Raw genomic sequence first — 144,179 nt, 5'->3', positions numbered from 1 at the left:
CGTAAGGGTTAATGGTGAAAAATTATCCACACATATGTTTTAAAATAAAAAGATTAAATAAAAAAATAATAAAAAGTTAAAAAAAAAAAAGAGAGAGAGAGAGAGAGAAAGAAACAGCTAATACAAAGGCAAGAGACCGGGGGATTGTTAGAGGTGAAGAACTGAAAACAGATCAGTGCAGTTAAATTGTAGACTGCATTGGAATGGTATAGAATATTTAAGGACTGGAATTTAGCAATACCAGAAAGAAGTGTTCATACAGATAAATAGTTTGGAAACCTCCCTTGAGATTTAGCCTGTTGGTAGATAGAGATGATATGTAATAGGAATTGCAAGCCGCATTGACTCTCAGTAGTGGTATGGTCAATAGACTAGGCTGCATTATTTGGTTGGAGAAGTATGAAGGTCAGGATGTAGGATGCTGCAATGGAAAAGACAATCTCCAAGACAGTCTGAAACAGGATCCCATTGAGTGGGAGTGGACAATGTCTCCTGCCTCAATTATGGTGAATGAGTAAATCTTAAAAGATGAGAGGGATACATCTGCAATAAGCAAGCTGAGAGATTGATTCTCCCTGTAAATAGTCTCACCTTAAGACCAATAGTAGGAAAAGACTCAATCAGTGAGCCTTTATGAATTGTCTCTCATATGCTACTATAGTCTTAGGCAGTATAAAGAATATGATGTATCCTAGGATATAAATGTAAAATAAAATTATCCTTGCCCTCAAGGAGGGCATGATATTCAATTACATCAGGGAAATAATATATAGATAATATAAGCAAAGTTTAAACATCACATTTTTGGTCTATCTAAAGAGAGGTAAATGAAGAAGAGCTGTATATAAAAAGTGGTACATGAGCTAAGTTTCCACTCTTATGGGGCACCTTTACTGGTCAGTACCTCATGTGGTTTCTATAGCTTCCTCCTAGACTCAATGTATGTCTTATGTAAGCATGAACTTCTGCTACTGAATATAAATAACAAAATCACATCTTATATAGAATCACATCCATTTACTTACTGGAAATTGAAATCATAAGTACAACCCTCATTGTGGACTTTTTTTTCCTTCCTGGGTAGAAGAAACCATTATTTAGTAATAGTCTTTTTGTTTATATGCTCCAAGGTAATTGTACTCTTTAAATTACATCATAACCATTTTCAATTCCTTAGCTTTATTCTTACAAATGTTTAAAAGGAAATTAGAGCCAAGATAGTAGAATAAAGTCAGGGACTTATCTGAGATTTTTTGAGAAGTGATCATAGAAAATTACTATGGTGGCAGATATGATCAAGAGAAACTCAGAAAAAGACAATAATGTAAAAATTGCTATATATAGATAGTTCAAAGAAAAATGAGAATTCATCTCAAGTCCATAAATACTAGGGTACAGAAATCTATCATACCCTATATGGTAATAGGAACAGAAGGGGATAAAAATGAGGGGTCTGATAAAAGGGAAAGTAACCTAGTATTAGAAGAAAAATATTTTTGAGGAAGAAAAAGGGAAGAAAGATACAAAGGAGAGAGAAAAAAGAGAGAGAAAGAGAGAGAGAGAGAGAGAGAGAGAGAGAGAGAGAAGGAGGGAGAGAGAAAGAAAGAAATGAGCAAGGAGAAAATAGGATGGGAGGAGGTACACAGTAGTATTCATAAATGTCAATGTGACTGGGATAAACCCATCATTAAATAAAAACAGATAGAAAAATAGATTAAAAATCAGAATCCTCCAATATGTTGTTTTTATGAAACACAGCTGAAGTATAAAGGCAAACACAGATTAAATGTAACAGACTGGAGCAGAATCTAGTGTTCTACAACTGAAATCTCAAAAATAATCGATTAATTAAAAAGCAGGGCTAGCTATAAAAAACAAAAGGAAAAGCAAAAGTAGATCTAATTGAAATAATCAGGGAAACTACATTTTTAAAAGGAATATGGACAATATTAAACCTACATGTACCAAATGACATAGCATCCAAAAATTTTAATGAAAAATTAAATGATTTAAAGGAGAAAATAGTAAAATGTCTTGTGAGGGACTGTAGTGTTCTCTTCTTTTCTAAAATATGATGGTTCTCTCTGGGGGCATGTTTCTTGGAGAGGTTTTCTGGAAGCAGCCTTAGTTTCAGTTCAGATCAATAATCACCTCAAATGCAGCTAGGTGTTAAAAGTTTAAATCCTTTATTGTCTCCTTCAAAATAGCCTGGTTAGTTTTCTTAGAGGCCTATCTCCTTCCTTGGTTCCAAGAGCTCTTGCAGCTTGTCTGCCAGCTTCAGCCTCCAGCTCTCTCTGAATCTTGGTTCTGAATCTTCTCCCAACTGAATTCTGGCTCTGTCAATCTCTTCAACTGACTTCTGCTTTCTCAATTTCTTCAAGTCTCTTGATTGAAGCTCTAAGACCTTCTTACATATGAGGTCTTAAAGTTGTGAACCCAAAGGTTGACTCCTCCTCTGAGAGAGTGGGATTATAGGAGGTGTAAACTTTGTGAATCTCATACTGAATCCTGAAATCTCCCAAACTTGTGAACTGATATGTGAGCTAATGTGTGAACTCTCAAAGGTGTAAATATAAGCATTATTTGTATCAATTCCAGTGATTTAACATCTTGTAAGGATTCTAACAAGGGATCTCAACTTTTCTTTCAAAACTAAATAAATCTGCCCAAACACTAAACCAAAAGCAAACTAAAGAGACAAATTTAATTTTAGAAAACAATCAATAATTTCATTACAAGGACAATTATGATCCAACATACCAAATTTATGGGATGCACCCAAAGTAGTATTTAAGGGGAAAATATATATCTCTAAATGATTTCATCAATAAAATAAAGAAACAATTTATGAATTGGGCATCCAAATAAAAAAAAATCTCGGAGAAAAAAAGAAATTAAAATTTGCTAATTAAATACCTAATGAGAAGCCTGAAAAGCAAAGTAAATTAAAAATATATATATAAAACAATAAGACCATTGAATTATAAGCAAACGTAGTTTTTTGGGGAAAAATAAAATAGATAAATCACTGATTAATTTGATTTCTTAAAAAATAAAACCAAATTGCCAATATCAAAAATAAAAAAAAAAAGTAAATTCATCATCCTATAAAGTAAAAGTAATTGTTGAGATTCATTTTGCTCAAATGTAGGACAATACATCTAACAATCTAAATGAAATAAATGAATATTTACAAAAAAATACTAATTGCTCAGAAAAAAAAACAGATGATATAAAATACTTAAATATTCTATCTTATAAAAGTAAATTGAAAGAAATGCACTCCAAGAAAAACTAGATGGATTCCCAGATGTAATCTATTAACAATTAATACTCTTAATTATAACAATTCTAATACTATAAATACTATATTTTAAAAACTATATGTTACCAAGTATTTATGATGCAAATGTGATAATGTTATTGATATTGTTTTTTTCTTTTAATTGAAATCTTCATGACCTCATTTGGGGTTTAATCAATAGTGATTTAGAGCATCTTTTTTCATGTAACTATATATGACTTTAATTTTATAATCTAAAAATTGTCTGTTCATATCTATAAAAACTGTCTATCAATTGGGGAATTATTTCATTCTTATAAATTTGACACAGTTCTTTATTTAGTTTAGAAATAAGACCTTTATCAGAAATATTGGCTATAAAGATATTTTTCCCAGCTTTGAACTTCCCTTTTCATCTTGTTTCTATTAGTTTCCTTTGTGCAAAAACTTTTTGTGCTTTTCATAATGTTCTCTTGTCCTTTTGTCATAAATCCCTCCCTTCTCCAAAGATAGACTAGATAAATTATCCATTATTTTGCTAATTTGTTTATGGTATTATCCTTTATGCCAAAATCATGTATCCATTTTGATCATATTTTGGTATGGGGTGTAAGATGTAGGTCTATCTGAGTTTCTGATACATTATTTTCTAGTTTTCCCAGCAACTTTTGTCACATAGTAAATTCTTATTATTGAAACTGGAATTTGGGGGGTTATCAAAGACTAGATTGTTATATGCCTTGATTGATATGTTTTGTGTATCTAATATATTTCACTGATTCATGACTATATTTCTTAGCCAGTACCAAATGGTTTTGATGTCTGTTGCTTTATAATATAGTTTTAGTTTTGGTACTGCTAAGCCATCATCCTTTTTACTTTTTTCATTATGCTTGATATGCTTGACATTTGTTTTTCCAAATGAATTTTGTTTTTATTTTTTTTTCTAGTTCTACAAAATAATGTTTTGGCAGTTTGATTGGTATGGCACTGAACAAGTAGACTATTTTATTAAGAATTGTAATTTTTATTATATTAACTTGGGCTATCCATGAACATTGATATTTTCCAATTGTTTAGATCTGATTTTATTTGTGTGAGAAATGTTTTGTAATTCTGTTCATATAGTTCTTGGGTTTGTCTTGGCAGGTTAGTCACCAAATATTTTATTTTGTATATAGTCATTTTAAATGGATTTACTCTTTCTCCCTCTTGCTGATGACCATTGTCAGTATTATATAGAAATGCTGATGATTTGTGTGGTTTTATTTTATATTCTGCAACTTTGCTTAAACTGTGATTTTATTATATGTGTGTGTGTATATATATATACATATATATATATATATATATATATATATATATATATATATATATATATATTATAATAAAGAATTTGGATTTTAACACCTGGCTATTCTTCTGTGATTACTCTGCTAAAATAAAGGCTGGTCCTAAAACCTCCAGAAAATCAGCAAGAAATACTACAAATTAGATTGTGAGACTTATAGCTATAAAGTTGGGCAAAATGGCTCCAATTTACTGCTTTAATTTCTTTGTCATATGGGTTGTAAATTCAACCCTTTCATATTTGATGCTGGTGATGTAGTTTTTTTTTTTCTTTCCTTTTATCTATTTTGTTATTTTTTTTTTCATAAAACCCATGCTTAGTTTTGTTTGTTATTTCAATCCTTTTTTTAGTTTTTATTTTGTTTATCTTTCCTTTGACTTTTGGAATTTCTAATTTGGTGTTTAATTGGGTGGTTTAATTTGTTCTTTTTAATGTTGCATCTTTTAGATGCATGTCTAATACATTTATGTAGCTATTTAGATATATATGTATTTAGAGATATATTTATTTATGGAACTATTTAGAGATATAAAAATTTCCTTTAGTACGGCTTTGACTGCATCCCATGTGTATCCCATAGTCTTTGTTTCATTATTTTCATTTTCTTGGATGAAATTATGCTTTGTTTCTGTGACTGATTATTTGACCCACTCATTCTTTAGACATATAATATTCAATTTCCAATTGTTTTTTAGTCTGTCTTTCCCTGACCCTTTATTGAACTTTTTATTGTATTGTGTCTGAAAAGGAAGCATTCACTATTTTTGCCTTTTTGCATTTGATTGTGAGATTTTTATGTCCCTGGTAAATGCCATGTACCACTGAGAAAAAGGGGTTTTAAAACCCTGTTCAATTTTCTCCATAGGACTATAATATCTAGGTTGTTAGGATTCTATTAACCTCCCTAGTTTCTTTCTTATTAATTATGTAGTTAGATTTGTCTGATTTTGAGAGGGTAAGGTTAAGGACCCGACTAGAATAGATTTGCTGTTTCATCCTGTAATTGCCTTAAAAGCTTCTCTAGAAATTTTCCTGCTCTACCACTTGGTGCATATATTTAGAATCATTATTTCATTATTTACTATACTCTTTATCATGATACTTCCTTCCCTAATAAGTTTTAATTTAATATATTTTTACTTTTGTTTTATCTAAGATCAGAATCACTATCTCTGCCTTTTTTTTTTTTTAATTCAGCTGAAGCATAATAAATTATTTTACAGGGTTTTACTTTTACTCTGTGTGTATCCCTTTGCACCAAATGTGGTGCAACATATGGTAGCATTCTGTTTTTTAATTCACTCTATTTGCCTCTGTTTTATGGAAAAGTTGATACCATTCACCTTCACAGTTATGATTACCAGCTAATATATCTCCCCCTACCTTATTTTCTCCCCTTTATATATACTTTTGTACTCTGTTTTCACCCTTTCCTTAGTGTTTTTTTTTTATCCACATCACCTACTACCTTATTCCTTATTACTCCTTCCCCTTCTTTTAGTAATAGTTTTTTTTAAACTCACTCCACCTACTACTTATAATCTATCAACACTTCCCTCCTTCTCTTACTCATTTTTTCTAGTATTTGTGCCTTCCCTTATATCCTGTCCCCCCTTTTTCTTTTTTCTCTTTATTCTACTTTTTTATAGGAATAAATAAATTTCTCTAACCAACTGAATGACCAAGTTTTTCCCTCTTAGAGCTAAAACTGATGAAATCAATCTTGAAATAGATCTTTTAGTTATTTGGTGTAAACTAAATGTACAATTATAATGTCTCTTTCCTCTTGTTTTTTCCAGAATAGATCTTTTTTCCACCCTTAATCACTTTTTCTTTGATTTCATCACAATACAAGTCCATTAACAACCACACCCTCAGTCAATGGGATGCCCCCCCTCTGTCTGCCCCAGTATCAGATCCAATTCTCAGGGTTAAAACTCTGAGATATGGTCAACCATATCTTATCCATCTAGGAATCTAGATAGTTAAACCTTTAAATATATATTTTTCCCTGTTTACCTTTCCATGTTTTTCTTTAGTCTTATATTTATAGATTAAATTTTCTTTTTAGTGCTACTGTTTTTCAACAAAAATGGTTGAAATTTCCTTACTTTATTGAAGTTTCATCTTCTCCTCTGAAAGATGATGCTAAATCTTACTGGGTAGTTATTTTCTTTCTTGTAACCGTAGCTCCTGTACCTTCCAGAATGTGGTATTCCAGACCCTCTGAACCTTTATTGTAGAAACTGCCACATCCAAAGTAATCCTGACTGTTCCTCCTTGATATTGAAATTGCTTTTTGTCTGGCAGCTTGAAGTATTTTTTACTTGAGTTTTTGGTTTTGAAGTTTTGCAACAATGTTATTTGGGGTTTTCATTGTAGGATCTCTTTCCAGAAGTATTCTGTGGATTCTTTCAATGAGTATTTCCCCCTCTGTTTCTAGAATATTCAGATAATTTTCCTTAATGACCCCTTGTAGAGTGGTATTTAGGCTCTTTTTTTGATCATGTCCTTCAAGTAGGCTATTAATTTTTAAATTGTCTCTTCTGGATCTATATTCCAGGTTAGCTGTTTTGCCAATGAGGTATTTGACATTTTCTTTCTTTTTTCATTCTTTTTATTTTAATTGACTGATTCTTGCTGTCTCACAAAGGCATTAGCTTCCATTTAACCTTTTCTAGTTTTTAATGTATGATATTCTTTTATCTCCTTTTCAATTTAGTTTATTCTACTGTTTAAGTAGTTTCTTTATTTTTCCCCTTTCTTTTCTAAACTGTTGATTCTGTCATGTATACTTCCCATTTTTTCTCTCTTATACTTCTCTTATTTGCTTTGTGAAGCATTTTATGAGCATTTCCAGGAAGCCTCTTTGAGCTTGTGACCAATTTATCTCACTCTGGGATTCCTTCTATGGACATTTTGTCCTCATCTGAGCTTGTGTTTTGGTCACCTGTCACCATAGTAACTTTCTATGGTCAAGATTCTATTTTGTTTCTTGATCATTTTCTTTTATTTTCTTTTCCCCTTTCCTCTTTTTTTTTTTTTTTTTTTTGTACTTTTAAAGTGGATTCTGCTCCTGGGATGAAGGTACTGTTCCCATCTTCCTGTGCAGCTCCAAGCCATGTCTTTGAACACAGGGGACCTTTGTTTTGATAGGGGGTATCTTGTGTGATTTTGCCAGGAAACAGCCTGGTTTCCCAGAGTTTACTTTCTAACTGGTACTGGGGGCTGTCACTGATTTGCCCCTCTACTGAGCCAGGATTGAAAGTCTTAGTTGCTTATTTTCTGTGATTAAGAATCTCCTACCAGTTTTCCCAGAGTTTATCTGGACTGGACTGAACACCCTTTTCACTCCAGTGAAACTGACCTCTCTTGAAGTTTTTTCAATCTATGTGGAGCTGGAAAGGGGTTTCATTGCACAAAACTCTTAAGAAGCTTGATTTCATGAGGTTTTCCAGGAAATCTGGGAGAGCTCAAGTAGATTCCTGACTTTACTATGCCATCTTGGCTCAACCCTTGAAACTTGTTGTAATTTATTTTTTTTTTAATTCACTTATTATTTAATAGTTTACACCAGTTGTATTCGAAACATTTTTAAAATTTGTTTTTAATGTCTTTGAGTTCTTGGTTCTCTTTCTTATCTCTACCCACAATTAAGAAACAACAAGTGAAGTTATGTGAAACATTTCCATAAAAGTTGTTAATGAAAAAGAAAACATAAATCTCCTACCATAATGAAAATAAAAATGTTTGGGTTAAAAATAGAAATAGAATATTAGAGACTGTATTGATATATATTCAGACTTGATCAGTTACTTCTCTGGATAGGAATAGGATTTTTCATCATAAGTCCTTCAGAGTAGGTGTGGATTTTATTTCTGAGAAACGCAGTCATCTATAGCTGCTCATCCCAGAACATTGCTATATTCTGTATACAGAATTTTATTTTGTTCATGGAGGACCTTACAAGTTTTTATTTTCTTTTTCCTGAGAGCATCCTGCTCATCACTTTCCAGAGAACAATAATATTTCATCAGAGAAACTTGCTTCAAAAACATTTTTTAGCAATTAATATTGCTTGTTATATTTCCCCCCATTTATTTTCTCTTTCCTTCCACCTTGTCCCTCCTCCAAAGTGTTTTGTCTTGCTACTGACCACTTTCTCCTCCAATATACACTCTTTTATCAACCTTCCCCCCTTCCCATATCCCATTTCCCTCTTGTTTTCTTGCAGGTTAAGGTATATTTCTATCTGCTTATTGAATATGTATGTTATTTTCTATTTGAGCCAATTCTGATGAGAGAAAAGTTTACTCACTCCACCTCTCCTCCTTCTTTCTTCTCCATTGTAAAAGCTTTTGCTTGTCATTTTTATATGGCAGATAATTTGTACCATTCCACTTCTTTCTTTCCCTTCCTCAGAGTGCATTCTCTCCACCTTTAATTTCACCATTTTAAAAAAATATATAATATCCCTTATTATGCAATTCACATCCATTATCCTCTGTGTATATATACACTCCTTCTAATTCTAGAACATTCTAATAAATTATAAGTATCATCCTCCCATGTAGAAATGTAAACAGATAAACTGTATTAAATCCCTTATATTACTTTCCTGATTACCTCTATATGCTTCTCCAAAGTCTTGTATTTGAAAACCAAATTTTCCATTCATCTCTGGTCTTTTCATCAAGAATGCTTGAAAATCTTCTGTTTCATTGAATAGCCATCTTTTCCTCTGAAGGATTATACCTAGTTTTGCTAGGTAGTCACCTGGATAAGTGACTCTTGGTTGCAATCCTAGTTCCATTGCTCTCCATAATCTCATATTCCAAGCCGTCTGGTCCTTTAATGTAGAAGCTGCTAAATATTGTTTTATCGTGAGTATATCTCCATTATATATAAAATGTTTCTTTTTGAATCCTTGAAGATATTTTCTCCTTGACCTGGGAGTTCTAGAATTTGGCTATAATATTCCTGGGAGTTATATTTTACTATCCCTTTCAGGATGTGATTGGTGGTTTCTTTTAATTTCTGTTTTACACTCTGGTTCTAGAATATCAGGACAGCTTTCCTTGATAATTTCTTGAAAATAATGTCCAGGATCTTTTGTTGATCATAATTTTCATATAGACCAATAATTTTAAATTATCTTTCCTGGATCTATTTTCCAGGTGAGTTGTTTTTCCAATGAGACATTTCACATTTTTCTATTTTTTTTCACTTCTCATAAAGTCATTAGCTTCAATTTGCTCAATTTTTTTAAGTAATTATTTTCATTAATATCCTTGTGTACCTCCTTTTTCAATTGGATAATTTTGCTTTTAAATGCATTCTTTCCCTCATTAGTTTTTGTATTTCCTTTTGCATCTTAGTTCTTTCCCTAATTTTCCCCCTATCTTTCTCACTTAATTTTCAAAATCCCTTTTGAGCTCTTCCATAGCCTGAGACCAATTCTTATTTTTCTTGGAGGCTTTTGCTGTAAGAGCTTGGACTTTCTTACAATCTTCTGAGTGTGTTTTTTTGGTTCTCTTTGTCAGCATTATAATTTCTAGTGGTCAGAAACTTTTTTTGTTTCCTGCTTATTTTCCTAGTCTATTATTCTGCTTTTAACTGCTTATTAAATTAGGGTTGTATTTCCAGGGTGGAGAGTACACTGTCCCCAGCCTCAGGGGTTTTATGCAGCTGTTTTCTGAACTCCTTCTAGGAATCCAGTTACAAACTCTCTTTTCTGTCCTGAAGTTGTTAAGGGGTGTCCCCACCCCACTGTAGCTATAAGCTCTAGTGTGCTAGCTGGGGCTAGTGCTCTGCTGATGGGACTTAATTGGGACTGTGCACCAGATCTCCATACCTTGTCATATGTTAATGGACAGGCTAATTTTCCAATAGCCTCCACAGCTGTGGATCATAGCATCTGAAGGAGTTGCAGGGCAGCCTTTGCTGAACAGGTGTTGTGAACTGGGAACCAGATAAATTGGAGGCAGGGGAAGAGGAGAGAGGTCAGATAATACACAACAACCTCTCTAACTGAGAGGTGAGAAAATAGTAACCACCTCTCCGTTTCCTTGTATCATCCTCTCACAAGAGGAGATCCCTTCTGGGTTGGACCTCCAGCAGCCATTGTCAGGTGGCTCCTCTGTATTCCAGAAGCTCTCCTGTGTATTCCAACAGCCACAGACACTTTCCAATGATCTTCCCAATCCTTCCTGGTGTCACCAGGCTATGAAATCCAGAAGACTCCATCACTGCTGCTGATTCTGAAGTACTGTCTTGCTAACACTGGGGAGCTGGGGCCAGGGTTGAGCCTGTCCTGGGGATGCACATTGAGCTCCCACTCTGATTCCACAGATTTTCTGCTGACCTGTCAACTCCTCTGGTGTTTCTGGGCTAAAAGGTCTGGAAGCCATTGGTACTGCTGCTGATTCAGAGGTTGGGCATAGGCCTGGCTATGTTTGTGTCTAGAGATGTATCTGTTTGCCCTGTCCTGGGACTCCCACCGTATTATCACAGATCATTTTCTGTTGAGCTTCTAAATTCGTCTTTGGCTGGAAAATAGTCTACTCCATCTTTTGAGTGTTCTGATGCTCTGAAATTTATTTAGAGTCATTATTTAAAGGAATTTGGAACAGTTTGGGGGAGAGGTTGGTGACTTTACTCTTGTGTTGTGACTTATAAAGACCCTATGGATGGGTGTAACACCACAGTTAGCAGTAAGCAGTAATTACCCCACAGATCAATGTCCTTTCTTCCTCATTTTGTTTTATTGTTATCCATTCTGGAAGATTACCAATTTTTATCATTATGTAAAATGTCTTGATTGTGGCTCATCAGACCAATATGAGCTCAGAATGCTTGGCCATAGGTCAGACACAAGTATGAACATTTGGAATGGCTTCTCTAACTTTGTGCATTTTATATTTCTTCTGAGCTACTTCAGTTCTCTCTTGTTCACAGAGCACAGCACCTTCTCTGATGAGGGCACACTGGGATGGGTCCACCTGTGTCAATATCTCCCATGGTATACAATCAATTCTAAGGTCTTGAGAGACCTTGAAAAAGTTCTTGCATTGCTTTTTCTGACCACTTTGTGAGTGTTTGCCCTATGTGAATGATCCATAAAATAGATTTTTTGGCAAGCAAACATTTGGCACCCAGGACTGTTGTGCTTTCTGCAATAGAGTTTGAATGTTTGGCAGTTTAGTTTGAGAAAGGACCTCAGTGTCTGTCATCTTATCCTGCTTCTTCATACAAAAGCTGACTGAAATTTTCCAGATTATATGGCAAGAAAACATTATGTCTTAGTAATTCAATGATACCTTCATTGTCCATCACTATAAAGGTAAAGAGAATAGATTTTCTGTGTGACAATCATTTCCTAATGTTCTTCATTACTTTGATATTCAACAGCCATGGTTGCAATGTAGCTGGATCTAGCAACAGTACATTGTCTTTGAAGTTTCTATAGGCTTTCTTATCAAGGATTTATTTATCTTTATCTTCCATTGTCACTTTATGTTGCTGTTCTTCCAATTTGGAAAACTATTGTCTTGGGTGGAAAAGCCAAGATTGAATTCAGAGGTTAGTAGACAGACCTTTTCCCTACTGGCTGCTAAAATGACATTATTTTCTTCACCAACCAGAAGTTATTTCTTCTTTATTCTCTCAATGAACATAATAGCCAAAAAAAATACAACCTTTTATGTAATGTGGATATGAACTTGCGCACTGATGCCTTGCTGTCAAAAATAAATGTTAGAATAATTTTCATCATCTTACCCTAGTTGGGATTATGAAAATCGTACAGGGAGAAGTTGGTAGAAGAGAAAATTAAAGGTCTATAATTAGTTTTCCTTTGACTCGACAGTCAGTGCTATCCTTGGAACCTGTTGCCTATATGGGAAGTAAGAAAATAGTCAATGAAATTTGGATATTTGGATAGCTATTGTTCAGATTTTCTTACTATCTCAAAATCTTAGATGGTCAAGGATGAACTCTAATCCTAACAAGCTAATCAGCTAGAAACAAGAACTAATCCAGAGATATTTGGTATCTTTCTATATATATAATGAATTCCTGGGAAAAGGAAACCTATTAGGCTGGGATAGATACTAATGGTGTATCTGTAGTAACTAGGACAGTAGAACAATTAATCCATTAATGAAATACATTTGCAAGAATTACACATGAATTACACATACTAGGTGTCTAGTATGTGAGAGTCTCTGAATACATAAAGACAAAAAAGTTCCCTATCTTATTTAGCTAGTTTATTATAAATAAATTAGCTAGTGTATTATAAATAAAACTTCAACATTATTACTGCTAACCTGTGATCCATAACAATCAGCAACACATGTATTTTCAGTCTTCAAAACTTGCTTTTTTTTTCTTTCTTTGTTTTCTGACCATACAATCCATCTCTCATTTGTTCCATCCTCTCTATTCCAATAACTGCCACCTTAGTTCAGATTCTTGCCTAAACTATTGGAATATTCTCCAAATTCTTCTTGCCTCATATTTCTTCCCACTCTATTCAATATGGCTACAGAGTGATTTTCCAAAAATGTACAATCAACATCTCTATTCTTAAAAATATAGCAACTCTCTTTTATCACAAACATCAAATATGTACTCTTCTATTTATTATATCCCCTCCTTTACAGCATAACCACAATGCAGCTTTCCAATTTTATTATAAATTACTTACCTCCATGCACTCTAAGATCAGCCCAAGTGCCTTGTAATTGTATTTTCCTTAGAAGTATTTCTCAATCTCCTTTTGCAGTAGCTGAGATTTTTGCAGTAGCTGAGATGTAATTCTATACTACTTTTGTCTGTCAGACTCCCTAATTTCCTGGAAAGCTGTGCACACATGCTATCTTCTAGAAAATGTCTTCCATTATTTCCCAGATGGGAGTATTTACATGACTGTATCTCTTTCATATTTATTTTGAATACATTTATGTAGTAAGGTTAGACAATGATATATTTGTATAGCAAGTTTTAGGAATGAATCCTTATCATTAATAGCAAGGCACAAGTTAGATAGATTGTATAAGGTCCTTCACTAGTTAAAAACAAACAGCAGCAGCAACAAAATCTTTATCTGTATCTTGTTACTTGATCTATTATTTTACCCAATCTTTACCCTTTTATTTTTTCATAAATTAATAGAAACTTGCAATTTATCTTATTAATTAAATATTAGCCCCAAAGACAGTTCATGAAATAAGATGAAATAACTTTTCCTTCATATTTTTTTTTCTTCCTCAGATTCCCTATTGTTTAGTATTATAAATATATGAATGTCAGTTACTATGAAATGTAATAATACTGGAATAAACACTACCAGGACACATTGAAACACTGAGTATCAGTGAGAAAGATAATATCCCAAGTCACTTCTGTTCTTTAACTGCAATTTCTGACTTTTTATTTCTGGAAAAAAATGTTCTAGCATTCAACTTTGTTCAAGATAGAATGTTATTCAAGAATTATTTTTATGAATAACTTCTCCACCAAGAGTTAAAACCAGATGTGGTAGCTAATATTTCAGCAGCTTTCTCCCCTTAAAGATTATATTTAACTTCATCAATTTCTAAACAAAACTTTGCTTTCTTTTAATTGACTTCTCTTGTTTCTCTCAGACAGTTAACTTCCCAGGGAGACTGTTACAACTGTCCCTCTACTAAGATTCTATTCCTCTTTTAGATATAGTAATAGTCCCTGTTGGATGGAATTTTAAGAATTGAGTTTTATATATATGTGTGTGTGTGTGTGTGTGTGTGTGTACACACACACAATGTCATTTTCTCTGGGTAGGGAACATTTTCCATAATGATAAGCATTACTTTATTTTGCCTTGTATTATTACATGCCAACAAGATGATGTTGCATAGTTAATAGGAGTTGAAGACAGTAACTGGGGCTCAATTCCCTCATCTGACACATCATGGCTATGTGATTCTGGCCATGCCATCAATTTCTTCAGACTCTAAGCAGTTTTTTGGAGGGAGGGCAATGAAAATTATCGTGACTTTCATAGGGTCACACACATAGGGTCAATTCCACTGAGTTAACACCTTATTGTAAGTATCCTTGTTTCAAGTATACTTCTCCAAAGTTTTGGCCCTCTACACATACCCAATAGGAAAACTGTTGTATCAAAGACTATACATAGTTTTTAGATCTTAGAGCTGAAATTGTGGAATTGATGAGATGATGCTTCTTTAGTATATATATATATATATATATATATATACACTTTAGTAGTTAGCATAGTGACATAATGGTCCTCTAGTTCACACATAATCAGCATGCTGCAATGACATAATTACAATAAGGTATACAAGGGCTAAGAAGGACTAGAAAGAGACTTTCCATCTTTGGTCATCCTCCTGGTGGCTCTCCTGCATACTTCACTCCTCCAATAAGACCAAGGCTCATCCTGAGGTCCTCCAGAGAGTTAGCCTGGACATTACAGGAGTCCAATGACTTGGGTATAAATTATTCCTGGACTTCTTATTACTTGTGTGTCCCTCTTTGGGCCTCATCTAAAAAAGAAACAAACTGAAGCATTTGACAAATGACTTCTTAAGTTCTTTTCAATTCTAAATTGATCATCTGACTCCAGAAAGCATTTCCCCCATTTTACAGATGTGTAAACAAGTTGAGTCTTATTTCCTGTCACATAATTAGAGGATTTCACAAATGAGGATCAAACTCAGATTTTTCTCAGTATTTAAGTGCAGTATTCTGTGCCCTACTCTGTAATGCTTAAGCAACTATTTTGGAGATTATCTGCAAATGAGAAGTTGATGCAAATTTCCTAGAGATTTCAAGAGTTTGCTAGAAATATGCAATGTGAACTTCATGCATATTGCAGTGAAGGAATTCCCTAAGCTTGGCCATCTGACTGTTTGTGGAAGGTATTAGACTTTCAACAGGAGGCTGCTTGTGATACATGCAGATGAAAGAGTGAGCCGTGCCTGCTGTCAACAGGCTGCACCATTGGAATATGTGCTGGACACAAAATCAATCCAGATTATCGAGAGCCATGTCCCAAAGGGAGATGATTGCAAATTCCAGTGTGTACATTCTGTATGCCCTTGGTGAATGAAGACTGTGCTTCTCTGATCTCCCTTCTCCCTTCACACTCCAAAGCCCTTTTCTTCTATTCCCGGGAACAAAAGGCTCTGCTGGCTGAAAAGGTCAGCGCTCTGCATCATTAGTCAGATAGGGGTGGCTTAAGCATACCTGGGAAGGGTCTATCAGTCCCACTCAAAATGTTTTCAGGAAGGCAGCAGGAAAAAAAAATAAAAAAGGAATCAAGTGATTTTTAAAATCATTTTCTCTAGCTGCCAGCTCCCAAGAGGTACCAATCAAAGTCCTATATTTATGCCATCAGCTTGATAGCACCAATCTGCCAAGCTATGTGGAGTCGCAAACATTTACCTGACAGGCTTTTTAGCACAAAAAAGTTCTAAACAAATTTTACTTATTTTGCTGGAAGTCTAGCCAGGCTTCAGTAATATTGTCTGGTGTCTACTGTACAGAGTGCTAGGATGCTAAAATATTTATATATCTCACTATGTGCATTCCTTTTAACAAATATTTATATACATATTCATAGAAGTATAAAATCTGCAACTAAAATCACTTGCCCATTGGTCCAATGGAACGTCTCACTCTATAGCCTCTGTTTATAGGGTTTTATAAGGTATCTCCATGGAATGGGTCAGAAATTAAAAGAGCATTGGTCCACACCAATTCTTTCCACCATTTAGACTTTTTAAAAATAAATAGGACTTGGAAAATTTTAAGTTTACATAAAAATGGCACTTGTAAAGATATTATAAACTACCAGTTCACAAGTTTAATTTTTAATTTCATGATATTTATTATATAAGCATCATTTCTTGTATCTCAGAGAAATGTCTTTCTGTGTTACTTATGAAAACATGGGAAGGAAAATAAGACAATTTTCTGAAGAGAATTTAGGTATTCTAGAGCGGGAGGCAGTCTCTGAACAGAATTGAACTTTGAAATAGACCCTGCTCTTCTGCCCACTACTCTGTTTTACCTTCTTCTCCAAAGTAAATATGATGTAAAACATCTAAGAAGCCTTAATAATAATAGCTATGATTTATATAACAATTAAACTTTGCAAAATGTGATACACACAGATATCTAACTATAAAGATAATATGTTTGTGTGTGTGTATGTGTGTACAAAATCTCACTTGATTTCCCAATAAACTTGTCAGGGATGTGATATTATTATCTCCATTTTATAAATGAAGAAATCAAGTTATATAGAGATTAAATAACTTTCCCATGCTTCACATAACTAGTAAATGCCAGATCCATTACATTACATAGTTGTCTCTGTAATCTAAAAACAAGCAAACAAACAAATAAAAAACTAGTTATCTCAAAATGTATTAATTTAGTCAATATGAATTTATTAATCAAATATTATGTGGTTGGGACAGAGCTAGATGCTAGGATGAGGGAAAGACATAGGGATTGGACCTGTGATCCCAATAGTAAAGATAACTCTCACACGGGACAAAAGAAAAACAAACATAGCACTTCTTTATAAATAAAGGTTGGTGCCATCTCCACAATGGTTATTCAGAGAGTTCCCTGAGCCAATGAAAGCTCAAATGACCTGCCTAGGCTCACATGGCCAGGATGTCCCAGAGAATCAAGATCTACCTGTTCTTAGTCTTACTATGCATCTCACACATAGTGGCCACTTTAAAATGCAAATTGACTGACTCAATCATTACTTAGCTTCAATTTCAACTCTGAATCCACTAAGACATACCAATATACTTTATGCTAGATTTTTGAAAAGGATAAAAATACATGTATTTCTATCATACTATAACTCACTTCTGTACAAGGGAACAGCTTATACTCACACACAAACACATACACACACATATATATATGTACACAATGGTGCATATAAATATGGATATTGTTAAATATCATCATGTATAGGTATATATTCACATGTATCCATGTGCATATGTATAATATGTCCAAAAAAAATGCATGGGGTGGGGGGAGGTTGTAGATTTACTCACTAAAAACTAAGAAAGCCGGGAGAGAAAATAAACACATTTATAAGGTAGCATCTATGCTGAGGACTCTAAATAGCACATGTTATAGGAGACCAAGCACAGACTGGAATGTATCTTGGCCCCAGTATGTCCTTCGGGGAACCTATCACTGTATATTATTTGAGCTAGGACAAATCCTATAGGACCCTATGGAACTTTGACTGGAGGACTACTTTAGAAAGAAAACAAGCATTCTGTTAGTCCCTAATCTTGACAACTTCTCCAATTAAATGATTAGTCAATTTTGTGATTACTATGTTCCTGGCACTATGCTACACCCACAGTAGCACTAAGCTAGTTACACCTTTATTTTCCCTTAACACACCACATAGTTGCAGTCACAAAATACACAGAAGTAGAGAGGTTTTCTGCTTGCTTCTTTTAATTCTGTAAAATCATTACATTAACCAAAACAATATTCAGCTGTGAAATCCTACTGAATCATGTTAACTCTCAAGAAATGGTAAGTATAAAAGAGATTTTATAACAGATATTTGAACAAATCTAATGTGCAGTGACTTTGAGAAGAGTATACATTATTAGGAAGGTGGATATAGGTTCACCTCATGTATTTTCCAAGAAAACATTACAATGAATTCAGGTCAAGTAAAAGGTGACTTGTCAATTAAAGTCAAGGGTCTTGAAATGTTCCCATGCACAGATGACACTTGTTAATTGTCTTGAGACCAAGAATACAGCACAGCTGTCTTTTTGTTATTCATGGCAATGAATAAGAAATTGGTTCCACCTCCCACACTACATAAGAAAAAAAAAAAAAAAGAGAGATGGGAAAAACATATAGTGCCCTGACAGTGACATGGAGGCTAATGCGCAGCATTTTGATTTCATCTATAAAATATATAAATGTAGTATTTTGGACAGCACCTCAAGTAAGTACACTGGATACTAGATGCAGTAGGATCACATTATATATTTGTATATATGATTTATCTCCTTTTTATCTCCTTATACTAAAAGCTAAATGAGAGCAAAGGTCATTTTCTACATGTATTTGACATAGGAGGTGTTAACATTTCTTTATGTTATGGATTCATGGTCTCTCGACAGGAAACTGTAGATCCTTTATCTAGTGTTTAAATGCTAAAATAAAATACATATAATTACAAAGAAAAATAATGATTTGACATAAAACTCTATCCTTCACCCACTGCCCCCGCACTCTTTCCATCTCTCTGTCTCTCTCAAACACACACACATATCCACATTTATATGTGTGTAGGTATGTAAACATACAGATGTATCTATATGAGTGATTATATGCATATGTACACACAGGCATACATGTATATGCATATACATATAAAATGCTGGGCTTAGAGTTAAGAGGATCTGAATCCAGATATGATATCACATACTTGCTAACTATGTGACCCTGAACATTTAATTCAGGGTCATATAGCCTTGTTTTGACTGCAATTATATTGAGTTGTTTGGGACATATTGAGTTTGAGATGTTTATCCATTTGGAAATATTCAGATGTTGCAGAGGTAGTGAAAGAAACTAAGATGGAATATAAAATTCTATCTCTATGGAGGTGATATTGAAATCATGCAGGTGTTTGAGAACACCAAGACAAAATGTTATCATACAGAAAACAGAGAGGACAATCCAGAATGGAGATATGTGCTGTCCTCACAGATAAATGATGTGTAGTAAGGAAAAACATTTTGTGCTTTCATAGTTCATTTTCATAAACAGTGGGGGAATTACCTTATTTATTATTATTATTTGATGGTAGTTTGTGTGGTGAGTTTATTGCTTAACTCTAGAATTGCTGCAAGGCATGTTTGGAACATTCCCCATCTTGTATTGGGATAGTAAGCAAATATATATATATATATATATATATATATATATATATATATATATATATATATATATTTGCTTAATATCTATTATAATATTATATATTATAATAAATATTTATTTATTTATTTAGGCCAAATTTTACTGCATATCTAGACTTACCGATTCTATTCCTATATATCTAAAGCAATTCATGTGTCCTATCCAGAAACTCTGTGCAGCATTCATGTACTTATACCCTTTTTGGTAACTACCCACATGCAAGCTACTCAGCTACTCAACTAATTACATCCATGAATTCTTATTTTAAATTCTATTTAATATAAAACTTAGAGCAACTCGGGGGAGTCTCAGCAATCTGCAAAATTATTTAATCTTTTTAGTAAATTTTTTTTCAGTTTTGTATTTTGTTCTCAACCTAAGGCCACTTGATAAATTCTCCTCGAAAACACAATCCATATGTGACTTAGTAGATCATTACTAAGATGCTACCAGAACTGCTTTAAAATAACAGAAATGGTATCAGATTGAACACAAATTGTCAACAAACATTTTTAGACTGTTGCTATGTTCTAGACATTTTGCTAAGGGCAGGGGATTCAGAGAAAGGAAAACAACAACAAGAAATAGTATTTGCTCTCAAAAAAATCTAATTCTAATGGGGAAGACAAGTTGCAAACTACATGCAAACAAAATGAATAGGTTATATTAAAATAAATTTAGTATAATAATAAAAGCAAGGTACCAACATTAAGGTGGATAAGAACAACAACAACAATAACAAATACTCCCTGTAAAAAAAAAAATAGCTTTTTAGGAAGAACTTGAAAGAAATCAGGGGACAGAAATGGGAGGGGAAAATTCCAGTCATGGGGGTCAGTCAGTTAAAATCCATAAAATCTGGAGATGAATTATCTTGATCTTGGAACAGCAAGGATGTCAATGTCCCTTATGTGCATGTGTCTGAGAATGGTGTAAGAACCTAAGTCTGAATGTTTTCTAGCCCAGTACTCTCCTCATTAGATTGACCTGCATTTAAATTAAAATAATGAGTCTATCAAATTTGCATTGTTTATTTCTTCCAGTCCCCTCAAGCCTCAGATATTCTGTAAGACAGTAGAGTGTGGGACACAGTTGAAAGAATATAGAACAGATATTCAAATCCTTGCATCTTTCATATGATGCCTTTTCTGCTTGGACCATGACGTCTATCCTTACCCCACAATAATCTGACATTTACCACTCAGGTCATTATCTCTGATAGTGATTTTTTGGCTTTATTTGCTAGGGGAAGAAGTCAGACCCCTACATAATTTTTTCAGCCAAGTCCCTGGAACACAGTATGCATTCTCTGTCTACCCAATCATCACCTTCCATTTATGTGTTGTCTTTTCGTCTGTCAGGATGAAATTTATTTTGTCAGAAGGGACTATCTTGCTTGAGTATCTTTCATGCTTATCATGCTGCCTAACAAAGAGTAAATCTGTCTATCTCTATCTGTCTGTCTCTGTCTCTCTGTTTCTCTGTCTCTCTCTCTCTGCTCTGCCTGTCTTTGTCTCTGTCTCTCTGTATCTTTCTCTGCCTCTGTGTGTTTCTCTGTCTGTGTCTCTCTCTCTGTTTGTGTCTGTTTCTCCATCTCTGCAAGTCTGTCTCCATCTCTGTCTCTCTGTTTCTCTCTCTCTGTCTCTGTGTTCCCCCCCCCCCCTAAAAAATTAGATCCTGAGTCTGGCCCTTATTCCTCTTTGCATGAACCATGCTGTAAATATATATATATATATATATATTTTTTTTTTAAATGGGACAAATGTATCAAACCCTCCTTATGGACTCATCTTTTCTGTATTCAAACTAACATCCTGAAGTTAGCAGCAACCCAAAGAGTAGCTGTCCAGCACAGAACCCTGCTGAATTTGCAGCTCCTATTAATTAGCATGTTGAGGTAATTTCCATAGAGCTAGAGAGCAGTGTTTTGGTGTGTTTCCAAATATTTCTTTAGTGTTCTTGGCAAAATAATTTCACTAAGTAAGAAAATAGCTGGAATTCTATAGCACAGGTTTAATCTCTGACTTATGCCACACTTATCTAAAAATAAATTCTGAGTTATTCTCAGCTCAAAACAGCTGCTGGCATGATTTATGAGACTGTTCCCTAAGAAAGTGAAACATGGGTATATTTAGAAGAAAATTACTATTTAGGCCCTATAGACCTTCTTCTATGTCGAGAGAAGCAACACTGCATAATTTGGTCAATATGTTGACACCGTGCATTTAGCTTCAGAGGCTTTTCCATTGTTCTTCTTCCTCCCTTCCTTTCAGTGCCTGTAGTGAGTATCTTAATGTCTCAGGTTCAGTTGAAACATTCAAAATATTTTGCTCAAAGATCACAAGGGAATATTCATGAGATGTCTTGGTGTAGGTCATGAATGGTCAAACTACATATAGAAAGCTTCCTGCCTTTAAATCTAACCCCTGACATATGTTAGTTATCTGATAAATGACAAATCAATTAGCATCTTCTTGCATTTAATTTGGGTGTATTTTGTATTGACTTAACTGTGTATACATTTTTCCCCTCGTCACAAGAAAATTAATAAAGCATTTAATAAGCATTTACTAAGCATTATCTAGTTATCAGTACTACACTAGTCACTGGAGATTCAAAGGATAAACAAGGAGAGTTGCTGACCTTGAGGAACTTGCATTCTATTAGAAGGGAAAATGTGTATATGTAAATATCTAAATGTACTAAAACTAAATACAAATAACAAAACAAAAAATAAAGTTGCAGAGGATGGAAAATACAAGACATTAGCAATTGGACAGCAGGAAAACATGGAAATGGATATGTGGCTTGAGGTAAGTTCTGAAAAAAAAAAGAAATGCTAAGGATTCTAAGGGGCTACTTTGAAGTGGCAGGACAATCCAGTCATGGGTCATAGCCAAAGAAAAGACACTCAGCTGATGCATGCTATGAATGAGAATTAGTTGGAATACTAATTTGCTGCAAGAGGCTTTCACATATGTAGAAATACTTGAGCTGGGCTTTAAAAGGTAGATAGAATATCAACATAGTACTTGAGCTGGGCTTTAAAAGGTAGATAGAATATCAACATAGCAATAGGGCTAAGTAAGTCTTTGAACAATACTAATAGTAGTTTGTAGTAAAATTAACTAGCACAGACTGTCTACACATTGCCAAGATCAGTAGAGATATAAAAGAAACATTCATTTCATCTGGATAACTGTGATAGTTCTGTGGGAAAATAGGGAGGACAGTAGCAAGAAGGATATAGTGGTAGGTATGGCACAACATTTACTATACCATGCAACCCAGTGTCAACTGTGGTCATGCCTTCCATCACATTTGGGTCAGGAGGAGTAATTTCTTTTAAACTATGAGGATATTGCTGATAATTAGTACTAAGTTTCACAGATTTTCTTGGATCTTCATTCAGAGCCTGAGAAGGGTACCTTTATTTCACATGCTGTAGTATTTCATCCAACATAGGCATATCTTATTGACTGATTCCCAATAAAGTGATAATCAAAATTCTTCTTACCATTCTAAGCACTGAGCAGAATTTTCAGAGGTGAATGTAAAATGTAGAATGCATTTATTTTGAAAAAAAATAAAAAGGTTTTATAATTCCCAAAAATAAATAAATAAAGTTTACTCCAGCTCTAAAATAATTGTGATTTGATTCTCAAATCTGAAAGTGAAGCAGAAATATAAAGAAGGCTTCCATACTTGGATGTAACCTCTTATGTTGATTTTTCTCAGTATTGGAATGAGCATAATCATAAATAAAGGGCTGTCTTTTTGTAGTGACAAAGAACTGGAAACTGAGTTAATACCCATGAGTTGGAGAATGGATGAATGCTATGTTATATGAATGTTATGGAATATTATGGTTCTATAAGAAATAATCAGCAAGATGATTTCAGAGAGGTTTGGAAAGCTTGCATAAACTGATATGATGCAAAGTGAAGTGAATAGAAAGAAAAGAACATTTTACACAACAACAATGACATACAGTGATCAATTCTGATGTACATGACTCTTTTCAACAGTGAGGTGATTCAGGCCAGTTCCAATGGTCTTGTAATGGATGGAGCCATCTGCACCTAGAGAGAGGACTGTAGGGGCTGAATAAAAATGACAACATAGTTATTTTCACTCTTTTTTGTTGTTATTTGTTTACACTTTGTTTTCTTTCTCATTTTTCCCTTTTAATCTGATTTTTTTGGTGCTATAGATAATTGTGGAAATATGTATAGAAGAATTGCACATGCTTGACATATGTTAGATTACTTGTCATCTAGGGGAGGGGGTAGAAAGAAAATAGGGAGAATAAATTGAAACACAAGATTTTGCTCAGGTGAATGTTGTAAACTATGTATATGTTTTAAAAATAAAAAAAATCTATAAAAATAAATATATGGCTCTCTAGGACTTTTTATCTAGCATGCTTATTTTGTAGATGAGTATACTAAGGCCAATAGAGGTTAAGTGACTTGTTCAAGATAACACAGATAATGAGCCATATCTGAGATTCAAACTTAGGTGATGAGATTTTTTTAATGACATCACACTGGTTGGATTTTGGGTTTATGGTCAATTTCTCAATTCCCATTCCCTAGTCATTCTACCTTTCTTTTCTTTGTCACCCACTTTCTGAGATAGTCTTTGCCATGAAGCAAAATTTAATGTAGTTGAAAAGATAAGCAAAAAATGGAAACATTAAATGATAATGCAAACTGTTAATAACTGTTTGAGACATTCCATTATTCATTGCCAAATGAATTCCATAGGCCATCATCATTGTCTACATGGACAAAAGAAAGAGAAATCATTTTAGGTTGAACAGGTCAGAATCATGGAATTTATGATTTAGAAAGAAACTAGAGGCTACCTGGCCCAAACCACACCTGAAGTATGACTTCAGCCTGTTTTAACTTTCAGTGATATGGTGTCTACAACAGCAATGGAATAATAGCAGTTATCATATATCATAGGGAGGACCATAAAAACCTTAGGACTGACTTATTCCCGAAACTTTCTATATGTGTTTTCTCCTTGTTAAATCTTTGAAAACAGGAACTGTCTTGCCTTTTTTGTTTGTTTGTTTGTTTGTTTTAACCACAGTGCTTAGAATAATGCTTTGCTTATAGAAAGTGATAAATTAATGTTTTCACTCTTTCATTCAGTTATTCATTCACATTAAGCTGTACAAAATGCTTTACTTATATTATCTCATTTAATCCTTACAATAGCTCTGGTGGTATTGAGTGCTATTATGATCACCATTTTACAGATGAAGAAAGAGAGAGATATTAAGTGACTTGTCCAAGAACACAAAGCTGCAAATATAGGAAATATATGAATAAATATTTGAATTCTGTTCTTTCTCACTCTAAGTCAAACTCTATATTGACTTTGTGATCTATCACAATAAAGTTAGTATAGGTGGGGTTTGGATAGTTTAAAATATGCATGTATACGTGAATGTTTTGTTATATTAAATTAAAATAATATAATTTCTGATAATTTCTCTTAGTTCTGCACTATGGACCAAGCAAAACAAGTTTTCCATGATAGTCCTTCATATATTTGAAGACAGCAGGCCCATCATATGTTTTCTCTTCAAATTGAGCTTCTAAAAGTTTTTCCTCCTATTCTATAAAGATCATGAAACTGGATTCTTCTAGGACTTGAATTGTCCAACTCTGGATTAAACCCAAGTTTACTGATGTCCTTCTTAAACTGTGGGGCCAGAAGTAAACTGAATTTTCTATATAAAATCTCACCAGGGCAGAACATTTCATGGTCATTACCCAAATAACCATGAGTACCATGCCTGACTAGAAGTAGACAAAGATTGCATTAGTTCTGTGATTGTCATATATAACTACTGCCTCTTAATGGGTTTGTAATTTACTAAAATCCCAATTTTTTCCTCTCAGTTTTCTGTATAGCCACATATTCTTTTTGTATATGAAAATTTGACTCTTTAAAAATTAAATACAAGAATTTGTATTTTGCTTTTTTTCTTATTATATTCAGTCTACTTGACGGCAGGATTCTAAAACATTGTGCTCTGTTCATGTTGGGCAAGAGTGGGTTTCACAAAAGAACTAATGTACAACTTGAATAAATACTGCTATTTCCTTTTTTAAAAATAAAAACAAATATTTCTGATTATAAATAACCTGCTATGAAGCCTTTTGTGTGATAGAGATAATGCTGGACTTCATGTTTTATGCCAAAAGAGCACATTATCTGGCAGGTGCTAAAAACAGAGACCCTCTCAGGGACTGGCTGTTGTCCAGTAACCATCTGAGATCAATAAGGAGAGAAAGTTCATCAGTAGCTTAGCTACTACTAGTCATTTATTTCTTTTGCTTCAACAATCCACAAAACAAAAACACATAATTGACTGCTGTCCTTCTGTTTCTTTTGGGCTCATTGGCAGAGTGGTAGTAATGAATACACAGCATACTATGAATCTCAAAGCTCTGTTATCATTTACAGACAAAAGAAATTGTTGATCATCTAAATATAGCATGTTCTCTCCAAAAGCCCCCAAATCATCACTATTAAAGAAATATAAAGGCATAATTATTACTATTTTTGTTACAGTGGAACCCAACATGCGTATGGAAGCTATAGTCAAATGGGACTTTTTTGATAAATAAAATGACTTTATTTACCAAAAGGCAGCAAATAATATGACTTCTTGGGAAGCTTGATCACCTTAACTTAAATGGCTGGATCATCTTTTCATTTAGGTCCAAATTTCCATGACTCCATTTGGGATTTTCTAAGCAAAGATACCAGAGTGGTTTGCCATTTCCTTCTCCATCTAATAGATGGAGAACTGAAGCAAGGAGAGTTAAGTAACCTGTCCAAGGTCACACAGTAAATGCCACAGATTGGATTTTAAACTCAAGAGAATAAATCTTCTGGACTTCAAGTACGGCATTCTACCCATTGTACCCCTAGCTGCTCATGGCTGGTGATGAGCAGAAGCAAAAGAGGGAAAGTGCCATTTTAATAACTGCAGCCTATATAGAAACACATATTGAGAAGAAGATGATAATGCATTTATAAGAACAAACTGAAAAGGTTCTGCATATTAACTGACTATATAAGAATAAGAACTCTTATCTATTTCATTCATAGCTCTGCTTGAACCTATCTCATAAGGAGAAGAAACATTCACCAAATGAAAGCATGAACAAATGCTGATGACTTCTCTCCTAGGCCTGATGCACATCATTAAACACAGATACAGAGAAAGCATATGACACATAAGTCCAGGAGGCTGTCCATCATAATTCCTGTCCAGTACCTGAGGTACTCTACTGGCAGTAGCCCGTCATAAGCCACTATTCTCCCTCAGTCAACACTTGCTCATTCCATACATGCACCACACTACAGCTCCTCAGCAGTCTGCATAATAGCCTGTTTGAGTCTTTATTTAGGTAGGGAGCATCCTTGGTCTTTAGCTCATTTCTGACTTTAGTTATGGCCAAACTACAGTTAGACCTCATACATGAAGGAGACAGTGATAAACTTGAGAGCCATGATCTTGCCTTGTTGTTCAGGTAAATCCTTAATGCTTTCCCAGTTGTACAGATCCTCACTCAAATAATTATTATAATTAGCAAGGAAAATCATATATATATATATATATATATATATATATATATATATAATATTTAACATATTTTGCTAAGGCAATTGGGGTTACATTTAATATTTTTTAAACTTTAAAGTACTACATAAATATTAACTATTATTGTTATCAGGATTGTTATTGTTCTGATTTTTTTTTTTACTTGCCAAACCCTTATAGTTTAACTTCCTTACCTTTGATATTGATTGCAGACTGTTTGACAGTATGTTCTAACAATTGTAGTTGTGTCTATGTTAACACTTGCATTCTAGTGAAGAAGGCTACATAGTAAGTTATACATTCACTGATGTTTTTCTATGGTTCTAAAAAGTGTTTGCTTTTTTTCTTCATAAAGCATGTTTCTAAGACATAGGAACTGACATTTTGGTCTAGTATCTCTTGTAAGCCTATTGTTCAGATATCATCTCTCTGACAGCAATGAGGGAAAGCAAAAATATCATGCCAGGCTTGCCTTGGCTGACTGTCAATGTAAAGACCTGTCTGGCATAAATTTTGAAATGGAATTCATGTGAATAGAATTATCACTCAATGCTAATATCCAAAAGAATATGCAGAAATCACCCAAACAGACCATGGGATTTTAAAAATAAGTAAACTGAATTCAAGAGAGGGGGGGGTGACTAATAAGCATCAGAACCTCCCTAGAAAGCAGGTCCTGCCACTCAAAGTCTGAGACTCATTTCAGTACATGATTAATGCATTTCTGATATAAATGAAATTGAACTGAACAAAACATCACATTGAGTTTAGAGGATAAGTATGTAATAATCTAGATTGTAATGGTAAACATTTGGTTTATTAAAACAAAATAGTTATCACCAGATTATCGAGAAACTTGGATTCACACAAATGCCAGAATGTCAGAATTATAAGAGATGTCTGGAAGTTTGCTATTTCAGAGGTTCCCATTTAGTAGTCCCCTTTGGGCATTAGTGATGATGGCCAAGTGTTGTTTGTTTGTTGTTGGTTTTATTTTGTTTTGTTTTGATGTTGCCTTCAGCAATAAACAATTGCCTAGCTAGGAAACAAATATATTTTATTTGTGTGACAAGTATTTGCATATTTGAAGCATTTGAAATGATGATAAGCACATCCAAAATATTTTGGATTTTGGACAGCAATTACATCAAACCCTAACCTCTTCTAAATGCTTACATCCTTTGAGTTTCTTAAATTATCATAAAATGGTTTCTGTATCACTATAAAGCTTTGACATTCAAATGTAAACTAATTTCCAGGGGATGATTATGTATATACTCTCATTTGTTCAAAAAAAAAAATGGAATCACTTTTTGATAGCACCCCATAGACGAAAAATTAAAAAAAAAAAAACAACTTCTACTACTGATTAAACAAGTGACCATACAACCTTTTGTAAAGTTACATATATAGTTTAAAGTTGCAAGAGACTTTTATTGCATTCTAGTCCAGCTTTTACCCCCAAAGAATTTCTCATTATCTAAGACAAGTAGTCATCAGTCTGCTTGAAGATTCTTAGTGAGGGGCAGTGCAATATTTCTGAAGACAATCTATTTTGCTTTTAGTGAATTTTAATTCTTAGCAAGTTTTTTTTTTTTAACTCCTAGCAATTGAACTTCAATTTATCTACTTTGTTTCTATTATTTTTCAGTTTCTGGGGCAAGTAAAAGAGACTTATTCTCTTCCCACATGACATCTTTTCAAATATTTGAAAATACTCTCATGTCCCCATGAATCTTTTCTTCTCCAAGTTAATTTCCTACATTCTCTTCACATAAACACATTTATGTGTTTCTGTTCTCTATCTTATCTTTCTGTTCATGACTTGTGTTTGCATGTCTGTGTGTCTATCTCTTTTTTTTCTCTTCTCTTCCTCCCCTTCTCCTTTCTCTTTATTTGCATCTCTTCTTACATTCATCCATAGACATACCTCTATTGCCTTTTAAATCTATATATATCTATATCTATCTATATCTATATCTATATATATATATGTGTGTGTGTGTGTATGTGTATGTATATATGATTATACTTATACCCAAAGTCATACATAAACCTTTTTTGCTCCCTACATGGACATTTATATCCAACACTTTCAATATGTTTAAGCCAGAATATCTCTATCTCTTTCTACATCTTTTACAGTCACACCAGTCAATAACTAATTATATCATCCATACAATCTAAGCTTATAAAATTTGAATCCTCCCTCAAATAGTTCATAAATTTATAACAAAATTTTGTATTCTGCATTGATATTTAATTTTTCCATACAGAACTGTAATACAAATTACTTCTGCTATTGTTATTGAACTATATTTTATGTAGTTCATCCTCACCATCATTTTAATATTATGCTAATTAAAAAAACCTAAGTGTAGGGCTTTGAATTTATGCTTATTGCATTTTATTTTAGTGTCTAGCATCTTGTCAAAGGGAAGTCATGCGGACTTCTGGAATAGAAAAAAATATTTTAGAAAAAATCTCAGTAATATCATATTAAATAAATTGCTGAGAGGGGAGAAAAAAGATGAAGATACAACATTGAAGATTATTGCTATAATCTATGCAAAATGTTATTTGGGAAAGAAATGGGAAAAGAAAAATATTATCCACCCACGTCCATTCCCATTATAGCTCTCAAAAGAGAAGGACTTATTCTGACTTTAATTTATTGAATTTAGTCTTACTGAATGATGGTTGAATTAACATTCAGGATCAAAAGGAATGCATTGTTTAAGGAAAAGTACATTGAGAAATTAGCCAAAAGAGAATTACATAAAAATTAATTCCAATGTTTTAGTTTAATTTAATGGGAGAGTGATTGTAGAGAAAAAGAGAAAATTATTATTACTAAAATTACTATTAATTAGAATTTTGCATTCAAAAAACTTAAACATTACTTTTCTTTCAAAGGATTACATAAAAAGTGACAAATGTAACCAAAATTAGAAGCCAAGTCTCTAGAAAGGTATTCACTAGTCTCTTTTCTGCCTCTTTTCCTCATTTGCTGGTCAATGCCAGTATTTTCAGGGTACTATTATCATCATGAAAAGAACCACATATTTTTTTTCCTTACAAAATGATTCCAGTTTGGAAGTGGATATTGTGTTGGTCTCCATAGCTGAGAAGTAATAAAAGTGTCATTACATCAGGGTGATTCTGATTCTGCACCAGAAAAGTACTTCACTTTATTCTCAACATCCATGGGGTGTCTGGCACTGTTCTAGTTGCTATAGTCATGAATGGAGGTTCAGAATAAGGAGAGCTGTACTGGAAAATTATACAGTTAGATATTGGAATCATTCTATTGAAAATGCTCTTAATTTCTCTGTAGGGAAAATAAGGTGATAATTTACTCTACCCCATAACTGGTTAGGGAAGTAAAATGCCTGTTAAAAAAAAAATCTTGGCTGATATTTCCTCAAGAAAAGAATCATTATCAAAATCTCTATTATGAGAATTCTGGAAGGTCAGAATAAAGATATGAGGTTCTAAAAATATCATCTTTTTTGGTAGTCTTAAGTAGTAATGTTTAATTCTATTAAGAAATACAAATCAGTTTGATCATAAGCTTGTCGTTTAGAGCAGTTGTAAAGTGGTGTTGATTGTAATTTAGTATTTTCTAGTATTAGTGGCCTAAGGTTGGACAATGATTAAAAACAAACAAACAAAAACATCTCACTTTAAGGAGAGTAATGAATTACAAAAGAGCAGGATGATTTGCTGAATATTTTTTTTGCCCCAATACATAAAGGAACAAAAACTGGAACTTACAGTGGTAATAGTGATTGGAGTGATCTTAATGAACCATTATAAATGACCACATTAAGAATTTTACAGGTGAAAGAGATGGATCTCAACCATTATTTTGTCCACTGCCTACCCAAAACCATAACAAATGAGTTAGTGTGAGCTTGAAACAACTAGTATTAAGGGAATCACTACCTCCTGAGGCAAATCATTCCAGTTTGATGGAGCTCTGATTATAATTTTTAACCTATTACCTTGTCTGAAGTTGAAATTCATTTATTTGTATCTCCTACTCATTATTCTTAGAAATTTTCAAGCCAAACAATCCTAATTCTCTTATATGTCAAAATTCTTTATGTGCTGTATTCCAGTTGTGTCTAACTGGTCATGACTCTGTAGACCATAACATGCTAATACTGTTCATGGGATTTAATTTAATTTAATCCAGTAAAGACACTGGAGAACTTTGTCACTTCCTTCTCCAATGGATTAAGGCAAATTGAAGTTAAGTGACTTTTTCAGGATCACACAGAGAATAATGTCTAAGAAAAAATATAAACTTAGGGTTTCATGATTCCAGAAAGAGAACTCAATTTGCTAAGTCACATAGCTGCCCCTCCTTAAATACTTTAAAGCTTTCATTTATTCACCACATCTTTTATTTTCTTCTTTACTTCAAATGATTCCACTTATTTTGCTTGATCTTCATATAGTTTGGATTTAAGGCCTTTCATCATCTTGTTAATCTTTCTCCTAATGTTATTTAACCTACCAATTTGTTTCACAATATCCAGGGAAATGTTTGTGTTTATTGTTATTTTTTTTATGCATTATTTGCTATCACCATCAACTTCATATGAAGTTGTCAAAGTTAGGAAAGAAGAAAGGAAAGAATGGAGGGAAGGCAGAAGAAGGGACAGAGGAAGGAAGAAAGGATGTGGAAAAAGTACCTAAGTTTTAGAGGTTTTTGATCCTCTTCCTCCCCTAGGAATGTAATATTGAATTTTATCATCTTGTCATTATAAAGCCATGAAACGGTATTGAGCAAAATGGAATATTTTAGAAAGATAAATATGATAGTAAAGTATTATATAAATTGTATTGGAATCTATATTTTAAGAAATGAACTTCAAAATTGGTTTTAAAAAGACAGAAAAAGAAAGAAAAATGTTATTTACAATGATTTATTAAGGTTACTTCTGAAATGATAGAATCTATTTTTTGCCCATATAAACATTAGATGGGGGCATAAGCTTAAATCATTTTTTTTGTCTGATGACAGTGAAATTACATATGGATGTAAGTGGAAGAACAATTGCTGAAGTATGGCAGTAGTTAATGGATTATGGCTCTTGAAGGAAAAAAAAATGATGAGTATGATCTTTTAAAAAAGCACTCATTCTCAGAACCCAGTAGAAAATTATATTATAAGAACTCTCAAAGGGAGAAAAAGGCTCCTATACACAAGAGTCTTGAGGTCCTCCTCAGCCACATTTCTTCCCTTTATATGGGACTGCCTACAGTTATATAGTTTCAAAGTTGAGCTAACCTTCCTCAGAAACATTATGTGTATGTAATAGTGTAACCTATTATGCAAGATAAGAGGAGGGTTACTTTTGGTAACTATTGTTTTATTATTCCTTCTTAGTAAATTCCTTTTCTAGAAGGTCATTGGGTTCTTCAAATTTATGGATAATATAGAATATACAAGATCGGGGTCCATCATCAATATTAATAGAATTCAGGGGGGAAGAGTAATCATCCTGTCTCTGACCACATAAACGAAATGAGTATCTAGTTAAGGAAATAGCTGAGAAAGGCTGCTATATATGTGTCATATTCCCCAAATTAGACTATAAACATATTCAAAACAAGGACAGTAAATATTTTAATTTTTATCATTAGCTGTAGGGCACAGTAAGCACTTAGCAAATTATCCATGAGTCTTTATAAATGCTAGTCAAAATTATTAAATCGAATGGAAGAAATTAAGGAGAGAGAATCTTATATTCGCATAATAACAATATTTTACTCAGGAAAATTCTTTTATTTTTAATCAAATAAACATTGCTAAAATACAGTAAGTCCAGGATATTATGGTTTTCATTTTATGTTGGCAATATCTCAGTAACAGGCCAAAAATCCATAAAAATTCTAATTATTCCATGAAGTTTTTGAGAATGTGGTCCATAATTCAACCTGCCTATTGGAAAGACTTTGTACTCTGGTGTTAGCACAGTCACTTGTGATAACAAAGGAGTTATCATAATAAGTGCAAGGGAACTTCTCAAAATGAACTCGGGATGACAATTATTTTTGATATAGAAGGTACCTGTCCAGTAATGTAGTTTTTATGCATTTTGTATGTCGTACAACATTTTAACAGTCTGATAAAGTTTATGAATCCAACATAACAAGAATGAAATATATACAGTATAAATATAAATTAATATTGACTGGGATTTTTGAGGGGGGACTCAATCAAGAAACTAATAGTTGGAAAGATATAACCTATGCTATAGAGGAAATTAAGGTTTTTTTGATATGTAGGTGAAAAGGGAAAATAATCCAAGTAAGGGTATATCCAGGTAAGAGAAAAAAAAATAGCAGATCTTACATCATAAATAAAAAACAAGATTGTTTCACTTATCATTATCCTCTGAAGAACTCTACTGAAAAATAACCCATTACATCTCCCAAAGCAGAACAATTAACTTCTGGACAGTTTTCATGGTTGTGAAGTTTTATTTTCTCATCAACCACCAATGTCTGCTTTTCACTCCATCCATTCCTTGCATGGTCCACATGCTCTTTTTTATGGAGTCAAGCAGAATACATATAGTATCCTTTCCTTAGGATGACCACCTAAATATTTCAAATCGTCCTTCTCTATCTTCCTCAAATATTTGTTTCCACATGGTTAGTAGTCTTAATTTCTTTGGCCCAACCCTTAGTTGGATGTGTGCAATGTATACTACACAGGGAGTGTTACATTGCAACTATTCTAACAAATATCAGATAGAGAATCCAATGAGAAATGATTGTTCTCTTTCTAATTACCTATGTTTATAAATAACATTTAATTCCTCTTTCAGATTCTTATCATACATAATTGAAAAACAGCCAAGCCCCATAAAGTCTTCCGGTTCATTTCCCTGGATACCTGCACAGTACTCTCTACCTATTGTGTTACAGTCTGTTCTTTCCACATTTGTGTTAATGAGATACAGAAATGATACCTACATAGCCCAATTAATACTTTTCAGTTGCAGTCACCCATGCAACCATATTTTTAAAGTCTATTTTAATCAACACAAAAATGATTTTAAAAACAGCAATCTGTTCAATTACTCATTTGACCAATTTCAATTACTCATTTCTGTTAATAACTCCTAGTTCAATTACAAAGATGAATGTGTATGGATGTTTAGGAAGTAGGGGGCTTTAGTTTTAACAGAGTCTATATCAATAGCATAATCTGTGGTCAAGGGCAAGTAATGAACTTCACTAGTTCCCAAGTTTCTTGACCTGTAAAAAAAAAAAAAAATACCAGTGTTTGTTATGCCACGGTTGTCTTTCATTATTCTGTTTCAGTGTCCCTCAATTGTCCTGCTCAGTTTCCCTAACTGTTCTACCTCAGTTTATAATTGTTCTGCTCAGTCCTGCAAAACCACTCCTCCCTCTTAAGCAGAATATTTGATAAGGGTAAAAGATCTTATATTTTAGAATATCAGAATGTTTCTCCCCATCCCAAGCTATCAGAGTATCAAATACCATCTTATCAAGATGACTTTCCTCATCTCCAGGATGCCTCCCCCCATTATGTCATCCCCATCTCCAGTGACTCACCTCACCCTGTCAGAGTCCCATTTCTGCTCTCAGCACCCTGACTCCACCGCTGCTTCGGTCTACCTCCTGTGAATGAGCCACATGTATATATGTCATTGAGGAAGCACATTGTTTGCTAGATTCTTGGAGATGATTATCTCATTTAGCGCTGGGACCAAACCATGGATCCATCTGTTCAGAGTAAATCTCTCCCTTTTAAATAAATTATTAAATACTCTTTAATCCCTATTTTGCCTCAGTTTCTTCAGCATTACATATTGAACTAAAATCTTGCTGCAATTCTTTTTAATTTTTATTATATTATTAAAACTTATTTTCAAAACATATGCATAATTTTCAACCTTCACCCTTGCAAAACTTTGTGTTTCAATTTTTTCTCTCCCTTCTCCTCCTCCCTCCATTAGACAGCAAGTAATACTATATATATATATATATATTAACCACATGCAATTCTTCTATACATATTTCCACAATTATCATGCTGCCCAAGAAAAATCAGATCAAAAAGGGGAACTATGAGAAAAAAATGAAAATGCAAATAACCAACAACAAAAAGAGTCAAAGTACTATGTTATGCTCCACATTCAGTTCCCACAGTCCTGTTTCTGCGTGCAGATGGCTCTCTCCATCACAAGATCATTGGAAATTGCCTCAATCATCTCATTGTTGAAAAGAACTAAGTCCATCAGAATTGATCATTGTATAATCTTCTTCTTGTGTTCAATGATCTCCTGGTTCTGCATATTTCACTTACCATTAGTTCATGTAAGTCTCTTCATGTCTCTTTGAAATCATCCTACTGATCATTTCTTACAGAACAATAATATTTCATATCATTCATATACCATAACAGTCAGCCATTTTCCAATTGATGGGCATCCATTCAATTTCCATTTTCTTGCCATTACAGAAAGGGCTGCCACAAACATTTTTGCACACGTGGGTCCCTTTCCCTCCTTTATGATCTCTTTGGGATAAAAGCCCAGTAGAGACACTGCTAGATCAAGTAGTATACAGAGAAATTTGCTACAATTCTTTCCAGATTTACCAAAAAATGGAAAAAAAAAAAAACTATACTGAAGGTAATATCTGTGTGTGTGTGTGTGTGTGTGTGTGTGTATAAAAAGAGGAGAAATTGTAGGAATCATCTATTCCAACTTTATTACAAATAAGAAAACTGAGATCTAGCTAGGGTAAATGGCTTAGCCACAGTAATAAATCTAGTAAGAGGCAAGGCCAGGAATCAATGCTACTTCAACTTTAAATTCCTATCATTAAGAAATCATAGGAACTATATCCAAATATGTATTGCATGTCTGGGCTCTCTTCCTCTCTCTCTCTCTTTCTGTTCTCTCTCTCTCTCTCTCTCTCTCTCTCTCTCTCTCTCTTTTTTTTTTCTCTCTCTCTCTCTCTGTCTTTTTATATCTCTCTCTTTCTCACAACACACACACAAAGACACATACTCTTATCTTTTATCTATCAATATCACTTATCCATCCATTTATGTATCATTTCAATGGATCCATACAGAAACATGAAGACTAGGTTATCCTATTCTTATTCTTATTATCATTATTATTCACATTTTATAATTGAAAAACTTGAAGGAAACAGACTTTAAAGTACTTTACCAATATCATGAAACTAGTAACAGTTTTAGGTCAAACTTAAATTTAGGTCTTCTGAGTCTAGGTTTAGCACTTTATTCACTGCATATTATTTCATCTGATTATTAGATAGATAGATAGATAGATAGAAATATATAGATAGATACTGTAACACTGTATGTGTACATCTATGTGCATACATATTTATGTATTTGTGCATTAAAATAAAGGATTAGATTTGGAGCTATAGTTTCACTAATACAGAAAATTCCCAGATGAAAAGCAACTCCTATCAATGTAATGTCCATTTTGTCTGCTACTGCTACTCATAGTCTTTGAGAGTTAACTAGGTCATTTCTATAAATATAATTTTATTTTTGTATTTAAACCCTGATAAGAAAATGATTTTATGAAGGTGAATTTTCAGTCACCATACAAGTATCTTTCACTCTTTAAGGAAGTGGAAAAGTTAGATCCTTGAGGAACTAATGAAAAATAAATGAACCAGGTATTGCCGACTTAGTTCATATGAACTCCTATGATATTTTAGTTTCCATAAAACACTTCTCAGGGTACCCCAATGGGTGACACTTTCTTTCCAGAAATTAATTTGTATCACTTTGTGTTTGCTTATATATTCTTTACTGACTAGTGTACATTTCATATTCTCTGTGCCCCTGCCCAGAGTATAATGTAAGATCCGTGAAGGCAGTTACTGCTTCATTCTTCAATTTGAATTCCCAAGGGCTAGTTCAGTGGTTTACAGATGCTAGTCAATTAGTTAAAAACTTATTTATTTTTCATCATTTCTTTTCCAAATAGAATACAAGTTCTTCAAAAGTAGAGATTTTCATTTGAGTATCTCCAGTACTCAACATGGTATTTTGTACATAGTAGCTGCTTAATAGCTGTTTGTTGCAAATGAAGAAAAAAATTATTTGAAAACATGTAATGAAGCTTTAAATGTTGTTGAACTAATAAAAACAAAAATTTCACAATGAGACCTTTGTAACTTTCCTCAGATTAAACATAATTTCTTTGGAGATGCTCACTTGCTTAGGAGGTATTTAGCTACCCTTGGCCAGAGGGAATGGAAGCCGGAATCTTCTGATAAGATAGATGCAATTAAAAATATTTTACTCTAATTCTAAGGATAATGTGAACTTAAAAGAAGACAAATGCTAATTTATCTGTGACTGTAGCCAACATATTCAATCCAGAAAAATAGTGATAAAAATTTAGCTAAATTGTAAACAATATAGACAACTTAATTGGGCAAAGAATTATATATTTAATGATCCACCTCTTTGAAAATTTCAGGTATTCTACTACATATATAAATAAAAATTAGATTTAGATTCATATGTGTGTATGTGCATGTGTGTGAATGCATGTATGTATGTATATGTGTGTATATCCTTTAAAGAGCAATTTTTTTTCTTTTTTCTCAATAGTATTTTTATTTTACCAACTATATGTAAAATATTTTTCAACATTCATTTTTGTAAGACTTTATTTTCTAAATTTATCTCCCTTCTTCACTTACCTCCCTCATCCTCAAGGCAACAAGCAATCTTATATAGATTAAACATATGGCAATCCTTTTAAACATTTCCATATTAGTCATTTTTTGAGATAAAAATCAGAATAGAAAGGGGAAAAAGAGAAAGAAAAAACAAGAAAATAAGGAAAAATATATAAATCCTATGCTTTGATCCACATTTAGATTCCATAATTCTCTCTATGGATAAATGGTATTTTACATCCTAAGTCTATTGGAATCATCTTGGACTACTACATTGCTGAGAAGAGCCAAGTTTGTTACAGTTGATCGTCACATAATCTTGCTGCTAGTGTGTACAATGTTCTGGTTCTGCTTACTTCACTTAGCATCAGTTCATGTAAGTCTTTTCAGTATTTTCTAAAATCATGCTTATCATTTTTCATAGAACAATGGTATTCCATTACCCAGTCATTCCCTTACTGATGAGCATCCTCTCGATTTCCAGTTCATTGCTATTACAAAAAGAGCTGATACAAACATTTTTTTTTTTCATGTTTGGGTCCTTTTCCCTCTATTATGATTGCTTTGGGATATATACCTGCAATGTTCTGGCTGGCTTTCTGGAGGTACTTTGGATGGGCCTTGGTTTCAGCAGAATAGACACATCCATCGAGGCTACAGTCTTTATTCTGGCCCAGTTTTGATCTTAGTAGAGGAGTAGAGGAGGCAGGAGAGCTACCAGGAGGATAGTCAAAGATAGAATGTCCCATTTCCAGTCCTTCTCAGACCTTAAGAACCCTATTACAATTACATCACCAAACATTCTGATTATGTGTGAACTAGAGAACCATTACATCACCATGACAAGTACCAAGTATATGTATATCAGAGAAGCATTATCTCATCAATTCCACTGAGTTAACACCTCACTGTAAGTATCCTTGTTTCAAGTATACTTCTCCAAAGTTTCGGCCCTCTGCACATACCAAGTAGGACAACTGCTGTATCAAAGACTGATCACAGTTTTTAGATATTAGAGCATAGATAAAGATTATTCTCCTGAAAAGTTGCATAATTTCACAACTAGACAAATAATGCAATAGCATCCTGATGAAAATAAGATTTTTTTAATACAATGCTTGTCTTGTTATGGTTTTGACAATACATAAGTTTTGGCAGAGCCACAATTGCAGAAAAAAGACAGTGACTCACTTGAGTTTTTTTTTTTTTTCTCTAAATTTCTTTCCAAACAACTTAAAATAATACCTCAAAGAGAATTATTCAATGATAGTACCCACAAAAGGATGGAGAAAAATAGATATTCAGATCAATGCTACTTAGAAAGTCTTTTGAACCAGGGTAAGAATAGAATTCAATCAAGCACAGGCAATGTTCTGTCAAGAAAGGAGTAGTTCTTACTTTGGCAAAAGAGCAGCAGGCAAGTGGGGCCACTCAGTTTGTAATAATGGATCTCAGACTTCTCAACCCACAGAAAATAAAAAGAGATCTAACAAATGATCAGGAGGAAATTGCAGAGATTCCTTTGTGGTCATTGAATGCAAAACTATCTTGCATTAACCATATGCAGATCTGGATTGTAGTCCTAGTTTGCAATTGGGACCATGGTCACAATTCTAGGGTAAAAAAGTGATCCACAGATCAAACAAAAATCAGGAGAGTAGGAAACACACCTGTAATTAGATCATGCAGATTTATAGACCACAAGAACTAGAGAAATAAACAATAATAAAGAAACTAAAGCTTCAGAACAGTACAGAACAGTACTTCAGAGCCCAACTTTAACAACAATTTAAAAGTCAAGAAATAATAGAAAATGTTCAAAAAATCATAGAAAGTTACTATGATAACAAGGAAGATTAAAACATAAACTCAAAAGAAGAAAATTAAATCAAAATCCCTACAACTAAAGCAAAAAAAAAATGCAAATTGGTTTCACTCCCAAAATTAATGGCCAAAAGATATCAAAAAGGATCTTAAAATCAAATCACTGAGACAGAGGAAAAATTGGGAAAATAAATCAGATTGATATAAAGAAAATTATTGTTAAAATGAGTTAAAATTGTGGCAAAAGGAGATCAAAGATATTAAAGGAAATATTTTGAAATAAAAATAAATAATTAATTTTTAAAATAATGAATAAATATTTAAGCAGACTAGTTCTAATGGTAAAAGGGTTACAAAAAGCAAGCAAGGTCCTTGCCCAGCAAAATTGGACAAATGAAAAAAAAAACATATAAAAATTTAACTAAACTCAAATTCTAAAAATCAGAATAAGTCAAATGGAAAAAAAAATCCTTAAGCAAAGAAATTTTTTTTTAAAAGTAGAACTGAGTAGGAAGAGCCAAGATGGCTGAATAAAGGAAGAGATACACCAGAGTTCTCCCCCAACCTTCTCTAAATATTTTAAATATTGACTGTAAATAAATTCTATGATGGTAGAATTCACAAAAAAATGAAGTAAAATAATGTTTCCAGTCCTACATGACAGAAAGTCAACAGGAAAGGTGTGTAACAAAGTAGAAATTGATATATGATTTTGATGGAATAGTATTATAATCTAAGAAATGACAAGCAGGATGCTCCCAGAAATGAAACAAAACACAAACAAACAAACAAAAATGCCTAGAAAGACATATTAAACTGATGCAAGGCGAAATTAACAGGGCCAAGAAGAATATTGTATATATTATCAAAAATAGTATATGATGATTAATTGTGGATGGCCTAACTATTTACAATAATGATAATATGAAGGACTTGTAATAAAAAAAAAAAAATATCCATCTCCAGAGAAAGAACTGATTAACTCTAAATGCAGATGGAAGGATACTTTTTAAATAAAATCTTTATTTTTTTTCTTTTTTTTTAGTCTATTTTCTTTTAATATGGAAATGTTTTAAGAGGTTACACATCTACCACTTATATTTAATTCATTAACCTCTCAAAGGGGAGGGAGATTGAGTATTGGGAGGAAGAGAATTAGGAACTAAAAAAGTTTTAAATATGCTGATGTTAAAATTGCCCTTACATGTAACTGCAAAAATATTGAAACAAAAATAAATATTACTTTTTTAACAATATTGCAAAAAAGCTGATTCATTCCTTTAAAGAGGATATGCTATGTCTAAGTATGATTTATGACATTCATTGTCTATGAAGATATTTATAGATTGAAATTTGGAAATATAGATACATAAATATGTGTATATAATAAAACTCAACTTTCCCCTGCACAATAGTAATTTATTCTTTTTTTTTTGCAATTATGTGTAAATATAAATTTCAAAGTTTGTTTTAGTAAAATTTTGTATTTCATTTTTTTCTCTTTCCATAGGATGTTCTTTTTCCTCTCCAAGACAGAAAGCAATCTTTATATTTTACATTATGTATGATCATGTTAAACATATTTTAATATTAGTCATGCTGTGAAAGAAAAGTCAGAAAAACAAGGAAAAACAAAACCTAAGGGGTAAAAAAAAAAGACAAAATAATATGCTTTGATCTGCATTTAATCTCTATAGTTCTTTTTTCTTCATATGAATAGCATAACATTGAACATGTAAAATTTTTAAAAGTTAATTTACTGGTTTTTCTAAAAGTTTTAATGATAGATTGATTGACTTCACATCTAGTAGGATTATGGTGGGATTGAGATAATGTCATTATGATTACTGTTGGCATGAGGATACAGAGGGAACCAATTTATGACTCCATATCATGATTCTACTTTAGCTAGAATAGTCATTCTGTCAGTTGGTTGAAGACAGTTTTTTGATCATCACCCTAATATTATTTTAGGACAGTCTTCATTTAGTTGGGCTTTTTAAAGAAAAAAAATGCTTACAAGGCATGATGGTTCTCAAATTCAATCACAGATTCACTTGCTAATACCTTAATTTTGAAGATTTTTCCTGTGCTATGCAGAAAGATTGTTGGTCATGGATTTATTTATTGACTCTCCCTTTCCCCCTGAATAGTAGAGACCATTGGAATTATTTAGTTAGACTAATTTCCAAAATGTCCTCCATAAGATCTATAATGGATAATCACCCAGACTAAAAGTAATAAATTCTGATGCCTGAAAATACATTTTGATTTAGAGAATCTTGCCATATTTTTTATCAGTTCTAGTTATTAAAAAAAAAGGTGGTCTTGGGGAAAATAAATATATAGTACCTGCTACATGCCAGGCATTGCACTAAGAGTTTATACAAATATTATTTAATTTGATCATCATAAGAAACCTGTGAAGTTGATACTGTAGTAATCTGAATTGAATACTTTAGGAAAATGAGATAAACAGAGGTTAAAAGACTAGCCTAAATGATCCAGCTAATAAGTGTCTAACACAGGTCTTCCCGACTCTAGGTCAAGTTCTGTCTTCTTCACTGTTGCTATTTAGTTACTCATGGTTAGAATAAAACTGTGAATATACCTCCACCTCATTTAGGAAAGGTCCCTATAAACTCTGAAAGATCAAAGTGCCCAGGATCTCAATGGCAATAGAGAGTTGCTTCAGTTTTTCAGGTTGTAAGGTCAACTTGTTTCTCTATTCTGTCATGTTCCTATCAGTATATATAAAACATTTATATATATATATATATATATATATATATATATATATATATATATTATTATATATAATATAATATAATATAATTATATTATATATAATATATAATAATTATATATATATTATATATATACACACATACACACACATTGACCCAATATTTGGGAATAATGGGAAGAGGTTCAAGACTTTAGCTCTTAGACCTTATTTTCTGCTTTTCTCATACTGTCTGGCCCTTAGGAGTAGGATTTTTTTCCCTCTTTGCTCCTAATTTTCTTGGTAGGTATAAGGCATAGTGAATAGAGTGCTGGGTCTGGATTCAAAAAGAGACTCAATTTCAAGAGTTCATATCTAGACTCAGACACTTATCAGCTGTATAACCTGGATGCTTAATTAATGCTTATTGTTGTTGTTGTTGTTGATGATGATGATTTAAATTTATGATGTCTCATGACATGCAAGAAAATTCCCCAGTCCTTTTGAGGCAATTTCAGAAATATATGAGATTTTCAAAAATGTGCTTGGCATAACTAGGTACACCCTAATGTCTCCAAAATTCCTTTAGATTTAATACTGTGACATGCTATTTGTTTTTAAAATATTTTAAACTAAACTAGCTTTTCAAGTAAATTAGTTTTTGTTTTGATGTTAAGAGTTTTCATTTAATTTTTGTTTATTGAATTTGATGAAAACAAATGATATCCTTTATGATTCATCTTTCAACAAAAGTGTTTCTTCATAAAAAAGAAAGAAAAAAAGAAACTATGAATGAGGACTTTCCATTTGGTACATTATACCCATATGTCTTTAGCAATAGTGAGTATCTAATCTCCCTGAGGACAAGGACTGTTTCCTTTTTCTCCTTGTATCTATCCCCAGGACTTATTCAAATCAAAAATGTGTAGTGGGAAGGGACTGAAATTAGAATCAAGGAGTCTTTTATCCAATACTTGCCTTAGAAATGTACTAATTGTGTAAGCCTGTGAGTCAGTCAACCTCTATATGCTTCTAATTTGTTTACTAATTTTAAAATGAGATGTTTGGACACAAGTATAGCTATAATTCCTTCTAATTATAAATCTAATCCTACCTCTGGTACATATATCAGTTGACAAAACTTTTTTACCTCTCAATGATTTTGATAGCCCTGACTACAGTTTTCTAGACTGTACTGACATTTCATTCATTGACTATTCATTGAAAAACTCCTCAAGAAGGAATTCCCTATACAAATGAAATCACAATTCTAGTCACTATCTTTATGCCAGATCCTGATAGAGTAAAGACTTACTAAATGAATTTATTGGCAGATGACTTCATCTCATAGTGCCCCAGGCTATTACCTAATCCTACAAAGCACAAAAGACATATCAATCCAATTCTACAAAATGCAGAAGAGTTGTCAATCTACATCAATGAAATAGTTTTGTTTGCATGGGTTTCCCTAAACCAGTTGAATCACAGGTTTGAACAAAAGGGAAATATTTTAAAAGAATTATTTTATGTTGTGCTGAACACTTTTTTACATAAAAATCTGTGATAACCATACTAGCACCCAGGATACTTAGAATGAGCTGGAGTCAGGATAAGCAAAAGTCCTTGGCTTTATTCTTGGTCTTTAGGGGTAGAAGTGAAGGGGATGGAAGTAGGATCTCCGCAACTGCCTTCTTCCTTGTCCATGGACAAAGTGACTCTGGTTAGTCTTCCTCCACTACCTAGTCCCTCCTACAATCCTCTGTATACACCAATCATCAAGCCAGGGCAGGATAGTGGGAAGGGCCATTTTCCAAGTATATGCCCATAGAGCATGGTCCAATTGGTAGTTAGCCTCAAGTGCTCAGCTGCATCGACTCAAGAGTTCCAGCCCTCTACAGAAATCAATCTGCTATTCACCTTCTAGCTCAAACCAAATATAATTTAACATCTCTTTTACAACATATTTCAAATACTTGAATATAATTATTAAGTTTTCTCTAAGCTTTCTTTCCCCCACACTAATCAACTATGGTTCTTCCAGTGACTAGCCTCTAACTGTGTCATTCATACTGCACATGCTGATATCACATTAATGGTTGTGAGAGGTCCAGTTTGATTGTCCTCAGGCGTATATACAAAATGCATGAATATGGGGATAGGACTTCTTTATTTATTCCACGGAATTCTTCTTTCAAAAAGGGCAATCTCCAGTAGGACCAGTATCAAGCTTAGCTCCTGTTAACAGAAAGTATAACAAAGTCAAAAATATTAACTTAGACATGAATTTTCAAATCTGGAACATATTTGAACAATTGTAATAAAATAGGAAAAATTATTTAAAGCACAATTGAAGCCCCAAATGCCCAATAGAGTCTTGCACACACAATCAAGTATCTTTGTGTGATTTAGTTCTTAGTTATAGTTACAGTAACACATAAGGGCTTTCAATTTGTCATACAGCTAATTTGAAGAAAGTTATGAACAACAGACTTTAATCAGTAGAGTCATGAAAATGTTACCTCTGCTCAAGTCCTACTTTATTGCTTGATTGACTTATATGGGCTCTAGAAAATGGAGATCCTGTGAACTGCCAGCTTCTCCACAATTGAAGGTACCCAAAAGTAGAACAGTCTACTTCAGTAGACAGCAGATGCTGCTGGAGGAGGTCTTGAAGACCACTCCTTGGAGGCTATACATGAAAAGGTATATTATTGAGCAGCTGATTATTTATATTCATCTATATGTGAATATTTGAGAAGAATTTTCTTTCCATAACTGTCAGGATGGTTTGTTTTGTTAGATTTTTAGATAGGACTTATTTTCTGTGAGTCACAGAAATGCATTGACTTCTTCTACCTGGAATAATACATTGACCCCAGAGATTTCTTCCAATATCTGGGTCCATATGAATACATTAGTTTTATTAGATTCTTGTTATTTTAACAAACTTCAGAAAAAGGTCACTTTCTATGTCCATCAATAGACATACTGAAACTTCAAAAAGCCCCTATTTAAAAATTATTTACCTCACATAGATATCTTTCTCCACAATTTACCTATAAAATAATATAAAAATATATAAAATATATATATATATATTTTATGGACAAAGACATAAAGATATAGACATGTATGAAACATATTACATAAAAAGACAGAAAGATAGCAAGATAGGTAGACACACAGAGAGACTGACTGACAGACATGGATAGATAGAAAGATAAGATAGGTAAGTAGGTAGATAGATATAGATAGATAGATAAACAGACAGGTAACCAATAAAAGAAACCCATTCAGATTAAAAGGGACTAGAGAAGGCATTCTACAGAAAGGAGATTTTAGCCCCAAACTTGAAGTAATCCAGGGAAGTCAGAAGGAAGAGATAAGAAGGGAGAATATTTTAATCATTAAGGATAATCAATGAAAATATCAGGAGTTGGGAGAGGGGCCATGTTACTCAAGGAACAGCAAGGAAATCTGTATCACTAGCTTGAAGAGTATATGTGTGCAGATGGGTGAGTATTGTAAATTTTAAGAATACTAGAAAAATCTAGGAACAGATTATAAAAGACACTCAAATCCAAACAGATCATTTTATATTTGATTCTAGAAATTATAGAGAAACATTGGAGTTTATGTAATAAAGCATGGTATAGTCAGAGCTTAGAATATGGAAAATAGTTTTGAAAGCCGAAAGGAGCATGAATTGGAATAGGGAAAGACTAATGAAATATACATCAACCTGTAGTCTTTTATAATAGCCTATGCATGTGATAACAAAGGTTTGCCATAATATGTCAGAAATATTACAAGAGAGATGTTACAAAAGTAGAATTGGCAAGACTTGGCAAAAAAAAAATAAAAATGATTCAAGAGAGTGAACAAGAGTGAGAAGTGATGGATGACAGCTGGGTTGTGAATAAGAGACTGTGAGGAGGATATTGCCATCATCTGCAATAGGTCAATTAGTAAGAGGACAGGGTTTTCTTTGAGAGGTAACTAATTAATTCAGCTTTGGATATATTGCACTTAAAATATCTTCAAAATATATAAATTTCTAAAATATTAAAGATTTCTAACAGCACTTGGAGATACATGAGATCAGTAGAAAATGTAGAAAAAAAGATAGATTGAAGCATTATCAATATAGACATGCTAACTGAATTTTTAAAAGCCAGTAAGATACACAAGTGACTCTTCAAAGAGTGCTAAGGACATCCATGACTGTCAGGAATGACCTGACTTAACAGTCCACAAAGGAAACTGAAATGGAATGGCCAGAGAATAGGAAAAATTCCAGGAGAAAAGGTAAACAATAGTGAAAATAGTGTATGATGAAGAAGGTGATAATGTGAAAACTTGGATAAAGGTAGAGAACGAAGATTAGGAAAAAACCACTAGTTATGGAATTAAGTGAGCTTTTATAATGTTGGAGATAGTGATTTTAATCAAATGAAAAGAATAAAAGCATGAAAGTGGAGAGTTAAAGAGTAAGGGGAGAGGAAATGGATGTACATACTGTAGACAGTAATATTTTAGCTACAGAGAAAGACTTGCCTTTTTTTAAGGCAGTAGATATATAGAACAAGAAAGATAAGTGGAACACATGAAGATTTTTCAATATGGTGGAGAGATGAGCATACTAGTAAATAGTAGGAAAGACTCCAATAGACAGGAAAATGTTGAAGGTTAATAAGAAAGTGGGGGAGGGATAGACTGAATAATATACTAGAGAAGATGAGATGTAATGTGATTAATTTTGTAAGGAGAGCTATTGATTTCAGCAAGGAGGAGTCATTTCTTCCTGTGAGACAAGGGAGAAGATGTAGATAGTGGTAGGTTTTATGACTGATCTGGGCTGAGAGGGAGGGGAAAAGATGAAACTCTCAGTGGAAAACCTCAATTTTTTCAGTAAAATATGAAACAAAAAACAAAGTATTCTACTGAGAAAAGTGGAGGGGTGGGAGCCATGACAGATCTCAGCAGGGATGGAAATATTTGGAAGAGTTTCTGTGTTATGTGGGATCGTGAAATTATTTTGGAAGATATAGAAGCCTCAAAGTTCATTGACACACATTTGTAGGTAACTGAATCAAAACTGTTATGTGGGTGTCTCTACTTTTTATCAGCATCAAATCTGTAGGAGCATATGTAGTGCATGGTGGACATAATCCAAGATATGCTAGGTACTAGATGAACTAGATGGCAAAGTGTTGGAGCACCAGCTTGTAGAAAATAATTTGTTGTTATTCATTTCCCCCTATAATCATTGTAGAAAAAAAAACTAAAAGGTTTGACTTAACCTATATGATTTCAAGCTGTTTCTGAATTCCACCTGTTGGCAGTCTTATATTTTCCCATAATACAGACCCCTTATTATTTTTCATTAAACATATGTAAAGAACAGTTAATTATTATTTTTAAAAAGCTGGTAAACAAGTTAAGCCAAATATGGCACCACCAAAGTCTCTTATGCAAATGTTGCTTTTATTTCAAGGGAAAATTAATTACAACCTATAATGATATTCATCCCAGTGGTGGTACAAATGAAATCTGAAGTCGGTATAAGCTAAATGGAAAATCAGGAAGGAAAGAGGGAGAAACAGGAAAGAAAGCATGTAGGAAGAAAAGAAGGAAGTACAGGAAAAAGGATAGAAAGCAGGAAGAAAATAACTCATGAAAATAATTATTGCTTTATCTTGTCTTTGCATTTTCATAAAGCAAAACATCCTCTTATCTCATGGCTGTACCATAGCTACATTCCCTCACCTGGTACACTTCCAGGTTCCACCGTTTCTCAAAACTGATAAAGGCCACCACAGCTGCAGAGTATCAAGGGGAGAGATTCCTAGCCAAACAGATGGTGAGAAAAAGTTAATTGATCCACTTGGGAAGATGATGAGTTTACCAGGTCTTAGCTCTAGCAAGAGGGAATACACAGGAAATTACAAGGGTATGTCTGAATTTAAATATGAGCTTGTTTTTCATTTTTTGAAATCTCCCATCAAATCTCACCCAGGATGCTCCAACAGTTGGGCAAGCAGTACAGGAAATCCAGTCATTAAGAATAAAGGCCTCAATGATGAGGAGGTTCAATTAAAGATGATTCTATGCAATTTGGCAAAGTGGATTTAATAACAGATTTGGAATCAGGGAAGCCTGGGTTTAAATTCTGTATTGGAAATTTACTAGTTGCATGACCCTAAACAATTATTAAACATTTCTCAGCTCAAATTTTCTCATCTATAAAATGGGGATGAAACTGCCCTTTCATCATTTCTTTCTACACAATAGTATTCACATTAATGTTCCATAATTTACTTAGCAAGTCCCTAATTTGTGGATTTCTGCTCTTAACCACCATGAAAAGAGCTGCTATAAATATATGTATGCATATGTAGACTTTATTTTCTTTGAGCATTTTGCATTGTAGAGCTAATGGTGGAGCCAAAGATTATACCAAGTTCATGTTTTGTGGCATAATTTGAAAATTGTTATCCAGAGTGCCTCAACCAATAGTCATCCATAATGGTTCAATGTTCCTGTTTGTTACATGACACCTTCCATTGGAGACCTGGAGCAAATTTCAGTGGGACCATGCGGTGAGAAATGACACCAAAATAGACTCTGGTCTGGAAAGGTAAAGTGGTTTGAATAGAACCTAAAAAACAAAGTGTATTAAATCCCTAAATAAATTAACAAGGATTAAATAAAAAAGAAGCACATGGGATAGGTCCAAGCCCAATTATAAAAGAGAATGGGAGCTGAAAGGGAGGAGGAATTGAAAGGCAATGGAAGCCTAACTGTCTCTACATTATTGAGCTTAGTGATAATAAGGGGAAAGTAGCTCTTAGATAATACTATAAGTTTTCTAAAACACTTTATATACATTCCCCAGCTAATCTGCATACATGGGAATTTTCCTATGATAATTAAATGACAAATACAATCTAAATATCATATCTGTTTCTGTATGTATGCTTATATACATATAGATTTGTTGTGATTCAGTTGATTCAGTCATGCATATGTGTAATATTCTTCTCTTAAATATAATGTTCTCCGAATCCAACCATTTTGGAGAGTAGTTTGGAACTATGCTCAAAAAGTTATCAAACTGTGCATACCCTTTGATCCAGCAGTGTTACTACTGGGATTATATCCCAAAGAGATTATAAAGAAGGGAAAGGGACCTGTATGTGCATAAATGTTTGTGGCAGCCCTTTTTGTAGTGGCTAGAAACTGGAAACTGAATGGATGTCCATCAGTTGGAGAATGGCTGAATAAATTGTGGTATATGAAAATTATGGAATATTACTGTTCTGTAAGAAATGACCAACAGGATGATTTCAGAAAGGCCTGGAGAGACTTACACGAACTGATGCTGAGTGAAATGAACAGGACCAGGAGATCATTATATACTTCAACAACAATACTATATGATGACCAGTTCTGATGGACCTGGCCATCCTCAGCAATGAGATCAACCAAATCCTTTCCAATGGTGCAGTAATGAACTGAACCAGCTATGCCCAGAGAAAGAACTCTGGGGGATGACTAAAAACCATTACATTGAATTCCCAATCCCTATATTTATGCGCACCTGCATTTTTGATTTCCTTCACAAGCTAATTGTACAATATTTCAGAGTCTGATTCTTTTTGTACAGCAAAATAACGTTTTGGTCATGTATACTTATTGTGTATCTAATTTATATTTTAATGTACTTAACATCTACTGGTCATCCTGCCATCTGGGGGAGGGGGTGGGGGGTAAGAGGTGAAAAATTGAAACAAGAGGTTTGGCAATTGTTAATGCTGTAAAGTTACCCATGCATATATCCTGTAAATAAAAGGCTATTAAATAAAAAAATAAAAAATAAATAAATAAAATAAAATATAATGTTCTCTGGGAGCAGGTTTCTTGGGGGGGCTTCTGGAGGTAGCCTTAGTTTCAGTTCAATATAATAATCACCTCAAATGTAGCCAGGTATTAAAAGTCCAAATCTTTTATCGTCTCTTCGAAAATCTTATCTCCTTCGCTTGGGGCTGGGCTAGTTTTCTGGAGGCCTTCTGGATCTTGGTTTCAGTGTTCTCCATAGGACAGCCTAACACCACTTCTCTGTCTTCCTTTGTTCTTCCTGACTTCCATCTCTGGCTTGTGAATCTCCTCTACTGAATCCTGGATTGTGAATCTCCTGGAGTTGATCCTGGTTGAGGCTTCTAGCTTATATATGTTCTCTTAAAGGTGTAATCTTGTGGAACTGTAGTAAGTACTATATACATCTAGAGAACTGTTAAGTACCCTGCTAAACAACCATTGTGTCTATCAATTCCACTGACTTAGCATCTTGTAACAATTCTAACACATATTGTGTATGTACTTGTAAATATGAATATATATACATATATACATGTGAGGATGTATATTTACATATACACACATATAATTGTCATATATACTTATAGCTATATCTTTGTCTATTTCTCTATTTTGGACCCAATATTTCTTTCCTCCTCTCCTCTTCTTTTTTTCCCCTTACCCCTGAAAGACTGGATGCCTTGTTGTACCCATTTTGGAAATGCAAGGAATATTCACAAGCCAAATTTCCCTAATGATCAGCACAGTGGCTCTGATATGCCATGGTACTGACCTGGATTGGCCTTTAGACCTTTGAGATAGCCTGGTGACCATTTGGCTTCTGTGGGCTCATTATATTGATGTCAAACATAGTGCAAAATCTTGATTGCTTTAATCCATGGCAATTCAGATCTCCACAATTCAAGAGATCCAAAGGTCTCTACTTTCCTGTTATGTAGTATAATTATGTTCTATCATTTTCCTGCAGTTCTTAAAGTTTAATGAGAAATTGAGAGTGTTGGATAGCCTAGTAAGCAATATAAATAGAATGTAATTGTATTTAAAGTCAGAAGATCTGAGATTATGTCTGTGCGATTTTGACCATATCATTTCAGCTCACTGTCCCTCTGTTTCTTCACCTGTAAAGCGTATTTGTGGGGATTTATGACCTCTGGCAGCTCTACTTTCTACATGTCTAATCCTACGGTGCTAATGGTATCTCAGGAACAAAAAGTTACTTTTTCAAAACTAGCAGTCACAGCTGTTAGTTTTAACCAGTCATCAAGAGGATGGTTAATATGAGCCATTTTGTTTCTTTCTCTTTCTGTCTCTCCCTGTCTCTGTCTGTCTCTCTTATACACACACACACACACACACACACACACACACACGTATAATCAACCAATTGGATGGGGAAATTAAAGCATGTGCTTAAAGGCAAATTAAAGTCACACTAAAACCTTTGGAACCCCTTGAAGAATATTGCTATCCTTTAGATGTGAACCCCAAAATGCCTTTTTATTCATGAGATATGTCTCCAATTCCATGTGTGTCTCTTGAGAAACATAGGAATTGCAATCCTATTGTAATAGAGCAAAAATACAATTTTATTTGTAAGAAAATGTTTTAAAATCAAGGATAAATGACATGCTCCATTTTCTTTCTACTATGTTTTTTTTTTTTTTAAGTTTTCAAAGTTTCTTTTTTTTTTAAAGGAGTTTTGATCTGCAGGTTTCAAAAGTCATCCAAAATCACGCAACTATGGATAGGTGGGAGCAGAAGGAAATGGAATAAATGGCATCCTAATGTTGCCAGTCCCTCAACCTTCTCAAACACAAATCTTTAAACAGAACAAACCAGTTCAGGGCTCCTTTGCCTCTAAAGAAAGTTCTCCTTTCATTATTATAGTGCTCTCAGAATCCAAGGCTTGATTTCTGTAATTATACTGGCAGGCAGTACAATCTGTGTATTATAGAGGAGACTAAAAATATTAGATGCAGAATTACACTGATTACTAGGGAATGGTACAGGGCATTGTCCTGGTGAAGGGGTGGATGAAAGGCAGCATGCGAGGTTTATTTTTAAAACTTAATTGTGTTACTTTTCATGGTGTGATTTACACAATTTTGTGAAATTTTTATACTTTACCTGTCTCTCTGATGAGATGACATATCTGTCAACACACATAAGTGATGGAACAAATGCTTAAGCACCTAATATGAATCAGGTACAATGCTAATTTCAGGGAACAGGATAAGAAAAAAATAATCTGTGTTTCCAATTTATACTCAATTGAGGGAAACATCATATATATATATATGTATAGTATACATATATATGTCTATATAAACATATATGCATAAGTATATATGACACACATGTATATGTATTAAGTAAATTCAAGGTAATTTTAAAAGGAAGAGACCCAGCACTAATTATTGGGAGCTTTTAAGGTAAAGGATAAAGCAAATATAATGTAGGAGGTTGCACCTGGGGTGAACCTTGAAGGACTGGAAATATATGAGAAAAAAATAAAGAAGGATTAGTCACTAGAATTTAGTCAGTAGAGTATAGGATTCAGAATAAAGAAAACTTAATTTCACATCCTGTCTTAGATGCTTAGTGTTTATGGTGCCTGAAAAAATAACCTTATCATTATCTCTCTGTTGTGATATCTGTAAAATGAGGACTTTGTTAATATCTTTCTGGTGTGACAATCAAATGAGGTAGCATTTATAAATATAAAACTTTTATAAATGCTGCATGTTATTGTATCATGGAGGATGGCCTCTATTAACTAGGGGAGTTTAGAAATCTCTAGTTGACCAGTGTGGTTGGAACATAAAATATGTGAAAGAAAATTTTGAATGGAAAAGTGAGTTGAGAAACAGATTATAAGAGGCCTTTAATTTCAGGTTTAACACCTACATTTTACTATAATTGAAGAAATGACTCAGAACTGGGCATTTCCCTTATTGGACAAATATTGTTAAATTTGTTTTTAGGGAGAGAATTCTGGAGAGATGGTACAGTAGGTGAGAAAATTCCAAGATCTCCAGATTATTTCCACAAACAACAAATTTGTGCACCAGGGCAAACATAGAACAGTGTAAAGCAAAGATTTGTGGCAAAAGAGGATTTTTTTTCTAAAAACAACCTCTGAAGACTAAAAGAAAAACCCCAGACCTAGGGTTTAACTGAACTGAAATATAAATACCTCCAGGCTTGCTCCTGGAAAACAATGATAGGGAGCCCCTGGGCTAGATGGGTTCAAATGGAGCTTTTTGGACACATCAGAAATCAAAGATCAGATCTGGGGAAGATCGAGTGAACCTTTCTTGATTGAGTGTCAAACCCAGTTGTGCTGCTGACATACAATTCTAGGGGAGAAGGAACCAGCACACTGGGAATGCAGAAGCAGTAGGACAATAGGAATGTTGCTGGCCAAGAGCACTTGAAGATAGAGGCACTTTGTTTAGGGTTCCAGGTCAGAGGGAAGAATGGAAGTGAAGCTATAAGGACCCCCACCCCACCCCACCCCAGAATTAGAAGTGCTTTACATTGCTTTTTAAGAAATGAACAAGCAAAGAAGAAACAACCCAACCAAGAAAGATACTAGGGATAGGAAAGATGGGGTTCATCTTCAGAGGGAGATTGTAAAGTTATAAAAAAAAATCTTCCATCCCAAAGAGTAATGTTAAATGATTACCTTCCCAAAAATAGTGTAGAAGAACTCAAAAAAAAAAAAAAAACTTTAAAAATCAAATAAGAAAGACTGAGGAAAAAATAAAAAGAATCAATTTAAGGAAAACAAGATTATAAAAAGAAAGTCAGCCCACAAGAAAAGGAGATTCAGAGTTTTAAGGAAGAAATAACTCTTTGAAAATTAGAACTGAGCAATGGGAAGCCAGTAAAATTACAAAAGTCCAAGAAACAATAAAATAAAATATAAAGAATAAAAAATATAAAAGAAAATTAAACATCTTGTAAGAAAAACAAGATCTAGAGAACATATCAAGTAGAGAAATCATAAGAATAATTGGATTACCTAAATGTTATGACTATAAAAAAATTTAAATGATACAAGAAATAATCAAAACAGTCATGAATAGAACAAGAGGTGAATATAGAAATAGAAAAAAAATTAAAAATTACTAATCACCACCTCAAAGAGATCCTGCAAGAAAAACAATCGGTAAATTTGAAAATCCCCAAATCAAAGAGAAAATTTTAGAAGTAACCAAACAACAATTTGAATATGCTAGAGATAAAATAAGAATTGCACAGGATTTACCAGTGGATATCATAAAAGACTGCATGTCCTAGAATATTATACATTGACAAGCAAAAGAACTAGGGTTGCAGCCAAAAATATTATGTCTACAAAACTTAAGTACAATATTGAATGGGGGGAAACTGATATTAAATGAACCATCAGATTTTCAGGATTTTGTCTAAAATAAACCTGAACCCAAAAGAAAATTTAATATATAAAAAACCATATAAAACCTAATTTCAAGGGACTCAATAAAGACAATTTTTTTTTTTTTTGCACAGAAGTTTAAACCATATAGCAAAAATTGACATTAATTATTAGGTAATCCAAAAGAATGGTGAGAGTAGAGTTGAGTATGATATGACTCCAAAAAGAAAAAAAAAAACAAACAAAACAAAAGGCAAAAATGCTAATTATGCTATATGAATGAGGTGTGACAGCAAGAACCAATACAGAATTATTAGGTGGGAGAGTAGAACTGATAAATTTGATAAAGCATTTTATCCAGAATGAGTTTAAAAGGAAATAATATATACATATAGTAAGAAGAATATAGCACTTTTCAAAATCTATAAAGAAATAAGAAGGGACAGATCAGTGGAGTATAGAAAGATATGTAAGCAAAGGAAGTAGGATATGATGTGTATATTAATAAGAAAGGGATAAAATAGAAGGGAAAGGGTCAAAGAAAGGGTAGTGAAGCAGAGAGGTTAAGTAATGGCAAAGCAAATTAATAAGCAGAAGTAAGATAGAAGAGTAAAAAGAAATAGAAAACAAGAGACATGCACAAACTTAATAACAATAATGAGGAGTAGTAGAATGTGTATGTATTTCTAAATGCAAATATGTATGTGCATGTGTACACAAGAAATAACTGTGTTTACTGCAGCTTCCTTGGGAGATGTGGGGGGAGGAGGAAAATAAAGTAAGAAGAGAACACAGCAGCAGCAAAGAACAAAAGAAAACCTACCAGGATGCAAAGAAAAGATGGAAAGTTATAAAAATAATGTTTCTATCATTATGTATCCTTTTTTGAAATGGAAATTTATTGTTATATATTTTAAATCATCCCTGATATTCTGATGGACACATAGTGACTTTTTTCTTTGTTTTATTTTATGTTTTTCTTTTTCTGTCTTCATTTCTTTTTCATTTTATCTTTTTTTATTTTGCATTTGTTTTAAATATTTATATTAAAGAAAAATAGAAAAACATTTCTAAAGAAGTGAGTTTCATAGAATCTTTCAGAAAAATGTTTCATCTTAAAATGAACCAGATTTTGGTGAATAGGAACTGAATCTGTGATTCAGAGGTATAAGAAATTCACAGTGAGAACACTACTTATATCAATATACAGTGACAACTTGCCTGTGACTTAGAATCTTGAAGAATTGGGTAAAAATCTTTAAGATTAAATTATTTCCTCCAAGGATACATAAACAAGATGAGTCAAGAGTATCACTTGAACCCTATTTAGTGGCTTCAAGCCTGGCTTTTATTTTTTATGTAGTTCTTGTGGATTTTTTAAAAGTTGTGTCTTTACAGATATAAACTATTTTTATGATTCAATGTATATTGGTGCCTGGATATTTAAACATGCAATTTAAGGGTTTAACTCTTATCAAACTTGACATTTTTATTGTTGAAAAAAAAAAAAAACAGCAGGAAGGCATTTGGAAATCAATGGAAAGCAATTATGTGCTCTCCAAGAAGAAGAATGTTGAAAAATTACCTATGCATATGTTTTGTAAATTAAAAAAAGTTTTAATTAAAAAATTAAAAATATGTAAAACAAAATAAAAAATAAATAAAATTAGTGGGAGGAATAAAATTAAAGAAATACATTCCATTCTTATGTGAAAATAATCCCTGACTGAAGCAGGTTAAGGATTAATACAATATGATAAAAAAACTTAGTAAGACATTCTCTAGTATATAATCTACCTGTGAATGAAGGAATAAATAAAATATTATTAAATACAGAGCATTGTATAAAGTACTAATGATATAAATATAAACGAGCCAATTCCAGCCTTTAAGAAGTTTACATTCTAAAAGGGAGAGACTATGTGGGTTTTGGTTTGGGAAGCCAGGAATGTTAGGACCAGAGGGAATGATATGACTAACAACAACAAAAATAATACTAATGATGAAAATAATAATGTTCATGATGATCATGATGATAATAGCTATGACCTCCATAATGCATCATGCACTATTCTGAGTGTTTTATATTATCTCACTCAATTCCCAAAACAACTCTAAAGGTAGGTATAGTTATTATATCTATTTTGAAGATTATGAAATTGAACAAACAGAAGTTTTATGTCATCCTGGAGTTATAGAGCTAGTAAGTGTCTAAAACCAAATTTGAATTCAGGTGTGGAGCACTATCCATTATATTACAATATGAAAACAAATACTAAACAAGAAATATGCTTCCCTGAATTGTGAGTCGCTGTGGTAAGGCCGAATTGACAAGCTCCCAATCCTGTAAACTATTCCCTCGCACCACATTTCCCAGCCATATATTTTCACTATTGACAAATTGTTGATATTTTTATTAACTTTTTTATTTCCATCTTGTGTCTCCCATTAGAATATGAACTACTTTAGGGAGGAATACATGATTTTTGCCTTTCTTTATGTCCTCTGAACTTAGCACAGAGTCTGAAAAACAAGTGCTTAACAGAAACTTCTTGATTGACTGAATAGCCAAGGTATTATAATTTATAAAATAAATAAAACATTAGAAATAGAAAGTAATCTCCGAAGGAAGACATCACAAATAGGGAAGGCATCGGGGGAGTAGAAAAGGCTTTTTACCAAAGGTGGAATTTAAGATATTCATTGAAGAAATCAAGGGAAATCAGAAGATGGAGGTGAAGATTATTTTCATGTTTTGAAGTACCCAGATAAGATACAATGAGTTGTAAAGTAGAAGTTCCTAGGAGAGAAAGAACTGAAAAAAAAAAAAAAAAAAAAAAAAGGCTAGGGTTGAAAGATGGGAGAATGGAGGTTAGTAGGTATAAGAAGAGTGGGAATGTAAATAATAGCAAAATAATAAAAGGCTTTAAAAGCCAAATGTTTCATATTTCATTCTTGGAGTAGAGAGAAGAGATGCCAGTGAAGTTTTGATGACCTAGGAAAAAATAATTAAGGAATTGGAAGCCATGGAAAGAACAAAGACTATAGATAGCTAAGTTGGAATACTAAAGATCATGATCACATAAAGGAATTTAGGGATTGATGAATATACAAGTGCAACATTTATATGCTATGCCATACTGCATCTGAAGAACTAGATTTAGTTATGAGCATCATGATAAGGAAAAAGATTGATACACTGCTGAGTGTTGGAATTGAAAATAGGATGTGGAATAACCTCCAGGTGTTGCCACATGAAAATTGTCTGAAGAAACTGGAGTAAGAAACTTGAAGAAGAGATGATCTATCACGGACAGGTTGTCAATCTTCCAAGTATTTCAATGATTTATTGGAAAACAGGATTATTCACGTTCTTTATAGTTCAAGAAGGCCTTTAGGAACAATGGAAGAGGGTTGTGGAAAGGCAGATTTAGTCACAGTGCTATGAAAACCTTCCTCATGATTAAAGTAATTTAAAAATGGAATGGAGAGTTTCAGGAATGATGGGTATCCACTCATTGGAAATCTTCAAATAAAGTCTAGATGATTAGTTTTAGAATTTCTTGTGGAGAACATTCCTGAATGCTCAGTTAAGAGTTCAGCTAGATGGCTCCTGGGGTCCTTTCAACACAATAAATCCATCAAAAAGCAAGCGTTCCGTTAGCCCTTGCCATATGCCTCTGCATTGTGAACTGAGAATATAAATATATCACAAAATCAATTCTTGTCATTAAGATCTTTGTATTCTATTGGAAGTGATAACGCCAATATAATAATTGTACGTAGGAGTAGGAATAATAGTGGCAGCAGCAGTAGTAGGAACAACAGCAACTATAATAATAATAATAATCACACACATTTATATTGTACTTTAAGTTGGGCGAAGTGATATATGTGTTTTATTTGTTTCTCACAAAAACCCTAGGAGTTATTTACTCATTTAACAGATAAGGAAGCTGAGGAAAGCAGAGGTTGAGTAATTCAATTGGGTTCACACAGATATTAAGGATCTGAGGCAGGATTTGAACTGTTTTCCCAATTCTAAGGTCAATGGTCTCTCTACTAAACCACCTGACTGCATAATATACTTATAATTATACTATACATAATATAGAAGATACATTCAAAGTAGATAGATAGTCAATTTAGACAGGAAAGTGCTAAAAAGGGAATGGAAAAGGCCTACTGCTGAAGTTACCTGAGAGTAATGAAGGAAGGTAGAAATTCTAACAGGTAGTGGGGACAGAATCAATCAAGCCATGAGGAAAATTCAGTTCAAAGTTTCAGAGATAGGAGATATATGGAAGCCACCAGAAGGAAGCTATTATGGAAGGACAGTAAGTCTGTGGAGGGGGTGTTCAAGAAGATATGAATATAGAAAGGGTAAATTGTAAGGAGCAAGAGAACACTATGTACTTAAAAATAGATATAGACAGACGAGTCTTTATTCCCCTCTGAGCTCTGCTCCTGACATCTGAACTTGCTTTAATTTTATCTTGGACTTTCCCTTACTGACTGAGGTCTCCTTGCTCTGGGGAACCAAATATTCCTGCAGTTCCCTGACCTTGCAGAAAGAAGTTTGCTACAATCAGCCCAAATTCTTTGTCAACTTTAAGACCTCCAAGCAGAGATAGACCATTGGATCTTGAGACAGCCATGACATTTTGAAAGTTTTTCCTGTATGTTTACAAAGATTTCACTATAATCAGGCCTTAACTAGTCCCTTGCCACCCACTTTCCTCCAAATCTTCTTATTATGCCCCCCAAAAAATATGTCATTTTTCCTCCATAAGGCAATGCCACAGGGGCAACAGTAGACTGTTGCCTCTCACTGTTTTTTTCTCCATTTCATTAAAAGAATCTTCATATCATCTGAAATTAAATTCCTTCTTTATCCCAGTTACCTTCCTCTGGATGCTCTGCTAATGTTTTTCAGTTGCTATATACACACGCACACACACACACACACACACACACACACACACACAAATTTACATTTGGTTATTTTTTGAAATTCTTTTGGTAGCTTTAAAAGAATAAGCATGTTTTTCTATTTTTATTCCATTTTTTATCATCTATAAACTCTCTAGCCTGATTTTTACTTCTGTACCAAATGAGCTTTCTTTCAGAAACTGCCAAGAGACTTGTTTATTTAAACCACAAGTAGGTAACATATTCAGACTTGGCTAAAACAAGAAACTCATAGGAACTGCTTCTTAAAATTCACAATAATTAGAAACAAGCCTTCTATTGTACATTTCTCTTGTTAAGATGACCATCACATTTCATATTTTTATCTTTGCATTCTTTATGAATTCTGATGTGGTTCCTATCGAATAAACTTCACATATGGCCACATTATACAGTGCATGATATTGGATTTAACATATATTCTACCATGTTTAAGATATATTGCACTACTTGGCATCTAGGGGAGGGACTGGGGGAAGGGGTCACACAAATACACACACACACACACACACACACACACACTGGAGTCATTGGGCTTGGTTTTAATTTGTGCTTTTCATATTTATTTTCTCTTTGACTATCACTTCATATTTCTGCTTCATAGTTTCATAATTTGATAACTGAGTGACTTGAAGAAAATGATCTATGAGTTGTCTTTTAAATTAAATCTGGTCTTCCAAGTAGAAACTACATTCTTGTAACTTCCTTTACTTGAAAATAGGTTTATAATATGTTATATAAAATTAAATGTATTTTTCATTAAAACATTTAGAAGAAAATATTTAGAATTATTTATATCACTTGCCAGCTGAATCGTGTTCCAGAAAATTGTGTTTTAATTAGAAGGGGCAATTAGATGGCACAATGAATAGCATATTGGACTTGGAATCAGGAAATCTCATCTTCATGGGTTCAAAAGCAGTCTCAAAAATTTATTAGTTATGTGACCCTAAATAAGTCACATAAACATGTTTGCCTCATTTCCTTATCTCTAAAACGAGCTGGAGGAGGAAATAGCAAACCATTACAGTACTTGGCCAAGAAAACCCCAAATGGAGTCATTGAAAAGTAGAAAATGACTAAACAACAATGGTAGAGGACTTTCAATGTCAGGTTAAGGATTTTCTACTTTATTTATTGAGCAGTGGATAGACCCTGAGGAATAATGAGCAGTGATCTATCAGACACAGAACTGTACTTTCGAAAAACTCTTCAATCAGCTGTGGGCAGGATGTATGAGAAAAATAACATATTAGTGACAGTAAGAGAAGGTGAAAAACTTGCTATAGAATAGATTCTATTACAATGCAAACAATTTTGTCCAGATTTTTTTTTCTCAATCATCAAGTCAAGTCCATATAATTATTATTATAAAGAGATCATTGTGCCTCACCTTCATAATTCTAGGAACTTCTAAAGCTAGATCACTTCATGGCTATTCAGTTCCATGTCTGCTTACAAAATAAAGTTAACCAATAAGTTTAACAATGTAGTATTTTTAGATGAGAGAAATAAAAATTAAAGCAAGAGAAAATATTCATCATCCCACTTCCTAATGAGTATATCTCCTTAACTTTTCTCTGAGCATAGTTTTTATTTTGATGTTCTTCAGAAATATTTAACCCTTTATTATATTGACTTTCAAATATCTCCAATATCTTTCAATCAATAAATAAATATTTATCAAACGCCTATTACTTGCAAGTGCTCAGGATATGAAAGATGAAAAAGATAATTCCTTCCTAAAGGAAGTTACAGTCTAATTAAGAACACCATGTGCAAACAGCTATTTGAAAAGTAAGCTATATGCAGAGTAAATAGGCTCACAATTATCTTTTAGGTTTCTCTCTCTTATTTTTTCAGCATAATAGGCCTAGGTTAATCTGTTATTAAAGTTGCAGTGGAACACATGGAAAAATTTTGGGAAAGGTAATATATTTAGTGCTGGTTTCTATTGTTCTTGGAGCATCTGCCTCAGTAATGATCTGCCTTGGGCCTGGCAAGTACAGATTGCTACTGTTGCTGCTGGAAGACTTGTAGTCACTTTTCTGCTTTATCCCCTTCTCAAGGTCACTTCTTCTTCCTTTACCACAAATGTAAGTTAATCTTTGATCCACTTGAGTCAGTGATAGTTTTCACCAATAGTCTAATAAGAAAGTAACAGATCAGTAACAACAAGATTATGTTATGATCAACTGTGATGTCCCTGACTCTTCTTGACAATGTGGTGATGGAAGGCAATTATGATAGACTTGGGATGGAACAATACCATCTGCATCCAGAGACAGAACCATGAAGACTGAATATGAATCGAAATATAATATTTTCATCTTTTTTGTTTGTTTTTGTTTCGTTTTTTTTTTCTTTTGGTCTGATTTTTATTGCACAGCATGACAAATATGGAAATATGTTTAAAAGAATTTTTCATATTTAGCCTACATCAGATTGCATGCTGTTTTGGGGAGTGGATAAATAAGGGAAGAAGGGGAAAAAATTGGATCACAAATTCTTACAAAAATGAATGCTGAAAACTATCTTTATATGTATTTGGGATTTTTTAATATACTATAAAAATAGTAAGTTGATGTATATTTATTAAATGCCTACTATATGTGAGAGCCTGTGTCAAAAGTTAGTGGTACAGAAGCAAAAGGGGAATTCACAAGATAGGCTGGATATATACTGATGTAGTGCTAGAATGGCTAAAAGGGGTGTAACACAGTCTGATGGCAATTACTTAAAGAAGTTTGAAATTAAGTTTTACTTACACTTTGATTCAGAAGTTCTCAAAATTTGTGATCTAAGAACCTTTTTGCACTTGTAAAAGACTGATCTTCAGGACATCCTATTCTATTCAAAATGCACTTAATAAGTAAACATTAAGAACCTGACAATATGCTTGGAAAACAAAGAATGGCATGAAACCATCTCTTTCTTTAAAGACAGTATGTGCTATGAGAGTAGGGGACACAGTTTACAGATAAAGGACAAATTACAAAACAAAGCAATAGATGCAGGGTGGTGACTGATTTACTCAGCACCACCCCAATGGAAGTGGGTGATGAGATAATCAATTGCAGTCATAAACCTTACACTAATGTAAAAATCTTTGTAAGCTATTTGATGAGGGGAAAAAATACACACAAGAGTTTTTATTTTAATTAGTGGAAAGATTTTGTTATATACTATGAACTCTGGCTAAAAGTATCAAGTCTAAAATGAGAGAATTTCCAATTAATGGATTAAGAATGAAGTTCTATTAAACTTTTCCTGATGCTCCTGCAAACCTAACTGGTGGTAGGGAAAGTAAGAGAAGTTATGGTTTTATGCCTGCTTTTATCCTACACACTTTGATCAGAGAAGAATCTGGAAAACTTCAAATATTTCGAAGGATCTTGAACTTCCCATTTTATACTTGTTCTATCAGAAACTTTGTTTCATCTAATGGCTATATGGTTATTGAGAGCCAAGGAGTCAGTTTCATGGAATTCAATTTTACCCTACTTAAAGAAAATTTCTTTAGTATCCAGTGATTGAGAGAACAGGAACAATGCTGAGTTGCCCATTGCAATATATGTTCTCTGAGGTTGAGTTTACATTGATCTGGATTTTATATGTATGTAGGGGGAAGTGAAGGGAAATTTTGTACCAAATGTTATTACTTTAATAGTTTCTAAAATATCGCATTCTAGGAAAATAGCTAAATTGATTGACTATATATTTCAACTGATTATTTGTGTAGCAGGTACACCAGGGGGATTCAAACCAATGATACTGGAGAAAGCAACCCTATAGTACCTTAGGAATAAGCCTCAGAGGGAAATCTATCTTACTTAGATTTCAGAACTCTATCAATAGAATTCTTATAACTTACATGGGCAATAGAAATTAAAACAACAACAACAGCAATATGAGATAAAAACTTTGGTCATGACTAATAACTGTGAGAATAAAAGAAAAAGATATGATTACTGAGCTGATTTTTGAAAGTATTATGAGCATTAGAGAGGAAGAAAGAATATTCTAATTGATTCATCAATCATCCAAATAATAAAAATATTTAATGAGCAATTAAGTATTAAATGTGTTGTTGAATACTAAGAATACTGAGACAAAAATGAAAGGTCCAGCCCTGAAAGGAAATCAGAAAAAATAACATAGGTACATAGATCTATAAAAGCACATACAACTATGTACGAAATATCGTTAGAGGGGAAGACTCAAGTATTGGGGAGAACAAGAGAGGATTCATATTGATTGTATATCATGAAGTAAGTCTTAAGAAACAAGCAATTCCAGTAGGTGGGGGACAGTAGAGAGAATGTTATAATTTGAGGAATGGATGGTATGGATATGGAAATATTAGCTGAAATACTCAATGTGAAAAAGGTAAATAGGCTAATATGAGTGTACCATAAAAAGGATGGCAACAGTGAAGACAGTGGTAGAATATGGAGTGATAAATATATAGAGGATATAGCAAGTAGGGAACTTTGTCTAAAGTGTAGAGGGAATAGAATCTAATTTCTACTAATTTCTTTTCAAGTTATTTTCCTTAGTAACTTATGATGGTAGGCTGATGATACTGGGGATACATTATTTCCATACACACAATTTAAAGATTAACAAATCTGGGACAGAAGAAGAGAGACTAAATGAATGAATGAATGAATGATTTAGAAGTTGTTGAGTTCTTACCATGTGCCAAGTAAAGGGCAAAAAAATAAAGATACCACCACAAAGGCCAAGATAGTTCTTTTATTCAAAGAACTAATATTGACAATGGGGAAATAATACAGGTAAGAGACATTTAGCCAAGATGATTAGCTTTAGTCCAGAAAAGTTACAAGGATGGCAATGATATCATAGGGGAGTACATCCATGTACTCCAGGCAGGAATATCATTTAGTCATTGCTGATTTGGTCATGGATTACAGTTCTAAAACTGGAAAGGTGTGAGAGGAGAAAGAATTATAATAGCCTAGCATAAAGGAAGCAAAAAGATTGCCTGAGAGGAAACCAAAATTGAAACATGTTTTGTGTTTTCCTAAAATAGTATTACAGGATGAGAAATCACTAAACAGGAGAGTGTGGTCTATTAAAAAAAAAAAATTCCTTCTATATGATGTCTGCAACAATAAAAAAGAAAGTATCTCCATGTGTAAATACATGCAAATATGTATACCACTATATGTTTATATATACCAATACATATATTTGTATGTATATGTGTGCGTACATGTAAATTTCATATATACCCACATAACATTTGTTTATTACATAACCATTTATAGTTTTTCACATATAAATATATATGATTCTTTATTTATAAACACCCATTTATGTATATATAAAATTGAGTTTTTTATGTCATCCTTTATAGAGCAAAATATTTCTGTCTGTTAATTGTTAAGTTCATAATAACAAAATACATTAAGAAAAAAAGTCCTCAAGAAGTGTAGAGAAAGGGCTGATGTTAATGAATTTGAGAGAGTAAATGATGGCAGCCAGGTAAGGGAACTTTGGCCTTTACTGTTTATTAATTAGAATCGCAAAAATATTGAGGGAAGTCATATGGCTGTATATTGTCATATTTTGCTAGTAGCAAAGGAAATGATGGTTTATTATTATTCTTTTTGAGGGGAATTTGTCACCCTGCATTGATAGGGGAACTGTCACTATCAGCAGTACCTAAATCAGTAAAACTATAGACACAGTCCTTTCAGCAACAGCAACCTAATCCCTCTTTCCCTGTGATTTTTTCCCCCTACCAGTTCATGTTCATTTACCTCAATTTCACATTAATATTCCTTTTGTGCTTTGTACTCCACATCTGCTAGGTTCAATGAAATTCTCATTATTAATATTTTCTCTTCATTTTATGCCTTTTACTTTTTTTACTCCTATTGTCTGCTGTTACTAAAACGTTTACCCTACAGATAACACAGATCTTTGATATATTTTTGCCCAGTATTGGGGTCAGAGATATTGGTCAGGCCACAAGAGCAATAATAAACCTTCACAGTCTTTTTTACATTGCTACTTCAAGACACTTTATATATACATTTTTTTCAGTATAAAGTAATTAGTGATGTCTGAATGGACATATCTGATGACTCTCAATCCTTACTCTTTTTAGACTTTCTGCAGCATGTGAATCTGTCACTCAGCATTTCTTACTGGATATTATTTTCTTTTTCTTTAAAGATATTTCTCTTTTGTTTCTTATAAGATAAGAATTCTCATCTTATATGTTTGACAAATGTTTTGGCTTTTTTCTTGGATGATCTGCCAAAAAATGTCCCTTATCTGCTGACTGATCATAAAGCTCCATTGCATATCTTCTTGTCTTACCACTTTATGCTATCTCTCTTAAGGAACTCATCAGCTCAGATGGATTTGATTGCTGTGTAAATGACTCTTGCATGTACTTATTTAGGCTTACCTGATTTATACTACCACATCATAAAATGCTAATGGAAAATTTCAAAGTGGATGACCACTAGCCATCCAAATGTAATACCAGATCATAATAACATACCAAAAACATCTATTTACCAAACAATTTTATTTCTGTTGAGGGTGCCAATCTTTCAGTCTTCCACATTCATAAATTCAGTTATATCTTTTACTCTTTTTTAAGAAGTTATTTTCCTTTTCTATTTCACAAATTCCGTTTTTTTTTTTTTTCTGGGAGTTGTTTTATTTTTCCATTTTTTTCCAATCTATTTTTAAGGAGTTATGGGCTTTTTCGATTTCATTATTTTGTGGTAAATTTTCTTCAGATAATTTTTGTGTTGCTTTTTCCAAATCCCCTTATAATGTTCCCATTTCCTTTCCCCATTTTTTCTTCCAGGTCTCCTTTAAGATCTTTTATAGTTTCTTCTAAAAGAGGCTTATGTGATAGAGACTGATTTATATTACCCTTTGTGGCTTCATCTGGAAACTATCTGCTTTTAGTTTCTTCAGGGTTTGAAATTTATTCTTCTCTTTCTCTTCAAATTCTTCTCTTTTGTCTTCAAAATTATCTATGGTCAGAGTTATTTTTGTTTTTATTTTTATCAAAAGAGGTTGAGATCTATTTTTAGGGCAAGAGAGGTTGTCCAAGCTTCTTCTACAAGCTGTAGCAGCTGCACTGAGTCCATGCTGATTCACTCCCAGAGCTGGGTGAGTGTAGCCAGGTCCCATAAATTGCTGGCATTTTGAGTTTCTCTATTTACCTTTTGTGTTTGTGTTGGATGTTTTATGACTTCTCTGCTGATCTACTGGCTAGAAGCTAGGGCAGAGTAGCTAACACTACTGTAGATTCTTCCTTGTAGATTCTCCACTACAGGGAGCCCACACTGTCCCTAATATGTGTTGCCTGTGTTCATCTGTGCTAAGCCTGCTTGCACTTGGCCTGCCTCCCTCTGTGCCTGATTGAAACAGACCTTTTCTGTCAGTCTTCAAAATTGTCTTCTGCTGGTAATTTGTTACACTCCTAATATTTATGGATCCTGGCAGTTTTGAGCTAATTCAGAGTCTGGGTTTCATAACTAGTGTGGGGGTAGTAGGAGAAGGTCAAAAAGAAATGTGTGTATCCTCTCTGTCATCTTGGCTTTGCCTCCTATCTTTGACTCTTTATTTATACTTACACCTTATATCCAATCAGTTGTCAATTTTTTTCTCTGTTATCTCTTTAATATCTCTTGAAATCTTCCCTTTCTCTCTTTTCAAGTAGCCACCATCATAAAAGAGGCTCTCAAGAACTCTTTCTCACAATGATTGTTAGAGAATGAAAATTATTTGAAGAAACACAACAAATTTACCCTTGGAAAAAAAGACTGGCATTAGTTAAAAAAAATGCCATCTGTTAGTCAACAAGTCAATCAACAAGTGTGGTAAGTTCTAGGACTATAATAACAAAGACAAAAGGAAGACAGTACCTCATCGCAGTTGCTTACATTCTAATGGGGAAATATAACATAAAAAAGCTATAATTTGGGGTGAAGATGGGGACAAAGATATTTGGCACAGAGATACGATAGGGAATTCCAGAGAAGTGCATCCTGGTATTAAAATAATAAAGAGATGACCTAGGAATCTTTCTTTATTAAAGGTTCTATGAGGAATGATTCTAATAAATGGAGGGTCAGCAGAATCTGAGTGTACTTTCAAAATGTTAATACTAAAACTTACTTGATAACCCAGTATGACAAGGGCATTTTGAAGAAGACTGAGAGAGTACAATCTGGTGAGGAAAGTTAACAGTTATGATTAAGTATTTCAAGAGTATCACATAGAAAAGAGAAAACACACACACATATATATATTATTTATTTGGATATATGGATGTACATTTACATATACCCATTTTTTATTTGTTTTGATCTTTTAAATTTAATCTTAATAAAGAAATATGGAGACAATGTAATTCAGCAAAGGTGACTTCCGTTTTTTGGTTTATTTTTTTTTTCTCTCCCTTGTTTTTTCCATTTCCAACATGATCCATAAAGGAATGCGAATCAAAAAACATATTTTTTTTAAAAATTAAAAATTAATCTTGATGCTGAGGGGAAAAATTATATGTTCAAAATTCAGATGGACTTCTTTCAAAAAATATATTATTAATTCTTGGATATCTTTAAGAAAAGGCTTAAGACTAAGTTTTTTATTTATGTTTAAATTATTTATCTATATATTAATTCTATATATATCCTATTCAGTTGTTATTATTATTATTATTGTTTGTTTTTGTTGTTCTTGTTGTAATTAAATCATTTCAGCTATATCAGACTCTGACTCGATTTTGAGTTTTCTAGACAGAAATGCTTGTGTCCTTTTCCTTTTTCAAAGCACTTTTTAAAATAGGTAACTGAGGCATAGTTAAGTGATTTCCTCAGGATCAGACAGCTATAACTTTCTGAGGTACAATTTTAATTCAGATGATGAATCATACAGACTTTAGGGCAGAACAGATAAACAATGAAATAGTATTTTGCTTTTATTTTTAAAATCTCCATCAATGGATTTACATGTGAATTTTACCAAACATTTAAAGAACAATTGGCCCCAATGCTATATAAATTATTTGATAAAATAGGGAATGAAGGAGTCCTACCAAATTCCTTCTATGACACAGACATGGTACTGATACCTAAACCAGGTAGGCTGAAAACAGAGAAGGACCAATCTCCCTAATGAATATTGATGCTAAAATCTTAAATAAGATATTAGCAAAAAGACTACAGAAAATCATCTCCAAGATAATACACTATGATCAAGTAGGATTTGTACCAGGAATGCAGGGCTGGTTCAATATTAGGAAAACTATCAATATAATTGGCCATGTTAATAACCAAATTAACAAAAACCATATGATCATCTCAATAGATGCAGAAAAAGCATTTGATAAAATCCAACATCCATTCCTATTAAAAACACTTGAGAGTATAGGAATACATGGACTTTTCCTTAAAATAATCAGCAGCATCTATTTAAAACCATCAGTAAGCATCATATGTAATGGAGACAAACTGCAACCATTCCCAATAAGATCTGGAGTGAAACAAGGTTGCCCACTATCACCGTTACTATTTAATATTGTATTAGAAACGCTAACTATAGCAATAAGATCTGAGAAAAAGATTAAAGGAATAAGAATAGCCAATGAGGAAGCCAAATTATCACTCTTTGCCGATGACATGATGGTATACTTAGAGAACCCCAGAGACTCTGCTAAAAAGTTATTAGAAATAATCCACAATTTTAGCAAAGTTGCTGGTTATAAAATAAACCCACATATGTCATCAGCATTCTTATATATCACTAACAAAATCCAACAGTCAGAGTTACAAAGAGAAATTCCATTTAAAGTAAACTACTGATAATATAAAATATTTAGGAATCTATCTGCCAAGGGAAAATCAGAAACTTTATGAGCAAAATTACAGACCACTTTTCACACAAATTAAGTCTGATCTAACCAATTGGAAAAATATTAAATGCTCTTGGATAGGGCGAGCAAATATAATAAAGATGACAATATTACCTAAACTAATCTATTTATTTAGCGCTATACCAATCAGACTCCCAAAAAACTATTTTAATGACCTAGAAAAAATAACAACAAAGTTCATATGGAAAAACAAAAGGTCAAGAATTTCAAGGGAATTAATGAAAAAAAAATCAAATGATGGTGGCTTAGCTGTACCAGATCTAAAATTATATTATAGAGCAGCAGTTACCAAAACTATTTGGTATTGGCTAAGGAATAGATTAGTTGATCAGTGGAATAGATTAGGTTCAAGGGATAAAACAGTCAACAAATATAGCAACCTAGTCTTTGACAAACCCAAAGATCCCAGCTTTTGGGATAAGAACTTACTGTTTGATAAAAATTGCTGGGAAAATTGGAAACTAATATGGCAGAAACTAGGCATTGATCCATACTTAACGCCGTACACCAAGATAAGGTCAAAATGGGTTCATGACCTAGGCATAAAGAATGAAATTATTAATAAATTAGAGGAACATAGGATAGTTTACCTCTCAGACCTGTGGAAGGGGAAGGTCTTTATGACCAAAGCAGAACTAGAGATCATTACTGATCACAAAATAGAAAATTTCGATTATACCAAACTGAAAAGTTTTTGTACAAACAAAACTAATGCAGACAAGATTAGAAGGGAAGCAATAAACTGGGAAAATATTTTTACAGTCAAAGGTTCTGATAAAGGCCTCATTTCCAAAATATATAGAGAATTAACTCTAATTTATAAAAAATCAAGCCATTCTCCAATTGAAAAATGGTCAAAGGATATGAACAGACAATTCTCAGATGAAGAAATTGAAACTATTTCTAGTCATATGAAAAGATGCTCCAAGTCATTATTAATCAGAGAAATGCAAATTAAGACAACTCTAAGATACCACTACACACCTGTCAGATTGGCTAAGATGACAGGAAAAAATAATGATGATTGTTGGAGGGGATGTGGGAAAACTGGGACATTGATTCATTGTTGGTGGAGTTGTGAACGAATCCAACCATTTTGGAGAGTAGTTTGGAACTATGCTCAAAAAGTTATCAAACTGTGCATACCCTTTGATCCAGCAGTGTTACTACTGGGATTATATCCCAAAGAGATTATAAAGAAGGGAAAGGGACCTGTATGTGCACGAATGTTTGTGGCAGCCCTTTTTGTAGTGGCTAGAAACTGGAAACTGAATGGATGTCCATCAGTTGGAGAATGGCTGAATAAATTGTGGTATATGAATATTATGGAATATTACTGTTCTGTAAGAAATGACCAACAGGATGATTTCAGAAAGGCCTGGAGAGACTTACACGAACTGATGCTGAGTGAAATGAGCAGGACCAGGAGATCATTATATACTTCAACAACAATACTATATGATGACCAGTTCTGATGGACCAGGCCATCCTCAGCAACGAGATCAACCAAATCATTTCTAATGGAGCAGTAATGAACTGAACTAGCTATGCCCAGAAAAAGAACTCTGGGAGATGACTAAAAACCATTACATTGAATTCCCAATCCCTATATTTATGCACACCTGCATTTTTGATTTCCTTCACAAGCTAATTGTACAATAATTCAGAGTCTGATTCTTTTTGTACAGCAAAATAATGTTTTGGTCATGTATACTTATTGTGTATCTAAGTTATATTTTAATATATTTAACATCTACTGGTCATCCTGCCATTTAGGGGAGGGGGTGGGGGGGGGTAAGAGGTGAAAAATTGGAACCAGAGGTTTGGCAATTGTTAATGCTGTAAAGTTACCCATGTATATATCCTGTAAATAAAAGGCTATTAAATAAAAAAAAAAATAAAATAAAATAAAATAAAATCTCCATCAATATTATATTTTTAAACACTGTGAAGCAAATTTCTCCAAAGTTTGCAGTCTTATGAAATCTATGTGCTTTAAAAATCATGAGGTTTGGTGATAATGTACACATAGGAATATTTTTGGAACCTCTGGAATATCTTTTCTATTAACCAAATTTAAAGTTTTGTTGTTGTTTGTTTGTTTGTTTATTAGCTTGTTAAGTTTTTTTGTTTTTGTTTTATGTTCTTATATAAAATACTTTCTTATTAAATTCTATTTCTTTGGGCTACTCTCTTCTCTTTTTATCTTCAACTTTATTTAAATTTATTCTTTAATAGTTTACTAAAATATTCAAGGTTATTGATTGGAAAAAAAAATTCTCAGTCTTCTTCCAGTTCTTACTTGTACTATTCTCTATTAAAAATCCTCCCTTTTCCCCTAAACATGTCTTTTCTGTCTGAAATAGTACATCAATTGTAATGAAGAATTTAAACAGCAAGGTTCGGTGGTTATTTTTGGTGTATTATTTATTGCTCTCTGCCTATGGCTTTCCCTAAGGCTAAAGAGTCTTAAAGTAGAAATCCATTCCATGTTCTGCTTCAAAAATCATGCCATCAGTTTATTATACTGTCAATTTAGCAACTTTACCCCAATTCTCTTCTTCTCATTTCTAGTGAACAATGATAAGTTTTTTTTTTTTTTTAAATCAGACCAGATCTTGACTCAGTCCATGAAATAAAGGACATTAGCCCTGCTGAACATTGCTAAAAACTTAAAATAAGTCAATCTAAGATTTTTCATCCCATTTCTCCTATTTCTCTCCTATATTCTATGATGATAAGATTTATGAGTTGGGAGGGAGTTCAGAGTGTTATTTCATTTTTAACATAATGTGGAGATCTCAAATCTGGAAAATAATTGAGAAAGCATTTAGTGTAAACCCTACCCTAACCCCAACAAGAATCTGCATTACAAATGGTCACATTAAAGACATCCAGTGAGGCTGAAAGATTGATGAATCATGATGTTCCATTTTGGGATGGTTCTAACCATGAGGAAATTTTTCTAACAACAAATCACAGTTTTCTTCTCTATAAATTTTTTAACTATTATAATAACTTTTGGCCAAATAGGCCAGCAGAGCATGGCTAATAAATCTTCTAATATAGATCTACAAATACTTAAAAATAATAGTCCACATCTATCATGTATTCTCTTCTCCTGCTTAAGAATCTTGAATAGGCCTAAGCTATACTTTTTTGAAATGACCTCTTTTAGTCATAATGAGCCAAATGCACATGTATGAAAGTCACAACATTGATCTTCCATCAACTTCAAGTGCTTCACTCTCATTATCAAAAATTTGAAATTCCTTTATTTGTCTATAATATTCTATCATTTATTTCATTCTGTTATCTCTACTCTGTTAGCCTTATGATTTTCCCAGAATATCATCCCTAACCCACTTTGATTTTCTTCCTTTTCATACCTTGACTCTCTAGTTAACTTATTCAGTAGCATAGCCTGCTTTACTGTCATCTTCTGTGACCACTCTTATCACTACCAATGTCCCCATGTCCTGTCAAACCCCAAAACACAATTCAAATAACTCTCTCAATTATCCAAAATCTTTTTAATGTATTCATTTATGTTTTTAAACCTTAAATCCAAAATAAGATTTAAAAAAAAACTGAAAAAGAAAGACAAAACAAAACAAAAAAAAAAAAAAAAAAAAGGAAAGCAAAAGAAAACAAATCAAAACAAGAGATCATTATCATGTGCCCAGCAGACCATCAGTGGGATTCAAAATATGTAATAGTAAATTCATTTCAAGAAAGCATATATAAAAATATAAGACATGTTTATAATTGTCCATCTTTCTTTGCTTCCTTGTAGGGCTTTTGTTCTCTCTCTATGTAAATATAAAGAGATAGATATAGATATATACATATAAAGATAAATATAAATATCTATATATTAATAAATATATATAGATATTTATAGAAGCCAGATACTGATATTTATAGATACTATATATAGATAGATAGAAAGAGGAATCTATATATTTATACACACATATATGTTCATATACACATATACACATTTTGCACAAATATACATACATATAAATACATGCATACACTCATATTTATATTTATATATGTGCATATACACTTTCATGACATACAACTAAAACAATATTAATATGGTTCAACTACAGTGTGAATTTCTCTTTTGGTTGTATCGCTTTTCAGTTTGACTTTGTCTGAGATCCATCCGTTCTAACCCCTACATTTTTCTCATAATAAATCTACTGATCATTGTTATTATGTTTATGTATATCTCCTATTTCCTATCCCTGCTCTCTCTTCTATTTTACTTCTATCAGTTGACTTGCTTTGGTATTGCTTTACCTCCCTGTTGCCCCAACCATTGTTTCCTCTCTTACCTTGTCCCCCCATCCTTTTCCACTCTTTTAATCCCATTCCTATTAATACACACATCTTATCCCACTATCTTTCATCTAAATACTCTTCTACATTCTCCCTTATCTTATGCCCCCTTTCCCATTAATCCTCATACCAGTCCTAGTCTCTTAATTGCCAGATACGACTTTCTCTCTCTCCCCCTCCCTATCCTTTCCCTTGACTTCTTCCCAGAATTTAACACTGACTTTTCTCCTAATAAAACAGTCTTCTATGAATTTCTGCAGCACTGTTCTCACCAATCTCTATGACCATTTCTTTTCAGTATATTTTGTTGAATTGTTGTTAACATAGAGTATCTGGCTGACATTATATGTAATATGTCTTCAAGCTCTCAATCTATACTTTTCTCTCCCCCCCCCAATCTCTTTTATTTATTTATTTTTTTGGCAAACCCCTATTCTCAAAGACACTATCTCTTCTTCAATTAGTTTAAAAAAAAACAAAAAAAAAAACATTCTGCAATCTGGCTTCTGACCCCATTATTTAACTGAAATATTCTTCAAAGTTATAAATTATCGTCTATTTGTTAAATGTATAGTCTTTTCTCAAATTTCAATCTTTTTTGGCCTCTTGAAAATAGATGAGACTCTAGACCACCTAATTCTGAACCATTTTTTCCCAGTTGATTTTGGGGCTGCAGATCCCACTTGATTCTCTTCCCACCTGTATGACCTGGATCATCATTCAAATAACTTCAATTGTGTTTTAAGGCTCTTTCTTGATTTCTGTTTTCTTTCCTCCCTTTGGTATTATTTGATGAATTCCTCGTATCCTTGTCATTTTAATGCAAATTCCCAAAAGTATAGGTCTGGTTTGAGTCTGCCATTTGAACTCTAGGCACATATCATTAATTGTTGCAAGTCTCACAGGCAGTTTAAACTCATTATTTCTGGCAGTCCATCATTTTCCACCTATACCCTTCCCCCAAAAAATACCTATCAACTGAAATCAGTATCACAGGCAAAACCACTTTTCCAATAAGTTTAATTGGATAGTGCCATCCACAAATCTTCACTCATAATTACCCAACAAATCCATTCAATTACAAAATCTTGTCTTTTTTATTAATTTCCACAACATGGCTTGATCCCTTTTTATTACTCACATAGTCCCTATTGCAGATCCTCATCACTTCATTTCTGGAATATTGCAGTCTCCTACTGGTTGGTCTTCCTAGCTCAAGTTTTTCCCACTACAGTCCAGGCCACCCTCCATTAGCCTGCCAATGTGATTTTTTTTTCATTGCAGGTTATGTCAAATTATGACCACCTACCACTACCAGTAGTCACTAGTTGCTCTCATTACCTCTAAAATAAAATTTAAAGCAAAAAAGCTTTCTCATGTATGGAATTTAAAGCACTTCACAACCACTTCCTTTTTCCACATTCTACATTCTTTCACTTGACTTCCCTCCATAATTGCAACAATTTAGTTTCACTGCACTGTTTTCTGTTCCTATTCATAGTAATAACTTAGAGCAGAGTAACCTCCCATTGGTGCTATGTTTGTTTTTTGACTAAAACTCTATATAATTTTGAATCCTGGAGGGTTTGAACCTTCAAATGCACATAAAAACCATTCCACAGATTACTGTATGCACAATTGTCAACTCTTTGTTGCCTTTAGCAGAGCTTACTAGGTGCCATCTACAAAGACTACTTTTCATTGCCATCTGATCTCCTCCCCTTGAGAATAGTAATACAATTTCAATCATTGCTTTCTCTTTATGACTCTCTACTCTTCAGACCAATTTACTGGAACTAAACATTTTTTGTACATTTCTTTCAAAAATCTAAATTGCTTGAAGAATTCCCTGAGTATCCACATTGGCCTCTGGGGGATAAAAAAATATTTTCTTCTCTTCTCACTGAAATTAGTTTTTTTTTGTGTCTTCAGACGTGTCTTCTAAAAAAAAAAAAAAAAGATACTTTCCTTTGAAATTAAAGCTACATAGGATGCTAGATAGTACAATGATTTGAGTTCTGGTCTTGAAGTCAGTAAATTCTGACCATGTGACCTTAAGTCAGATACAATGAAGACTAGCACTGCTGCTGTGAGGGCTTGCCAAACCCTTGGCAGGGTTGCTAATCCACTTTTTTTACGTCTAACCTGACCCTTAATTCTTAGTAGAAGTAAGTATGTAGTAAGTAAGTAGAAGAAGTAGAATGTACTATAGTCACACTTCAGTAAACCATTTTGGCAGATGGACTAACACAAGATGAGGGTAACCCAAAAGGATACAAACCCATCAATGAGTTAAAATGGTTTATACCCCAAGCAGGTGAAGATTTTTGCTGAAAGAATTGTTTCTAATAGCCATGAAAACAGATGAAGCAGACAACATGAAACATTTAGAGCTTTGTCAGAGACTGAAGACACCAAGGTCACCTATTGCATCCTGGGCATCCAGTTAACCTGATTTTTGCCTTGCCATTGGAATTTGGTTCCTTTGGAAATTAAAGAGTGAAATTGATAACTCTGTGCAAATCTGTTTCAATTAAATCCAATTCATGCAGAAGTCAAGATTTCACTTTGTGATGTAATTTTTTTTTCTTAAGGAAGGAAAACAACACTGGCCAAATCATTTAAACTTTGTCTGTCCCTTTTTCCTCAATAGTAAAATTAGGATATCACCTAATTCCCTGGATTGTTATGAGCACCAAATGTGATATTTTGTAAAAATCATTTAGAACAGTGGTTAGTATTTCTAGCATAGGTGCTTGATAATTTTTTCGCCTTTCTTTAGGTTGATTATCTGTAGAAATTTAGTTTATTGTACTACTTAAGACCCCTTCTCCCCCAACACACCAAATCCCACACTTTTAAAAATCTATTTTCTTGCACTTAATATATGCTTGACTTTCTCTCCTCCATTACCAACACTAGGAGAGAGAAGAATCCTGCACTTTGAAAATTCCCATTGTTTCCATAGCAAGAAACTATTTGTCCTTCTTAGGGGTAAATAAACCCAGGATAGAAGTTGTTTTTTCTCCAGATTTTGACAATTGAAGTTCTCACTTATTTCCTACTTGGTTAATGGATTTCAAATGCTTTTATATCAACAGGAGCCTCATCCTCCTGCAGAATCCAATCAGCCTTGGTACTCATACCTCATAAAAACTACTGGTCCTGGGATCCTTCTGAGTGGAGGGTGGAGTGAAGAGTTCTACAAACTTCATTTTGGAAGGACCCTAAAGTCAGTTTTTTTGTTTGTTTGTTTGTTTTTTGTTTGCTTGTTTTGTTTTAATTTCCAGTGATTGGACAATTTTGAACTTTTTCATCAAGGACCCCTGTGGAAGGTAACTTTTCTCTTTCCCATTCAAATTTTCAAATTCTTTTTGTGCATTGTCTTCCCTAAATATATTACAAAGATGTTATGCCTAGTTGGCCCAATGGAAAGAGTTCTGGTCCTGTAGTTTTGAAAAGCTGAATTTATACCTGGACTCCAGTTCTTAGGAGATTAGCTATGGGAACTTTGGAAAGTCAATTAACATGAGGGTAATAACAACATCTATTTCTGAGTTGTTGTGAGGATCAGATGAGATTGTATTTACAATGTGCTTCGCTCAGTGTATGGCATACAGTACGTGTTTTTTAAATATGAATGCCAGGTATTTATTTATTATTGTAAGTTCTTTAAGGTTAGGAAGAGTTTTTTTTTTTTTTATTATTCATATGTGTATTCACATTTCTTACCATAGTTCTTAGAAAGTATTAAATACTGAATCATATTGTTGATTGACTGGCTGATCACTAAATCAAGATAAGAAGTCCTTTGTACAAGTCGATGTCTGAATAAATGATGCTTCCCCATCAGCGCCACAACATACTTCTATGCCAGATTTTTTTGTTTCCCAAATTCATTATTCATTCCCACTTTTCCCCAGGTGTTCTACTGAGCATTCCAATGACTAAATCATCTGTTTCTTTCTTCTTTTATCTTTGTCCAAATATTTTCAGAATTGCTTTCCTCTCCTCATAACTATATTTTCCCAACATAAAATGCTACCTTACCCACTTCTTCAGTTAAAGAGAATGTGTCAACAACCTACATGGGTAAAGAGAGTTTCCTTAATTGAAAGTCTTTTGTACAATGAAATACAAAGTCTAGGCCTCTTTTAAAGAAAAAGAAAAAAATGCTTCTTTCTGCTAATCTAAATCATTTTTGATCAGTAAAGCTGAATATATCTCTTTATTTTTCATTTAGAGAAGGAGAAACAAAACTATTATGGGCTATATTTCACTCACTGGGAACTGATCTTTTCCCCCACCATAATATGGATTTGTAGTGGATTACAGAAATGCTGGAGGCTAATTGGGACACATTTGAATATGCAAACACACAAAACAAATCTTCTCTAATCAGTGCTTTTATAGTACTTTTATTGAGGAGATCAATTGTCTTGGTAGAGAGAGATGACTTCTTTTTTTTCTTCCTTTTCTCTTCCCTCCCTTTTTTCAGTGTGCTCTCCAAAGGAGGTTATTTTGATGGGAGACTGTAATTAGAATGGCAGTGAACCATTTGAGATTGGAAATTATCTTCCTGGGAAGCTTCTCTTTGAGAGCTTTTTGGCTAAAAGTCAAGTTTAATCTTTGTTGAGCTCAACTGGGCAATTTAACCTTAAAATTTTACACAATCATCTACAGAGCACCTAGCCTTTTTTTAACCACTCAGTACCAACTTTATCCTAAAAAAAAAAAAAAAAAAAAAAAAAATTAAAGAAAAAAGAAAAAAGGAAAATGTTGAAATGTATAAAGAAAAAAAATGAATTTTTCACAAGCTTTTTTTTTTCACACTTTAAACCCAAAGCCTAAATTTATAATGATAATAACAAGAATTTATTAAACACTGTAAGAGTTACAAAACACTTTTCCTATCCACTGCAATCCCATGAGTAAGTGCTATTATCACCCCCATTTTGTAGATAATAACTAAAGGATGAAAAAAATTAAGAGATTTACCAAAGTTGAATGGCTAGTAAGTATGTGAATCATGATTTGAACTGAGGTCTTCCTGATTCAAAGTCCAAGAAACCATTCGCTATACAATTTAGGTTTCTTAATATATATTAAAAAATAAAGAAATATCATTGTACTGGTCAGTTGAGAAATATTCCCCCGAGTATTTTCTTACACTCATTTAATCAGTTGCCCAAAGTATTATAGTGTGATGGATACCGTTACATGTCTCACACTTCCTCTTATGCTTTAATGTTTAGTGATATGGGAAAGTCAAGGACCGTTTTTTAGTATCATTTTCATTTATAAAAAATAAAATATGGGAAAATAATATTCATTCATGAGACTACTATAATAGTAGTAGTAATAATAGTAATAGTAGTAGCAGTGGGGGGGGTGGTGGTAGTGGTGGTGGTTAGTAGTAACAATAATAACAATAAAAAAAAAGGAGAGAAGGGAAATAAGGGGAGGAATAAGAAAAGAAAAAGAATAGCAAGAATAATAACAGTTTGGTCTTTATTATATTTATATAACTCTTGAAGACTAACAATGTGCTTTATAAATATCAGCTCAGTTTTTGGTGTAATTGTGAAATGATCCAAACATTCTAGAAAACAATGTGAAAATGCACCCAAAGGGCTATCAAATTATGCATACTCTTTGCCCCAATAGTGTCACTATTGTGTATGTATCTCAAGGAAATCATAAACAAGGGAAAAGGACCCACATATACAAAAATGTTTATAGCAGCTCTTTTTGTGGTAACAAAGAATTAGAAAATGAATGGATGCCCATCATTTGGGAATGACTGGATAAGTTGTAGTATATGAAGGTAGTAGAATTTTATATTTCTATAAAAATGTTGAATAGTTGAATATAGAAAGCCCTGGAAAGATTTACATGAACTGATGCTGAGTGAAACAAGCAGAACCAGGACTATATTGTATTCAATAACAGCAAGAATGGGTGATGATCAACTATGACAGACTTGGTTCTTCTCAGTGTGGTTTAGTGATCCAGTGCAATCCCAATAAAGTTAGAAAATTTCATCTGCATCCAGAAAAAGAATTAAAAAGATTGAATGTAAATCAAGACATTCTATGTCCATTTCTTTTGTTCTGCCCTCTCCCATGTTTTATTTTCTCTCAGATTTTTAGTATTTATAATAGACCATTAAAAAGAAAGAAAAGTAGTTTATACTTGGCCCAGTTTTTTTTTTTTTAATTGATTGTCCTCTCTAACAAATGTTTTGATACAAGACTTTCTTCTCCTTACAGACACTGAGACATAGAGAGGCATATTTCCACCTTACCTTAGGAATCTCTGCTGTCCCAAGTAAAGGAGAAAAAGGAGGGGGTGGGGAGAGAAGAAGGAAGTTAGAGAGGGAGGGAAGGAACAAGGGAGGAAGGGACAGAGAAATAGGGAGAGACACAAAGAGGAAAAAGAGAGAGAGAGAGAGAGAGAGAGAGAGAGACAGAGAGAGACAGAGACAGAGAGAGAGAGAAGGGGGGAAGCAGAGAAAAACAGAAAGGTGACAGGCAGAAAAAGACAGAGACAGAAAAAGAGAGAGAGAGAGAGAGAGATGAGACAGAGAGATGAAGGTGATAAGGTTTAGATTTAGGGAACCAAAATGAGATTAGTGTTTCTGGTGGTCAGGAAGTTAAGTGATAAGGTCCAGTGGCAGATTCAAGGTTCAGGGAACCAAATTGAGAAGTTTGGCTCCCCTGTAACCCCTCAGGATTCGGCACAAGAGTAGGGAGTTTTGGGGACACCCTTATGACAGTGCAGAGGTCCTCTGTAAAGGAATTTACAGACCCAACAACCTAGATTGATAAAAGATTTATTATAGGGATTGGAAGTAAGATTAAAAATCCTGACAGAGAGGCATAAAGTCCAGTTAGGGAAATAGGTGAGGATAAAGAAAGAATAACACTGGAAAAGAATATTCCAGTGGACAGAGTCCCTTGGCATCCCAAGCATGGCATAGCTGGCACGTTTGGAACATCTTCAAAGAAAAGGTTTTAGTTTGGCTCTTTTATAGTGAATATCTTAGCAGGTGCTGGGACAGCTCAAGTTGGCTATGAGATGGGTATAGCTTGAATTGAATGGAAGATCTATATATGAATAGGGTTGGAATTCTCTAGCTCAAGACTCAACCAGTCCCACCTAGGTAAACTACTTTATCTGATTCCCTGGGGTGGTCTCTCACTGAGGCAGGGTTGAAGGAAATTTTCTCCTTCAAGGATTTTTAGATTTTCGTTGTTCCCTCTTCAAAGGGAGAGAGAAATGGAGGAAAAGGGAGAGATAGAAAAAAAGACTCAAAGAGATAGAGATTCAGAGATAGAAAAACAGAAAGAGATATAGAGAGACAGAGAAGGATAGAGTGAGAGGGAGAGAAAGAAAGAGAGAGATAAAGAAAGCCCCTGAACCCAAGAAGATTCTTTAAATTGTAATGCCAGAGAAACTGAGGCAGGAGAGAGATTAGAGAGTTTTCAATAGTTTATTAATTGGAGAGTATAATTGACTGGACAGGACTCTCATCTCAAATTATCCAGTCAGATAGAGATAAATATATACTGGGACCAAGGAATCCATGTTGGTCCCAGGGCTGTCATCTCAAAGAATCCAGCTATCAATAGGAGTTGCCTAATTCCTTAAATACCCTAGAAACAAAGAACCAAAAAAAGGCAGGAAGGCTTCTGTCAGGATGGGGGGAGACCATAAATCCTAAAAGCCCAGAGACAGATATCTGAATACCCAGAGATAAAGATGTCAGTGAGGTCTCTTGGAATATTTTAGAGGGATATTGTAAATTCTTGAGGACAGGGGAGGGTCAGGAGTTCTGCTCTCTTGTTTATCTTGCTATCAATTTATAACCTTAGAGTAAATGGTTCCCAATCTTAATGGACCAGAGTGGGTTTTTATGACTAAGGGGATTTGCCAGAACAGTTAAGGAAACTGAGACAAAGAAAACTAGTACAGGGAAACCGAGTCAGAACAGTTAAAGAGAACTATGGCATAACAAAATCTGATGTTTTGATTTTCTTTTCATTTAATTGGACCTATATTTAATAAAGGACAGTTCAGTGGCACAGTAGATATAGTGCCAGGCCTGGTGTCAGGAAGACCCCAGTTCAAATCGGACCCCAGATACTTTCTAGCTGTTTGTCTTTGGGTAAATCCCTTAATCGATTTTGCCTCAATACCCACATCCATAAAAGGAACTGAAGAAGGAATGTCATACCACTTCAGGATCTTTGAAAATAAAATCCCAAGAGGATCATGAAGAGTCTGGGATGACAAAACAACAGAACAATGTCCATCCCCTACGCAGCAGTTTAACAATGACTTGAGTTCATTGTTGTGAGGCAGGATTCAAAACTGAAAGAATTGTGCTAGGAAATAAATAAATGTTCTATTTATAAAATAGGGGTTTCATTATCTCTCTTACATATTCTAAAGGACACAACAAATATTTAAGATGCAAATACATGAAATTGCAGTAATTCTTATTTTTCTATTATTAAAATATATCAAGAATTCTAGTCTTAGAAGAATCCACAGAGAGGATTCAGGACAACTGGTAAAGTGGAAAAACTCTAAAATATAATGAATAAATGGTCTTCTTTCCTTCCTGAAGAAGTTTCTAATGATGGGGAATTTATTAACTCCTATTGCAGCTCATTCCAGCTGTGAGCATCTCTAAGTGTTAGAAATTCAATATGCATATGAACTCGTTCTTCCTATTTTTACATTTGAGTAAAGGTGTAACATCTTAAATCCCTCTTAGGAATAACACCCTTGAAAATACTTAGAATCAATCACACAATGTCTCTACTTGCTCCCACACATCATCACTTTTCCCTTCTCCTTTAAAAAAAAAAAATCACATATATTTGGCTTTCTTTATACTCCCCATGCTGCTATTATCCCTCTGAGTATTCTCAAATTTGGCAATAATCTTTGCCATTGTGGTTCCCAGATTCCAGATGTTTCAGAGCACAGAAACTTCATAACCTCTTAATTGGGAAAATATATTTCTACTGCTGCATTTCTTTATTATTGACAATGGTAGGGTCATAGCTGGATTGTTTCAGAGACACAAAGGATTTTAGACACCCTTCTATCAAGCTCCCTTGTTTTACAGATGAGGCAAGTGAATCTCAGATAATTTGTGTAATGTAACACAGCTTCAGAGAGGATTTGAATCCAGTTTCTCTGACTCCCGATCCAGACCTTTCTACCTTATTCTGCCCCCTTCCTCTACCATGACTACTCCAGGCTTCTATCATGGGGAATATGCAAGGATGATGAGAGAACTCTTTGGGCAGGCAAGCTAGCAGACTTACCAATGGTCAGAAATATCAGATCTGGATCAGTGGTACCCAAAGAGGAAATGAAGTGCTATAATCACTTAAGAAATTCCTTTTATTCTGCAACCAGTTCTGGAAAGGTAAGTCTCATAAGTCTCATTGACTAGGGACAAGAAGATCTAAAGCAAACCCAATGGGAAACTGAAAGTTAGTTTTGACCATTCGCAAGTTGGTAAATGTGCATTCGGGGGGTCGTTGAGAGGCAGCAAAGAGCAAATATGTTCCCATCCTTCCTGAAACAGGATTTCCTTCAAAATGCTGTAGAAATGTTTACAAGGAAAACATTGTCTCAGTGCCAACGTTCCATGGCACTAGAAAGCTCAATATTTTTTTGCACACAAGCCAGTGACTTATTTTATGGTAGAACTCAGAAGATGATTTAAATTATTAACTTAAATAATTTTTTAGCTTTTCCTTGACTAGAATTTTTGCTGGGTTCTATAGTAATAAAAGTACTATATATCAGCTAAACATACACAGCAAGCCTAGTAGTCTAGGAATAAATTAGTTACTGACTGGAGCCGCTGCACTTTGGCATATATGGTAGTAATAAAAATAATACAGACATTAAAGCAAATTTATAAAATGGCAACATTTTTATTATTTGACATATTTTACAACTCAATTGACATAATAGTCTTATAAGTATTTTCAGCATCATGTTACTGCTGTAGTAATTGACAGATAATAAGTGATTTTCTCAAAGGGCCTGAGTAGTATGATGGAGAGAGGAGCAGTGTTAGAGATAAAAAGACCATAGTAGTAGTAGCAGTAGTAGCAGCAGCAGTAAATAGTAGTAGCTGTATTAATAGTAAATTGTAAGAATTTCTATGGGGCTTTCATGTTTGCAAAATAGTTTATGAACACGAACCCCTTTTCTCACAAAAATCTTAGTAGGTAGACGCTTTTATTATCTTCATTGTACAGATTATGAAAAAGAAATTGACAGATTAAATAACTTGTCCAGAGTTATGCAGCTTGTAAATGTTTGAGACTGTATTTTGATGTCAGTCTTCCATCCATTGTACTATGTAGCTAACTGTTCAACTGTTTCCCCAAAAAGTGTTATGTGAACAGTCAAACCACCTCATCTGTCAGTGACTTAGGATGTTCTCTAAGCCTTTCTGATCTGCATAGGTGGAGAGAGTTTATAATCTGGAGAGTTTCTTTTCAAACTGAATCTCTTGGTGGAATAAATGCATGCACACATGTGTGAATATATGCATGTATTTACATATAAACTTATAATTCATATATGTGCACACATTTAGATCCCTTTATAGTATATATGCGTAAATATAAACACATGCAAACAAACATGGTATCTATGCTACAAATGCATATATATGTGATATATACCAATATTACATTTATATATATATATGTACACATATATGCATATAGGTACAAGCTTGGATACCCATAAATATGCCTATTGGTATGTACATTGTGAATATATGTGTGTATATATATATATATATGTGTGTGTGTGTGTGTGTGTGTGTATGTGTTTGTGTGTGTGTGTTTGTATGTATATGTGTACATACATACACATATATAGAGTGAGTGAAAAAGAGAGCGAGCAAGAGTTGTGATTGTTGGTGTTGAAGTAGCATAAATTAATGGGTAATAAGAGATTTTCTCAGAATTATAGTTGAAAGGGATAGTTAATATGTTAAAAGAAAGAACTGAGATCCAAAGTTTTTGAAATTTTGAAATCATGTTCAAAACTGAACAATAGGCCATTTATTAGCAAAAATATAAAAAGATAAATTTCTTAAATTAAAATAAAAATCTTCTCCACAATATGAATTGGGATAAGTGTGGCTTCCTGGTGATTTCTTTGAAAAAGTCATTTGTAGTTGGTATATGTTCTCTTTGGTTCATCGTCATCAAAACCACCATTATAATTTTCCTAAGGAACTGCTTTTATCCCAAAAATTCCCTGTTCAACATATGTCAATATCTATCTCTAACTTTATTTCATGCAATTGTCTTTTAACCACTACATACTTTATTCAGGCTATATTACTGCCTGTTTCCCTTTCAACATCTCACTCCCTATCTCCATTAGGGGTTTCAAAAATCATCTAGCTCACTCTCTTTATTGAAAACTTCCTGAAAACTACAGCTCAAAGAGATTGATTTATTTGTTCAGGATTAAACAAGAAATCCACACCAGTGGCAAAATTTGAATATAGGTTCTCTAATTCAAGAAGTATATCTATATCTATATATTTTATCTATTTAATAATTGATATTCTTATCTCTATTGTCCTTTTCCCTTTATACATCTCCATCACTCTCTTAATTCCACTCCTTCCTCAGTAACACTGGGAAAATCATCTAATCTTTTTAAATAGATGTAAGTTTCTATAATTCTAAGAGACTGTTAAGGTGCTACCCTGCTTGATTAAAATGACTGCTTTATCCAAGAGTTCTTTATACCAGTGAAATCACAAATATGGTCCCTGTCCCTTACCCATGGGATCACATGGCACAATAAAATATTCAAATGATTCACATTTGCTAGGTATCTTCTCTATTCTAAGCACAATGTTAGGTTGTAGGGATACACATGAAAAATAATTGTTCTTAATAGATTATATTCCAATTGGTGAAAGGAAATACAAAAAGTGGATCACCACTATATAAAGCAAAAGTATGAGATAAATGAAAGCAAAATAGTTAAATGCATAGAAGATAGTTTGGGAAACAAATACCAGGAGATGAGGAGATCAAGAAAGTATTGATGGTGGAGGAGATATTTATGCTGCCTCTTAAATAAAGGAAGGGCCTCCATGATGAGATGGGGGTAAAGGAGGTATATTTGAATAATGGGAATGAAACAATATGAATTCATGGATATGGGAAATCAAATGTTTCATATAAAGAATAGAGGAAGTTCTGTGGAATTAAATGATAAAGTAGGAAATACAGAGTATTATTTATTTATATATATATATATATATATATATATATATATACATATATATAATATATATATGTGTGTATGTATGTGTGTGTGTGTATGTATATGTGTGTGTGTGTGTGTATATGTAGCCCATACGGCTGTATACAACATTAAAAGCTAAGAAAGGAAGTTTATATTTCATCCAAAATAAAAACAGAGTAATTGTGGTTGAATGACTAGGGGAATCAAAAGATCAGATGTGTGTTTAGACAGCATGGTATGAGATGAATTGGAGTGAAGAGAGATGATGCAGGAAGTCCAATTAGGAGGTGGCTGCAATAATCTTAGGAAATGGTGTTAGGGCATCGAACTTAAATGGCAACTGGCTTAGTGAAAATAAAGAGGTAAACCTGAGAGAGACTGCATAAATAGTAACAAAATTATTCAGCATTAAACAGGATATGGAAGATTTGGAAATTGAGGATAACTCCAGGATTACAAACTTGGGAAAATGGGGAAATATTTTCCCTTTGTCAGATCTAAGGGATGTTTGGAAGAGTTGAAAGATGGGAGGAATCACATTATGAGTTCAGTTTGGAAATATTTCAAAATGTCTCTAGGACTTTTCAGTTAAGAATCTCAAATAGTAATTCATGAAGTCTATGGCCACTTCTCACTTCTCTCTTTGGAAACAAAAACGAAAGCTCCTGTTTGGTATTTCATTTCCTTTATAACCTACTACCCTTCCCCAATTTTTCCATTCCTCTTACACATTGCACTCCCCCTTGTACTTTTTTTTTTTGATTCCTGTGACATTTTCTTTCTGTTCCTTAATTAGAGCACTCTGGACATTTCCTCTGACTGTCTCCCATGTCTAGAATTTTCTTCCTCTTAATCTCAACCTCTTGGCTTCCCTGACTTTCTTCCAGTTCCAACTTATGTAGAATTTCTTAAACAATCCTTTTTGTTTATAGTCCCTTATCTCTGTTAATATCCTGGCTATAGCTTGTTTATATCAAGTTGTTTACGTGTTGCCTTCCATATTGGATTGTGAACTCTTCCAAGACAGAAATTAATTTTTGCCCTTTTCACTTTCCTGAGCATATCTTGTAAATAATAAATGATTGACAATTGCCTACTGACTGATTGAAGTGGGAATGAAGTTAAGGAGAAAATAATGCTAGATAGACAGAGAGAGAAAGAAACAGGAAGAGAGAGACAGAGTGAGAAAGAGACAGAGACAGAGAGAGGTGAGAGACAGAGACAGAAAGAGATTGAGAGAAAGAGATGGAGAGAGGGGGAAGAAAGAGAGGAAGAGAGAGATGGGGAGAGACAGAAAGACAGAGAGAAGGGGAAGAGAAAAAGAGAGGGAGAGAGAGGAAGAAGGAAAGAAAGAGAGGGAAAGGGAAAGAGAAAGAGGAGAAAGGAAGGGAAGGAGACAGATAGATAAATAGATATATCAGTTTAAGAGTTTTCTACCAAAACGTTAATTAAATCTCCAAAAGCTGATGAGATTATGAAGGGAGAGAAAGAATCAAAAATGGGAAAATATGTAGGATAGAACTTTGGAAATAACCCACAATTACAAATTGTAATATTGGTGATGTACCAGAAAAGGAGTCTGAGAAGAAGCCAGCAAATAGTTAAGAGGAGAACCAAAAGAAAATGTCCAATTGAGGAGGATGATTAAAATTGTCAAATGTAGTAGATATGGCAAGATGGATAATAAGAACTAAGAAGAGATGATCCTACAAGATATTTCAGAGTTTATATGTGAATGTAACAAACTATATAAAATATGAATATTTACATATATATTTTACATTTCAAGATATACATGTACCTACAAACATTCAGGGATTCAATCTCCTCTACCGTTTTCATACATTCTGCTTTTCCAGTTCTCCTCTTACTTGTCCGAAGATGCGTTCTCATTCTTTTTGTTTAAATCATCATGATTCCTTAGGCAAGGAAATTGAAGTCTGAGAATTTCTTATCTCAACATGTTTTGCTCTGTTCCGTGATATTATTATACAATAGGAAAGCATACATCTGTGCCCCATTGCTTCTTCCCAACTTATATTCCAGGCCTGCACGTACTCTTTAGATACTAATATTATACAAAGTTTTTTTTTTGGCATTGTCTTTGTTGTTTTCTATCATTTCACTGATAAGTTGATATATGCAAAATATAGAAAGGACAAATTAGATAATACATATATAATACACAACACATTAGGAATATATAGTTTCCCCGGCTTTTTGAGCAATTTGTAGAATCTGGAAAAACAGTACTTTCACTGGGGGCAACATAATGATGGTGATGCACCTGAGTGGGTTTGGTGTGTCAGAAAGCCTGGAGGTCTTCCAAAGGTAGGGGGTAGGAGAGGTCTATACAACACCAATGAGAAAAGGCCTGTCATGTTAAACAATGAATTAATCTCAAAAGTAGGTAAAGCTGGGTACCACCTCTGAGGTAAATCACCTGTAGGAATCTGGGCAAATAATGCTGTAAAGTTACCCATATAACTTGTAAATAAAAGACTATTAGAATAAATAAATAAAAATAAAAAAAAAGAATCTGGACAAATGACTTAACCTTCCCAGCTTAACCAGCCACTACAGGTTATTTTCTGGATTGTATAACACACTATCAAACACTGTGATTTTTTTTTCTATTGTCAGATATTCTTCCTGGACTTCACTGTGTCCATATGTACCATGAAGCCATTGTGCAGAGCTGTTTTCAACAATTTTTCAAGAATTAATTTTAAATAAGTTCATGATTCAAAATAATCTTGTTACTGCTTTATGGTTAACCTTTCCAAACCATATATTTGTTTTTATGATTGGTTCTTCCACCTTCTTTATAGAGGGAATAAACTTATTAGCTACAAATTGTTCAGTTTAGTCCTTTTAGTCCCAGGCTCTGCATTCAGCTGCCCAGGAGGATGCCTTAATCAAATTCACAAAGTTATTCTCAATCAGAGCTGGAATTAGATCTCAAAATTTTCCTCTCTCTGTTTATTACACGACACTACTCTCAAAACAAACAATTAACAAAAACAACAAAAACGTTCAGTGAATTGTAAAATTACTTGGGACAGCTCTTTAAAACAATGCTTAAAAAACCTTTGGACCAATCCACATAGAATATGGCAAAATTATATTGACTGATCTTGAACTTAATAAGGGAGATATAAAAAGTTTATGCCCTAGTTCCTTGTAAAGGTTGTAGGTCAATGGGTTAAAAATCAGCTTTTTAATATTTCATTTATTTTGCTAATTTCTTCCCTTCTTTTTATTTTCTATTTAAAATGTATTGAGCACACTAATGCTCACTCACTCAGAGCCAGGATATATAAACCTGCACTTCAGATATCTAGAGCACCATGAGGGTTTAAGGGGAGTGACATTTCTCTACTGACATTAGCTTAAGGACCCTTCAACTGAGTTCTTCCCATTTTTCTCAGAGTGATTTGTATTTCATTTCCTTTTAACCACATTGTACCAATTGAATCTTACAAAAAAAATACTATAGAGATATGGAAGGATCAAAAGTACAAAAATTTCACTGAGGCCCATTCACCTTCCCAACCTCATGTGCATACTTCAGGAATATAATTTCTCCTATACCACTTTAGCTTCTAAGGAAAGTAAACTTACTTTTAGCACAATTCCTACATATTTTTTCCTCCCATGTCCTACTACCCTGGTCTGGTTTAAAGGCCACTCTCCAAGGTAATTTCTTACTGAACAATGTCAGAATATGGTACAAAATCCATCTGGGAGTGAAAACCTTAAGTTGGGATGGTCTCCATTCTTAACTTGAATATTAATTCTCTTCATCTAGAATGGCTTTTTAAAGCATAAATAAAAAGATCAACAATCAAGCCATTTTCCTTGGGATTACTCAGACTCTCTCCTTATAGCTGTATTTCTCACCAGATACTATGAGTAAAAGGTGAAAGATCAAGACCAAATGTTGGCAGAAGTGAAAAGAATGAAGGAAAAAGAAATGGGAGAATTTGAATGTTGATTTTTGAATGGCTCCAGTATCAATAAAAGAGCTTCCCATCCACCATGAATTTGGCGGATTCTGGAGGTTCTCTCCTTGCTCCACAGTCTTTCCAGAGTATTATGTTTTTTTTTTTTCTTTCCAGAGTATTATGATCCCATTATATCATCATTCTATTGGAAGCATGCTCAATGCTCAAAGAATGATGTAGAAAAACATAATAATATATTAAATTTAAAAGTGTTTTAAGAATCTCCCACCCTAACCAAAGGGAGTCATTTGTTAACTATTTACCAGCATGTCCCTGGATTATAAAATAAAGGTGATGTTGAAAAAAATATATCAAAATAAAGAAAAATATTTTTTTAAAAAACATTTAAGGAGAGTCAAAAAGTGATTTCATTCTTCAGCTATTGAAGAGAAATGAGAAATAACATAACTTGATGAGGGACTGTATAAGATATATAAATTAGTAAACCCAAACACCTACCCTATAAAAACAAGTTTTGAGATGTTCTAGAAGAGGTTATGTGCATTCAATTTTGCAATTGTTTCCTTTAAAAGAAGGTGTGGGGGTGGATAGAGCATGGGATATCCACTTTGCTCTGGATAGATATTTAAAATATAAACTTAGTTCTTAAAAAGTGAACAGAAAGTTCTAATATATAAACACTCCAGTTTTCAGGTGATGGGACAGCATGAAAATTAGGCAGATTGAAAATACACTACTGAATAAAGTGAATGAAAGGAAGATTGAGGAGAATGAATTAGGGAAAAGCATGCAGTTGAGACAGATTTTTTACAATGTTTTCACAAAATTTTTCAACCAGAATAGAGACATGATATCATCTACTTCCTAGCTTTTGAGACAGAGCTTCTAGACCTCATATGGAGTCTCATAAGTGAATTTGAGGCTCATGAATTTATGACTTATTATTAGTAAATGTTTGATTTTTATACATATTTTATAAATCCATGTACCTGGGATCATGCAAAATTTTCTTGACTGAAAAATGGTTAGGAATGGGAAAAAGTTTAAGTAAATTGATCTAATCCAACTGATACATTAACATGAATTTTCCTTTTCATACAGATTGTGAGAAAGAATCTTTCCTCTATTCAAAGACTTATATTGATAGAAAGCTTATTCCCTTTCATATATGTCCTTTTCACTTACATAGGAGTAAAATGTTTTAAAATATTTCATTCTATCTAATCTAAATCTGCTTTTCAACAATATTCACTAAGTGATTCTAGTTATGTCTTTTCAGAGCTTTCTGAATTTTACAAAATTAGAAGAATATTTAGGGACAGAAGAAAAAAGAAAGATTTGTCTCCCAGCAGTTATTAAGTCACTTCCTTTCTTCATTCATTCCAAAACATTTAGTGAATGACTGCTGCTATGGGTCAAACACTTGTTTAGGATGTAGATACCCAAAAGGAAATAACCCATAGTCACTTAGATAAAGAGAAAAAAGGGTCCTTACAAGATGATCTAGTCCATTTTCCTGATTTTGCAGACAAAGACCTTAAGGTCCAGAGAAGTTAAAGTTCTACCTTAATGTCAATTAAGGTGACAGACTTGCTCACATTCTGTTCGAGCATAAGTCTGCGATAGATATGCACAAATTAATATGAAACAATAGTAAAATATACAAAATATGCCACTGGAAAATGGATATTAATAAGTCAGGCTGAATAGGTGAGTGAGCTAATAATGCTGATAAGATAGGAATCCCCACTGTGCATTCTATAGATTTACCTTGTCTCTGTCTCATTTACTTAAAACTCCATGCCCAATCTTATGGACTAAAGTAATTATGTTACTGCATCTTTTGAAAAGCAGTGATGGAGAATATGAACCATTTATTTTCTCTAGAGTTTGGTTTCCACATTGGTAAATTTTGGAACTTTGTTCCAAATGTGCTCTTAACATCCCAATATTAAGTCTTTGATGTTACAATCAATTCATTGGAAATTTAAATTATACAAAGTTGGAAACTTTAGTAAATGAATGGAGCTACTTTGTAAATTACAAATGTTATTCATAAAAAAGTCCAAGATGTGAAAAATTTTCACATTGATAGTAAGATTGTGGGAATCACAGAAAGAGAAACTCTACAGGATTGTTGTGCTGTCCTCATTGTCGTATAAAATCTGGACAGTATACAAGTGCCATGTGAGGAAACTGAATCACTTCCATTTGAATTGTCTTAAGAAGATTCTGAAGATCACCTGATAGAATAAGATATCAGACACTGAGGTCATTTCTGGAACTAAACTGCCAAGCATTTTAATTCTACTGCAAAGAGTGCAACTCCATTGGACTTACCATGTTGTTTGAATGCCAAATGTATGCTTACCAAAAAGATTAATTTATGCAGAACTCACACAGGGCGAGCACTCACAAGGTGGCCAGAAAAAATAATTCAAGAACACTCTCAAGGTCTCTCTTAAGAACTTTAGAATTGCCTATCTGATGTGGAAGACACAGGCACAAGACTACCCAGCAAGGCATGCCCTCATCAGAGAAGAGGCTGTGCTCTATCAGCAAAGCAAAATTGAATTAACTCATTAAAAATAGTAATAAATAAAAGGCATAGTTAGAAAAGCACCTGAAATGTCCATAGGGACTATTTGTGTCTAACCTGTAGCAGGAAATTGTGAGCTCATATGGTCTGATCAGCAGTAGTTGGACACACTGTAACTCGATTCTAACATGGTGAATACATTTTGATGCTCTTGGAAAATGAAGGATATCCAAGCAACCAACCAACCAAGACTATTAGAATCTTTACAAAGTGTTAACTCACTAGAGTTGATAGAAACAATGCTTATGTAATTGGTTCACACCTTTGGAGTTTATATCTTTGAGAGTTCATACATTAGCTCACACATTAGAGTTCACAAGTTAGGAAGATTCACCAATTACATCTCCCACAATCCCACTCTTGGAGGAGGAGTCAACCTTTGGGTTCACACCTTTAAGAGATCATCTATAAAGAAGCTCTTGGAGCCTCAGTGAGGAGTCAGAGGAGTCAGTCAGTTGGGGAGATTGAGAACAAAGGATTCAGGCGAGGAGGGGCTAAAGCTGGCAGAGGCAAAAGACTAGCAACGAGAGCTCTTGGAACCAAAGAAAGCTAACTGGTCTATTTTGAAGGAGACAATAAAGGATTTGAACTTTAACAGCTGGCTGCATTTGAGGTGATTATTACTTGGAACTGAAACTAAGGTTGCCTCCAGAAGCCCCCTGAGAAACCTGCTCCACAGAGAACCATCATATTTTAGAAAAGAAGAAAACACTACACAAGACTAAGGTAAAATAAATCATGAGAGTCAGCATGGTCTAATAAAAGGAATATTTCTTTTGGAATCAGAGTAGTTAAAATCATATACTAGCTCTGGCATGTTCTATTTTTGGTCTAGGATTCAGTTTCCTTTTCTGTTAAGAAAGAGGGTTGGACTAGTTTAAAGCTTCTTAAACTGTGTGATCATGATTTGTTATCAGTAAAAATTTGATTGATATCCCTGTTTTATATACTTATGTCCCCAGGGTCACATAAAAATTTCTCAGATGAAAAGCATTTGTAAATGGAATAGTTTAGGAAGTGGTGGAGTAGATGATTTCAAGCTTCCTTTATACTTTAGATCAATGATCTTTTGGCCTCAAATAAAAAAAGGAAGTCTTTGGTTAATATGGTTAATATTAATGATTAATAACAAAATCATATTAATAGTTATTCAGGCCAAAGCTATAATTTCATTGAGCAAATTCAAGGCCAAAGAAAGAAAATGGTTTTCTCAGAATACAGAGTTTGTTTAAATGTTCTTGTCCTAGATTCTAATAATTATACTTTTCATTATTCAATGAAACAATGTTTTTAACTGAATAATTTATCCCAAGTATTGAACTAGATATTGGGGAATTTTTATCTTATTTTATTTGGGAATTGGAGAACTTAAACTTATCAACTCATAATTAGTGTATAGCAGTTAATAAATACTACATGATATATAAGCGCTCCTTGGCTTTCTGACATACAAATTCCTGTGTAAAGGAAATTTTCAGTGTTTAAAATCCCTCTACAAATTGATGCAACTCATCTGTAATTTTGAGTGTTAGAGAGATACCTTAGGGGCACTTTTAGGAGTAGTGATTTATCCATGGTCACCATAGTAGGTTTCAGAAACAAGATTTGAATCTTCCTAACTCCAAAGAAAGATCTCCATCCATTATTCAACATGGTCTTTGATCTAAAGTTAAAGTGATACAAAGAAAAAAAGAAAAATGCCTTTCTTTTTAAGGATACATCTTACAATGCAGTATATAAGTTGTGTTGAGAAACATCTCAAGTTAATATATCTCAAAAGAACTAAAATGATACAAGGATTATAAATGGAAAGGCTCTCAGATTTCATAAGGTTCATGAAAGTTACATGGCTTTGACAGAGTCATACAACTCGTGAATCCCTAGAACTTATTCTATGTACAATGCTGTGGCTACTATACTATATTGCCAAAAAAGGTTTCATTGATTTGGTAGAAACTGAGTTAAAACTTAAGGGAAAAGAAGGATTCTAAACATAGAACATAACTTGGAAAAGTTCAATGAGGTCTGAAAAAGAATAGCTAAGGATTGTTATTCTAGAACTTATAATTCAAATACTGGAGATATTTAATGAAATGGTGAGAAGTGTTGGAATACAAAGGAGCCACCTAATAGTGGCTTCTTGGAGATCCAACCCAGAATGGATCTCTTTTTGTGAGAAGATGATACAAGGAGACTGAGAGGCAGCTGTTCTCCGACCTCTCAGGCTAAGAGGCTGTTGTGTTACCTGACCTCTCTCTTCTCTCTGCCTCCAATTTATCTCATTCCTACTCTGCAATACCTGTGTCAGCAAAGGCAGCCTTGCAAACCTTCTGATGTTATGATCCACAGCTCTGGAGACATGGAGAATTGACCTGTGCCTTACCAGAGAAGTCTCAGGGAACCAGAGAGAAAATTTTTGTTGAAAATGTTGCAATAAATTGAAATTTGAGGTAATTCAATTTTGCTCATTGATTTTCCATAATTTTCCTGGAGAATGCCTACGTACAAAGAATTGTGATTCTTGCAGAAGAAAAGTTTTTATATATTCCAATTGTTTTTATTTAAAACTATTTAATTTCCATCTTTCAAAGTAAAATATTTTTAAAACTATATTTCTTTTTTTAAAATACACATTATGTTGGGAGAGAAAAATCAAAACAAAAGGGAAAAACCATGAGAGAGAAAAAAAAAAAACAGCAAAAAGAAATAAAAATAGCATGTGTTGATTTGTATTCAATCTCCATAGTTTTTTCTAAATGCAAATGACACTTTCTATTTAAAGTCTATTTGGAGTGTCTTGGATCACTGAACCACTGAGAATCAAGTCTCCCATAATTGAGAATGGCAAATTCTTGCTGTTAATGTGTATAATATATTCCTGATTCTGCTTGTTTAGCTCAGCATCAGTTCATGTAAATCTTTCCAGGCTTTTCTAAAATTATTTTGTTCATTATTTTGTACAGAGCAATAATATTCCATTACCTTCATATAACACAAGTTATTCAGTCATTCCCCAAATGAAGAGAATCTATTCATTTTCCAATTTTTTGACCACAAAAAGGGCTGCTAAAAACATTTTTGATATATAGGAGTCATTTTCCCTCTTCTAATATTCTTGGGACACAGTCCTAGTAATGGTACTGCTGGGTCAAAGGATATGCATAGTTTTATAACCCTTTGGTCATAGTCCCAAATTGTTCTTCAGAATGGTTGGATAATTTCATAACAACACAAACAATGCATTAGTGTCCCAGTTTTCTCTTTCCAACATGTGTTATTATCTTTTCCTGTCATCTTAGCCAATTTGATTGGTGGGAAATAGTAACTCAGAGTTATTCTAATTTGCATTTCTCCATTCAGTAGCAATTTAAAAAAGATTAATTAATTTTGCTGAGGCAATTGGAATTAAGTGACTTGCCCAGGATCACACAGCTAGGAAGTGTTAAGTGTCTGAGAGCAAATTTGAACTCGGGATCTCCTGACTTCAGGGCTGGTACTCTATACATTGTGCTGCCTAGCTGTCCCATTTGGTAGTAATTTAAAGCATTTTTTTTTTATTATGACTATAGATGGCTTTAATTTCATCATCTGAAAATTGTCTATTTATATCCTTTGAACATTTATCCATGATGGAATGACTTGCATTCTTATAAATTTGAAACGGTTCTTTTCTGTATCTTAGAAATTTGAAACAGTTCTTCAATTATTTTAGAAATAAGACTTTTATCAGAAATACTGTCTGTAAAGATTTAATCTTATTTTTCTATTGATTTTGTTTGTGCGAAAACTTTTTAATTTAATGTGTTCAATGTTGTCCATTTTTCCATTCATAATGTTATTTATTTTTCTTTGGTCAAAGATTCCTCCCTTGTGCACCTAATTTGTTTATAGTATCATCTTTTATGCCCAAATCATATACCCATTTAACCTTCTTTTGATATGGGGTGTGAGATGTAGGTCTATGCCGGGTTTCTGACATCATTTTCCATTTTCCTAGCTATTTTTGTGAAATAGTGAGTTCTTATTCCAGAATCTGGAGTTTGGAGTTTTGTCAAATTCTAGACTGAATGTTGTCATATGTATCTAACCTATTCCATTATTCTACCAATCTATTTCTTAACCAGTGCAAAATGGTTTTGATTACTGTTGCTTTGTAATATATTTTAAGGGTTGGTACTGTTAAGCCACCATCCTTTGATTTTTTTTTTTAATGAATTCCTTTGATATGCTTTACCTGTTGTTCTTTCAGGTGAATTTTGTTATTACTTTTTCTAGTTCTATAAAATAATGTTTTGGCAGTTTGATTGGTATGACACTAAACAAGTAGACCAATTAAGCTGGATTGTCATATTTACTATATTAGTTATATTTCTCAGTTGTTTGGATCTGACTTTATGTGAGAAGTGTTTTCTCATTGTGTTCATATAGTTTCTGGGTTTGTCTTGGCAGATAGATTTGCAAATATTGTATTTTGTCTAATGTATTTTCAATGGAAATTTTCTTTCTATCTCTTGCGTATGGGTTTTCTCAGCAATATATAGAAATGCTGATAATTTATATGAGTTTATTTTATATCCTGCAATTTTGCTAAAGCTATTAATTGTTTTGAGTAGGTTTTTGGATGATTTTCTGGGATTCTCTAAGTATATAATCATATCATCTGTAAAGAGTGATATTTTTATCTCCTATCGCCTATTCTAATTCCTTTAATTTATTTTTTTTTCTTTTCTTATTGCTAAAGCCAAGATTTCCAGTACAATGTTAAAGAATAGTCTTGAAAATAAGCATCCTTGTTTCACCCCTGATCTTACTGAGAATTCATTCAGCTTTTCTCCATTACAAATAATGTTCGTTGTTGGGTTTAGATAGATACTGCTTATTATTTTAAGAAAAACTTCCTTTATCTTTATGCTCCCTAGTGTTTTTAATAGAAGTTGGTACTGTTCTTTTTTCTTTTTTCTTTTTTTTTGTCAAAAGCTTTTTTCTGCATGTATTGATATCATATGATTTCTGTTGGTTTTGTTATCTATATAGTCTATTATGGTAATGGTTTTCCTGATATTGAACCTGTCCTGCATTCATGGTATAAATCTCATTTGATCATAGTGTATTATCATGCTGAAAAATTGCTATAATCTCTTTGCTAATATTTTATTTAAAAATTCTGTATCAATATTCATTAGGGAGATTGGTCTGTAATTTGCTTTCTCTGTTTTGGTTCTTCCTGGTTTTGCTATTGGTACAATATTTATGCCATAGAAGGAATTTGAGAGGACTACTTCTTTTTTATTATTTTATTATAGCTTTTTAATTACAAGATATATGTATGGATAATTTTTCAACACTGACAATTGCAAAACCTTTTGTTCCAGCTTTTCTCTTCCTTCCTCCCACTCCTTCCCCCAGATGGCAGGTTGACCAATAAATGTTAAATATGATAAAGTATAAGTTAATTACAATATATGTATACATGTCCATACATTTATTTTGCTGCACAAAAAGAATTGGACTCTGAAATAGTGTACAATTAGCCTGTGAAGGAAATCCAAAATGCAGGCAGACAAAAATAGAGGGATTGGGAATTCCATGTAGTGGTTCTAGTCATCTCCCATAGGTCTTTTGCTGAGTGTAGCTGGTTCAATTCATTATTGCTCTATTGGAACTGATTTGGTTCATCTCATTGTTGAAGAGGGCCACATCTATCAAAATTGATCATCATATAATATTGTTGTTGAAGTATATAATGATCTCCTGGTCCTGCTCATTTCACTCGGCATCACTTCAGGTAAGTCTCTCCAGGCCTTTCTGAAACATCCTGCTGGTCATTTCTTACAGAACAATAATATTCAATAATATTCATATACCACAATTTATTCAGTCATTCTCCAATTGATGGGCATCCACTCAGTTTCCAGTTTCTAGCCACTACAAAGAGGGCTGCCACAAATATTCGTGCACATACAAATCCCTTTCCCTTCTTCAAAATCTCTTTGGGATAAAAGCCCAGTAGTAATACTGCTGGATCAAAGGGTATGCACAGTTTGATAACTTTTTGAGCATAGTTCCAAATCATTCTCCAGAATGGCTAGATGTATTCACAATTCTACCAACAATGTATCAGTGTCCTAGTTTTCCCACATTCCCTCCAACATTCCGCATTATCTTTCCCTGTCATTCTAACCAATCTGACAGGTGTGTAGTGGTATCTCAGAGTTGTCTTAATTTGCATTTCTCTGATTAATAATGACTTGGAGCATCTTTTCATATGGCTAGAAATAGTTTCAATTTCTTTGAGAATTGTCTGTTCATATCCTTTGACCATTTATCAATTGGAGAATGGCTTGATTTCTCATAAATTAGAGTCAATTATCTATATATTTTGGAAATGAATCCTTTATCAGAACCTTTGCCTGTAAAAAATGTTTTCCCAGTTTATTGCTTCCCTTCTAATCTTGTCTGTATAAGTTTTGTTTGTTAAAAAAAAAAAAAAAAAACTTTTCAATTTGATATAATCAAAATTTTCTATTTTGTGATCAATAATGATCTCTAGTTATCCTTTGGTCATAAATTCCCTCCTCTTCCACAGGTCTGAGAGGTAAACTATCCTATGTTCTTCTCATATATTTATAATCTCATTCTTTATGCCTAGGTCATGAACCCAGTTTGACCTTATCTTGGTGTATGGTGTTAAGTGTGGGTCAATACCTAGTTTCTGGATAGGACTACTTCTTTAGCTATTTGTGCAAATAGTTTATATAGTTGGAATCAATTGTTCCTTAAATATTTTGTAAAATTCACTTGTAAATCCTTCTGGTCCTGGAGATTTTTTCTTAAAGAGTTCATTGATGACTTGTTCACTTTCTTTTTTTCTAAAATGGGAATATTTAAGTAATTTATTTCTTCTTCTGTTAATCTGGACAATTTATATTGTAAATATTTGTCCATTTCAGTAATATTTTCAGATTTTTTTGCCATAAATTTGTGTAAAATAGCTCCTAATCATTACTTTAATTTCTTTTTCACTGGTGCACACCCTTTTAATTTTTGATGCTGGTCATTTTTTTCTTTCATTTTTTCTAATCAAATTAACCAAAGGTTTATCTATTTTGTGTGTGTTTTTTCACAAAACCAATATTTAATTTTATTTATTAGTTCAATAGTTTTTTTTTTAGTTTCAATTTTATTAATCTCTCCTTTGAGTTTCACAATTTCTAATTTGGTATTTAATTGGAGAGTTTTAATTTGTTCTCATATTAGCTTTTTTACTTGCATGTCCAATTCATTGATCTCTATTTTATTCATGTAGCTCTTATGAAATATAAAATTTCCCCTATGAATTGCTTTGACTGCATCCCATAGATTTTTGTATATTGTTTCATTTTTTGACATTCTCTTGGATTATTTCTGTGATTTGTTGATTGACTCTCATTCTTTGGAGTTAGATTACTTAATTTCTGATTGGTTTTTAGTCTATCTTTCTCTGGCACTTTATTGAATATAATTTTTATTGCATTGTGGTCAGAGAAGAAAACACTTAGTATTTCTCCCTTTTTTTATCTGATTGTGATGTTTTTATGCCCTAAAACATGGTCAGTTTTTGTGTAGATGTCATGTACTGCCAAAAAAAAGTTATATTCCCTTCTGTCCTTATTGAATTTTCTCCTGAGGTCTATCATATCTAGGTTATTAGGATCCTCTTAACCTTCCTAGTTTCTTTCTTATTAATTTTGTAGTTTTTGATTTGTCTGATTCTAACAGGGTAAGCTTGAGGTCCCCTACTAGAATAGTTTTGCTGTCTATTTCTTTCTATAACTGGCTTAAAATCTTCTCTAGGAATTTGCCTGCTCTATTATTTGTAGCAAATACATTTAAAATCATTACTACATTGTGTATGATACTCCTTATCAATATGTACTTTTCTCCCTTATCTCTTTTAATTAGATCTATTTTTACTTTTGCTTTATTTAGGATTAGAATTGCTACCCCTGTTTTTTTTTTTTTTTTTGTCAGCTAAAACATCAAAAATTCTGTTCCAGCTTTTTCTCTCTATGTGTCTTTTTGTGCCAGATGTGTTTCTTGTAAACAACATATTGTAGAAATCTATTTTTTTTAATCTACTCTGCTATTTGTTTCCATTTAATGAGAGTTTATCCCATTCACATTCAAAGATATGATTACCAGCTCTGTATTCCCTCCATCCTATTTTCCCTCTATTTTTGTTCTTTCTTTACCTACATTAGAATAATTGAATTATTCCATCTTTGAACCAAAACTGATGAAATCAAGCTTCAGACAATTTTCATCCCCCTCCCTTCTTTCCCTGGATTGTAATACATCTTTTGTAGCTCTTTTTGTGATTGAATTTATTCCATTTTGTCTCCCCTTTCCTCCTTTCCCATTTACACATCTCTTTCCTTCCTTTGAAGGGAAGGAAATTCATATCCATGTGAATGCTCCCCTCTATCTGCTCCAGTAACAAATATAGTTCTAAGAGTTACAGATATTATTTTCTCATCTAATGGTGAGATCATTTTCCTTGAGATTGTAATTCTGGAGTTTTGTAATAATGTTCCTTCGAGTTTTCCTTGTGGTATTTCTTTCCAAAGGCAATGGATTCATTCTTTCAATGATTATTTCCCTGTTTCTATAATATTTGGGGCAGTTTTCCTTGATGATGTCTTGACAAATGCTATCCAGTCTCCTCCTCCTCCTCACCTTCTTCTTTTTCTCCTCCTCCTCCTCCTCCTCCTCACCTTCAGGTAGTCCAATAATTGTTAAATTGTCTCTTCTCAATCTATTTTCTAGGTCAGTTGTTTTTCGCTGATTCTTGGTGTCTCATAGAGTCAGTAGATTCCATTTGCTCCGGTTTTTAATATGTGATTTTCTTCCTTTGGATTTTGTTATCTCTTTTTCTATTTGATTAATTCTACTTTTGAAGGTATTGTTCCTTCAGCAGATTGGTTTTTTTTTGTTGTTGTTGTTGTCGTTTTTTGTTGTTGTTGTTGTTGTTGTTGCATTTGGTCAATTGTATTTTTAAAGGAATTGTATTCCTTCTATAAGCTGTTGACTCTCTTGCATATCTCTCATTTATTTTCTTCTTTTTTTCTTCTATCTTTCTTATTTGTCTTTTAAAGTCTTTTATGAACATTTACCTCTTTGAGCCTTTTTTACCTCATTTAGCCTCTTTGAGTTTGAGACCAATTCATATCACTCTTTGAGATTTGCTCTGAGGACATTTTATCCTAGTCCAATTTGGTGTTTTCTTCTTCCCTAGCACCATAATAGCTTTCTTTATTCAATGTTCTTTTCTGTTTCTCGCTTATTTTCTTTGCTTTTTAGGTGAATTTCCTCTTTCTTTACTTTTATGGTTGACCTCTGCTCCTGGGATAAAGGGGATGCTGGCTCAAGTTTCCTTTGTTGTTCTGAGACTTGGCTTTGACCACAAGGGAACCATGTGTCTGTAGTGGGTAGCTTGACCTTCTCCTCATCACTATACCATTCTGACCCTGGCCAACCCAATTAACCCTGTTTGCCATAGTTCTTCATCTGTAAAAGGAGCTGAAGAAGGAAATGGCAAACTACTCCAGTACCTTTTCCAAGAAAACTCCAAATGCAGGCATATCTTAGCTGACTGAACACCCTTTTCATCTCAGTGAGAATGACCTTTCTTCAAGTTTTTTCTACTCTATCTTGAGCTGGAAAGGGGTTTCATTCTATCAGAGTCTCTTTAGAGGTTTGGTTATATGTGGTTTTTGAGGGAGCTGGAGAAGCTTTTTGTTTCACTCTGCCATCTTCTCAATATAAAATATTATAAAAAAGAAATCTTACATTGTTAGTGACATTAAGTGAATTGAATAGAATTAAATATAAGTTTTATATAATAATTAAATTACTTCCTAATGGCCTTTTGAAGCTTAAATTACATAGCATTTTATGAAAGGAAATATAAAGACGAATTATCCAAGTATATTATGGGCAAAGATAAGATATTGAATAATTTAAGTTCTCAGATGTATAAAAGAGTAAAGCAAGAATGTACAAGGGGACAAAAACACTTGAATAACAGATGTTTGTCCATTGTTGCGATGATTCCCAGAAGATCACGCATTTCCTGTTACTTTTAAAACACCATGAAAATCTTAAAGGAAAACAAATTCAAGCTTTTATGGTTAAATTATTTTTTTCATTCTCATCCTTCTCTTCCTCATCCTCTTCTTCCTTCTCCTCATCACTATACCATTCTAACATAATTTTACTATCCCTCTTTTCTGTAATTGTCTCTCCCCAATTATTTTTTTCTTATATCTTGGCATCTTTCAGAGTCCAATGGAAATAATATTTGCTTTATAATTCCTGCTTTGGTGACTCAGGTGAAAAAAAATATGTTTTTCTAAAATATTGTTTTCTTTACAATGTATATATCCATCATTTATATATAACTACTTTTATTGTAACTATTTACAACCTTTATTTTGTAATTGATTTTTTCCTCTACTTAATTATGAAAAATTCTAGATCAGAGACCATATGATTTTTTTTTTACTCTTTGCACAATGTAGAAAACTTTGCATATTTTCTCCCAAAAAAGTTAATGATCATTTGATAAGTATACTGTTATATCAGAGTGAGTGTGTGATGTGTGTGTGTGTGTGTGTGTGTGTGTGTGTGGTGCATGCATGTGTTTGTGTAAATAAAAGCACTAATAAAAACAAGAAATAAAATTAATTTGATATTTTTGAAAGGAAACAACTTTGGGTTGATTAGAAGTGATGGAAGAGCTGAATTATACTTCTAATATAAAAAAGAAATGTAGGTGTCTCAATGAAATGAGATATTACATAAATGTATTTATATATTTTCCAAATATACAGATGTAATAGTCCATTCCATTACCTAGATTTTATGTACATAATTGTTTCCATTTTGATACTACTATGAAGAATTAATTCCTTTAAAACAGGGACTCTTTTTATTTCATATCTTCAGGGCTAAACACGTACAATAGCATAAATGTTTGGTGACTAAATAGATTAAGGATGTCCAGTTGGAAGAGACCTTAATAATAATCTAGTTTAACTTCTTAATTTATAAATGAGGAAACTTAGTCTCACAGGCATTAACTTGTTCAATGTCATACAGATTTTAAGAAACTGAGGAAGGATTTTTGAATTAAGTTCTTTTACTTTAGGGGCAGGTCAGTAATGCAGTAGATAAAATACTAGATCCAAAGTGAGGAATTCATCTTCCTAAGTTCAAATCTGCCTTTGGACACTTACTAGCTGTGTGACCCTGGGCAAGTCAATTAACCTTGTTTGCCATAGTTCTTCATCTGTAAAAGCAGCTGAAGAAGGAAATGGCAAACTACTCTAGTACCTTTTCCAAGAAAACTCCAAATGCAGTCATGAGAGACTCTATTCCACTGAAATAATTGAACAACAGCAACTTATTGCTCTAAGCTCAATGATCATTCTACATAGCATGCTGTTTCTCTCAAGCTGACAGATTTATTAAACATAAAATGACATTAGGCTGTGGTGTTTCTTTCAAGAATGTGTGTGTGTGTGTGTGTGTGTGTGTGAATTGCCTTTTGATGAATCATTTGAATTCTTTATTAAAAAAAACACATTTTTCCCCCCAAAAAATAATTTTACTTAATTTCAACATTAAAAAGAGGATACTGTGTTTTTTCTTATAAAATTAACATCTTCTGCCAACAGGTTGATTACTATCCATTTTGTGGAATTGTCAAGAGCAGAATTTACATATATCTGTGTTAACAAATTAGTTTTCCATTTTTCATCTATTTGGCTTCTAATACATTTTAAATAATGCTTCAAAGACTTGACTCTGACAAACAAAACAAATGAGTAATTAAGAAGCTAGGTTCATTTTCAACTGATTAGAGGTGATGAAAGGCAAAGGAAAAGATTAACTGTAAACAGGAAGCATGACTTGAAAGATAAATTACTCTTTCCAAATGTAAAATTAAAGAAAAATGAATAAGGCAAGTAGTTATGGTAATGTATCTTTTTCTCCCTGTCACTTCAGATGTATATCCATTTGTCTTATCAAATTGATCATTCTAAACTCTCTTTCTTCATAATCTTCCCTTTTCCATATTCAAATATATCTGTAATAAAGAAAATAGAAATAACAGAATTTTCTTGACAATTTGAACTGATGGTGACAAACATGGCTTGTCAAACCTAAAAGAAAATATGGAATGCTAGAAAGACTATTAATCAGGAGATCTGAGTAGGAATCTTGCCTCTAACACTTACTATGCTGTGATCTTTGAAAAATTCCTAAATCTTTCAAAAATCAATTTCTAAATTGATCTATATATATTTATATTTTATTATATATATATATATATATATATATATATATATATATATATTATAATATTTATATATTATATATTTATATATTTATCCCATCCAATAATGTCTGAAACTCACATCATCAATTAATTGGGGATCATCTTGGTATTGCTACAATTGCTATTGATCACTCTCTCCCTAGTATAGAACTCTGCATAAGCATAAGGAGATAAACAAGAAAGTGATATGATAAAGGACTTAATAAAATTTATCCATTTACATTCCTACATAGGAGGATGACACTTGTAACTCATTAGAACTTTTTTCATTATTATGGCTGTTTGAATGAGTATATACAGACAGAGCACAGGTGTGAGTTGAATATGAAGAGATAATATTAAAAAAAATATGAGTGAGAGAAGAATGTACTAAGAGAAAGGAAAAGGAGGAAGTGGAATGGTGTAAATTATCAGCAAAAAAAAAAAAAAAAAAGATTCAATAATTTTTTTTTGTTTTTACAATGGATAACTTTCAATAGTCAAAAGCTTTTCTATTGTCTGCTCATTTTCCTGGTCTATTACTCAGTTTTTACCTCTTTGTTAATGTAGGGTTATGCAATTTGGAACTATACCCAAAGGACTATCAAACTTGCATACCCTTTGATCCAGCAGTGTCTCTACTAAGCCTGTATCCCAAAGAGATCATAAAGCAGGGAAAGGGATCCACATGTGCAAAAATGTTTGTGGTCGCCCTTTTTTGTAGTGGCAAGAAACTGGAAACTGAGTGGATGCCCATCAATTGGAGAATGGCTGAGTAAATTATGGTATATGAATGTTATGGAATATTATTGTTCTATAAGAAATGATCAGCAGGATAATTTCAGAGAGGCCTGGAGAGACTTGCATGAACTGATGCTGAGTGAAATAAGCAAAATCAGATCATTATACATGGCAACAGCAAGATTATACGATGATCAATTCTGATGGATGGCTCTTTTCAATGATGAGTTGATTGAGGCCATTTTCAATGATCTTGTGATGAAGAGAGGCATCTACACCCAAAGAGAGGACTGTGGGATCTGAGTGTGGATCACAGCATAGCATTTTACTCTTTTTTGTTGTTGGCTTGCATTTTATTTTCTTTTTCATTTTTACCCCTTTTGATTTGATATTTCTTCTGCAGTGAGATAATTGTATGAATATGTGTGGATTTATATAGTGAATTTATTGGATTTAACATATATTTTACCATGTTTAACATATATTGTATTATTTGCCATCTGGGGAGGGTGGGCGTAGGGAAGAAAATAGGAATACAAGATTTTGCAAGGATTAATTTTTCAACATTCTTTGTGAATATATTTTGAAAGTTAAAAAACTTTAATTAAACAATAAATTTTAAAAAGTAGGGCTATGTTAGGGACAGCTGGATGGCACAGTCGATAGAGTACCAGCATAATCCCAGAAGTCAGGTGGACCTGTGTTCAAATTTGATCTTGGACATTTAACAATTCCTAGTTGTGTCACCCTGACAAAGTCATTTAACCCCAATTGCCTTACCCCCCCAAAAAAAAAAAGGTTAAAAAAAGAAAGATAAAGTAAGGGTATGTTTCCAAGATAGAGGGTGCCAAAATGTTCTCCTATATTCTTCTAGGGACCTGAGCATAAATCCTCTTTTCTGCCCTGAAAATGTTAGTAGTGTCCCCACCCCACTGTAGCTATAAGATCTATGGGGCTTAAGAACAGACTTCTTGCCCTTAGTTCAAGACTGTGGCTGGGGAGGCACTAAATGGGACTGCCCTGGTGTAATGGGCTGAAGCTCGAGTTGATGCACTGAGGTCCCAAGCATGTGAGGCTAAATAGTAATTGAACCATACTCTATTAATATATATGCTTGGAGAAAGAATGGCCTCCACCCACTCTTTGTTCAAGTTCTCATGTGTTGTATAGGAAATGACGATTTTGGTGGGTGGAGGCAGAGGGACAGGAAGAGAGGTGGGGAGAGACTGCTGGCTGCCTTCCTGTTGCAGCTGCTCACATTGCTATGGAGATCCCCCCTTCATCTCTGATCCCCCTTTACCTCCGATCCTTCTTCACCTCTATTGAGAATAAAGTTTGAAGATTTTCCCTTAACCTGAATTCCTGACTCAGGCTGATTTTAAAATACAAGGTAATCACACCCTGGGACTTAACTCCAACCCCATTGTCACAGACTCTCTCTGTTGACCTTACAAGTTTTCACTGGTGTCCACTGGTGTGGAGATGCAAAATTCATCAGCAAGACAGTGGGTTTAGATGTAAGACCGGGCCAGGGCTAGCACTGCTCTGGCACAATCTGTATCCGCACTGCATTCTGGACTCTCACCCTAATATTACACCTATTTGCTCAGCTTCTAAGTTACCTTCAGCTGGAAAATGTTCTACCTCATCTTTTGGGAGTTTTCTGATGTTCTAAAATTTTGCTTAGAGTAATTATTTAAAGAAACTGGTGGTGGTTTGGGAGTAGAGATCAGGCGAGTTCCTGACTTTACTCTGCCATTTTGGATCTACCCTAGAATTATTTTTTTTCAGCATTGAAAATGCTGTTCTGGCAATCAGTTAACCATGAGATGTTTTAAAGTGCTATTTATGTGCTTACATTACATTACAGGTTAGCCCCATGTAGTGAAAGTTCTATATAATATAGAAAAATAATTATTAGGAACTAACAATACAGTGAACTCATCTAAAAGTGAAAAAAATGTATTCTAAATTTATTTTTTTATAAATAGGTTATTTTTATGACACTTCATCAAAAATTTGCACAAAAAAGCCTCACAAGTTCATTGTAAATATATGCATAATAAAATAAAATAAAATAAATTCCTTCTTTGACTATATATACAAATATATGTGTCTCATTTTTCATGCCAAGTTGCTCATCCTTGAGTCAGGACGTAGGTAGTATGTTTCATCACTGTTTTTTTGGACTCATGGATGAACCAACTATGACTATAAACATTCTAATTTGTCTTCCTTTTCTTGTTCATTTATAATTGTTCTCCCAGTTCTGCTTATTTAATTCTTCATCAGTTTATACAACTGTTCAAAATTGTTCATTTGTGCAATATTGATGCTAACATAAGAATTATTCTAGTTCTATTTAATTCACTCAAATAAGTTTATATATTCCTTTTTGTGGCTGTTTGAAGTCATATGTTTCTTTATTTCCATAAGATATGTCATCACATTCATATTTTTATTTAGTCATTTCTGAAATGATAGGCACCTCCTTAGAAATTGTTTGACATCACAAGAAAAAAAATAGGTGCTAAAATACTTGTGTACATATAAGATCATTTCTTCTTTGATCTGTTTTAAGTAAAGGCTTAATAGTGGTATATCAAGATCAAAGGACATCTTTAAGTGTGTATTAATGTTTTGTATACAATTCCAAATTGCTTTAAAAGTATCCCAGTAGTACATCAACAAAGCTGTTTGTCCATAGTCCTTCCAAAATTTATAAATTTCCTTTTTTATCATTTATGCCAATCTAGTGGGTATAAGTTGGGAGTTTCATTTCCCATTTTCACAATTACTAATAACTTGCAGCATTATTAGATGTACTTATAGATAGCTTGTATTACTTCTCCTGAAAATTGCCTACTTATAAAACTCTACCATTTATCAATTGGGAAATAGCTGTTATTTCTGAGAAATTTCAAATAATTCCATGTAAATTTTGGAAAAAAATGAACCTTTTGTCAGAAAGTTTGCTGCAATGAGTATAATTTTTCTTCAGTTAATTGCTTTTCTTATATTGGATTTGTGTTGTCTGTCTTAACTACCTATCTACTTATCTATGTATCATGTATCTATATACACATACACATATATGCATGCATACACATATAAATACATGTGCGTATGTATGTATTATCCATTTTGTCTTCTGTAATACTCTATTTGTTGGTTGATAATGAAATTTTACTTTTTCGCTTAATATAGCAATCTTTTCATGAAGTTTCTCTTATTTATGAAATGACTTCATTTATTTCTTTTAGATATATGGAAGTCATCTTGGAATAAAATGGAAGTTATTAATCTACATATAATTTTTATAGCACTGAGGAATTTTATTGCCTTTTGTTGTTATTTTTATTTTTATCGAATTGTTATCTCAGGAAGTAAGTTGCTTGTGTTATTAAACAATAAGCTTATAAATATATTTGCTTCACTTGTTGCATCCTTAATCTGTTCTCCCAGTGCAGACCTATTTTTTAACCAGTATCAAATTCTTTGCGAGAATTATTGATTTGTCAACGTGCTTGAGGTTTGATACGGCACAGCCCACTTGAATTCTTCTTTTCATTATTTTGGAATTGTTGTCCTTTTCGCCTTATATAATTTTTATCATATTTTCTATTCATAGAAAGTACTTATTTGTTCATTTGATTAGTGTGGCATTGGATGAGAAAATTAATTTAGATACTATTGTAGCTTTTATTGTATTCATTTATTCTACTCATGAGCAATTCATATTTTTTCTGGCTTTACTTCTTTAAAAACTAGTAATTGTATTTATATAGTTCTCAGGCCTGTCTTAGCAGATCAACTCCTAAGTACTTCATACACTCTGTTGTTATTTTAAATGGAATTTCTCTTTTTTTTTTTCTCTTCCTCTGAGTTTTATTGGTAATAAACTGAAATGCTTATGATTCCTGTGTATTTTTATTCTGTATTTTTCTGATGTTATTAACTGTTTCAATTACATTTTTATTTGTATTTTTAGTTTTTTTTAATACAGCATCATATTATCTGCAAAGAAAAAAAAAAAGAAAAATCCTAACAGTTTATTTTTTACCTATTATTAATTTTTTTAATTTTTTTATTTTTTTTTATTTTTTATTTAATAGCCTTTTATTTACAGGATATATACATGGGTAACTTTACAGCATTAACAATTGCCAAACCTCTTGTTCCAATTTTTCACCTCTTACCCACCAACCCCCTCCCCTAGATGGCAGGATGACCAGTAGATGTTAAATATATTAAAATATAACTTAGATACACAATAAGTATACATGACCAAAACATTATTTTGCTGTACAAAAAGAATCAGGCTCTGAATTATTGTACAATTAGCTTGTGAAGGAAATCAAAAATGCATGTGTGCATAAATATAGGGATTGGGAATTTAATGTAATGGTTTTTAGTCATCTCCCAGAGTTATTTTTCTGGGCATAGCTAGTTCAGTTCATTACTGCTCCATGAGAAATAATTTGGTTGATCTCGTTGCTGAGGATGGCCTGATCCATCAGAACTGGTCATCATCTAGTATTGTTGTTGAAGTATATAATGATCTCCTGGTCCTACTCATTTCACTCAGCATCAGTTCGTGTAAGTCTCTCCAGGCCTTTCTGAAATCATCCTGTTGGTCATTTCTTACAGAACAGTAATATTCCATAATTTTCATATACCACAATTTATTCAGCCATTCTCCAACTGATGGACATCCATTCAGTTTCCAGTTTCTAGCCACTACAAAAAGGGCTGCCACAAACATTCGTGCACATACAGGTCCCTTTCCTTCTTTATAATCTCTTTGGGATATAATCCCAGTAGTAACACTGCTGGATCAAAGGATATGCACAGTTTGATAAGTTTTTGAGCATAGTTCCAAACTACTCTCCAAAATGGTTGGATTCGTTCACAACTCCACCAACAGTGCATCAATGTCCCAGTTTTCCCGCATCCCCTCCAACAATCATCATTATTTTTACTGTCATCTTAGCCAATCTGACAGGTGTGTAGTGGTATCTTAGAGTTGTCTTAATTTGCATTTCTCTGATTAATAATGACTTGGAGCATCTTTTCATATGACTAGAAATAGTTTCAATTTCTTCATCTGAGAATTGTCTGTTCATATCCTTTGACCATTTTTCAATTGGAGAATGGCTTGATTTTTTATAAATTAGAGTTAATTCTCTCTATATTTTGGAAATGAGGCCTTTATCAGAACCTTTGACTGTAAAAATATTTTCCCAGTTTATTGCTTCCATTCTAATCTTGTCTGCATTAGTTTTGTTTGTACAAAAACTTTTCAGTTTGGTATAATCGAAATTTTCTATTTTGTGATCAGTAATGATCTCTAGTTCTGCTTTGGTCATGAAGACCTTCCCCTTCCACAGGTCTGAGAGGTAAACTATCCTATGTTCCTCTAATTTATTAATAATTTCATTCTTTATGCCTAGGTCATGAACCCATTTTGACCTTATCTTGGTGTATGGCGTTAAGTATGGATCAATGCCTAGTTTCTGCCATATTAGTTTCCAATTTTCCCAGCAATTTTTATCAAACAGTAAGTTCTTATCCCAAAAGCTGGGATCTTTGGGTTTGTCAAAGACTAGGTAGCTATATTTGTTGACTGTTTTATCCCTTGAACCTAATCTATTCCACTGATCAACTAATCTATTCCTTAGCCAATACCAAATAGTTTTGGTAACTGCTGCTCTATAATATAATTTTAGATCTGGTACAGCTAAGCCACCATCATTTGATTTTGTTTTCATTAATTCCCTTGAAATTCTTGACCTTTTGTTTTTCCATATGAACTTTGTTGTTATTTTTTCTAGGTCATTAAAATAGTTTTTTGGGAGTCTGATTGGTATAGCGCTAAATAAATAGATTAGTTTAGGTAATATTGTCATCTTTATTATATTTGCTCGCCCTATCCAAGAGCATTTAATATTTTTCCAATTGGTTACATCAGACTTAATTTGTGTGAAAAGTGGTCTGTAATTTTGCTCATAAAGTTTCTGATTTTCCTTTGGCAGATAGATTCCTAAATATTTTATATTACCAGTAGTTACTTTAAATGGAATTTCTCTTTGTAACTCTGACTGTTGGATTTTGTTAGTGATATATAAGAATGCTGATGACATATGTGGGTTTATTTTATAACCAGCAACTTTGCTAAAATTGTGGATTATTTCTAATAACTTTTTAGCAGAGTCTCTGGGGTTCTCTAAGTATACCATCATGTCATCGGCAAAGAGTGATAATTTGGCTTCCTCATTGGCTATTCTTATTCCTTTAATCTTTTTCTCAGATCTTATTGCTATAGTTAGCGTTTCTAATACAATATTAAATAGTAACGGTGATAGTGGGCAACCTTGTTTCACTCCAGATCTTATTGGGAATGGTTGCAGTTTGTCTCCATTACATATGATGCTTACTGATGGTTTTAAATAGATGCTGCTGATTATTTTAAGGAAAAGTCCATGTATTCCTATACTCTCAAGTGTTTTTAATAGGAATGGATGTTGGATTTTATCAAATGCTTTTTCTGCATCTATTGAGATGATCATATGGTTTTGTTAATTTGGTTATTAACATGGCCAATTATATTGATAGTTTTCCTAATATTAGACCAGCCCTGCATTCCTGGTACAAATCCTACTTGATCATAGTGTATTATCTTGGAGATGATTTTCTGTAGTCTTTTTGCTAATATCTTATTTAAGATTTTAGCATCAATATTCATTAGGGAGATTGGTCTATAATTTTCTTTCTCTGTTTCAGCCTACCTGGTTTAGGTATCAGTCCCATGTCTGTGTCATAGAAGGAATTTGGTAGGACTCCTTCATTCCTATTTTATCAAATAATTTATATAGCATTGGGGCCAATTGTTCTTTAAATGTTTGGTAAAATTCACATGTAAATCCATCTGGTCCTGGGGATTTTTCTTAGGGAGTTGTTTAATTGCCTGTTCTATTTCTTTTTCTGAAATGGGACTATTCAACAATTTACTTCCTCCTCTGTTAGTCTGGGAAGTCTATATTTTTGGAGGTAGTCATCCATTTCACTTAGGTTATCAAATTTATTGGCATAAAGTTGAGCAAAATAACTCCTTATTATTTCTCTAATTTCCTCTTCATTGGTGGAAAGTTCTCCTTTTCATTTTAAGACTACTAATTTCATTTTCCTCCCTCCTTTTTCTAATCAGATTTACCAAAGGCTTATCTATTTTATTGGCTTTTTCATAGAACCAACTCTTAGTTTTATTAATTAGTTCAATAGTTTTTTACTTTCAATATTTTTAATTTCTCCTTTTAATTTTAGAATTTCCAATTTAGTATTTGATTGGGGTTTTTAATTTGGTCTTTTTAGTTTTTTAGTTGCAAGCCCAATTCATTAATCTTTTCTTTCTCTGTTTTATTCAAGTAAGCCTCTAAGGATATAAAATTCCCTTTTATTACCACTTTGGCTGCATCCCACAAATTTTGGTATGATGTCTCATCATTGTCATTATCTTGAGTGAAATTATTAATTGTATCTATAATTTGCTGCTTCACCCAATCATTCTTTAAGATGAGATTGTTTAGTTTCCAATTACTTTTTGGTCTGTTTCCCCCTAACTTTTTGTTGAATGTAGTTTTTATTGCATCATGATCTGAAAAGAAATCATTTACTATTTCTGCTTTCTTGCATTTAATTTTGAGGTCTTTATGTCCTAATATATGGTCAATTTTTGAATAGGTTCCATGAACTGCTGAGAAGAAAGTATATTCCTTCTATCTCCATTCAATTTTCTCAAAGATCCAACATACCTAATTTTTCTAATATTCTATTTACTTCTTTAATTTCTTTCTTATTTGTTTTGTGGTTTGATTTGTCTAATTCTGAGAGTGCAAGGTTGAGATCTCCTACTATTACAGTTTTGTTGTCTATTTCTTCTTGCAACTCTCTTAACTTCTCCTTTAGGAAGCTGAGTGCCATACCACTTGGTGCATATATGTTTAATATTGATATTGCTTCGTTGTTTATGCTACCCTTTAGCAGGATGTAGTTTCCTTCCTTATCTCTTTTAATTAGATCAATTTTTACTTTTGCTTGATCTGAGATAAGGATGGCTACCCTCTTTTTGACTTCACCTGAAGCATAATAGATTTTGCTCCAGCCTTTTACCTTTACTCTATATGTATCCCCTGCTTTAAATGTGTTTCTTGTAAACAACATATTGTAGGGTTCTGACTTTTGATCCAGTCTGCTATCTGCCTCCTCTTTATGGGGGAGTTCATCCCATTCACATTTATGGTTAGAATTACTAAATCTGTATTTCCTGCCATCTTAATAACCCCAGATTGTGCTTTACTTATTCTTGCCTCCCCCAACCCTCTTTCCCCTTTTAAACTTATGTACCCCTCTTGTATCACGATACTTATCCTCTTTATAATCCCTCCCTCCCCCTTTGAGTCTTTTCCCCTTCCTTCCCTTATTACTCTTTTTCTTCTTCCTTTTTCTCTCCCCATTTTTAATGAGGCGAGGAAATTTTCTCTAAAACAAATGTCAATTATTTTTTCTTTGAGCCAACTCTGATGAGAGTAAGATTCACACAATGTTCCTCCCCTCTCTAAATTCCCTCAGATATGATAAGTTTCCTTAGCCTCTTTGTGGGATGTGATTTCCCTCTTTTTATCCCTCCTTCCCACCTTATTCTGCCATCATCCCTTTTCCATATCTACTTCCCTTTTTATGTTATATCAGTACAATCAAATTTTACATGTATTCTTTTTGTATATGCACAACAGAAATACAATTCTCAAGAGTTATTTTTACCTTTTCTGCATCTCTTGAGTTCTTTTCTTGGAGATCCAATTTTTTGTTTAATTCTGGTTTTTTCTTCAGAAACAAATGGAATTCATTTGTTTCATTAAATGTCCATCTTCTTCCCTGGAAGAAAATGCTCAGCTTAGCTGGGTAGTTTATTCTTGGCTGCATCCCAAGTTCTTGTGCCTTTCGGAATATCATATTCCAGGCCCTTCTTTCCTTTAATGTAGAGGCAGCCAGATCTTGGGTGATCCTTATTGTGGCACCTCGGTATTTAAATGTTTTTTTTTTTTTTTTGGCTGCTTGTAAATTTTTTTCCTTAATCTGATAGTTCTGAAATTTTGCCACAATATTCCTTGGGGTTTTTATTTTAGGGTTTCTTTCAGGAGGTGTTTGATGAATTCTTTCAATGCCTATTTTACCTTCTGATTCTATTACACCTGGGCAGTTCTCTTTGATGATTTCTTGTAAAATAGTATCTAGGCTCTTTTTTTCATCATAGTTTTCGGAAAGTCCAATAATCCTCAGATTATCTCTCCTAGATCTATTTTCCAAGTCTGTCGTTTTGCAAGTAGATAATTCATGGTTTTTCCAGTTTGTCATTTTTTTGTTTTGCTTGACTGATTCTTGCTGTCTCAATGAATCATTAGTTTCAATTTGTTCAGTTCTAATTTTTTAAAGAATTATTTTCTTCATTAGCTTTTTTACTTCTTTCTGTATATGTCAATTGAGTTTTTGAATGTATTGTTTTGGTCTGTGGAATTTTTTTCCATTTCACTAATTTTTTTTTTAGTGAATTATTTTCTTTTTCCAATTCACAGATCCTACTTTCTTGCGTGTTCTTGTCTTTTCCAATTCACAAATCCTACTTTCTAGTGAATTCTTTATTTTTTTCCAATTCGTATTTCAGGAAATTGTTGCTCTCTTGTAAGGCTTCTCTTTCCTTTCCCCATTTATCTTCTAACTCTCTTTTGAGACTTTTAATGGTCTCTTCTATGAGAGCATTATGTAATGGAGGACAGTCTGATGCATTTTTGCTGTTTGAGGTCTCTTCAGGTTTGCTGACCTGCTCTTTTTCTGCATAGAAGCTGTGGATGGTTCTTTTCATCTTTTTATTCATGTTTTAAAGCCTTTAGGGGGTCTCCTAGGCAGGGGTTACCAACTTCCTCTGCAGAGCAGGAAAGATTTAAACTGATTTCCGGCTCCAAGGTATGGGAGTGCTCTGAGTGAGAGTTTTCCCTTCCCCCAACAGGAAGTGGATTCAGCACTGGAGGAGCTATCAAACTGCTTAGTAGGGCTGAGTGGATTAGCGATTGCCCTAGGCTAGAGACTAAGGGGTGAAAGTGACACTGCCCCAGGCCGGAGCCTCTTGTGGGACTGTGAGTATTAGCAGCTGACCACAGACCACAGACCGCAGACTGCAGACCGCCCCGAACTCCACTCCAGTGTCTCTGCCTGATGCAAATCGGCCCTGGAAAAGCTCTATGGCCCCAAGCAGAGCTCCCCACTGCGCAGATTGGAGGCTAACCCGGGCTGCGTCCTCCTGCTGTGCAGGATCACAACTGCCCCAAGGAGAAGCCCCGTACTGAGGGTTGGGGCTGCGGGCTTGTGCTGAGATCTGTGCCTTCACTCTGGGTTTGAGACTCTCCTCGGAACCTAATTTCTCTCCCTGTCTGCGCTGATCTCCCCCCTGACCCCGGAACCAACCTTTTTTTGGCGAGACTGCAAATTTTCCTTGGCCGGTGAGTTGTTCTACTTCTTATCTTTACGAATTGTAGCAGTCAAGACTATTTTTGAGGCTCGATATATTATTGATAAAGAGGGTAAGAGAAGAGCTTAGAAAGTCACGTGTGTCTTCTCCGCCATCTTGGCTCCCGCATATCTTTTACCTATTATTTTTAACCCAAATGTCTTTCTCTTGTCTTCTTGGGCAGCTGATTGTGTTGTAGATAAAGTGCTGAGACCAGAATTAAGATCTGAAGTCATATCTAGTCTCAGAAACTTCCAAAGATAAATGATTTAACTTCCTCAGTTTTCTTAACTGTAAAATGCAGGGCTTTAATGATGATCAAATAAGATATCATTTCTGATGCTCTTAATATTAGTGTAGTACATGGCAGATGGTAGGAATTTAATAAACATTTCAATCTCACTTTTTTCTCCTTTTTTATAGGCAGCTTTGCTAGTATTATATAAAATAGAAGAGATAACAATAGACATCTTTGTTTCTCCCCTGATTTTATTGGAAAGGATTATATTTTATCTAAATTATAAATAAGGGTATCCCCTTGTTTTACATATACACTGCTTATTATTTAAAGCAAAAGACAATGTGTTCATGAGTATTATTGTGTTCAGAAATAAATTTCATATTTTGTAAATTTTTCTACAACTATTTAAGTATTGAACATGTTTTTGTTATTGATGAATTTATAGTGTCCTTAATATTGACCAGTTCTGAATTCTTAGTATAAACCTTCCCTGGTCATTGTGTCTAATCTTTGTACTCCTATATATTCACATAAATATACATATATGCATATACATATAAAACATAATTTATGTTATATTATTGTATGTTATGTATTATTATGTATAGCATGCATATTTGTAAACTAATATATAAAACATATGTATTTATTAAAAATTCAATTTCATTGTTGGCATTTATCTATAATTGTCTTTATATTCTTGCTTTATATCAAAGGCATAGATATACCATAGAAGGCATTTAGTAGAAGCCATTTTTTTATTATTCTTGCAAACATTTGATATAACATTAGAATTAACTGATCTTGAAATACTTGACAGAATTCACTTGTAAATACATCTGGTCATGAGATCTGAATTCGCCTTTTCCTCCCTTTGAAAGTTAAATTAAGATTTGTTCAATTTCTTCTTCTGAAATTTCTATTTCTTATTCTGCCAAAGTTTGTATAGTGTGTGTGCTTACATAGGCTTACATGTGCTTACAATACATTTAAGTTGTCAATATTATTGGCATTTTAATAGTATTCTTTATTTTGTCTCATTGCTGTTAATTTTCATTTTTTTTTATTTTTGACACATTATTTTGTTTTCCTTTCTTCTTTAAATAAAATATGTAAAAATAATTAACTTTGGCTGTTTGTTTACAAAGCTCTTAATTGTATTTATCAGTTTTTGTTTGCCTTTATTTTCAATTTTGGTTTATTTGTTGTTTGTTTTTCATGATTTCTAATTATCCACTTAATATTTTAAAATGTTTGTTGATTTTGTAATATTTGGGTTATATTCTCAACTCATTGCTCTGTTTTTTTTTTTTCCTTTTGGGGAAAAAAAAAAGTATTCAGAGAGTTACATTTTTACCCAAAGTTCTGCTTTGGTTAATAGAAAAATTGTATTAATCTTCCTCATTATTGTTATTATCTTAACATAATTGTCTATTATTTATATAATTTTTCTTTAATTTGTTCTTTGACTTTAGAATTATTTAGTATCATTATTATTAGTTGTAACCTGATTTTAATACCTTTTCTCCCTGTCTGTTTAAAGTAATGTACATTTTAATTGCGTTGTGGTCTTTTATTGTTTAGGTGATATATGTTCAGTTCCTTTAACTGATGCTTACTTATTTCAGTTCCTTTGCTTATCATCATTCATATATAGAAAATCCAATGGATTCACAATGTGCCAAAAGTTCAGGTTTGGAGGAGACTTCAGAGATGCCTGAGTCCAATCTTTATGTAAATAAAAAACACCTCTATGCACTTCCCAGTAAGGGATTATTGGACTTTACTTGAAAACTGTCCATTAGAAGTGCATCCACATCCAACAACTCATATCCTTTTAGGGGAGATCTGATTATAAGGAGATAGTGCTTCTATTTATCTGAAATTATTTTCCTTTAATGTCTACTCATTATTACTTAGATTGACCTATGGATTCAACCAGAATATGCACCATCACTTTCTTATCTGAAAAAAAGAATACCAGAGAATCCAATCTAAAAGGAGGTCAACTAATGCAGATCTAGACAGATAGATGGTAGATGGATAGATAGATAGATTAGATAGATACACAGATAAACAGATAGAGATTAGATAGCTGGAAAGGGAGGAAGAGAGAGAGAGAGAGAGAGAGAGAGAGAGAGAGAGAGAGAGAGAGAGAGAGAGAGAGAGAAAGAGAGAAAGAGAAAGAAAGAAAGAAAGAAAGAAAGAAAGAAAGAAAGAAAGAAAGAAAGAAAGAAAGAAAGAAAGAAAGAAAGAAAGAAAGAAAAAGGGGAGGGAGGAAAGAAGGGAGGGAGGGGGGAGAAAGGGAGAAAGGGAGGGAGGGGGGAGGAGGAAGGAAGGAAGGAGAAAGAGAGAGAGAGAGAGAGTGAGTGTGTCTTTTCAAGCATGATCTAAGTTTGAATTGTCTGAGGCAAGATTCAAATTTAGGTCTTCCTGACTCTAATCCCATAGCTCTAGTACAAAGACTTCAAGCAAGGTTTATTAGTTTTTTCTCCCCTTTATATCATTTTCAATTAAACCATTTATTTATTGTCTACTTTCTAAAAGAAATTGAGATTTTATGGGCATAATTACTCCATAAGGAAAAAATAATAAAGGGAGATTACATCATCACCAAGCATATGAATGTGCAAGATAAGCAGTTAAGGCAGGCAAAGGACTGCGTTGAGATTTTTTTTTTTTTGAAAACTCTGAACTGTAGCTTTTTGTTTGTTTTATTTTAGGGGTTCAAATTACTTTTAAATAGGAATGCCATCTATCTGTCATTTATCTCTCATCTATCACTCATCTGTGTACCTATCATTATCTAGATAACTAAGTATCTACTATCCCGATAGTGTCTTCAAGTGTTTGAAAAGTTGTCATTTGAGAGAAAGGGTTAACCTCTTCATTTTAGACCCTGGGGGTTTAATATCTTATTCCACTTTGAACAACTCCAGTTTCTAGAAAATTTTCATCTATGATAACTAAAATCATCTCTGAAACAGTCTTATTGATCCTGATAAAATCCCCAGGGTCTAAATAATAATTACCCATTATTAGAAAGTATTGTTGTTTGGTTCTGTCTGACTCTACATGATGTCATGAACATCGTCCATGAATTCCTCTTGGCCAAAATACTTGCATGATTTACCATTTCTTTCTCCAGTTTGTCTCCATTTAACAGATGAAGATTTGAGGTAAATAAGATTTATGTAATTTGCCCATGGGGTGACATTTAGTAAGTACCTGAAGCTAGAGCTGAACTCACACCTTGCTGACTCTAGAACCTATCCACCTAGCCAACCCATTATTAGAGATTTTTTGAGGAAAACTACTTAATATTTAGAGGGCATTCATACCCAAGTATAATGAACCAAATGGACTCTTTGAGTTCGCTTCTGCTTCTGTATTTTTGGGATTCTCATCAGAGACTTCTCAAAATAATAAATAAATCTGTCAGCATATGTCAAAAGAAAAATAAGAGACTTGATTATTGCCCATATCAAAAAATCATTTTGGATGTTCAACCTTCAACTATAATCTCTGATAATTGTTGTGAAAAGTGTCATAAATTTGTAAACCAGGTGCAAATAATGTAGCATAAAATGTTCATTATGCAAATTGGAAAGTTTAAATCTTCACATGTAGCTAATTTATTTATGCTGAAGTTGAAAACATTTAATTTTCTTCTTCCTAAGAGAGCCCAACAATACATTCTTCTAGATAATTGTTTGCATGTAAAGATTCCTGTTTAAAATGCAGTTCAAACAGGCCGACCAATGAGAACACTAAATTTGAAGATACAATGTGAATCACCAAGTCCCTGAATTAGAAAGGAAGTATATGTTTGGGATTGGGGGCAAAGGAGGTATGGGAAGAGTCTTGCAGATAAAGCTATATTTGATTAAGTCAAAAAAAAGAAAAGGGATCTATGAGATCAATTAAGCCAATGCCTTCAGTTTGCATGGGGAGTATATAATGTAGATTGACATCTAGGGAAACAATGAGAGCTCCAAGAGACATTAAGAAATTGTCCATTCTGACACCTTCATTTGACAGCAGGAAGACAGAAGCCTAGAGAGGTTGTGACTTTGTTGAATGTTTTCTGGATACTAAATAACCAAGTTCATTCCACTGAGTTTGAGATGCCTAGGGGACATCAGGTTCAAAGACGCAGAACTGATGTTCAGGAGGAGACAAGGATTGGATATGTAGATTAGAGACTCAGTCAACATAAGAGTGATCATTTAACATATGAGATCTGATGAGATTGTTCAGGGAAATAATATAGAGGCAGAGAAGAAGATACTCCAGAATACAGATTTGGGGCACAGCCATGGTTAGTGGAATCTAACTTGATTGGAAATCCATCCCCCCCCAAAAAAAAAAAGAGAGAGAGAGACAAAACTGTCAAATCTATCATTTCTACCTGTATAATATTTGTTGTACTTCCCCCTTACTTCTGATACTACTACCATCCTGCTGTAGATCCTAATCACCACATATTTAGACTACATGAATAGGCTGATGGTAAGCAGGTTTCTCCACAAGTCAATCTACCTTCCACTCAGCTATTAAATTGGGTTTCTTAAACTGAAGGTCACGTGCACGCATCCATTCAGTAAACATGATTGGCTCATTTTTTGCTCCAAGATAAAATATAATATTCTTTGATGAACTTTTAAAACATTTCATAAACTGGTTCCTGCTTATCTTTCTAATGCATTGACAACTTTCTCTTCTCCAGGCATTCTGACATTCAGTGGCACTGGTGCCCTTACTGTTCCTTCCAAAGGATACATTTACCTACATTGAACATTTTCACTGGCTGCCCACATTCTGAGAACTCTGTCCTCTTCATAGAGTCCCTTGATTCCTTCAGGTATCAGTGAAAATCTTCAATTCTGCAGGAAGCCTTCCCCAGTCTTCTTTGATTTTGAAGTTGTTGTTGATCCCTCTACCAATATTCATGATTCATCCTGTCTATATCAATATATAGACATATAGTTGCATTTCACATTTTCATATAGTTGCTTTCACATTGTCTCCCCATTTGACTATGAACTGTTTTTTACATGTGCATTCACATGCATATATATTATTCTCTATCAGCATGTAATACAAATATACATATTTAATATTTATACATATAGAAATATAAAGGAATCTTTTTTAGAGAATAAAATAAAAAATAAAATGAGCTATATATTGTCATTGACACAATGTTTTCGAATTGAGGCATTAGCAAGAGATATTGACTTAAAATGCCTCCTCAAGTTGTTCCAATGTCTTCATGTCAATAGAGACTTCTGACTCCAGGGATGGAAGAGATAAATTCTCTACCATCATATCTGCAGTACAATTACTCCAATGTTTAGACTTGTATAGAAATCAAATGTAATTTGAAATGAGCGGATTATGGTTAATCCTCAATATTAAAAATTCCAGACAAAGATGATGAGATATTAAAAATGAAAACAAAAATAAATGAAAAACAAAAAAAATCTCTATTTTTTCACAAAGATCCTATTTTGTTTTGTTCTTGGCAATAAATTGTGTATATATATATGTATACATGTATATATATATATATAAAATCTCCCAAGAATCTAAGCATCCACACTAATGAGCTGAAAGAGGAAGGAAACAAAGAAAAGTTCACTCAAGCCAAACATTCATGTTTAAAGTGAACTCACTTTTCATTAGGACTCATTAATTGGCTTTCAGGTTTCTCCATTTGTCCTTTTGATTTTTGCGTGGTTTGTTAATTTCCTTTTAAAGTGCATCTTCTGTCTTAATCCCTTGAACAATCAGACTGCCACATGCAGCAAAGTTCACTGACTTTTCTGTCATTGCAAAGACTTGATTTTCTACTGTCTTCTTTCTTTAAAAAAACACAATATGAATACCAGAATCATACCACATGATCTCAAATCTTTCTCAAAATTACTTAATGTATATTCCAGTTGGGTCATACTTACCTTTTTCATCTCCTTTATTCCCTTGAGGTTAATCACTATTTTTAGTCTTAGGGCCTTTAGTGCTCTGTGTTTTGTGGATATATAACACTGAAACTACAAAGACAAAAATGAAACAGGATTTGTCCAATCATTACCAGAATCACATACATGAGAAATGATATAGTTACAACCAGATGAGGTCATTATATGAAGTTCTTACTTTCAACAGCCCTGTTGGCACAGAGTCACCCAGTTTGAAGATGTCTATTGAAGGGTTCTCTCTGTCTTGACAAGTAATTAAATATAAGAAGATGAACAGTGAATGTGGAGGCCAAAGGACCAAGAAATTGTTTTCCTCTCTTCCAGCAATAGATACCATTATTGCCTAGGGAAAAGGACCAGATTCGTGTCATTGCAAAGCACACTATAACTTCTAACTACTTTGAGAAGTTATATATAAAACAACATGAGAATAAGAACATTATCTCTCATATAACTTTAGAGAATCCAGATAGAAGAAAAGTCATGAACACAATCTGAACAATTTCTGTTCTGGCCTCTGTTTCTCTCTGTTTAGTTGTCTTTATCTATGTCTTCTCTCTATGTGTTTTTGTTTATTTCTTCTTTAGTTTCTGTTTTACTTGTTTTACTTGATCTCTTTCTCTATCTTTTATCCTTTTTGTCTTTTCCCCTCGCATTTTCTTTCTTTCTCTCTCTCTCTCTCTTCTCTCTCTCTCTCTCTCTCTCTCTCTCTCTCTCTCTTCTCTCTCTCTCTCTCTTCTCTCTCTCTCTCTGTGTTTCTGTATCTCTGTTGCTTTGTGTGTGTGTCCTATCTCTGTATATGTCTCTCTCTCTATCTCTCTGTCTTTATCTCTGTCTGTCTCTTCCTCTCTCCCTCTTTGTCTCCTTCTGTATCTCTCCCTCCACATTTCTTTCTTTCCCTTTTCCCCCATCTCTTATCCACTCATATTCCCTCCCCATCTTTACAACTCTCTCTACTTTCCCTCTCCCTTTCTTTATTTGTGTGTGTATGCACACATATGTCTATATCACATCTCTTAACATATTATCTTCCTCTTTTCCCCTTTAATTTGAAACTATGAGACTTTTTTCTTTTATCAGTACTTGCTTGTTGTAGAGGAATAGCAACAGAGCCTATGCCAAACCTGATTCACAATAACAACAGATCTATTGTTCTTCTTTCCTTTGTGAAATCACTGCAGCCAGTCATGAATGAAGCATGAAATGGAAAAACCCCTGCCCAGTGCACAGGGAGAATACAGACAGTGCTGGGCCATTTATTATGCAACGATATTTGCAAAATGCTACAAACCCAGACAAGCTTTTAATATTGTCCTGAGAAGACGGTTTCCTTTCTCTCTCATTTTGGCATCCAATTTGTCAGCTCCTCTTGGAATAAAGCCAGAGGAAATAGAGGAACTTCTCTACTGTGAGTAATTCTCACCATGTTACAATGGGTCCTTTATAAAATTATCTCTTACCTCAAACAGCCTTTGAAAATTTCAAAAGCCAAGTTTTCCGTCCTACCCCCTGGAAGCTCCAATGCTCACCTGAGCTGTTGCACCAACATAAAATGATAAACTATAAATGGAGACTGAGGGAAAGAAAGATTTGTTTTCTTTTAATTGTTTTTTTTTTTTCCTTCCATGGATTCCAACATCAATGGAGCTGGCTTAATTGTGCAGAGCAGTTGAATTTGACCTTGACTGAATGTAACTGTTTCTTATCCCTAAGTAAATTGTGTACAGGTCTTTGGCAAAGTTTGTGATATGAGTATTCAGGAATTCTCTGCCTAAGACTTTCTGGAAAAAGAAAAACTCTGATTAGGTAGTTCAACATCCAATCCATTCCCTATTGATTTATTTTCATATAAGGAGCCCAACTTCAGTTTCTCTCTTTAGAACAGCCTATTAACAACCTTGAGTCTTCAATTTTCATAAGGGGTTTTCACTTTATGAGTAGGAATTGAAGATCTAGAACTGAAAAGGACAACAAAGATGCTCTAATAGTCTATATTTTCATCTCCCAGTGGGGGAAAGCAATATTTAGAGGACAGTGTGTCTTTAATCACACACTCAGTAAACTGAAGTATCTGGACTCAATCACAATAGTTATTTCTCCAAATTTAGAGCTCTGAAGCTGATCCTTAGCAATTGTGAATAAGGAAGTTCTGAGTAGGAGGCAAAATGCCTGCCCATTTCTCAGCTAGGAGCCAGAAGAATGTAAATCCCCATGTATTTTCTTAATATTCAGTTTGAGAGGATAAAGCAGAGACTGTGAGATTGGGGGCCTTTTAATGTAGTAGGTTGAAAGTTGACTTTAATTTGGAATGCTCTCTATTTTTTTCCATTCAGATTAACTTGTTTACAAATTCTTTTGTCAGTGATCTAAAATAAAATAAACAATTATAAGTGAAAAATGGGAGAGTCCAATGGGATATAGAAAAAGTTACATAGAAACCTTAATGTTTTACTGGTAGATTAAGACAAATCCTATATTAAATTGTTAAAAAGATGGCAGGGTCTCTTGCCTGGGTGGAGGCAAAAGGTTTATGAGAGCCAATTCCTCTGGGAAACAAAAAAAACAAAGACGTTTATTAAATGTCCCATACTGCCTCCTGGTGGAGAATAACTATAAGATTCCCAAGAACTGAGATGTATTCACTCATCACCTTTGCATCTTGGGTTATTGAGTATCCTTCAAAGTTCAGCTCTCCTTCCAGACCTTTATTGGTCACTGCAAATGTTAGTACCACCCAAAATGGGGCAAGGAGGAAATATAATGGATTCATTTTGTACATGTTAAGTTTAAAGATGTTGGTGGACAGTGGTGGGGATCCAATTTGAGCTGTTTGAAAGGAACCTGAATATACAAGATAAGAAGAGAGATTGAGATAGAAATTGTACATGTAAGATCGAGTGCTGGGTGTTAATAGTAAGAATAGAGAGTATGTTCTAAATAGGCATCCAGCAAAACAAAATCAGATGAAATAATTTGATAGGTAGGAGGGCCAGGAAGTGATATTGTAACAAAAATCAAGAGAAAAGAAAATATCAAAGAGAAGATGATCTTTTCAAGGAATTTAACCACAGAAAGGAAAAGAGAAATAGGACATGAATTAGTACCAACAGAAAGATCAAATTATTTTTAAAGGATACACACACATGCACACACACATACAGACAGACAGAGGAGAGAGAGAGTGAGAAAAAGCGAGTGAGGGAGAGGGAGAGGGAAAGGGAGGAGAAGGAGAAGGAGAAGGAGAAGGAGAAGGAGAAGGAGAGAGAGAGGGAGAGGGAGGAAATATAAGCATAATTATTAGAAGTAGAGAATAGTGAAGGCACCATCTGATGGGGAAAGATTTGATTCCAAATTTTCTTCCATATTCTTTCCACTATCCCCTATTATCTTTCCTTGAACTCAAGGCTAAGTCCATGAGTAGCCATAGAAGGGAAAAAAAAGGAAAGAAGGAAGAAATGAAGAAGAGAAAGAAGAAAAGAGGAATGGAAGTAGAGATGGAAGGAAGAAAGGAGGGAGGGAAGGAGGGAAGAAAGAAGTTTGTGGCCCATCCTATCTTCCTTCTCATTTGTTAGAAGCACTCCCCCAAATTAGTCAGCTTGTTTACTTGATGAAAGTTTCCCAATGAAAAATATGATTGGATTGCACTCATATTTAGATACTTGTAGATTTCCTTCTAACAATTTTCCTTTTTTTGTTCAATCATAGAAATTAGATCTGACTGAAAACAAGCATTCAAAGTTATGTAGGACTTGTCTGGCTGGCTAATATCTCCTAAAAGACATATTGAACCTGGGCAGACTAAGCACAGCAAGGTATTTATTCTGTGCTTCAGACCACCAGGTCTTTATTTATCAGTGTTAAAAACCCAGCAAGCTCACTCATAAATATGTACGAGCAAATACAAGGATCCATTCATTCTATTTGCAACACACTCTGCTTCCCAGAAGAAAGAATCGTTATGGAGCAGATGAGTAACTATTACATCTCACAGATAAAGAAAGCTGGAGTTGCTTGCTAAATAGAAGGGAACATACTGGGTATTGGTAGAAGGTCAAGGTCAACAGATTATCAAGTCTGAAAAGTTAGAAAACATTCAATATCAAATCTCAGGCATAAAATGAAGTCAACTTTCAGAGCAACCTGAGAAAATTAGCTATTTGCATTAGCTTAATCTAGTCTGCTAGAGATATGTATAAGTGGTATTTTAATCTAAAAGTTTAAAAATAATAATCATTTGCGCTTTCTGTTATGTCTTGAAATGACCCTAACTGAAAGCTCCATTAAAATTTCAATGTAACAGAAAATTTATTTTGTGACTGAGGAGCAGAATCCTTGTCTCCCTGGATTAAATGTTTTAAAAGAAACAATAGTTTAATAAGGTGAAATTTTTTTTCATCACAATAATATATCACTGGAATTTTCCCTATTGTTAAGTGAGAGCAGAAAAGAATATCTTTCCTTGAAGGGTTACTATTAAATAAATTATTCCTTTTTTCTTTGTTTTTAAAGTGGAAAATGCAAGGTTATCCAGCAACATGACTCAAGCCACCCACAAGTTAACTTCTGAACACATATAAATTGCTGAATTCTCTTTCATTTAACAATGTTTTTTTGAACGTGCAGAAAGGAAAGAGATTGTAATAACTGTTAGGTATACAAATATTAAATCATCACTGCCTTCAGTGAGGTTACATTCTGCTTGGGAGAAAAAAATATAGAGAGATAAACAAATGAAAGATTATTAATGTATAATTATTCTATTGATACAAAAATTTTAAGTTCCTCAAGCAAAAGGTCTATTTTATTATTTTTCTGATAACCATAGTTATTGATGTATAGGAGACTCATAATAAATGTTTATTGACTGACTTTCTATATCTCCATTTTCCATTAGTAGCTCAGCTAGATTTCCACTAACCAGAACATGATTCCCATGTTCTCTGCTTTCCAATTTTTATGCGTTTTGTTGTTGTTGTTGTTGTTGTTGTTTGTTTTTGTTTTTGCCAATTGCACTGTAATTTCTTGAGGCCATGGAATGTGTTTATTTTTCTTATTTTTATTGCCAGCCCTCACAAAACACTTAATAAATGTTTTTTCAATTGAATTAAATTGATTTGGTTTGCATTTTTATATATGTGCCCACTTAGTTCAGTCCTGATAATATGATCTGATAATATAATATAATAATATTATCTGAACCATTGAAATACCTGCTTTTGTATTTCAATTGCCCATATCCATCATCTTTGAATCACTCTGAAATCTTCATTCTCCCTAATGTCACATATCTTTAATTGTGGTCAAAATTTTCCCTTTCTTCTATCTCAATATCTCTTGCAAATATCCAGTTTTCTTAACTGATGTGGTCACATCTCTGTTTCAGATTTCCATAACCTTTCACTTAAATTATTGGGATAGAAGAATATGAAAAATTATTTAAAATATAGCTACATAAAACAGGAAAATACCAATAACAAACAGATAAGAAAATGACTTATAATCAATCCAATTTTTAAAAATGTGCCATAGTGAAAGGCAACTCACCAGGCACAGAGGAAACAAAAAGAAAAACATAAAATTGCTAGTCTCAGAGAGATAATAACATGATACATAGTACTTAGTGTAGATTCCATCAAAGACAACTCTTTAAAAGAGTATTTAAAACCACATGAAGGATGACAAATAACATTAAGTGAAACAACCCCCCTAGCATTACCATGGTGTTCTTACTTTAAGTGAATAACACATGTGAATTTTATCTTTGCAATTCACAAATATTATAGAAAAAATATCAAGAGCAGTTGAAAACAGAAATTTGCTAAGAACAAGTAATCTGACCAAATAATTAAAGAAGAAATCTATCTTGAGGTAAACAACCTCCAAACAAACAACTACCAAAGGGAAAAATCAGATATCAATTATCAGGACAGCAGATACCAGCAACGAGTAATTTAAATAACAATGTTATCCTTATGAAAATGATCTGTATATGAATTCAGGATTTGCTTTTTTTAAAGAATCAATCAATTGATTGATTGATTTTTGATAGACATTGCTTCATGAATCATGTTGGAAGAGAAAAATTAGGACAAAAGAGAAATACCATGAGAGAGGAAAAAAACAGAAAAATAAGTAAACATAACATGTGTGGATTTACATTCAGTCTCCTCAGTTCTTTTTCTGGATGCAGATGACATTTTCTGTCCAACATCTATTGGGATTGTCTTGGATCATTGAACCACTGAGAAGAACCAAGCATTTCATAATTGATTATCACACATTCTTGCTGTGACCGTGTACAATGTATTCCTGGTTCTGCTTGTTTTGCTCAGTATCAGTTCATGTAAATCTTTTCAGGTCTTTCTAAAATCAGCTTGTTCATCATTTTTTTAATAGAACAATGAAACTAGCATATCCTTGATGAAAACAGGGAAAGAAAATAAGCAAAATTACACCAGAGCTCCATTCAATCATTATTAGCTTATTTGATGTTTGTTAGCATTTCCTGTCCTCTCCTTTTGCATTTTTACTCTCCACCCCCTACACTTGGAGAGGTCTTTCTTCTTGCTCTCACTATTTATAATGTTATCTTTCTTCAGTGTTTAAGTTACATATCATCTTCTACTGTAGGTACATCCTTTTCTTTCTAGCATTTGATTCTTCATCCTTTAAGGTTACTTTTTATCTTCATTATATGTATTTCAAAATTATGTGTTTATGTTCATGTGGTCTCTCCAATTTAAATGTAAACTCCTTGAGAGCCAAGAATGTTTTGATATATATATATATATATATATATATATATATATATATATATATTCCTTGAACATTTCACACAATCTGACATGTAGTAAATATGTAATAAATAAATACTTAATAGATCACTTGATTGAAATCATGTTTAAAAAAAGAACAAGATGAAAATACATAATAGATATCTGGAGGAAACCGAAGAGATATAGAAAGGAATAAATCTTTGTTCAGTGGTTTCTAGTATATTTACCAAGATTGATCACATATTGTAAATAAAAATTTTATAGTTAAATGAGAAAAACAGAAATATTAAAAGTATCATTTTACATTATAATACATTAAAATTATATCTAATAAGGATCCACAGAAACATACTTTAGAAACTAATTGAAGATTAATCAACCAAATTTTTTTTTTAAAGGATGGGTTTAAAAATAAAAATAAATAAATAAATATTTGAAAAGAATGACAATAATGAAACAATCTGTGGGATACCTATAGGATACAGTAAAAATAGTGATCAGTGTAAACTCTAAATCTCCAAAAGCTCTTAGAAATAGAATAATAGAAAAAATAGAAAAAAAAGCATTGGGTATGTAATTTAAAAAAAACTACAAAAAAAGTAAAAATCTGCAATTAAACCCTAAATTAAAAATCCTAGAAATTAAAAGTGTGATTTATAAAACCAAATCTAAAAATGCAATACATTAATAAATAAAACTTATAGTTGGTTTAATGGGAGAAATAAAATAGATGAACCATTTACTAACTTGATTTTAAAAAGAGAAAGAAGAAAACCAAATCACTCATACTGAAAACAAAAAGGGTGAATATACTATCAATGAGTACAAAATTAAAGTAATCATAAGAAGTTGTTTTGCCCAACTATATGCCAAATATTAAACCATTTTAGTGAAATGGAAGAAAATAAAAATATATATTCCCTATGTTCCCTATTTTGCTCCCTAGGAGCAAAAGAAATAAAATATCCAAATAAGCCTTGGAGTCAGGAAAGTGTGGATTCTAAGTTGGCCTCTGATGCGTACCGATATAATCCTAGACAAGTAGAATGGGAAGACTAACCAATAAGTCCTCAATCTTTAGTACATGTAATAGTTTTCATCTACTATAAACCCACATATATCTTGCAATTGAAAATGTGTGATGTCATCTAATTGAAGGTGCCTACTCTTTATTCAGAGCATGGAGAGATAATCTGTGACTATCTTTTTCATAAAGACATTCTGTCATTACCTTTGTTCTATATGGAGAAGAAATCCTTTTCATTACCTATTGAACCAAAACCAAATGTGTGTAAAACAGGGATAAACAGATGAAAGGTCATATTTCAAATGAAGAGTAAAAAAATATATATCTATATCTATATCTATATCTATATCTATATCTATATATATATATGTCATCAGTAGAAGAAGCTCTTTCTTATTTTGAAGACCATTGTGAGTCACATTTGGGACATTGCAAGTGCTGTCCTTTGTCTCTGTTGTTGTTGTTGTTGTTTAGGTCTCATTTCTCAACTATATAGAAAACAGTCAAATTTATAAAAATCACATGTCATTTTCCAACTAATAAATAGCAAATAATATTAGTAGTCATTTTTCAAGCAGAAATCAAAAATATCTCTAGTCATCAAAAATAGTTCTAAATTATTATTGATTAGGAAAAAAATAAAATAATTCTAAGGTGCCATATCATATCAAGCAGATTGGCTAATATTATCTTCCCCAAAAAAGAAAAATGAAATGAAAAATGTGCAGGATGTGGGAAAACTGACATGCTGATGAATTTGTAATACGTTTATGTATTTGTCTTTTTGTTCAAAAAGACAAACAAGGAAAGAAGGAAGGAAGGAGAAAAGAGAGGGGAGAAAGGAAGGGCAGAAGGGAAGAAAGAAGAAGGTAAGGAAGAATTTGGAATTTGGAACTCAAATTTTTTTTAAAAAGTTAAAATGTCTATATATAATTGAAAGGGAAATAAAATAATGTTGAAAAAAATCAAATCATTTAAGACAATCAAAATGAAAATGAAGTGAACCACTCATTTAAGATATTTTATATACTTGTTCTTGTTTATTAATTTCAAAATAAATCCCTTAGTTAAAATTTATTGAAATAATATAAATGATAATTTGATATTATCAAAAAGGAAAAAGAAGGAAATGAAAAAGGGATGGGACACTGGTTAAAGAAAATTTTGGAGATACTAACTTAAAAAAATGATATTAGAGGATACATTGGATAAAAAGGTCATAATCAATAAAAGTAAAAAAAAAAAAAGCAAACACATAATGGATCATGTCATACTGATGGGGACTGGGTAGTGGAACACTAAAGAATAAGTCACAGAGAAGGTTCTCACTCGAAGAGGTAGAACTATATTCTTCCTCCATGCATTTTCTAGAACAATTAAATCAAAGACCAGATCACTGCCTTATTAAAGCATTTATTTATTTATTATTTTGTGGTAGCAAGATGAAAACGTTCTAAATGCTCATTTAAAAAAATGTATATATCCCCTGGAGAGACTTACATGAACTGATGCTGAGTAAAATGAGCAGAACCAGGAGATCATTATACATAGTAACAATGAGATTATACAATGGTCAGTTCTGATGGACATGGCTTTCTTCAACAATGAGATGAGTCAGACCAATCCAATTGTTCAATGATAAAAAGAGTCCTCTATACTCAGAGAGAGGACTGTGAGAACCGAGTGTGTTTCACAACATAGCATTTTCACTCTTTTTGTTGTTGCTTGCTTGCATTTTATTTTGCTTCTCTTTTTTTTCTCATGCGGCACGATAATTGTATAAATATGTATACATATATTGGATTTAACATATATTTCTACCATGTTTAACGTACATTGGACTGCTTGCCATCTTGGAAAGGATGTAGGGGAAGGGGAATAATTGGAACACGGTTTTACAAAGGCTAGTGTTGAAGAAATGTCCACACATATGTTTTTGTTGTTGTTGTTGTTGTTTAATAAGCTTTAATTAAAAAAAAATCCCCCATATCTCAAGCCATCCTTCAATAGAGCAGAAAATGTAATATACAATTAAGTATCAATATCTTTTGATGGCTAAGGCGGCAACTTATTGTCTTATCTTTAGGATTTATCATTGACAAGGAAATTTTGCCCAGTCCAAATGAATGAAGTATAAAGAAATTTGTAAGAATAAATTCTTGCTGGTGAGAGATTTATTGATTTGACAAGGATTTCTTATCACTGCAGTTTTCCTCTTCTCATTTTATATTAATTAAATGAATTATTTTTTCCCTAAAAATGTAGCATCGCCTTCATAAAATCAGTTAATATAATATTTTGCTTATGTAGGTAGGGACAGTAGTGGGGATGTTAAAAAATAGAATACAGATATTTCTTATATGAAGTGAACTCTATTTATGCAGTACATTAGCCTTTAGTACATGTAGTATAGATATTCCAGGATATTCAGAACATATAAATTTGTTGAAAAGGAAACTACCTCTACCAACTCAGAAAAAAGCCTGACTATAAATAACATGCAGCTTTATGTAGTTTATGTTTAGGAAGGTTCAGTTCCTTGTCTATATTCTTACAAATAGTAAATTTCAGAGATAGGATTTGAACTCAGTTTTTTCTGGCTTGATGCCTAGTAATGCAATTATGTTGTAACCATAATTCTCATTTGGGAGAAGAACAGTACTTTTATTAACCATAAAATTATAGCTATGAGGCCGATTAGATTATAATATGAATAAGGGATTTTATACAATGTATACTTATCATCACAACACCTCTCTAAAATAATATATATATATAAAACCCAATTTTGTAGATAATGGAAGCAAATATAAGGGAGATGAAATGACTTCACCACAGTAATACAATTGTTAACTATGCAAGGAATCAACTATGAAACTCTCCAATAACATATCAACTGTAGAATAATATTTCTAATATCCTAAAAACCTAAAAACCAGTGTATTACTAAGAAGGATGTTTAAGCTTTATATGACTAAGAAGATCAAAGAGGTTGATTCTCAGAGGGAGGTGGCATTTGGACACATTAGCTTTGAAGGATGTATAAGATTCCAACCTACATAAACCCCATGTCACTTGCTTCCCACTGCTTACTTCTTTATTGAAGCCGTTTATCCCCATGCCAAGTTACGTGGATCTGTTCTGTAGATTTCCATGGAAGCTCTTACTGTGCTTTGAAAATAAATTGTTTGGAATGTAGCTTTTATGAATCATGCAAATCCCGCAAAAAGTAAAGGATTTTTGCTTCCTTAGAAACATTATGTAGACATGCAAATAATTATTTGAAAATAATGAATCAGTGACCATGTCAGTTGGATGATGCATGAGCATAGGTGGTTGATAGAAATAGAAGTGGATGGAGCTATGTGATATAGTGAATATAGTGCCAAGTCTGAAGTCAGGAAGATTAAACTTCCTAAGCTCATATCTAGCTTTAAACACTTACAGGCTATATGAACTTGAGCAATCATTTAACAATAATTTAGCCAGTTCCTTCATCTAGAAAATGAGCAGGAGAAGTAAATGGCAAATCACTCCAATATCTTTATTAAGAAAACTTCAATTGATTCACAAAGAGACGTGACAGAAAAGAATGAACAGCAACAAAAATCATACCCCAGAATATTAAAAAAAAAAAAAAATAGAGACTCTGAACATCACTGCACCAGAGTAGTTTCTTATCTATCACTCCAATATTACTTGTAGATTCCAGCCCTTTAGTATCATAGAGACAGCATGGTACTAATTTCTTTACATCTTCCTTCTTTTGTCAGTAGAATTTCTATCTAATATGACTTTAATTCAGTCCATCACATTAATAATAACTGACATTTAAGGGTTTTTTTTGTTTGTTTGCAAAACACTGTATGTACATTATTTCAACTAGTCCTCACAAAACTTTTCTGAGGAAAGTATTATTACCCATTTTTATTATGAGAAAACTAAGGCACCCCCCAAAAAAAATTGTGATTTGTCCAGAAATATATTATTAATAAAATGTCAACGGTGGGTTTTGAGCCCAGTTATACTATCAGTTTATGTTAATCTTTGTTTCTTGCATATTAGTTCAGTTATTACTGAACTTTAGTTTAGTTAGTAATTGTTAATTTTGTGATTTATTTAGCTAATTTTAGCTAATTTAGCTAAATAATTATTTAGTTAATTTGATTTAGCTAATTTAATCAAACTTTAAAATATTTAAATGCAAGCAAAATATCTTTCCCATACCATTTACTTTAAAATTTTTCCACAGTGCATTCACTGTAGTGATGTTTATTAATTCATTACTTGAAGGAAATAATTTTATATTGAGGGAACACCTATCAATTGGGGAATGGCTGAACAAATTTTATGTGTAATAATGATGGAATACTATTGTGTTATAAAAATGATGAGCAGAAGGGTTTCAGGGTGGAGTGGAAGGAAAGTCATATATGAACTGATATAAAGTGAATAATGTACACAGTACCAACAATACTGTAATGAAAATAAACTATGAAAGACTTGGCTACCCTGATCAAAAGGGAAAAAAAAAATGCTATGCACCTGCCTCTCTGGGTATAGACTGAAATTCTCATTCTCTCTCTCTCTCTCTCTCACTCTCTCTATCTCTCTCTTACACACACACTTTCTCTTTTTTCTTAATTTTTGTGTTTCCTTTATTTTGCAAAATGACTAATATAGAAATATATTTTGTTCATGATTTCATATGTATAATTACTATATTTCTTTTGTTCTTGAAGTAGATATGAGAGATATGAAAAGAAGAAAAAGCAGTTGGATTTTAATTTTTCAAATAATTTTGAAAAAAAACTGTAATTAGAAATATTTAATCAAAACCAATTTTAAAACACATAAGATTGATTTTTACAGTAATTTTAAAAGGATCAAAAGAAAGAAAAACAGAAAAAAATAAGGAAGAAAGAAATAGAGGGAGGGAGGAAAAAAGAATTAAAGAAAAAAGTTAAAGGAGGAGAGAAGAAGTAAGGAAGAAATGGAGAGAAGGGAGTAACAGAATGAAGAGAGAAAAAGAAGAAAAAAAAGAATGGGAGAGAGAGATAGAGTAGGAGAAGGGGAAAGAGGAAGATCAAGAAGAGAAAAGAGCATAAAAGAAGCAACAGAAGTACTAGAAAGAGGGAGAAGATAGAAAGATAAAGAAGTTGGTAATGGTTATTGTGATAATACAGTCAGGATCTTGGGCCCTGTGCACAGATGAAGAAGAAATTTCACTTTCATATATTCACTAGACCTGTGTTTGATAGTTCCAAATAGTCCATTCTCAGTTGTTTTTTAAAGAAAAATATTGCCAAAACTCTACTCATGGTTGGTCACAACATCTAAATTCTTATTTAACATACTCTTGAAAATAGAAAATGGCATCCCTTTTTATATCTGTCTCTTTTTTGCATAGTTGTGACCTATGTCTTATAAGATGTGCTTCCATAAATCTGCCATTTTACTTTATGAATATCATGAGTGGTAGCATATAAAGCCAGGCTTTTGGTAAACACCAGTGAAATCAATGAAACTTCAACACACGCTGCATCTTTTTTCTTGAAAGTATCTGAAAACTTTAGTTTAGTGAAGTTGACTGGAGCATGCTGTTTGCCTGTCAAACAGACCAGCCATTTTACATAAAAACCATAGAATCAAAAAGCTTGCCAACACTACATTACAAAAGAGGGTAAAAATAGAAAATGAAGCCCTACAGTGCATCTCCATAGAAGAAAGACTGTTTATGGTTTTACATAGATGACTTCTTCTCCTCCTCCTCCTTCTCCTTCCCCATGTGGTCATATATATTATTCAAGTCCTGGTGTGGATAAAAATGCATACATAAAGCACGCGCGCACACACACACACACACACACACACACACACACACCAGGACTGGAATCAGGAAGTTAAGAAAACTTATTCTTTCTTGACTCAATTCTGATCTCAAAGGCTACATTTCTCAGTAAATCACTTAATCCTGTCTGCCTCAGTTTAATATTTGTAGAATGAGCTAGAGGAAGAATAGTAAATTATTCCATTATCTTTGTCAAGAAAACTCCAAATGGTATCACAAAGAGATGAACATATCTGTGAACAACTGAATGTCAATAATGAATATATGTATATGTATAACACAAATAAATTTGCACACATATGTGTGTCAATATTTATCCCCAAATAACTTATATTCTAATGGGTAAGAATAATTTACAAATGGGAGGTGAAAAGCACCTGGAGTTTACATTGTCCTCTTTAGTCCAAGAACAGTACTCTACCATAAAAGTAAAAAAAAAAAAAAAAAGAAAGAAAGAAAAGAAAAGGAAAGAAAATGAGCTATAAGGACCTTATAAAAACAACCTTCACCAAAGAAAGCTACTATAGTGACAAGGAAGACAAAACATCAACTCAGACTAGGACAAAATGACCACAGAGTAAATCTCAAAGAGTACTATGAAGCCCCAAAAGGCTTCTTGGATGTGCTTATAAAATACTTTAAAAGGAAAAAAAAAAATGAAGTAGAAGAAAAAAATGGAGGAAAAAAAATGAGAGGTATGCAAAAGAGAATCAACAGCCTGGAAAAGGAAGGAAATTCCTTAAAAAAAATACAATTAGCTAAATACCAAAAATATCCATTGAAGAAAACAACATCTTCAAAAGTAGAATTACCTAAATGGAAAAAGAGACGCAAAATGTAACTGAAGAAATTCACATGTTAAAAAGTAGAATAGAGCAATTGGAAGCTAGTGACTCTATGAGACATGAAGAATCAGTCAAAGAAACTAAAAAGGAATGAAAAAATGGAAGAAAATGTGTAATATCTCATTAGAAAGATAACTGACCTGGAAAATAGATACAGAAGAGACAATTTTAAAAATATTGGTCTAAATGAAAAAAAGAAAAGAGCTTGGATAGCATTCTTTCAGAAATCATAAAGGAAAACCACCCTGATATACTAGAAAGAAAGAGGGACATACTCATTGAAAGAATCCATTGAGCACATTTGGAAAGAAAACTCCAAAAAATCTTGTAGCAAAATTCCAAAACTTCAATCTCATGAAAAAAAATACCACAATGTACCAGACAAAACAAACAAACAAATAAATAAATATCAAAGAACCATAGTCAGGATTACCCAGATCTGGCAGCATCTACAATAAAGGATCAGAGAGTACCTGGAATACTAAATTCCTGAAAGGCAAAGAACCTGGGATTACAAACAAGAATTAACAACTAAGAAACATTCAATATCATCTTTCAGGAGAGACAATGGATCTTCAATGAAGTAGTAAACATAATTATTTCTATTGGGAAAAAAAATAGAACTAAACAGAATATTTAATCAAAAAACACAGGTCTCAAGAGAAGCATAAAAAGAAAAAGAGGAGAAAATGTATATTATTTAAAGGTTAAATTATTTACATCCCTAGATAGGAAATTAATATCTGTAACTCTTAAGAAGTTACAGATATTATGGGGAAAGACAGAGGTGGGCATCACATGGACCGGGAGTATGCTTGTGAATGTATTCTGATGTGATGATCACAAAGAAAAAGGCATTAAGGGATGAAAAATGTCTGTATTAGAAAAAGAGAAAAGGGGAAGTATACTAGGACAAATTAGATAACATGGAGAGGCTCAAAAGACCTATTTCAATAGAAGGAAAATAGAGGAATGAACATTGTCTGAAGCTTGATCTCATCAGTATCATATCAAAGGGAATAACTTAATCATTCAGTTATTTAACTCTATAAAGAAGTATGAGGAGAAAGATGAAAGAAAATAGAAAGGCTGGATATGAGAAAGCAGAAACAACAGGAAAAAAGACAAGAAAAGGGTGGTAGAAGATAAAGTAGTGAATGAGGTGGATCAAAAAAAAAAAAAAATACCACTACAGGTGTGAAAAGAGAGACCAAAAGTATAAACAGGAGAGAAAATAGGATTGAGGAAATACAGAGCAGGTAATCATAACTGTGAATGTAAATGGTATGAACTCTTCCATAAAACAGAATCCAATAACAACAGGGATTAAAAAACTAAATCCTACAATTTGTTGTTTGCAAGAAATACATTTGACACAGAGAAATTCATAAAAAAATAAAGGTAAAAGACTGGAACCAAATTTATTATGCTTCAGCTAAAGTAAAAAACAAAAACAAAAAACAAAAAAAAGCAGGGTAGCAATTCTGATCTCAGATAAAATAAAAGCAAAATTAGATCTTATTAAAAGAGATATAGAAGGAAAATACAAGTTGATTAATGGTACTGTAAATAATGAAATAGTAATGATACTAAATGCATATGTACCAAGTGGTAGAACAGCCAAATTCCTAGAATTTATATTAAGCCAGCTACAAAAATAGACAGTAAAACTATACTAGTAGAGGACTTCAAATTTCTGCTCTCAGTTTCAGAGAAATCTAACCACAAAATAAGAAAGAAATTAGAGATGTTGATAAGGCCTCAAAAAATTCAGATATGATATTTGATGACTGTGTTAGCACCCTGGATACTTTAAAATCAGACAGAGTCAGGATAAGCAAAAGTCCTGGGTCTTTATTCTTGGTCAAAGTGAGAAGAATGGACACAGGAATCTCCACACCTCTCTTCTTCATTTCCCACCCAAAAGTAACTCTGGCTTGTTTTACTCCACCCTCTAATCCCTCCTCCCAATCTCTCTACCCACCAACAAATTAAGCCAGCACAGAATGGTGGGGCGGGCTATTTTTCCAAACAAATGCTAATAGAGTATTGTCCAATTGGTAATTAGCCTTAAGTACTTGCTTCTCTGAACCTCAGTACATGAACTCAAGAATTTCAGCTCTTTATAATGATAGACCTCTGGAGAAATGTAATAGAGGCTGAAAGGAATATATGATTTTCTTGTCAGTACATTGCACCTATACAAAAATTGACCATATATTAAGGCATAAAAGCAACACAATCATATATGGAAAGGCAAAAAATAGTAAGTGTTTCCTTTAAAGACCACAATGCAATAAAAATTATATTCAACAAAGGGCCAGGGGAATATAAACTAAAAAACAATTGGAGATTAATAATAATAATTAATAATAATATAATTCTTAAAAATGAGTGGGTCAGACAACAAATCACAGAAACAATCACAATTTTATCCCAGACAATGATAATAATGAGACAACATACCAAAACTTATAGGACACAGTCAAAGCGATTCTTAAGGGAAATTTTATATTTCTAAATAACTAAATAAATAAAATAAAGAAAATATCAATGAATTAAGCATGAAACTGATAAACTGAGAAAAAGAACAAATTAAAATTCCACAATTAAACACCAAATTAGAAATACTGAAATTCAAAGGAATCATAAATTTGAAAGTTAGAAAATTATTGGACTAATAAGTAAATAAAACTAAGAGTTGCTTTATAAAAATAACCAACAAAATAGATAAACCTTTGATTAATTTGATCAGAAAAAGGAAAGAAAAAAATCACTTGCATCAAAAAAAAATAATAATAAACAAGTTGACCTTAGCACCAATGAAAAAGATATTAAAGCCATAACATGGACCTATTTTCCCCAATGGCATGGCAGCAAATCTAACAATTTCACCAAAATGAATATTTACAAAAATATAAATTATCCATAATAACAGAAGAGGAAAAAAATACTTAAATAATCACTTTTTTGTTTGTTGTTCTTGCTGAGGCAATTGGGGTTAAGAAACTTGTCCAGGGTCACAAAGCTAAGAAGTGTTAAGTTTCTAAGATCATATTTGAACTCAGTTCCTTCTGACTTCAGGGCTGGTGCTCTATCCACTGCACTACTTAGCTGCTCCATAGTCATATTTTATAAAAAGAAATTGAACAAGCCATTAATGAACTCCCTAAGAAAAAACTCCAGGATATATGGATTCATAAGTGAATTAGATGAAACATTTAAAGAGCAATTAATTCCAATACCTTGTCAACTATTTGAAAAAAAAGATAAAGAGGGAGTCCTATCAAATTCCTTTGGTGGCACAAATATGGTAATGGTAGCTAAACCAGGAAGAGCCAAAAAAAAAAAAAAAAGAAAAAAAAAAGATTTCAGACAATTATCTTTAATGAATATTGATGCAAAAAAAAATAAATAAAATAATCGCAAAGAGATTACAACAAATTATCAGCAGGATAATATGCTATGACCAAGTGAGATTTATGCCAGAAATATAGGACTTCTTCAATATAAGGAGAACTATTACCATTATCAACCATATCAAAAACAAATCCACAGAAATCATGCCTCAACAGATGCAAAAAAAAAAAAAAATACTACTACTTTTAACAAAATATATCACCCATTCCTATTAAAAACAGTAGAGAGCAGTAGTTATTTAAAACCATCACCAAGCATTATTTGTAATGTAATTCTCCAGAAAGAAGCTGGATGCATTCCCAATAAGATCAGGGGTGAAATAAGGATGCCCAATATCAACAATATTATTAAGAAATGTTGGCTTTAGCAATAAGAAAAAAAAAGGGATTAGAATAATCAATGAGGAAATAAAACTATTCACCCTTCACAGATGATATACGATATACTTAGAGAATCCTTGAAAGTCATCCAAAAACCTACTGCTAACAACTTTAGAAAAGTTGCATGATATAAAATAAACCCACACAAATCATTAGCATTTCTATAAATTACTGACAAAGCCCATCAGTAAGAATTAGAAAGAAAAATTTCATTTAAAATAACTATAGATAAAATTAATATTTAGGTATCTGACTGTCAAGACAAACCCAGGAACTATATGAATATAATTACAGAGCATTTCTCATACAAGTCAAATCTAAACAATTGGAAAAAAAATATCAATTGCTCATGAGTAGGGCTAGCTAATATATATATATATATATATATATATATATATATATATAATGACAATTCTACCTAAATTGACTTACTAGTTCAATGACTTACCAAACTGCCAAAAAATTATTTGTAGAGCTCAAAAAAAACCAAAAAAAAAAAAAAAAAAAAACATTCATTTGGAAGAACAAAAGATCAAGTATATCAAGGGATTTAATGGGAAAAAAATACAAAGGGTAGTGGCTGAAGAGTACCTAACCTGAAACTATATTATAAAACAGCAGCCATCAAAACTATTTGATTGATACTGGCTAAAGGTGGTAAATCAGTGGAATTAATTAGACACTGACAACACAATAATCAAGGCCTATAGCAATCTAGTATTTGATAAATTCCCCAAACTTCAGCTTCTATGATAAGAACTCAAAGAACTCAGTATTTGATAAAAAATGATGGGAAAATTGAAAAATAGTATGTCAGAAAATGAGATATATTTACATTTCACACCCCATACCAAAATAAGGTAAAAAACAAGATTTGAACATAAAGGATGATACCCTAAACAAATTAGGAGAACAAAAAATAATTTACCTATCAGATCTTTGGAGAAGGAAGGAATTTTTGATCAAAGAAGAAGTAGACAACATTATGAAAGGCAAAATGGACAACTTTGCATTAAATTAAAAATGTTTTGGCCAAATAAAACTAATAGAAACAAGATTAAAAGGGAAGTACAAAGCTGGGAAAAAATCTTGACATCCAGTATTTCTGATAATGGTCTCATTTCTAAAATATATTTTAAAAAATGTCAAATTTATAAGATTACAAGTCTTTCCCCAATCAATAAATGATCAATAGAAATGAGCAATTTTATTATGATTATGAAATTAAAGCCATCTATAATCATATAAAAAATGTTCTAAATCACTATTTATTGGAGAAATGCAAATTAAAATAACTCTGAAATACCACCTCGCACTTCTGAGATTGGCTAAAATGGCAGGAAAAGATGTTGGAAATAAATGTTGGAGGGGGGTGTAGGAAAATTGGGACTTTGTTGGTGGAGTTGTGAAATAATTCAATCATTCTAGAGAGCAATCTGGAACTATGTCCAAAAGTCAGTGCATATCCTTTGAGCCAACAGTGCTACTATTGGTTCTGTATCCCAAGGATCTCATAGAGGGAAAAAGACCCACATATGTGTAAAAAAAAAAAAAAAAAAAAAAAGTTTCTCAGCTCTTTTCATAGAAACAAAGAATTAGAAAATGACTAGATGCTCATCAATTGGGGAATGGCTGAATAAGCTGTAATCTAGTAAGTTAATGTTATATTATTGTTGACTAAAAAATGATGAACAAACTGGTTTTAGAAAAGCCTGGAAAGATTTAGATGAGATATGCTGAGTGAAACAAGTAGACCAGGAATACATTGTACACTATAAGAGCAAGAATGTGTGATGATCAACTATGAAAGACTTGGTTCTTCTCAGTGGTTCAGTGACCCAAAGCAAACCCAATAGATTTTGGACAGAAAATGTTATCTGCATCCAAAAAATAAAAGAATTATGGAGATTGAATATAAATCAACACATGCTATGTTCACTTCATTTTTATGTATTTTTTCTTCTCCCATGTTTTTTTTTTCTTTTTTGTCCTGATTTTTCTTTCCCAACATGATTCATAGAATAATATGTACTAAAATAAATTAGAATTAAAAAAAACTGAATATTGTGACATTATGCTGATAGAATAACAAAAAGAAAAATTGTAATGTTCAGGCTAGCTTTCTGGTGGGTTTTGGGATCATCCTTGGTGTCAGTAGAATAATAACCATGAGAATAGTCATGGTTAAGTCCATGTCTTTATTGTCTCCTTCAGTCTCCCAATCTGAACCAGTCTTCTCCATAGTGCAGGAGGTAGGAGAGCCACGATGAGCATAGTCAAAGATAGAATGTCTATGGCTGATTTTGTCCTCAGTTTAAATAAACTATTATACTTACATCAACTGTAGAACTATTACATCACCATGCTAAGTACTAAGTATATATAAACTAGGTAAGAGTTGTCTCATCAGTTCTACTGAGTTAACACCTTATTTCAAGTATACTTCTCCAAAATATACTTTCCCTCTACAAAATGTGCTAAGTTCTAAAAATTACAAAGAAAGGTAAAAATAGCCACTTAAACTAAGGAAATTCTTTTCTAAAGGAGAAACCAACATCTAGAATAATTGGGTAAAGAAAAGATGGCGATTCTAAATGATGTCCCAAGTATTCTAATTCTTTGTTTCCACGAAAAGAGCTGAGAAACTTTTTTTTTTTTTTTTTTTTTTTTTTTTTTTTTTTTTTACATATGTGGGTCTTTTTCCCTCTATGAGATCCTTGGGATACAGAATCAATAGTAGCACTGTTGGCTCAAAGGATATGCACTGACTTTTGGACACAGTTCCAGATTGCTTTCCAGAATGATTGAATTATTTCACAACGCCACCAACAAAGTCCCAATTTTCCCACTTACATTTCCCATCTTATTTTCTTATTATTGAACACTACATGCAATGTTAGTCTTGTTTGATTTTATTTTTAATTAGTTTTGCCAAACTTTCATTTGTTTTTCTTTTTTTTTTTTATTTTAAGGGATAATGTCTAGGGATGAAGGGATA

Source organism: Sarcophilus harrisii, chromosome 2 (genome assembly GCF_902635505.1).
Source record: "Sarcophilus harrisii chromosome 2, mSarHar1.11, whole genome shotgun sequence".
Classification (NCBI taxonomy): Eukaryota; Metazoa; Chordata; class Mammalia; order Dasyuromorphia; family Dasyuridae; genus Sarcophilus; species Sarcophilus harrisii.
The sequence above is the reverse complement of the archived record's forward strand: the minus strand, read 5'-3'. Positions refer to the sequence as shown.